Genomic DNA, 138,895 nt, shown 5'->3' with positions numbered 1-138,895 from the left:
AGAGACAGAGACAGAGATAGATAGAAAAAGATACAGACCAAGACTGACCCAGATACTGATAGAGTGAGACAAAGACAGAGGAGACACACCTACAGAGAGAAGGAAAGAAAAGAGGGGAAAAGACTTTTTTTTTCTCTAGTAGGACTAGAGAATTAGAAATAGACTGACAGGCTACCAGGTCTAGAATCCTTGGCTTTGCTACTAATAGCTCGCATGCATTTTTTTTTTTTTCAACTAGACCTGTGATTTCACTGATATAGGGAGTTCCTAGGGAGGAAACTCCTTCTAACAAAACAGGTCAGCACCTGGGCTGGAATTTATAGTCTAAGAAATTTCGCCTGGGGACACTAAGAGTTTAAGGAACTGCCCAGGGTCACAGAGACAATTTGGGTTAGTTAACAGGACTTAAACACAGATCTTCCAGACAGATCGGCACTTTATTCACTGTTCAACGAAATCTTTCCAATTGTTTTTTTTTTTTTTTAAGAATATTAAACACAGTCCTCTTAACAACCTGATAGATGTGTATTGAAAACTTTATCCCCATTTTGCAGATGAACAAGCTGAACGTCATTGATCTAAAACTGGGAGGGATCTTAGAGGTTGTCTAGTTCATTCCTTGAAGAGGTGATCTGCCTTGCTCCAGGTCATACAGATTCTAAGGAGCAGAGCTGGGACTAGGAGGTTGTTACTGGCCTATGATCACACACACCCCTAACGTTTGAAAGCCCTGTCTCCAAAATAAGTTCGCTGATTACAAGACAGGAGAGTTGTTTTTTTTCTACATCACACATTTGCCAATAATTTTCTTTGGAGAGTCAGTTCCTCTTTTTGGGATCCAGTTGCTGAATCTGCAATTCTAGAAGATATTCCTTTCAAATTTTAAGCCGCTATGAATCGACTTCAGTCTTCCCTTGGATTTAATGGCTCCCCATTCCCGAAAATGCCAGAGGCTACTTTCCCGCCATTAACCTTTTCCCCACTCACACAAAACAAACAGCTATTTGAAAGAAGGAAAAAAAAACCCATCACCCCAAAGCCTGTCCATTTCTGTTGGCGGCTCCTAAAAAAAGCATAAGCGCCACTAGCTAAGACTGGGTATTCAGCTTTGTCCTCAGACTTGTTAACCCCCAAATCAATAAACATTTATTAAGAGCCTACTGTTTGCAAAGTCCTGCTCTAGATGCTGAGGCCGTTACAAAGATAAATAAGATCTGGTCTCTGCAGTTCAGAAGTTACCATGGGAAACAGGACGTGTGCTCAAATACTCATTATGCCAAGAAAGTTGGCTCATATAGTGGCAAAACTCCAACTCTTCGTTCTCCCTTAGAATTCCACCTGCCCTTTTGAAATTTAGAATGTCCTGCTTTTTTCATCCACACGTGTTCCTAAAGTTTGCCTCAATTTTCATTTCCCCCTCCCCCCCATCTTTCCATCTCTGTTGAAATGGAAGGAACACTGGACCGAGGATATGAAGAGTGAGGTTCAGGTTCTGGTTCTGACATTTACTAGTTTGGCTCCTTAACCTCTGGAGATTAGATGTCCTCATTTATAAAATATCACAATACGTGCCCTGTCTGCCTCACAGAGTTGTTAGGGATCAATATAGTGTCATGAAAGTGTTTGGTAAGGTGTAAAAGGCTATAGAAACATAACTTATTCTTTCTTTAAAAGTCAGTCTGCTTTCAGTCCTTTCCTTCCTTCCTTCTTTCTTTCCTTCCTTCCTTCCTTCCTTCCTTCCTTCCTTTCTTCCTTCCTTCCTTCCTTCCTTCCTTCCTTCCTTCCTTCCTTCCTTCCTTCCTTCCTTCCTTCCTTCCTTCTCTTTTTTCCTAACTTCTGGTGCCCATTCATCTCTTTGTCTGCACATTTGGCTAATGTTGCTTAGTGCCCTATCAATGCTGCTTTTGGGGTTTATGTTTGTCATTAAGGCTTTCTCCTAAAACAGCTATCTATTCCTAACACTCCAGAACCCACTGCTTTCTCACTATCAGGGCTGTTCCCCGAGACTTCAAGTAATTTTTGTTTTCCATTTCTCTGATGCATTCCTCCTGTACTATTGTGTAATTATACTTTGTTAGTCCTATCAAAGAAAGTGATACATTTCCCTGAGGGCTAAGCAGAACTCTGCACCCACGAGCCCTTAATAAATATTTGCTGGATAAAGAAATGAATAATTAGGGAGAAATGTCTGTCCCAAAGGCATTCTCAACCCCATCTCCTTCCCCTCTGAGGGCTTGAGAAAGTAATTTTGTTCTGGAGATATTAAGCAGGTCTTCAAAGTTCCTTGGGTCGGAGTGAGGATTGTAGTCTTCCTCTTGTTGGATCTGGCATGATAATTACCTTTTTTTTGAGAGAATTTTTGTGCTTGGTAGATACGTGAAGGTATAAAAAGTATAGACATAGAGTCTTCTGCTATTTGGCTGAAATATAGAAAACTTTGAGTGAGGAGATGAGTCTAAAAAGAACTCTTAAACCTGGTCTAGAGCTTTGAGTGTGAGGATTCAGTAGATCTGGTTTAGAATGAAGGGTTAGAGATTTCCAATGTGTGTCTGCACAAGTTCCTTTACCTCTCTGAGCCTCAGTTTTCTCCTCTGTAAAATGCCATAATAACACAGAACTTTACGCTATCTACCTCAAAGGGCTGTGAAAATAGTGCACTGCTATACTTAACACTGAGTTGATATGAATTCTGATTGCAATGAGTTGGTAAGAATCAGTGTTCTTTGGTCTACCCTTAAAAAAAAAAACTGCTCACACTCTTCACCTCTAGCCCCCTGTACTGAGTTAAATCCATCTCTAACCCCAGCTCCGACACATAATGGTCGCGTGCTTAATGTTTTAAAAATTGAATTGAATTAAACCTGAATTTCAGGTTCGTGGGGTTGAAAACACAGTTGCCCCTGTCTCACTAGACGATGCTCTTCCGCTAGGCTTGAGAGTTAGTTGGCTCTGGAAATTAAAAAAAGAAACAAGAAAAGACTAAAACAGGGAAAGTTTATCGGATACCTGCCCTCTTCCCTCCCACTCCGGGACAGGCTGGGAGGGGTAGGATAGGGTCCGCTGTGGTCCTTTGTAATTTGCCGCGGGAAGAAACTTCTCCCAGTCCTCAGCTTTCCTCTCGGGTCTCTGTTCACTCCCAGTGTCACTCTGACCCGTGCCGGCATCAAACCCTAGAAAAGAGACTGAGACAACCCGAGAATGGGGTCAGGATGAATCTGATAGCAAGTCTCAGCCGAGGTGCAGCTCTGATGTTCTGCCTACCAAGGCTGGGTTGTGACTCTAGCCATTTCACTGAAAGGCCAACGCAGAGGGGTCTATCTTGTCTAGTGGACAGAGACCAGGCGGCCGAGGGTTTTCGGGAGGCCCTTACCTTGGGGAAAAGAAAAAAGAAAGGAAAGGAAAGGTGATGGAGATTCTCCAGTACTCCCCTTGGAGCCCAGTCTCAGGCTTACTGGCCCTGGTGGTAGGGGGTCCACGGTTCAAGGCGACAACCCAGCTTCTGGCCGGGGGGAAGAAAGAGTCGCAACCTAACCCAGTCCCTGCTATTGAACAACTGTTATTTCTACCCAGCAGAGTTGTAGTTGTCAATTGTGCCTTGAGCCAGCTCTTGGGGAAGGAAGAATTCAAGGAGAAAAACAGTTGTCAGCTCCTACTAAGTGCCAGGTACTGGACTAAGTTTTTCCTCCTTTGGTAAATAAAAAGTATTTTGAAAGAAGCTGTGCTCATGAAAGTAGCTACAGCCTTCGCCTCTGTCGCCTTTTAAGTAAACCCTATTATTTTCCCGAACTTTATTGGAAAATCGTTATGGTGCTGATGGGGAGTTGGAAGTCTCCATGCGGATAACCTCCTAAGTTCCGAAATAAACCTCCAAGCGTTTGCCCAGGACCGACACTTCCTTTTTGTATTTACATAAGCGCTGATTCGATGTGGTTGAAGTGAAATCTCAATAATGCTGATCTTAATTCATCTGAGCAATATTTTCCCTAACAGCCCTGTGACAGCCCGTCAGATCAAGTCCAACAAAGGAACCAAAGAAAGGAAGCATGAAAGAAAAAAGATGATGGTTTTCTATGTCATCGCATGGTCTACATCACCTTCCTTCTCATCACCTGGGAGACTTATGAAAAAAAAGAGCACCTCCTCCACAGGGCCAGGGAGAAAAGTTTTAAGGGGCTTGCCGTCCTCTCTCTCCATCCCCTTATCCTCAACACCATTGAAGTGAGGAGCACTTAAATGATTAAAATGGTTTGTCGTCATTTAAAAACTAAGTGTTCCAAAACGATACCTGACCCTCTGAGACTGGAAAGCTCATCAGATGCTCCTAAATCAGCCAAGAGGAAGTCATAGCAGGAGGTGCAGGTTTTAGCAATTTTCATAACCCTATTGGAGGAACTCTGAAAATCAAAGAAAAGAGGAAAGCTATCCTAGGTCGCTCTTTTCACTGAGACATGCATTTTGTAGTGGAAATAGAAAAAAAAAAACATTAAAAAAAAACCTACACCCTTATTGCAAGGGTCAAGTTACAATCTAAATTCGTTTTAAACCACTGGAGAGAGTAAAATTTGAACAGAGACAAAGACTCAGGGCTCTGGGAAGAATAGAAAACCCAGCAGAGGACTTGGAAAATATTGGAGAACTGACATAAAGTGTGTTAGGGGTAGGTGTAGTGAAAGCTAAACAACTTGTTTGTACCTTGACCATAATAGTAATTTAATAAATGTTTGTTGAATTTAAGGGAATGAGCTACTTTGTAGTATAAAGAACCAGTAGCAGAGTAGGCCTGAAATCCTATAATATTGTATCAGTGTTTGCCCCCACATAGGCATTTAAATGCAGATCTTTATGTCCACCGTTAGGTTTTAAATTTAACATTGAAGTTAACACAACTTTCGTCATGCATATTTGTGGGTACATGGGCATATGATAAATGAAGTTTTCCCTGCATAGAGTACAGACACAATTTGAACATTAGACCTGCAATAAAGAGGTACATCTTCCAACAGAATCCAGGGTGAGGGTTTTTCAGGCTTTGGGTAAATAATGCCGAACTCACAATTCAAGGAGAGTTCAAGATGCCCGCTAGAGAACGCAGAGGCCTCTGGATTGTGGGTTTCTGTAGAGCGCCTAGTGAATGAGGGCTGGAGAGATAGCCTATCCGCTTAAACAAATTGTCTTCTACAATGACGCTGAAGTGCCTCAAAGAGTCATTCGGAATTAGGACGGGCTAACCCCCTGACTGGGCCAGCAGAAGGAGATAACTGTGGAAAATTGCCAAGCTCAGCAGCCTAAAGCTGCCAGTTCCCTTGTCAGTTTCCAACTCTTCGTTGCCGCCTCGTAAAAACTGTTGTGTTTGCGACGGTGGTAAAAACGGACAGGGCAGCTGGTCTAGGTTAATGGGCATCGGAGTTTGAATGGTGTCTTCTTCGCGGGGGACCAGAAGTGTTTCGGTTTTTAAAAAAGGAGCCCTTAGGCCATCCTAGATTAATTTAGTTTTGTTCCTGCCTACGTGCATTTGACAGCGAAACTTAGAGAAGACAACACAGAATACGATGTGTTCAACTAAACTTTATAAATTAAAAAATAAAAGCGGAGATGGCTTACAAATATTCACAATTCTTTTAAGAGTAATACTCTAGTTGAGTGCATGGTGCCCTTGAGAAGCAAAGAGGTGAACTGGAAGAAAACCTCAGTAAGCACGACATGGAGAACAAACATAACACATTGTTTTCTTCAGGAGAATTATTTGGGTGGGGGGCAGGAACAAGGAAAGAAAAGGTGAAGGGGCACTGGAAAGTACGGAGATTCCTATCTGAAGACAACGGTTTTTAAAACACTGACTAGAAATATTCACATTGAATACAAAAATAATGACAACAATAATAATTTTAATACAGCTGGAAAGTGCTACGAGTCGTAACTCCCTTTAAAAAGAAAGAAAGAAAAGAGTCTCCGTGAAAGTCTCCCTCAAGATGGATACACTGCATTAGCCTGGGCCTCACACTAGTCCACTTAAGGTCCTGCGGCGCTAGTCACGGAGAGCGAACCAAGGGGCGTAAAACGAGGCTTACTTACATTCAGCACCGAACAGGGCCAGCTGCAGGGCCACAGGCTCAGGCGCCAGAAGAAGTGGGGGTTGGGTACAGGCACACAGACCCAAATCAAAATAACCAAGACAGCACCGATCCTTTTCAATTCATCCTCCAGGCTGCCGTTGGTACGACTCCTGTGGACTTTGGGTCTAATCGATCCCTTTCCCCCAACTCCATATCAATCCAATTAAAAAAATAGATATGTATATACAAATATCTCGGTAACATGGATACCATGAACTCGTTTGGCCGAATGGACGAAGCTCTCGGCTTGTTGTAAATGTCTGTGAAGTTAGGCAACTTGACAAATAACAATCCCCTATCCTCCCCCACACCCTTATCCTGTCCCCTCCCCCAAGTTAATCCCTTACTCCCCCATCCTTAAAGAAAAGCCACCTCAGACTCAACAACAGCCATAATAACAAAAATAAAGAAATCATAATAAATAATGTCATTGATGTCCTTTTCCTCGGATGACTTGGGGCACAAGTCTGTTTTTGTGGAGGCATCTGGGGACCTGGCTCGTCGTGGTCGCAGTCCTTCATTGGGTTCCAGCTGCGGCTGTGCAGGTGGAGAGGGCCCAGCCCGGAAGACAGTAGTAGGGGTAGTAGTAGGAGGGCTGAAGGGAGAGCAGGGAGGGGGGCCTGAGCACCTCTCCCGGATGGTATTGTCTCTGATCGTCCCTCACTAGCACTTTGACCGCCACTTTCTTGGCAGCTGGAGCCGAAGCTAGAAGGTCTGCGGCCATTTGGCGGCGCTTGGTCTTATAGCGGCGGTTCTGGAACCAGATTTTCACCTGAGTCTCGGTGAGTTTCAGAGAGGCTGCCAGGTCGGCTCTCTCGGGGCCGGACAGGTAGCGCTGGTGATTGAAGCGGCGCTCCAGCTCGAAGACCTGGGCGTGAGAGAACGCGGCCCGGGAGCGTTTCTTCCGAGGTTTGGGCGCAGATGGCTCCTCCTCTCCAGGGCCCGCTCCACAAAGGAGTTTCTCGCACTTGCCGCCTCCGCCTCCGTCCTCCTCTGTCCTCGGGCTGCGATCTGCAGAGGGCAGGGGGAGAATAAAAAGGAAAGCAAGGTCAGTTTCGAGGCCCCAAGTACAGCCGTAGGAGAAATGGATCTCCTGAGACCCTGGGAGGGGCTGGGAGACCCTTTCTACAGACTGGCCGACCATTTCTGTGGCTCCTTTTCCCAGGATCTGTCCCAAACTAGATGGTGAATTGTTGAAAGAACCACTCATTAGCAGCTTCACCAAAGGCGCTAAACCGGATTCTGGCACGAACGAACACTGTAGATCTTAATCACTGTTGGTTTTTTGTTTCTAGTTCTCTGTCTACCATCTTTCTCTCTCTGACTTTTCTCTCTTTCCATTAGTCCTATTTCCTCCACCACCCCTCTGCCCTAATCTCTACCATCCTTTCCTTCTCTGTCTCCAGTTTCTTTTACGCCCCCTCCCCCCCCCCAAGTACCACATAAATCTCTCCCCGTTTCTCAATAGCACCTGATAGGTTGCGATCATCATTGTGGCAAGGAAAGGGAATAGGGTGGGGATGAAAGATTGGACTCGGAAGTCTGCAGAGGTATCAACCCGGCAAACTTGAAGTGACAGAGAGCAATGAAAAGATGAGCTTTGCTTGTGGTTTCCCTCTCCACCTTTTGTGGCTCCCGCCCCTTTGCCTCCTTTGGTACCCCAAGGTGGAAGTAGCCGGGGTGGGACAGGGAGCTAGGACTTTTCCTATTTTCCTTGAACCGTCTTTACTTTTTTTTTTTTTTTTTCGGGAGGGCGGGGTGGGGGGGGGGGGGGGGGGGGGGGGGGGCTTGGCGCACCGCTTCATCACTTCAACTTCTTGCTCCCAACTCACAACCCTTAGGGGAAACAGAGGTCCCTCGGAACTGGGCCTTCAATAGCTTGGTCAGAAACCATTTTGCCTTCTGCAGTACTCCGAGGCCTACAGCCGCCGGCAGAGTGAAGAAACAGAATGGAATGGGGCTCTGGGTCTCTCCTTACGGATAAACAAGGAGTGAAACGCAAACAGCTTTCCTAGATTACTCTCAGCTCCCAGTCGTCTCTGACCCAGAAGACATGAAGTTGAAATACTGCATTAAAGGCTTTAAAAAAAAGTTTTTCCCAACCGGTCCTGGCTTCCTTTTCCGCCAGTGCCTCCTCTCTGGCTCTACCGTTTGCTTTGCTTAGCTCGGAAGCAAGGTTTTGAATCACTTTGGCTTAACTGCTGCCATGGTTCTGAGTCCCCTTCTGCCCAGTACCTCTCCGTCTAGAAAGGTTTTAGCTCCGAGGTGTTTTTGCTTTAATCTTTTGCTACTCGCCAAACTTCTCACTCCTTTTCTCTCTCCACTTAAAGAGAAATTTGGGGGCATCGGAGGCCATATTCTTTTTAACATCTTGTACTCCCAAGGGCTGAGACCTGGGACACTTAGGATGCTGGGTCACTTGACCTCTAGCCCGGATGGGAAGGGAGGTGAATTGGGGTCCCTCGTTCACCGGAGCGCACGTGCTTGGAGCTAATGGGGAGGGGGCAACATGAGAGGGGGAAAGATCCGAACAGACTCAATGAATTCTCCCCAGGGATCTCCTTCCACTCGGGATGGTGGGGAGGGGGTCCTGGCTTCTAGGGTACTCAGCGGGAACTTGATTATTTCTCTAAATCTTGCCCCAGCTAATCTCAGGTGCCGAGCCCATGCGTGAAATTTCAGCTCCAGGATACAGTCTTTCTCCCCCTGCCCCCCTCCCTCTTCCCTCCACTCTCATTGCCCAAGCCCAGTTCGTCTCCCCTCCCATTCTCTACCAAGAAACTCAAGCAGACCTGAGACGCTGGCTGACATCTCACTGTCACTCAGGCCTGGGGGCTCTTCTTCCAGGTCTTTGGCCTGAACCTCTGGTCCCGGTTGCCCCCTGCAGGGAGTCTCCTGGGCGCGTCCCGCGCCGCTAGCTATAGCGGGCAGTCCTGCAGTCTCCGCCGGGCAGCGCCGCTCCCCTTCGTTCTCTTCGCTCAGAGCCGAATCCGAGTCCCAGCCCCTCGGGCTCCCAGCTGTCCGCCCCACAGCCACTGCTGCTGCTGCCGCCGCCGCCGCTGCCGCCGCCGCTGCCGCTGCAGCAGCCACCGACCTAGGCCCCGCCGGGGAGGGCAGGAGCGTCTCCCCAGCTCCCCCCACAGTACCCGAGTCCATTTCTCCAAAAAGCCTCCAGCAACAGGCTGGAACCGCCGCGGCCGAGCCTGCAGGGGCTGCGGCTCCCCTAGCCGGGGGCAGGCGTCCTTCCAAGCACGGATGTCCTGCCCTCTCCTCCTTCTTGTTAAGAATCGCCTGGATGGAGAAAGGCGTCAAGGTGTTACCGCTGCGGACAGCCATCTGCCCCGTGAGGGGCAGCTGGCCAGGCCCGGGGCAGGGAGCAACCCCTGCTCCGGAGGAGTCGGGGGATCCAAGACCGAAGAGAGAGAAAGAGCGAGCGAGCAGACGAGAAGAAAATGACCGTTTTGACTGGAGGCCCCCCCAGCCTATTCCTCTGCACGATTCCCTCCCTGTCACCGAAACCACCGCCCCACACACCCCTGCTTCCCACTCTCCACGGCCTCCCCCCCTCCACCGTCCCAGGCCCGACCCACCCTCCAGCCCCCCACCCCGCCCTCAAATCCAGTGTCCAAGTGTCTTCTCCGCTCAGCTGGATAATCTCATGTCTCTCGTGGCTGCTGCCCCTTCTCCCTTCGCTCAGCTCAGGAGTGGACGGACTACGGAGGGAGGGGTGGCGCGTGGGGGGGTAGGGGTGGGGAGAGGAGGAGGCCTGACTGATGCAGCTCCAACTTGCCACACTCAGGCAACAGTCCTCTCTGGAGCTCTGCACGGACTGACGGCCCGGGACACTTTTTTATTTTCCTTCCTCGTTCTTTCTCTCTCCTGAACTCGCTTTCTGTTGCACTCTCGCGGGTCTCCTTTTCCAGCTGTGGCTATTGGAGCTGAGGTGGTGTAAGCAGCTGGATTCAGGCAGCGCAGGACACTTTCCCCGCCCCCCTCCCGCTTCTATCTGTTTCTTTTCCCTTTCCTTCTCCTTTTTCTCTCAGCACTGGTGTCATTGCTCACCTATGAGTGACAGCTGTGGTCCACGCCTTCCCATTGGGCAGGGCCGGGCTCAAGCAGGCAGCTGATTGGCCAGCTCCAGCTGGGCAATGTTGATTTTAACAGACAGAACTGTGCGAGTTGGTGAGAGGAAGACCTGGGTTCGGGATTAACCCCTTCTTTTCTAAATCTGCTGGTCCCACAGCCTCATCCAGCTATGTATCATTTTATAAACGCACTGCATTATAAACTAAATTTTCTTTAGATGTATATACTAATATATTTCAGTGCATATAAGAAACACAATGAAATCAACTCACTCAAAACGTGTTCATAAGTTAAAGGAAATATGGATACACACAGTGACAACGTATCTCTTTTCCAAAAGATTCGATAAATACAACAAATAGAATACGCCCCTCCTTTCCTGCTTCCTGTGACTCAATTCTAGGCGTATTCCATCCTTTCGTTCTTCCAGTTGTTTGGAAAGGTAGTCAGATAAGTAAAGCGCAAAACAGAAATTTCTAAAAAGATGGTTTATGTAGGAATAAGTATACCGTAAAATGGGAAAGCTTCTTAGAAAGCAACCTGAAACTGAATCCTGTGATCTCACCGGGTGATTAATTCTGTATTTCAGTTTGAGTTTATTTAGTTTTATTCTAGAAGACAACTCTTCCGAATTTTCCTTATATGTAAAATACCATACAAGTTGAATACCTTTAGCCTTAAAATAATAAAGAAAAAAAGAAATAGCTAAGAACTGACATAGTTTTCTGTTATTCTGATACATTGGATACACTGAAAATTATTTTTAAAAAGTAAACTTTAAATCCACCAAAGAAATCAAATAAAAAAAAGAAATATTTTGAAAACTATTGCCTATGAATGTTACAAAAATTTTGGTCAAGCAACACTATTGTCTTCCATAAAACAATATTGCGCATTTAATGAGACATTTACAACCACTGAAAAATTAGCTAAATTAAAAGTAGGACAATGCTAATTCTTTATATTGCTGGAATTATTGATGTCCGTAACTGACATCATATTTCTTTCTACCTAACACTTTTAGGAAGACAGAGGGGTTGTCAGGTTCAGTGTTTGAGTGAAAATTGTACCCACTATTCACATTTTCCACACAGAAAGAGGATTTTTTTGGCCTCTTTTTTTTTTTACTTCTAACACATTTACACACACCTTGATTTTTGCTATTTTTATTATTGCATTTAGAAAAACTTCAACAAAGAAGCGAAATGATTTCTTCAGATTCCACGGTGAGCAAACTTAGTTTTCAGAAGCAGTCTGTGGTGTCAGAGATTTGTCTGTGAACGTATAATGTAGAGAATATTTTCATCCTTCGGCACTGACACTCTACCATAGGTACCGAATTACACTGAAGCAGGAGTAGATAATGGGCTATAATAGATTTTTATACTCCAGGGGATTTGGGGAAGGGGAATAGGGAAAGACTGAAATCGACAGGTGGCCTTTGTAAATACAGTAGACTGACAGATCTGGAACTGTGTGCAAAGCACAGGTAGACTGCTTTAAGGGATTAGGACTTGACAAGATTGAAGCATTCCGTGAGTGCTGAAACAGGCATGTAGATTTGGATATCTAATAACCGCGTGAAAAGATCAACCATGTACAGGGAGGTTGTTAAACTTAGGCGATTTGCAGCCACAGAAAGCCTCCGAATTGGTGAATTTAACTAGCGGAGAACTTTCTCAGCAGAGAAAAGTGTTTTTTTTTTTTTTCTGGGCGATTTAACTTTGTATTAGTGTGTATGCCTCTGTCTAAGGATTTCTCCGTGACTGGCAGGACCCTTAAGGAACGTAACGGAGTATAACAGAGCAGTAGGTAAGCTCTGGGAGTGTGGTATAAATGCATTCGTCCCACTCACAAGTTCCAAAAGCTGTTTTGAGCCATATTATGTAGCCATAAAATATAGTTTTTGCTGCGCGTGTATAGTGCCCCAGGGTTTCTCAGTCTGGTGCAACGTCAGTAAAGTAGGTTGGGGGAGGGTAAAGTGGTTACCAAGATGCACGTGAGTGCATGTTGCGGGTTTTCTTGGCGTATGTAAATAAAGATTCTCAGGAAAGGTAGTGTGGGGGAATGGGGATTATTTGCTGACGCTGGGTGAGCTGGAGACACCCAGGACGGGAGGCGTGTGTACAGTGCACGCTTACACTGGGAGGGTTCTCCTAAGAATGAGCTAAAGAGAATAAAATCCCAGGGCTTTGGGGAGTTTGGAGAAGAATTTTTGGAGAAATTTTTGAAATCCTGCTTCAGGGAAACTGAGAGACCACGAAAGTCTGCTTTGCAAGCCTCCAAGTCCAAATTGTTGGAAATACCTGCGGTTAGTTTACAATGGTTGTAATTCTTCTTTCCTGATTTATCAGGGCTACCCAGTGGAACTGGGGCCAGGCCCCGGCCCTGGTGCCGAATGGCGCCTGCTTGAACTAGTAGCGGAACCGCATCGCCGGAGTACTGAGGGCTGTAGGTGCCTTTTCTGAAAGAGAGCAAGCCTTTGGTGGTGGGAATGCCTGTGGACACTGAAAGTGAGGTAAGCACTGAGGAGGGGTTATTGAGAAGGCTGCTGAGCTGTTTGGGAATGGTTAATCCTAGCCTGCGATTGCCCGCTTGCCCCCGGCCCTGCGGCTGCTGTTGGGTCCGCCGATGCAGTCGAATCTGCCTTGGCCTCAAGCGACCTGGGTGGTCTGCTTTGCGCTTTAGGCTCTTTTCTGCAGCTTTAAAGAGACCCTTTAGCAGGCTACGTCGCCGCCTCTTCTCTTCTCTTCGCTTTTCTCTCTTCTCCTTTCCCTTCTTCTCTACCCTGTCCCCTTCCTCTTCCCTGCTTCTCCAACCCTCTTTTCTTGTCCTCTTGTCTTCTCTCTCTCCTCTTCCTTTCGTTCCTCTATCTTCTATCTCCTCTCCTTTACGCTCTTGCCTCTCCACTTTTCTTCTGCATTTCCAAGTTCTCTTTCCTTTTCTCTGTTCTGTCCTCCCCATTTTTTTCTCGTCCCTTTCCTACATCTCCCCGCTCTCTTCTTCTGCACTCTCTTCTCCCCTTCCCTCCTCCCTTCTCTCTTTTCTGTTCAGCCACCTCCCGCCGCGGGCAGGGCGGGAGGCCGGACGCTGGAGGAGCTTCCCGGGTTTGTTTGTCCTGCGATCTAGAAGCTAATTTATTGGCTCTGAGTACAAGTGCCACCAGGGCCGCTCCTTGAAGCGGCTGCTTCCGCGGGATACGCAGAGAGGGTAAGAGAGGCAGCAATTCATGGGGCCTCCCAGTGAAATCTACCTCCTGCAGCTACTGGGAACTCACTGGTCCACCTTCTCCTCTCTGTTTGCTGCCAGATCGTTTCCCAATATGGTCCTGACTTGTTGACACCCTCATTTTCCTTTTCTGCGGAGCCTTGGTCGAATTGTGCCTTGAATTCCGAAGTGACGCTGCTACGGCCTTGGGGAAGGATGCCAGGGAGTCGCTGGCAGGCGCAGGAAATCCCGGAGAAAGCACGGGTAGAGGAGCAAAGTGCTCGGAGCTCGGTCGGTTCTGTCCCGGCTCCAGAGGCGCTAGTGCTGCATGCGACCCACAAGGCCCATCTTCGCCCCAATTCGCAGTCGATAGGGTAGCCCCGTTGCCCCTGTGCGCTAGGGAAGCTGTCTTTTCCTACCATGAGTCACAACTCAGGAGAATCGAAAGCCCAAGCCTCGTTGTTGGGCTGCATTACTCTTGGACACCCCCAGATTTGTGAAAGACAGGATACCCACATCTTAAACATATCAGGGAGGAAGCGGCAGGGAGGGAGGGAGATGCACATGCGGCAGCACACAGACAATTAGATACAGAGTCATAGAGACTGAGAGACAAATACGAAGACAGAAAAAACAAGAGACATAACAAGCACATGGAGAGAGCATGCAATCCTCAGAGATAACGAAAACAGAGGCAGAGATATACAGTCAGAGAAACCGAGACAGAGAAGCAGTATGAGATACATAGAGGAAAACACAGATAGAAAAGCTTTCAGAGATAATGGAGAGACAGATGCAGGGATCGCTGCTCCCCACCTCTTGGTATAGTAAAGAAATTCAGAAGAGAGAAATTCTCTGGGGCATACACTGGTAGGTCAAAATGATGCTGTTAGGACTGAGAATCCCCTAGCTGGTATACACACAACTAACTGCCCCCTGAGTGTTTGCTCACAACAGACCCCAAGGCAAACACTGCCTAACACCATCAACATTTAAACTCTCCTCAAGGCTTTTCTTCCTTCCTTCCTTCCTTCCTTCCTTCCTTCCTTCCTTCCTTCCTTCCTTCCTTCCTTCCTTCCTTCCTTCCTTCCTTCCTTCCTTCCTTCCTTCCTTCTTTCCTTCCTCCCTCCCTCCCTCCCTCTCTTTCTTTCTTTCTGCAAATCTTAGAGGCCCAGGGGTAGTTCAGGTAAGACATTTTAAGGCACCTTTGGTCTTCCGTTCACTTTCAGGTGTGGTATGGGGAGTGAGTTTATAGCTAAAGTTTCTTCAAAGCTATTATTAATCTAAACTGAGAATTTAACCTTGTAGTAGATGACGCGCGCCACCTAGAGAGCGTCCCTTCTCACTGCGGAGTCTTTTTTCTCATTTGCTCGTTCCTAGAACCCTCCTAAGAACGTCAGGAGCAGGGATACTTAGAAGCACAACCAGTTGAGATCCCATTTAACAAGACAAGGAAACTTTAAAAAATCGGAATGGCATGTTGAAAATGCACTGCTTATACAACTGTTCTGCCTAATCAGATATGAGTTTTTTCTTTTTTCCATCTCCATCCAGGTCCTTGAATGTAGTAGGACAGTAGAACACAACTGGCAGAATGTGTCTAATAGACAAATGCCTGATTGTTTTTTCTTCCTCAAATTCATCCTTCACAGTGAAGAAGCTTTCCTAATGTAACATTTTAATCTCATCACTCTCACTAAAAACCCTTCAGGGGTTCCCCATGGCTTCCTGAAGAAAGTAGCTCCCTGTTATTCTGACATTCAAAGAAAGGCTGCCACAGCCTGGCTCTGAAATGACTTTGTATTGATACCTCATCCTACTCCTGTTGATGCCAACTGTACTGGATTACTTTTTCAGTTCCTTTCTTGTCTTGGCCATTCGTTGTCTGTGTTGGAAACTAAGCCTCCTTAACCAATGTGTAGTTTAGTTTCTTCTCTCCTCCCATGATTAACTCAAATGCCTTCTCCCTCCAGTCTCCCAGGCTGAAAATGCTCTCTCCTTTCTCAGATTTCTCCTGGCACCCACTTCCCCCAAGCCACTCCTCTGCACTTATCTTGCTCTACTTGTAAAAAAAAGTTATTTGAATATATCTCCTTTTACCTTATTTGATTATAAGCTCCATCACCTCTCATCTGGACTTTTTTAGTTCTATCTATCTTCTCTTCTATCTCTGGTTTGTGTCCTTTCCAATTCATCTTTAATACTGTTGCTAAACTGATGTTCCCAAATACAGATCTAACCATCTCATTTCCCTCCTCAAAAAATTTTAGTAGCTTCTGACTCCAAATCCAGTAACCCTTTCTTTCCACCCCCCCCCTTACCATAATAGGTTAGAGGCAGTGTCATTGAATAAAAAGCTGGCCTGAAGATGTCAGAAAGGAATTTATTTTTTTTAAATAAGATTTGAAATTTTGGATACTACACATATGTATTAGTAAGTCACTAAAATGTTGTTAGGATATTGAAAATAAATAACTGATTTTAAATGAAAACGGTTCTCATCAGTGTCTTATCTGGATTTAGAGGACAACTGACTGGTTCCTTTACAGATTAAGGAAACATTCACAGTCCAGTTGCAACAGGTCCTTGAGTACCCCTACTGAAAGTGGTCAATCTATCTAACCTGATACACCAGGACAAAAAACAAAAATAAACCAGTTGAAGTTTAACTTGGGTAAGCTAAGAGTGATGCCAAAAAACAGGCAAAGATTAAGCACTAGTACATTGCTTTACTATTATTTACTATTAAGGAGCTTCTAGGAGTCCAAGATGGCATCAGTGCCCATGGACAGTCTTTTCTTTCTCACTCAAATGAGAATCTATTATTGTAGATAGTCCTTTGTGCCTTTATTCAGTGCTTCCTCTGGTCATTGTTTGAAAAGTTAAGCTGTTGATGAATTTAGCTGCACCTTCAGTCTCCTATATATTGAACTTCCCTGGATTTTCAGATTCTAAAGTGCTTTGTTTCATCTGTACACTAACTGTGAGATCCCTTCACCATATAAACCAGTTTCAAGAACTATGAATGGGAATAAAACTTGTACCTCAGATACAAAGGTTTTTATAAATGAGATACTTTCAGTATTAAGTATTCAGTATGAGTATTGCCCTTCACTGGTGTAAATGACAAATCCATCATGCCTCAGTTGATAGTCTTCATGACTTAGAATGGTGATGAATTCATCACCTGGAAACCACTTGAACTTGTCCATGCTTACTCAGGTTGGTCTTTGAATGACATACAGTACATCTCTGGGCCTTTTCTTAAAACCTTCCTATCAGTTTTCACTCCACTGGAAGAGCCTTTAAGAACTTAGTGTCACTTTTATGAGGCTTCAGAATAGGGTTTTATGAAGGAAAATAAAATGCTATGTAAATGTGCATTATTTTCCTGTTTCCCTCAAGCATGCTGAAGCAAGCTAGAGTTTTAACTTTTAAGGCCTAAAAAAGTTTCAGCTGGAGAAGCCATAGGGTTTAAAGAGAGGAAATAAATATAGTGTCCCATATGAGCTCCATATATGAGTCCTTCAAATAATGGCACATATATAACAGAATTGAGTGGGGGGAGGGTAGAGGGATGGGAAAAGGACATTTATTTTTATTTTTTCTAACCCTTACTCGCTGAGCCACCTGGCCGCCCCTAAGCAATTGGGGTTAAGTAACTTGCTCAAGGTTACACGGCCAGGTGTTTCTGGGTGGGTGCTAAGTGTCTGAGCCTGGGATTCAATCTCCAGGTCTTCTCAACACTGGAGCCGGTGCTCTTACTTGCTGTGCTACCTGGCCGCCCCGAAAAGGACATTTATTAAACTCCTATTGTGTGGCAATCACTTTACAAATATTATCTAATTAAGCAGCTCATCTAGTTAGGCAAATCAATAAAGGGCATGTACTAGAATAACCGAAGCAAAAAGCAGGGGTTCAACACTGTTAAAATAAAGATTAATTCCAATCAGTTAACAAGCATTTATTAGTTACTTAGCAGACTCTGTGCTAAGTGATGGGGATAGGGGTGGGGGAAACAAAAGTAGTCCTCCCTCTCAGGGAACTAACATTCCAATGGGGAAGACAAAAGGTCCTCTTAGAGGGGATGGCACTAGAAGCTTGGGGTAAGGGGAAGGGAATGACTTCTTGCAGAAGGGATTAGTTGTCTTGAAGCCTAACTGAAAGGTGAAGGTGAGGAGCATCCGAGAGCATTCTAGGCATTCAGATCAATCAATGCAAAGGCATGGAGAAGGGAGGTAGAAGAGGGAAGACGAGTGTCAAAAGATCAAAGTGCATGAAGAGAAATAAAATGTAGGAAGCCTGGAAAATTTAATAGTTATAGGTTATAGAGAGCTTTAACTACCAAATAAAGGCCTATCTGATCCTAGTGGTAAAAAGGAGTGATTGTTATTCATCAAGTAGGGGAGTGACATGATTAGTGGGAAAATCATTTTAGCAGATGGGTGGAAAGGGAGAGGGAACCAATTACCGGTAGTAAATGATAGTCTGGGCAAGAGGCTATGAGATCTGAATTAAGATGGTGGCTGTGTGAATAAAGAAAAGAGGATGTTTGGGGAAGACATGTAGAGAAAGAAGTGACAAGATTTGGCAGATGATTTGATATTCGAGATGAAAGTGAAGAGTTGAGGATGAAGCTGAGGATCCCAAATGATTGGAAGAATGGTGGCACATGAGATGTAAATAAGGGAATTTGGAAGTGCCAGGGTTTTGGGGAGATCGGATAGATAAGCTGTTTTGGAAATGCTGTGTTTGAGATACCTATAGAACCATTTGTATCTAGCAGAAAGTTGGTTATATAAGACTAGGGCTAGATAAACAAATCTGGGAATTATTTGCCTAGAGATAACTGTATCCAGGAAACTGATGAACTCATCACCTGAGATAGTATAGAAAGAAAAGGAAAGCAGGTCCAGGACAGTCTTGGGAGAAACTCACTTAATGGGTATGACACGGATGATAATCCAGGAATAGACTAAAGAATGGTCAGACAGGTGAGAAAACCAGGGTGAAGCAGTCATGAAAGAAAATTATTCTATGTAGGTCAAGGATGAGAACTAGTAAGATTTGGTAAAGAAGAGATAACTGGCAACTTTGGAGAGAGGCCCTTCAGTTGAGTGGTGAGGTAGGTAGGAAGCTATATTGCAGAGGGTTTAGAAGAGAGGAAGTGGAAGCATGGTGCACACTGTAGATATCTTTCTCCAGTTTAGCTGAGATAGAGGATCATAGCAGGTAGAATGGTATGATCAGGTGAGGTTTAAGCATGTGGGAGACCAGGGCATGTTTGTAGGAAGCAGGGAATGGAAGATTAGAGAGACAGCGGGGATAATAGTACTAGAGATGTGAAAGATGGGATGAATGGTGCATACAGATGACCTGGCTTTGGCCAGCAGAAAGGCCACTTCATCATCAGAAACTGGTTTGGAGGAGATCGTGGAGGGCAACATAGAAGGATATAATAGCTAGCATTCATGTGTAGTTTTAAGATTTACAAAGAATACTACAAACATGATCTCATTTGCTCCTCACAATAGGTGCTATTATCTTTGTTTTAAAGGCAATGGAGACAACAAACAGGTTAAATGACTTGCCCAGAAGAATTTGAACTTTGGTTTTCCTAATTTTCACTCTAGCATTCTATTCTTGTGGCACCTAGAGGAAGAGGGAGCACTTGGTGAATGGTCTCATTAAGGAATGCGAAGTGTCATGGGAGGCTTGAAAAGAGAAGAAAAGGTTTGGAATAGCTGTTGTGGTGAAAAAAAAATCAGGAGTAGTAGGAGTGCCTTGCTACAGTAAGGGACCAAGTAAGATTAATTAGTATAAACTCATAACCAATCAGTAGTTTCATGATTTCCTCTGTTCTGTTCAGCAGCATGAAGAGTGAAGGAGGCATGTAATGGGTCCAGTCCAGTGTTGAGAAGGTTTAGAAGACATGACTGGACATAAGACAAGAGAGCAAAGGATATGAAAGTAGAGGATAGTACAGAATTAAACTGATTCACCCAGAAGGCAAATTAGGGAAGGAAAGAAAGTGTAATCAATGCAATTGCCTGGGATAGCATTGAGAGAGGAGGGAATGGAAGTCATAGTGAGAGCAGAGTATGGATACTCCAAGAAAGATGACCTTTGCAATGTTGAGGAATCTTAACCTTTATCTCCATAATAAAGCACTTTATTTTTAATAGTAGTAAATATTTTATTATACTATGGACTTTATTGCTTCATAAGTGATCTAACATTTCTAGAAAAGGAGCATCAATGTGTCTTATTAGTTTTGTCACATTTAGAATTATCCAGGATGATATATTTTATGATGATATATTTTGTATCTTTTTTGAGAATGGATTTTATAATAATATCCATTACAATAGCATAAACATTGTCCTGTCATGTGGAACAATAATTGTTTTTCAAAAAAATAAAAATGATTCTTGGACCTCAGAATTAACTATTTGGTCTTTTTCTGTAGGCTAAAACTTTGATTTCCTTCCTTAGTTTAAAACTATTTTAACGTAAAATATGATGGTGATAAAAAAGAAAAAAAAACCCTTAAACATGTTATTAATGACCTTGTTTTCTAGGTGAAATTTATTTTAACAAAGCTGCAATCAGCAGATCAAACTTAATGTAAACAGCTAAAGTGCTTTCAATGGTTGCTTTTGTTTGGAGACCAGACTGCATCATACCGAAGAAGTGCTAAGAAGGGAGAGGAAGATTTTCACATACAATCTCTTGGTGGGCATGAGGGAAAACATCCTATTTTGTAATGATTGAGTGGTTAAGAAAAATTACATTTAGCATAAGGCATTTCAAATTATACCCTGATGAGATCTGGAAACTGTAATTTAGAAAAATATCTTACATTTACCCACTGAAATTTCAGGCGGGTCCCTAAAGTAGTAATAAAAAACAAAACAAAACAAAGGTCATATTTGCTAGATCACATAAATGCCTGTAAATCACTTTTTCTCTTTTGTATCCTTGCTGTAATTCATTTAATTTTTAGTAAGTCAACTAGTGTAAACATTTATAGGTGGGAAAAAAAGGTATTTAAATACAAAAACAAGACCAACAAATTTTTAGCCAGACAAATTTTACCTAGAAATACCACAAGTAGGTCTTTGCTTTTTAGGGACCATAACTGCTGAGAAACTGGATGGGTAGCTGAACTGATCAGAAGATTCAGTCCTTGTATCTTTTTTTTTTATTTCCCACCAATGGCTTGTATATTAGTAATAAACTCTGTAGAGTTAACTTGGACGTATGTGGTTGTATTTTTATTCCAACACTATACTAATTTAAGGTCTTATAGCCTAAAAATACTCATTTTTGTATATATAGTTGGCCAAGCAGGCATTTGGAGGCTGCTGCCACCCATCCATATGTATCCCTGGGTAGGCTACTACCTCTACCAGACGTGCAGAAGGATTCTTGCTTCTCTCCTGTGTAAGCACTTTGGAAAGAATATTGCATTTTAAGCCAGGAGATCAAGTTCTAGTCCTGGCTCGATAACTAACAAGCCATGCTACCTTGGATAATTCACTGCCCTCAGTATAACTATCTATAAAAATGAAGGAGTTGTAGATTCTGATTCTTATAAGCTCTTTTATGGTAGCAGGAAGCAGATCTGTTTGAGAGTTCAGTTCTCTGAATATTTTAAACTCTACCTATTTCTGCTTGTCTCTACCTTGTTTTGTATACAGAAGGAGACTAGGGAACTGACTATTCAGAAGTTTATTTTCAAGGAAAAGCAAGGGTGCTTATAATAAAGTATCTGAGGACCTAAAATAAGTGGTTTATAAAGAAAAAATTCTTTCAGTGATCTTTGTGGAAAAAAGTCATGAAAACAGTACATAATTTAAAATGTTAGGATTCTGTGCAAAGTCCAGACAGGTGAAGAAGTAGACTGAAAGTAAAGTATTGTTAAAGGTTTCTCTTAATTATTATAGGAATTCACATTAAGTGGTATTCTACAAAGCACTTTTGTGTATACTTTTATCTCACATTTCTTTTCAGAGAATCAATCAAGGGGTTGCACTAAATGATGCTTAAAGTCCCTTCTAGTACTACATATTCTATGGATTCTATAACATGGGAAAAAAGAAAAACTTTATTAGCTTATGTTTGTTAGGTTAGGGCTGTACTGTCACTGTATGACTTGATAGCTATCCAAAGTGAAAAAAAACATCTCACAAGGAATCATCTGAGGAATTTAAAAACAGAAAAATATCTTACAACTCAAGGTTTGGGAAACATTTTATAATTTATATATAAAATCTCAGTAAGAAACCATGTAAAATGACAGAAATATCCACCTTACATAAGAGTCAAAAAAAAAAAAACCCACACAATGTAAATTTTAATTATAAAACATAAGAATATGAACACAACATTGTAAAATAATCTCAGATTATTTGGCAACTTATTACATCATTGCAAGAGACAAATTTGATCTTAAGAAAAGTTTAATCTTATGAAAAACTTAGCTTGGACAGTCTGTTCTTATGGGAGTTAAAACATGTTAAAAAAAGGCTCTGGCCATAAGACCAGGTTTTATTCTGAAACACCTGTGTATAAAACAGAACATAAAATGTCAAAGCTCTATAGATATAAGAAGAAATGGTTTTTTTCATCTTCAATGGATCTCTCTTCATTGAAAAGGACAAATACTGAAAGAAGAAGGTAAGCTTCAAAATAAAACAGAGTAGTTGGGTTGAATCTCAACTGGAAAAATTTCTGCTGAAGATGGCATGAATTTTCCTAAACTAGAACTATTTTTACTTCATTTAGGTTGGTAATAAAGTCACATATGTGAATGTATTTTAAAAACAAGTTACAGTTTAACATGGTTACAACTGTGAACAGAAAAACAAATGAGTCCCTTTCTTTAACTAATCTACTTACTTGAATACATGCGAAATAATTCTTTACCTCCTGCCACACTATATTCAGATAAGTTCAGGGCAGAGGCCTGAAACAATTCCTACTGATGAGTGCATAGCATTTAAAATCTGTTTTTATTAAAAAAAAAAGAGAGAATAAAATAAAAATAAACAGAGATATATAGTAAGGTTCACAGATAAGTCTTTTCTGTAAAATAAATAAAGTGTTCATTGAGTAGCATCATACATAGAGTAAAATACAACCTATTTTTACATGTTTATATACTGTACAAAGATTATCAGGAGGCCGGGTGGGTTGGAAGCTTTTGCATTTGCGACATCTGTCACATTGGGAAATCCCAACTTTGAATGTTAAAATATACAACTACTTTGTTTTAAATTCAGGTACAAAGTAAACTTAATTTCTTTTATCTGAAATAAATGTACACATCTCCTATAAACAAGAGTTTTGTAAAGCTGTTCAAAACATAAGACAAAGCTTGCGTCTGGTAACGTACAGCACATGCGTGTCCTCTTCCTTCTGAAACAGTGGATGAAAAAGAGAGGCCCCTCTCTTACCACTTTTTCAAACCACGGGAGAAAATGCTCAGTGTGACCGTTTTGACTTTTTTCCTGGTGCTTCTTCCACTTTCTGCTGACCTCTTGTTCGGACCACTGGTGGACTGGCCTCTCTCTTTCGCTTGGCAGGAGGGGAAAGCTGTGCCTTTGATCTGCATTATAGAGGGGATCAAGGATTTAGAGCTGGAAGCAGTCTTAAGTGATAAACTGATGCCCAGAAAGAGAAAGCCACTTGCCCGAGATCACTTAAGAAGTTAAGTAGAAAACTTTAAAGAAAGTCAAAGGTGAGCATCTGAACCAATGTGAGAATGTATGGAAAAAAACTTTTTAGAGTCTGACATTTATCAGGATACAATATTTGCAAAGTTTTTCAAGTTCTCATCCAAGGTCTGTCACTAACTTGCTACATTACTTTGAATATATGTCCATTAATCTTTCTGGGCCTCAGTTTTCCTCAATTATAAAATCAAAGGGTTGGATTCTTTAAGGTTTAAAGTTGTGACGTAAGTTTCTTGAGTGCTATGTGTGTGTGTGTGTGAGATTTTCTCTATCTCCCCTAGCTCCTAACAGAGTAAAAAAACATTAATATTACTTAATCAAGTGAAGCATTTATTGAGCACCTACTATGATCTAGGCTCAGTGCTGGGGATACAGAACAAAAATCAAACAGTTTCTATCATTAAAGAGCTTCCATTCAACAAGACACACACACAAGTGCATACAAAAATCAATTCAAGGTGACTTCAGGGGAGAGGCACTGACAGCTGGAGGTAAGGTGGGGGAAACTGGGAAAGGTCTCCTTGTCCAGGAGACAGTGTATTAGTTACAGGTCTGCATCAGCAGCCTGATGACTGATAACAAGCTCAGTGCTATGAATTCTGTACTGTATTTGAGGCAAATGCTGCTGAGAAGACTGAGGCTCCATATTAGGCTTCCGAAGGGAAATCTAGACTGTCAGAGGTAAAGAAGAATGAAAAGTCATCACTCAATTTGGCTATACAGACTACACAGTGATCACAGCTGAACTCTAACTGATGAAACAAAATCGAGACAAAATTACAATCACTTTACTTTTTCTGAAAGAAAATGGCATCAGTAGGCATTCTGCTCCAAAATTAAAGCAAAGATTGTTAGAGGCAGGGGGGCAACTCAGGCAGACCTGGACACTGTCACATAGCTTCTCGCACACCTTCCCACATCTCTGTCATCTCCTTTCCGGCTACTGAGGCTAGGCCCTTAGGCCTGGAAGACGATAACATGGAAGGCTGAATCCTTTTAGCTCCAGAATACCCTGTCTAGTGAATATCTCTTGTGGCCCATGTCTAGGCTGCTGTTAGCCACCCTTCACTCTACATCTTAGCTTTTCCCTGATTTCTTCCCTCCCCCACTCCCTCCCCACTTCTTGCTCTGGAAATATAAGATGGGTATGTAACTCTGTTCCCCTAGGGCTCCACTCACCATCCTTGTGACTTTCCAAACCAAAATATCTTTCCCTGGAGACCACATTCCAAATGTGTTAACCTTCCCATAGGACTATAAACTCCCTGAGGCTAGGAGAGACTGCTCTGCTTTTATATTTGTATCCTCCACACAGAGTAAGTGGTCATTAAGTGCCTTTTTATCTATTCATGAATACCACTTACAAGACAAATCAACATGATATGCAGGTTCACTGAAATAGTAAGTCTTGGAACTTGGCTATATTTATGTTATAATGTTCACTAAAATGCAGTTATTGGGGAATTTTGGATAATGGCAGATGAACTGACCAGGTAATTAATTAATAAAAGTCACTGATTCACTGAGGAACATGGTTACATTGTGGGAGAGACTGAGTGGAAACAGGAGTTAACTTTGCCATCAACAAATATTAAATGCCTGTTATGTGCCAGTCAGGCCCTGGGAATACAAGGAAGAAGTGACTGTCCCCAACCTTAAGAAGCTTACATTTTGACAGGTAGACAACATGTATAGACACAGAGAAGATAACAGGGAAATCTGAGTGTGTACATGCAAGAAAAGCACTAGCATTTGGAATAACCAGGAAAGACCTTGTGCAGGATGTGCCTAGACTGAATTTTGATGAAAACCAGGGCTTCCAAGAGGCAGAAGTGAAGAGAGAGCATTCCAGGCATGGGGAAAGCCGGGGCAAAGACATGGAAATGAGGAAAGGATGAATAAAAAAGCATTTAATCAAATGCTTATTTATGCAAAGCACTGTGTTAAGAAAAGAGGATACAAATATAAAAGAGACAATCACTTCCCTCAAGTATTATCTCATAGTGATGATGATACATGGAAAGAGTAATTGCACACTGCCTCCATTTCCTTATGGTCATTCATACCGTGTTTCTCTGATAATAAGACCTATCCCAAAAATAAGCCCTCCCCTTACTGTGTAAGATTCCTCTAAAATAAGCCCTCCCCCGAAAATAAGCCCTATTGAGACTGCTACTGTAGTGAAGTGATCCCCTGCGCTACATGCTAGCTGTCAATGTTCATTAAAATAAGCCCTCCCCTGAAAATAAGCCCTCTGGTGTTTTTCTGTCCAAAAAATTTAATAAGACAGTGTCTTATTATCGGGGAAACATGGTACTTCCATCTCCTCTCAAAGGTGAATGACCTTTGTTAGGGAAAGCAACAGGCCACTTTCACTTGGGAGTTTTCAAGTGTAGGTCCTAGAAGACAAAGTCCAAGATAAGGGGGCCACATCACTATCTTCTAAAAAAGTTATTGATGCCCTTTATTTTTTTTTTACACTACAATCATTTCCTGACAGAACTTCCTAATCTGCTTCCAGTAGAGCCAAGTCACATAATAGAGAAAAAGTTAAACAAAATAACCAACAGAGTGACCTAATCTGACAGCAAATGAGATATTCCATATTTCCAATCTTTCTACCAAGAACAGAGAAATGTTTTCATTAACTGTTTGACCTCTATCCTTTAGAATCCCTTGCTTCCTTCAAGGCTCAGCTTATGTTCCATCTCTTTCTGGAAAGCTTTCTTGATCTCAGTTGTTACAGTTTTTCTTCCTCTTTCTTAAGTTTTCATGTTATATTTATCTGTTTACAGTCTCATAGTTAACTTGGTGACCTTAGACAAGTCCCTTTACCTTGTCTGGAACTCTGCTTCCTTAACTGCTCAAAGTTAGGGCAGGACTGGGTGAGGCACAATTAGCGGGAAAACTTCAATGTTCAGCACAGAGTAAGAGCTCAATAGATGCTCTTCTCTTTGACATGACTTGAGGTGAGTTCTTAATAATGGAAAAAGTTCCAGGTGTAAGGCAGACTGAAAATAACCAGTGTGTCAGCAGCTGCTGTTTGGTGAACTGCATGCTGGGCACACAGCACTCAAGCAGAAGCGGCATGGTAACAATTCTAGTCAGCTGAAGAAATGTTTTAAAGATGTCCTAAAGCACAACTACAAAGTTACATGTCTGTGGGCTCTGGGAAACAAGAGTGACAGACCAGACGCAGGTACGCCTACACAAGGAAGGAGGCAGCTCAGCTCCACAGGCCTCATGATTAAACATCTCATCCACCTCTTGATAGAGAGGTAGGTGACAGAGTCAGTGTGTAGACTGAGATATATATTTTAAAAAACATGGTTGATGTGGGAATTTGTTCTATTTACAATACATAGGTATTAGAAGTTTTTTCTTTTGGGGGGGGATGAGGGAGAGAAAATAGATTTTTGTTACTTGAAAAAAAAAATTAAAATAAAAAGGAGATAAGCAAAATCTTTTAGAAGTACAAAGAGTGCCAGGTGTTACAAAGAATAACAGACCCAAAGCTCAATGTGTCTTAAAGCTTAAAGGTCCTCAGTTCAACCTGCACCTAAAATATGTCTCCTCTTTTTTGGAGGGGAGAAGGCAAGACACTTGGGGTTAAGTGACTTGCCCAAGGTCACACAGCTAGTAAGTTTGTTAAGTGTCTGAGGCTGGATTTGAATTCAGGTCCTCCTGACTCCAGGGTTGGTGCTCTATTCACTGTGCCATCTAGCTTCCCCCAAATATTTATATCCTTAAAAAATCTGGCACCATCCAGACTCCACCCCAACTCCAGGGATATGGGACTTAATATTTCAATCATTTCATTTCCAGAAAGCTCTTGCTATTTAAACAACAAGGATTTGATGTCCACTGGGTCCTGGGCATTGTAGCAGGCAGTGGGGATAAAAATGCATACATAAGGCAGTTTTGGAGCTTATGTATTAGTATATACAAATATCTGCACAATAAATTATAAGGTATTTTTCAAGGGGTGAAGGGAGATACTAACAGTTGGGGAATCAGGAAAAACTTCATGTGGAAGGTAGCCCTTCGGTTTTGACGAGGTGGTGATAAGGGTGAGGGCATTCCAGGCCTGAGTAAAGGCATGGACAAAGGATATGGGACAGCACAAAGGCTGGGGGATGAGAAAAATAGCATGTGAAGAGGTGGTTGTGGAAGAAGAGTAGGGATATTGGAGCCAGGTAGCAAAGGTTTCTACTCACAACAGACGTCTGTGTTTGATCCTCAACATGAATTGGACAGTAGAAAGACCTGAGGCAGTAAGAACAGTGAGGAAGTTACTATGGAAGAAAAGGAATGAGACCCTGAACTGAGGTTGTGGCTTCATGAGTACAGAGAAAATGGTGTAGAGGCAGGAACTGACAAAATCTGACATGCAGAATGAGGGAGAGTGAAGAATCCAGGAAGACTGAAGTTTCAAACTTGTGTGATTAGAAGGACAGTTGTGCTCTCAAGAGAAATAGGAAGGTCTGGAATGAGAGAGGGATTCTGAAGAAAGAATCTTTTTTGGGACATGCTGAGTCTGAGATGCCTGAAAGGCATTTGAATTAGAAATGTCCAACAGGAAGGTGATGAGCAGGGGAAAGACTAGGAATATATAATGTATTAGATATAATGACAGCTGTATAGTGATAAAAAAAAATCCATGGGAGCTGATGATTTCAGGGCAGAGATTAGGAATCTATCTATGAGAGACTCATCTGCTTGGATGATAATTAAATCCATGGGAATAGATAAGGACACCAAGTGAGAGCGGCAGAGATAAAAGAGAAGAGGGCATCAGAGGGAGCCTTGGTGTATACTCACAGTTAAGAGGGTAAGTTAACACTGATGAAACTTGGGTTCATATTTGGTTGCTAACACTTACTAGCTGTATGACTGTGGGAAAGTCATTTAACCTTTCTGAGCCAGAGGTTTTAATCTGTAAAAGAGGGATAATAATACCTACAGTAACTAGCTCTCAGGATTGTTGTGAGCACCAAATGAAATAGTACATGTGAAATGCTCAGCTAAACCTCAAAGAGTTATGTAACCATGACTACATTAATACTACTCTTGTTAAGCTTCAGTTTCCTCATTTTTAAAAAAATAGACAAAAGACCAGTATCTCTGATAAAGGCCTCATTTCTAAAATATACAGAAAACTGAGTCAAATCTATAAGAATACAAGTCATTCCCCAATTGATAAATGGTCAAAAGATATGAACAAGCAATTTTCAGAGGAAGAAATTAAAGATATCTATAAGCATATGAAAAAAAATGCTCTAAATCACTATTGATTAGAGAAATGCAAATCAAAACAACTGTGAGGTACCACATCTCACCAGTCAGATTGGCTAAGATGACAAAACAGGAAAATGACAAATGCTGGAGAGGATGTGGAAAAACTGGAACACTAATGCATTGCTGGTGGAGTTGTGAACTGATCCAACCATTCTGGGGAGCAATCTGGAACTATGCCCAAAAGGCTATAAATAACTGCATACCCTTTGCTCCAGTAATACCACTTGTAGGGTTGTATCCCAAAGAGGATCATAGAAGTGGGAGGAAAACCCGTATGCACAAAAATATTTATTGCAGCTCTTTTTGTGATGTCAAAGAACTGGAAATTAAGGGGATACCCATCAATTGGGGAATGGCTTAACAAGTTGTGGTATATGAATTTAATGGAATACTATTGTGCTATAAGAAATGAGGAGCAGATGGACTTTAATATTTACCTGGAGAGACTTATACAAACTGATGCTGAGAAGAGCAGAATCAGGAGAAATTTGTACACAATTACAGACACAACATATGTGTGACGACCAACTCTGATTGACTGGAAACTTCTTAGAAACGCAAGGTTGTAAGACAACTCCAAAAGACTCATGATGGAAGGAGATGACTACATTCAGAGAAAGAACTAGAAACAGAGTTCGAATGCAGACTGAAGCAAACTACCTGCTCTCTTTCTTCTTCCTGTTTGGTTTTGTTTCCTCTTTCCCACTGTTCATTCCATCGGTTACACTCTTTCTTTACGACCTGACTAAAGTAAAAGTATTTGCAGATCCTATATTTGATTGTATACCACTATGGGGGGAGGGAGGGGAAGGAGAGGGAGAAAATTTGAAACTCAAGCGATTGTGGAACTGAATCCTGTAAACTAAAAGTAAACAAATTAATAAAGACCAAAAAAAAGTACACAAAAGATATATTTCCTACTTCAAGTAATTGTTTTGAGAAAGTGATACTGTAAACTTTAAAGAGCTACTGAAGTGAGAGCTACTGTTAACAGAATTAAAACAAGCAGAAGTGAGCAAGGCAGGAATGAGTGTGATATTAAGCAGAGGGGACAGGGTCCTCTGAGGGAAGCAGAGTGTGCTGTGAGAGGATGTCCTTCGGACAGAATGTTAACTAATAGAAATGGCTTTGTTTCCTTGTTTCACAAGCTTGTTTAATGCTAAGAAAGAGTGCTAGTCCATTTCTAAGTGCCATACGCTATATATACTGTGTTCCTAAGGTACACACGATTGTGTCCATATAAGGTCCTCTATACTGTCACACTGTACACTAGGTTGACTGATGCTGAGACAATTTCTGTCTTAACTTTATTTCATGAAATTAGTGCATGTAACCAACTAAGCCTCATGTTTAATGACTTTTCCTTTTGTGCTTTAGGTTAAGCCTAAGATTTTTTCCACTATTGCTTGCATACCTTATCTTGGGTACCTTGAATGCAGCTGGTAGGCATTAGCAATTAATACATTCATGCTGGACAAGCCCTGTGTTTCCAGACGTCTCCCCTCCTTACTTGGAACACTGTGTATGTTCAGCTAAGGAGTATGTTGATGACAACACCACTTCACTGCTGGTACAGTGACTTGCCTGTCCTGTGTCATTTAATCCTGAGAACAAGGCTCTCAGGTAACACTGAAGGAACAGTTCAAGAGGTAATCTGGTGAGCATTTCTTTGTGAGGTAGGTAATAAAAAGGGTCTTTTCTAACCCCTTTCTTTTCTCTACTGGAAATTAGCAATGCCAAAAGGCAGCTGATAAAATATTTGTTAGGACAATAACTTAAACAGAGGAAACATTACTGCAGGAAAAAAACAACCAACTTTCTCAGGGGCTTAAAGTGACTTAAATGCAAGTAAAGACTTACCTTCCTAATGGGGGAGATTTACTAACTTTTTCCCTGGTGGACAACTTCTCTTTTGCTAATTTTTGGCGATTTCTAGGAGAAAATGTTTCTGGGCTGCCAAGTTTGGAAGTGGCACGTGTAGCTGGCTTGCTTGGCTGTTTTCTGAAACAGATTAAAAAAAAAAACAACTGTGCTGTAGGTACGAGGGATGAATACAGTCTGAAATTCTAAGGCATTTGTGACTGCTTCTGAGAAAGGGAGGTATACTATGAAGGTGCCAGGGCACCAGAAACAAAAAAAAAAAAGGAAAGCTCTTTTGATTTTTCAGACTTTTCTTTTTGCTTTTTGGAGGGGCAATTGGGTTTAGTGATTTGCCCAAGGTCACACGGTTAGTTTTGTATTAAGTGTCTGAGGCTGGATTTGAACTCAAGTCCTCCTGACTCCAGGGAGGTTGCTCTATTCACTGTGCCACCTAGCCGCCCCAAGGAAAGCTCTTAAAACCCAAAAGGGATACGGGTAACTTTGGAAACTTTAAATCCCTAACATAACTGAAAAAAGGTTCTAATACTTCATTAGTCAACAAAATCATACAGTACATGTAATATTTTTTTAAAAAATTCACTTGTAAAAAGTGAATCTAAATGAGGCAAACTGGTAGGTATTTTCAAAGAACCACAAAATGAAAAAAAGAAATGGACTCATAAAGTACTCATTACTTTAATGCAATAACAACAAAAATAATAAATTCCCATTTATAAAATGCTTTAAGAACTTAAAGGATTTCAGCCACTTTAGTGGCTTGGTCCTCATAGAACATAAGGAAAGAATATGTCACAGTGGAAAAGGGACTGTATGAAGCGGAATTTTAATTTCTACTTGTTTGTTGTATAACTTTGGGTAAACTTGAATTTTTCTGGTCCCGCTTCCTTTTTTATAAATTGGGGACAAGAAAACATTACTTGACTAAAGTCAAATGGGCTGGACTAGATGACTTGAGTGATGCTTTCTTGCAGCAATTAGATCTATGATTCTCTAACAAAGCAAAGGTAGGCATAAATGACTAGCAATGTATAAAATCTAGCTGCAAGGTAAATGGGTGGATTTTAAATTTTTGGAGTAAAGGCCAAAACACCTTGTTACTATTATTATTTGACATTTTTGCAGTTGGGTCAACTTCTGAATGGCGTAAGCAGAAATCTGTGAGGTGGTGTTTTTATTTTAAGTGTTCCTGAATAATCTCATTAACCCTGGATGATAGAAATAAAGCATGATCCAAGCTGCAAAATGTTAACAGCCTGTGAAATCAAGAAAAACAATTGAGAACACTGTTAAGTAGGGAAGTTGGTTAGAGGCTGAGAATGAAATTATGGATGGGGAATGTTACACTAAAAGAGCAAAAATAGCACATATACAAAATGAGGAATGATTTTTGAACAAATACTGATGGAGGTTATAATAGCAAATGAAGCTTTCTCTTTTGTTAATCTCTTCTTCTTGTATGGGTTCAATTATTAGCTCTATATAGATGATTCTCAAATCTGTTATCTTTAGCACTCTCTTTTCTGAGTTCCAGAACAGTATCTTTAACTGCCTTCTAGATAATTTAACACTGATATCCCACAGATTCTTCAAATTCAACAAGTACAAAGCACACCTAATTTTTTTTTTTAAAACAAAACCTATTTTTTTTCCCCCTTGACTTTTCATCTTTCTAGGTACTCATTCTCAAACCTCAGTTATCTTTGACTCCTATCACCTTCTCTTAGCCCCTCAGTCAAAAGTAATCTCTTCCCTAGGTTTATTTCCCATAGTACAGATCTTAAAAGTATTTACATCCTATTATTTCATTCCAATGACTTTTGCACACATATTATTTTCTCCTCATAAACTATTAGCTCCTGAAGGGCAAGAATCACAACTTACTAACTTCTCTTCAGGGCTTGGCACAATGGCTTCAACACAGCATGCCCTTAACAAATGTTTGCTGAATTTGAAATGAGTCAGGTTGCTCAGGTGTTAACGAGAATAACTACTGGATTCTGTTCTGGGTTCCACAAAGTAAACAGGACAAAGAAAACTTGGAAAGCAATAACTATGATTACAGGATAAGAAATAAATAGTATAAAAAAGAAACAAAAGGCTAAAAATTGAAAGCACACATACTATCTTCACAGGATCATAGAATGAACCTCAGAGGTTATCTAGTCAAACTCTCATTTTATAGCTGAGGCCCAGGGCCTCAGTTTCCTCAACTATAAAATAAGAGAATGCAGTAATGGATGGTGAAGCTGTGAATTGGTATAGACGTTACAGAACGAGAAAATACAGAGCTGTTCTAAAGAATGAAAATTAATGAATTTAAGTTGTAGCATGAAGGATTTAACTTCAACATGTACTGACTGTTTACTATGTGTAAAGCTCTGTGAATAGAGACCGAGGGATCTACAAAGACAAACAGGAAAAACAACATAGATATCTATACTTAAATAAACACACTTCCATAGTGTGCCTTCCAAGAGCACTTAACAGCAAATGAGTAAAAAATTGTAAAATGGATGAATTAGAAATCCTAACGCAAGAATGCAAATCTGAACTCATCAACATGACTGACAATTGGTGGATGAAACTTATAACTGATTGGAATATGGTTATGGAAGGGTGTAACTTACTGAAAAGGAACAGGAGAGGTAGAAAGAGGGTTGGAGCAGCATGACATATCAAAGATATAATTTAGTGAAGAAATCGAGGCATGAATAGGGTTTAGCATATAGGAGAACATTTGAATGAAGATCAATGGAAGCAGAAATGGGAGTGATATTGTCATTAGAGTATAAAACAGACCACCTGAAGAAAAAGAAAGAAAGAAATGATGAGTTTAGGAAATAGATTATAAGCTTGTATCATATAATACGAATGAGGAACTTCAATTATCTGGACATCTGCTGGAGCCCTCTCTCTGCCAAAACTAGAACAACCACTATTTTCATGACTTGGCGTAATACTAATTTTATCCTTCAAATGATAGAGGAGCCAATAAAGGGAATTTCTATTCTGGACCTGATTTACATGAACATGAAAGAACTGGATGCTGGAGTGGAAATAACAGTAACCTTGGTGGGTAGTGAACATTCCACTTTAGAATTTGTGGTAGAAGAGGAAAGAAAGTCAGGCAAAGTCTGAATTCACCCGATTTGGGCAGAACAGATTTAAAGCACTCAGAGGATGGTTATAAAAATGATCTTATGGACTAAAATTTTACCAAAAAAGTCAGCTCAAGAGAATGGGAATTCTGGAGAATTAAGTAAGACACAAAATCCAAGAATTTTCTTAGGAGACAAGACATGGATACAAGAAACTCACTGACCAATCTAGATTAAAAATAAAAACAAAAATGTTTGAAAGATGGAAGCAAGAGCACATAAAAGTGAATGAGTTAAAAAATGGTTTTATGATAAGTATCAGGAGAGGCAAAGCTCAAAATGATCTGGGATTGACAAAGAAATCTAAAATGGATTTAGCTTGGGGGCAGAGCCAAGATGGCAGAGAGAAGCCAGGAAGTTGTCTGAATTCTCCCTAGTTTCCCTTGGAAACAATGTTGAATCAAGCCTTCAAATGGATTGTGGAGCATCAGAACCTACAAAAAAACAGAAGGAAACAATTTTCTAGCTTAAGATGATTTAGAAGGACTTCAAGAAAGGTCTGTCTCACTTGGGTAAAAGGGGGGCATAGTATGGAAGGTGTCAAGGCAAGACAGTAAGAGGCTCTTAGTCACAGTACAGATCAGCAACCCAGGACTCTTGGTCCTGGCTAGGCAGGGCAGTGGCACAGCAAGCCAGCAGCTGTGAAGCCTCCAGATCCAGTACATAAGGCAAACTGACAGTCCCAGAACCCAGGCAACAACAGGTGCCAAGTAGGTCGACTCATCCCAGCTCAGTAAGCACGCTGCCAGCACCCGAGGCCCCAGTGCATAAGCCAGTGACGAGGCTCCTAGCCTCTAGCACAAGAAGCTTGGGATAGTGCCCCCTGTGGCCCAGAAGCAGAGTCCAATTTTAAAAGTCATGAAATGTGCAAAAAATGAGTAAGAAGAAAAAAAGAGCCTTGACCACAGAAAGCTACTATGGTGAGAGGGAAGATCAAAACACAAACTCAGAAAAGGACAACACTGTCAAAATGCCTACATGTGAAACATCAAAGGGGAATATGAACTGGTCTGAAGCCCAAAAAGTCTTCTTGGAAATGCTCAAAAAAAGATTTAAAAAGTCAAATAAAAGAGACAGAAAAAAATTGGGAAAAGAAATGAGACGTATGCAAGAGAGTCAACAGTTTGGAAAAGGAAGGACAAAACTGACTGAAGAAAACAACTCCTTAAAAAGCAGAATTGGCCAGATGGAAAAGGTACAAAAGCTAACAGAAGAAAATAATTCTTTAAAAATTAGAATTGGGCAAGTGGAAGCTAATGACTATTGAGACATCAAGAATCAGTCAAAATCAAAAGAATGAAAAAATACAAGAAAATGTAAACTATCTCACTGGAAAAACAGCTAACCTGGAAAATAAAAAAAAAAAGAGCCTATACAACATCTTTCAAGAAATTATCATAGAAAACTACCCTGATATCTTAGAACCAGAGGGTAAAATAGTCATTGAAATAATCCACTAATCACCTCCTCAAAGAGATGTCAAAATGAAACTCCAAAGAATATTGCAGCCAAATTCCAGATTATCAGGTCAAGGAGAAAATACTACAAGCAGTCAGAAAAAAAAATTTTAATATCAAGGAGCCACATTCAGGATTACACAGGACTTAGAAGCTTCTACATTTTAAAAGACTGAAGGGTTTGGAATATGATATTCTGGAAGCAAAGGATTATAACCAAGAATCAACTATCTAACAAAATTTGAGCATAATCTTTCAGGGGAAAAGATGGACATTCAATGAAATAGGGGATTTTCAAACTTTCCTAATGAAAAACGAGAGATGAACAGAAAATTAATCTTCAAATACAAGATTCGAAAGAAATATAAAAAAGTAAATAGGATCTGAAAAAAAAATGATCAAAACCAGGAGAAAACTGTGCATGCTGCAATAATTTAAAGAAAAATGGGATTGGAAGACCAATAATCAATGAAGTGTCCCTCAGAAGATTAATAATGAGCTATGTCTCCTTTCTTTCAATAGAGAAGCGGCGGTCTACAAACATGGCACTGTGTATACCTTTTTAAAACATGGCTAATAAAATGATTTGTTTTGCCTGACTGCACTTATGTGTTACAAGGGGAGGAGAGTTGAGGCAAATGACTTATGATTTAGAAAAAAGAAAAGAATAGTAATAAAACATAAAAAAAAATTAAAAAAGTAAACAGGAAAGAAAAAAAAACAAACACGTTATTTAAAAAGGTTAAACTGTTTATATCTCTACACCAGATGATACTTGTGCTTCTTGAGAACTGTATCTGTTAGTGCATTTAGAAGAGATATATATAGGCAGAGGGTGTGGGGTATAAGTTGACTTTGATGTGATGACAAAAAAAATAATGAAATAATGGATTGAACTCAGAGAGAAGGAAAGGGGGAGGCAGAATAAGGTAAATTATATTACATGAAGAGGTACAAAAGACCTTTTACAGTAGAGGTAAAGAACGAAGGGGGGGGTGAGTACTGTATGAACCTTACTCTCATTGGATTCCACTCAAAGAGGGAATAACACACATTAAGTAGGGCATAGAAATTTATCTTCCCCTATATGGAAGTCAGAGGGGAAGGGGGAAAGAAAGTGGGTGGGGGGGGATGGAAAGAAGAGACTGCAGAAGTAGGAGGAGAAAGAAAAGGGAAGGAGGCTGATAGAGGTGAGAGCAGATAGAGGGAGGTGGTAGTCAGAAGCAAAACACTGGTGAGGAGGTACAGGGTGGAAGGAGAGAGAAAAGTGTAAGTGAAGGGGAAATAGGATGGAGGGAAAAACACAGTTAGTAATCATAACTGTGAATATAAATGGGATGAATTCTCCCACAAAATGGAAGTGGAGAGCAGAGTGGATAAAATGGAGTAGAATATATTATGCTTTAGCTGAAGGAAAAAACCAGGAGTAGCAATTCTAATCTCAGACAAAACAAAAGTAAAAATAGATCCCATTAAAATAGATAAGGAAGGAAACTACATCTTGCTAAAAGGTACGATAGGCAATGAACCAATATCAATACTAAATGCATATGCACCAAGTGGTGTAGCATCCAAATTCTTAGAGGAGTAGACAGCAAAACTATACTAGTGGGGGATCTTAAACTCCCCCTCTTAGAACTAGAAAAATCTAATTACAAAATAATAAAGATGTGAAGAAGGTGAATAAAGTTGGAGAAAAGTTAAGAAATGCTAGACCTCTGGAGAAAAATGAATGGGGATAGAAAGGAATATATTTTTTTCTCAGCAGTGCATGGAACCTACATAAAAACTGACCACATATTAGGACATTAAAAACTTCATAATCCAATGCAGAAAGGTAGAAATATTAAATGCACCCTTTTCAGATCATGATACAATAAAAATTATGTGCAATAAGGGGCCATGGAAAAACAAATTAAAAACTAATTGGAAACGAAATAATCTAATTCTAAAGAATAAGTGAGTCAAACAACAAATCATAGAAACAACTGATAATTTCATCAAAGAGAACAACAATATGGCAGCACACCAAAACTTAGGGGATGTAGCCAAAGCAGTTCTTAGGGGACACTTTATATCTTTAAATGCTTACATAAATAAGGTGTAGAAAGAGCAGATCACTGAATTGAGCATACAGTTAAAAGGCTAGAAAAAGAACAAATTAAAACTCTACAATTAAATACCAAATTAGAAATTCTGAAAATCAAAGGAGAGATGAATAAAATTCAAAGTAGGAAAACTATTGAGCTAATAAACAAAACTAAGAGCTAGTTTTATAAAACAACCCAATAAAATAGATAAACCTTTGGTTAATTTGACTTTAAAAAAGGAAAGAAACCAAAATAACTATCAAAAATGAAAAGGGTGAATTTACCACCAATGAAAAGGAAACTTAAGCAATAATTAGGAGACATTTTGCACAGCTGTATGCCAATAAATCTCACAATCTAAGTGAAATGGAAGAATATTTTTAAAAATACGAATTGCTCTGATTAGCAGAAGAGGAAATAAAATACTTAACTCCATTTTAGAAAAAGAAATTGAAAAACTGAATAAGCCATCCATGAATTCCCTAAGAAAATATCTCCAGGGCCCAGATGGATTTACAAGTGAATTCTCCCAAACATTTAAAGAACAATTGATTCTAACTCTATATAAACTATTTTGAAAAACAGGTGAAGGAGTCCTACTAACTTCCTTTTATGACACAAATATGGCACTAATAAATAAATCAAGAAGAACCAAAACAGAGAAGGAAAATTATCGACCAATTTCCCTAATGCCTATTGATGCAAAAATTTTTAAATACAATATTAGCAAAGAGATTGCGGTAATTTATTACAAGGATAATATACTATTACCAGGTGGGATTTATACCAGGAATTCAGGGCTGGTTCAATATGAGCAAAACTATCAGCATAACTGACCATATCAATAACAAATCTAACAGAAATGATTATCTCAAAAGATGCAGAAAAAGCTTTTGACAAAATACAGCACCCATTCCTATGAAAAAGATTAGAGGGTATGGGAATAAATAGTTTTCCTTAAAATGGTAAGTAATATCTATTTAAAATCATCAGCAAGCATTATATGTAATGGAGATAAGCTAGAAGCTTTTCCCAAGATCAGGAGAGAAAAGAGGATGCCCATTATCACCAATATCATTCAATATTGTACTAAAAATGTTACCTTTAGCAATAAGAGAAGAGACTGGAGGAAGCAGAATAGGCAATGAGGAAATAAAACTATCACTCTTTCCAGATGATATGATGGTATATTTAGAGAATACTAGGGAATCAACTAAAAAACTTCTTGAAATAATGAACTTTAGCAAAGTAGCAGGATATAAAATAAACACACATAAATCATTAGCTTTTCTATATAATACTAATAAAGTCCAGCAGTAAGAGATAGAAAGAGAAATTCCATTTAAAATAACTATAAACAATATAAAATATTTGGGAGTCTGCCTGCCAAAACAAACTTAGGAACTATATGAACAAAATAAAAAAAAAAAAACACTTCACACAAAGTCTCAACATTTGGAAAAATATCAATCGCTCATGGGTAGGCCAAGCTAATACAACAATAACGACAATTCTACTAAAATTAATTTGCTCATTCAGTGTCATACCAAACTACCAAAAATTATTTTATAGAGCTAGAAAAAATAATAACAAAATTCATCTGGAAGAACAAAAGGTCAAGAATATCAAGGGGATGTAAAAAAACAAACCAAAACCAAAACCAAAAATGCAAAGGAAGGTAGATTAGCCATACCAGATCTAAAACTATTATATTATAAAGTGGTAATCACCAAAAGTATTTGATACTGGCTAAGAAATAGAGTGATAGATCAGTGGAAATGGTTAGGTACATAAGATACAGCAGTAAATGACTACAGTAATCAAACTCTTCGATAAATCCCCAAATTCCAGCTGCTGTGATAAGAAGTCACTATTTGACAAAAAATGCAGGGAAAACTAGAAAACAGTATGGCAGAAACTAGGCATAGACAAACTCTCATACAGTATACCAAGATAAGGTCAAAATGGGTACATGATTTAGACATAAAGGGTGATACCATAAGCAAATTAAGAGAACAAAGAATAGTTTACTTGCCAGATTTATGGTGAAGGGAAGAATTTATGAACAAATAAGAGATAGAAAACACTATGAAATGCAAAATAATTTTAATTACATTAAAATGAAAAGTTTTTGCACAAAGACAATGCAACCAAGATTAGAAGGAAAGCATAAAGATGGGAAACAATTTTTACAGTCAGTGTTTCTGGTAAAGGACTCATTTCTTAAATAATGGAGAACTGAGCCAAACTGAAAAGAATGTATTCTTTTTAGGTCATTCCACAACTGATAAAATCGTCAAAGGATATGAATAGGCAGTTTGCAGATGAAGTAATTAAAGCTATCTATAGTAATATGAAAAAATGCTATAAATCACCAATGATTACAGAAATGCAAATTAAAACAACTCTGAGGTACCACTCCACACCTATCAGAGTGGCTAATATGACAGAAAAGGAAAATGATAAATACTGGAGAAAATGTGGGAAAATTGGGACACTAATGCATTGCTGGTGGAATTGTAAACTAATCCAGCCATTCTGGAGAAATGCCCAAGGGCTCTAAAACTATGCATACCCTTTTATCCAATAATATCACTCCTAGGTCTGTATCCCAAAGAGATCATAAAAAATGGAAAAGGACCCAGATGTACAAAAATATTTATAGCATCCCCTTTTGTGGTGGCAAAGAGTTGGAAATTGAGGGGGATGCCCATCAATTGAGAAATGGCATATGAATGTAACGGAATACTATTGTTCCATAAGAAATGGTGAGCAAGCAGGTAGACTTTAGAAAAACCTGGAAAGAGCTGCATGAAGTGAAGCTGAGTGAAGTGAGCAGAACTAGAAGAACACTATACACAAAAATTGCAACACTGCAGTGACTGACTTTGTTAAACTTAGCTCTTCTCTGTAATACAATGATCTAAGACAATTCCAAAAGACTGATGTTGGAAAATGCTATCCGTATCCAGAGAAAGAATTATGGAGTCTTAATGCAGATCAAAGCATACTATCTTCCCTTTTTTTCTTTCTTGTGGTTTTTCCATTTTGTTCTGATTCTTCTTTCACAACTTGACTAATGTAGAAATAAATTTAATATTACTTTATATAGATGACTTTTATCAGATTGTTTGCCATCTTTAGGAAGAGGGAGGAGAGGGAGGAAAAATTTGGAATTCAAAATATTATAAAAGCAAATGTTGAAAACTATCTTTACATGTAATTGGAAAAAAATACTATTAAGTGGGGGGAAAAAAGGAAAAAACAAAAAATAAAATGGATTTTAAAAAGTGAAATTGGGATAAAGAGGAAAATCAAAGTAAGCTTGAGGCCAAGGACAGCTTAATTTTTTTTCTTTGAATTCCTAATATCCAACAGTTCCTGGCATGTAATAAGCATATACATACTAACAGACTGATTAATCAAAGAAGGGATGGAACTTCTTTGGAATGGATAGGATAAGTGACAAGAGAAGGTAAAGCTGCTTAATTTTAATTCTGTTTCTGTTGTCTGCCAAGGATACAGAATGGAAAAGACAGAACACAAATGGCTAACAGACAGCTAACATCCAAGGAGATAAGATAATAAGAGAGAACCCCTGAGTTCAAGTCATCAGCGATTAAACATCTTTTATCTTTTTTTGAAGCATTTCTTTTTTTTTCTTTCTAACACTCTTTCCCCACTGAGTGGGAAGGAAAGAAAAACATAATCTTTGCAACAAATATATATAATTAAACAAAACAAATTCCTACATTGCTCAGCAGTCATCTTTGAAAGATGGTCAATGATTTCTGAAATATCACAGAGAATGGGAGAGATGGACAGAACTGGAAAAAGGTAAATGTGTCCTTAATTTTCAAGATTCCTACTCTTTTCTTTTGTCCTGGTCAGGTCATATGAAGAATATTACATTTAGTTCTGAGTCACAATTTAAGGACATTAGAGAGTACTGAAAAGAAGGTAACTAGGATGGCTTAAAGGGGTCTTAAGATCAGAATGTTTGAGGATCAGCTGAAGGAATTGGAAATGTTTAATCTGAAGATGACAAGACATCGGGTGGACAATGGAAGTATATTTGAAGGGGTGTAAAAAGGAAAAGGGATTAGATTTCTTTTATTTGGACGCACGGGACAGAACTAGGAGCAATGGGTAAAAATTGGAAAGAGGAATATTTTGGCTTGATATAAGAAAAACCTTTCTAGCAAAGAGAGTTATCCAAAAGAAGAATGAACTACTTCTGGTGGTAGTGTCCTGTTCTCTTAAGGTCTTTGACATTTCTGGAATATTGCTCAGATACAGATTAGAAAGCCAGTGAAATCCCTTTCTACTCTAAAAGTCTATGGGAAAACTTATGCTGAAGTTATTTCAATAGTCTAGGCAAAATGGTTCTGAGGACATGTAAGTACAGTGGTGGAGATGAAGTGATATGATAGGAGAGGGGTTGCAGGACTTGGCAACTGGTTGTTTACAAGATGTGAGTGAAAGGGAAGAGTCAAAGAATATAGCTATATTTTGAACATGGACATGAGATAATGGAAAGTTAGTGATACCTAGACAATAAGATGCAAAGGGTGGTCTATAGTGTCAAATGCTATGCAGAGGTCAAGGACAGAAAAAAAGGTCATTGGAGTTAGTGATAAGGACATCACTAATGACCGTGATGAGTCAGTTAATTAATAAAACATTTATTATGCACTTTCTTAAGAAGTACCAGCTACTGTTGTACTAAAAGCTAGAAATACAAAGAAAGGCAAGAGTCCCCCCCTTGTTGAGGAGCTCATAATCTAATGGGGAAGATAAAGACAAACAACTATGTACAAACAAGCTATATAAAGAAAAAATAGGAAATAATCAATAGCTGTTTTAGCACAGCGATGGGCATGAATGCAAGATTTTAAGGTATTAAAGGGGGAGTAGGCAGAGAGGAAGTAGAAGTAAAGAGAGTAGTTCTTTCTCTAGAAGTATGGCACAGAAAGGGAGGAAGAGATAGAAAGAGTTAAGACAACAGCTTAAGAGGGTTGCAAAAAGACATGAGCATGCTTGTAGGTTGATAAGAAGGGGCCAAAAAAGATGGAGAGAATAAAGGTTTAACAATCTCTCAAACATAGGTGATGGAGTAATGCCATGGATAAGAAAGGTAAGGATGGACTAAGTTCACAAGAGTTTACAAAGGAAGTGAGGTATGGATATGGAGCTGGGGGCTCAAAGAGAACAGAGGTTTAGAATAACCACTGTATGCAGTGTGCTAGAAAGCCAACAAAAGACCAAAAGGATATAAGGAGTAATTTAGAACCCAAGAAAGTCCTTTAAAATATAAATGTCAGGTATATCTTTAGCTGTTCAAGGGTGGGATGAGCTATCTTGGAAAATAGTGGATTCCTCCTTACTAGAGAACTTTATGTGAAGGCTGGAGAAATACTCTTCAAAGGGGATTATAATTCAGGTAAAGATGAGATCATCTGGACTTTGAAATCCCTTTCATCTCATATTCTGTGATTATGATACGCTTTGTAACAGACAATTACCTCTGAGCTTCTAATCTTGTAGCTGATCTAGTTGTGGCTCTTGAATACTTTTCATCCTCATCATCTTCTTCCTCTTCTTCTTCCTCCTCAGACTCTTGGTCTTTCTTGTCCTCAACTGCTTCAGACATTGATTTCTGACGTTTTCTTTCTGGCTCTGATGCTTCTGCTTAAACAGAATTTCAACTGTTGTTCTATACAATTTCTAAGGATATAGCCACTAATTTTTATAGTCACTAATTTTAGAAGAACAACTCATAAAGGGAGTTGGAAGCAAAAGAAGTGGTTTTCCACTTCCTTTTTGTTTTAGTATTTGCAATTTGCACTTGTTTAACAATCTCTCAAACATATTTGAGATAGTTTACTTATGCAGTTCACAGCCAGAATTCATAGAAAATTCAGTTGTACTCAGAAAAGCATCTGGAATATACCAATTCTGACATGGGATTATAGCAATTTGCACTATTTATATAATATTAATACAAGCTGTGAAGCATTGGATTTTTTCCCTCAATGAAGAAAAACACAAATAAAAACTGATTTAAAAATGATGAAATTATCTGTATCCAAAAACATAAAACAATTTTCAACCAGTTAAGACCAATTCTTTTGAATTATACCAGTCTCTTCGGATCCTGTGAAAGAGCGCTTGGGCTTTCTTCCTCGGCGACGCATAATTGCTACCATTTTCTCTTCTCCATTGTCCTAAGTGCAATCAAATGAGATCGAAGTTCAGAAAGAATCCTAATTTTCACTTAAGATATACATATGTGAAAGAAAAATAATAAAATAATGGACACTTACATTGGTCAAATTCACTTCCTCACTTGCTATATCTTTATTAGAATCATCTTTAAGAGAAGCAAAGAAATTAATGCATTAATACTTTATTATTTCAAATTGTTTAGGCAAACCTCATGAAAATACTAATTATTCTGTAAAGACCCAGCAAGGTAGTATTAATAAAAAATGTGCACAATCTAGCTTTTTTAATAAATAAGATTTTGCTCCTCTTACAGTGGAAATGTCCAAGATTGAAACCAGATATCACAATACAGAAAGAGTCCACAAAATAAAAACAATAACCACAATTCTTTTGTTATTTATCACTTCCCTATGAAGAAAAAGTTTATAATAACTCAAAAGGGGAAGAATTTCACTTTATAATCTTCCTTTAAGACTTTGTTTCAGTGTAAATAATACTATAAAATATTATCGAGTTATACTTTCCTCAAAATTTATCATTTCTGTAAAAAAAAAAGCTAAGTTTGATTTTATGGATTAAGTGAAACAAAAATTGTGGAAATATTTTCCAGCCACAAAATGTCATACATCTGATGACTTCTCATAGTGGATTACTGATAATGATTGTTTCTTCTGAAGAACTTTAGAGTAATGATGGGAATTTAAAAGTCTTTATTAAAATAGTGGTAGAAAACTATTATATGTTTTGCTACTGAAGTTCAGATAGACCATGGTAAAATCATGTTCCTGGAAACATAATTAGAAGAAGTAGTCATAACATGGCTAACCTACAACAACAATCTAATAAAGCTCTTAAAGATTTCTTAATATAATATGGTTTATCACTAAATAGGACATTATGAAATAATAAATGAAAAGTGGTAAAAAAAAATCTTACTGATAATGTATCTTGTCTGTACAGTCATATTCAAAGGAAAAAAAGTAATCTTTTTAGAGGCTAGGACACTACAAAAAAACTCTCACTAGTTTCGTGTCTATCCAAACTGTACTCCACCTGGTTGTCAACCTAATACATTAAAAATGCTGATACTATATTTATCTTTCTTGATATTAAAACTTTTATGCTATGAAATTCCAGTAGAATAATTTAATTCTTTATATTAAAGTGAGTTAATATATGTGTTTCAAATTAGATGCTCAAGCTTTCATCAACTTTACCGTTTCCCCTAAATTTAACATCTCCTTTTTATTTCATTCTTTCACTGTAAGGTTACATCCAGAAAAGGTTAAAAAAAAGGCCAATCATCTGGATGAGTTTATTTCCCACTTGCATTGTGAAGTCATATCTAAGTTTTTATGTCTGCACGTGACAACTCATAAATCTAAAACAGTGGTCCTTCCTAACCAGATATCTCCCTACAATAAATTCCAAAGCTTACACTTCCTCTACTCTCCCATCCAAATCTAAATGAGAAGACCCTCATCTCACCCTTCCTTTGACTTCTAGAAAACAAATATTACAAACGTCATCAGAATTATCTGTCACCTCAGCTATGAAAAGGAACTGTCTATAATTACATTTTTTGTTTGTTCTGACCCTTCACATCCATTCAAGAAAACATCTACTAGGTATCTGTCATGTACAGTATTGTATCAGCAAGCACCCCAGCGTCCCCAGGGTGTTTGCCAACACAGGTTCTTGGATCTGCTTTGTTAAAGGAAAGCAACTCAAAATGGGTTAACAAGCTTACTTTAATCAGTCAAATAGGTATCGTTTACCTAGTTCAGGGGAAAAAGGTCAGCGCCCTGAACTTCAGAGTATACAGACAGAATTACCAACACAGAGAAACAGATCAAGTAGACAGCTTTCCAAACTGTCCAACCATTACATCCACACCAAATCAACATCTGGGTTTCAACATCTGGGTTCTTCAAAGCCGAGGGGGAGATCTCAACAACGGCTTCCCAGAATCCAGATCAAATCACAGAACACTTCTCAAAGTGAGCCCCAAAACAAAGCTACACATCAGGACTTATATAGTCTTCTCCTGGCTCAGAGCATGTAACAACCTTATTGACCCACTGGCCAATCAAAAAGTATCTACTGAAAAACAAGCCTCCCACCCCAGGCTCCAGGTGCACTTTAGCCAAGGGGCAGGGAAGATCTTCAAAATTTACATTCCCATTATAAGTATACTGTGCTCAACATTGTGGGAGATAGAAAGATAAGACTAATATTAGAGAGATAATACTAGAAAGTTAAGTTGGAACCAAATCAGAATCAGTAAAGAATACCAGAAACACTGTTTTGTTTCTGAGCCCAGGACTTCTAAAAGAAGGTGTATGCTTTTTTTGGAAGTCGTTTTAATCCCTCAGTATATACTAACAACATCCTGATGCTTCACGGAGAAGCACCTACATAGACTTCATGGGGAGATGCATGATGCGCATAAGTAGGCTGTAACACATTACTAAAAAACTGCATAAGAGAAGCAGTGCCCACAGACGCCATCAGAGGGCTATATGACTGCAAAAGAGGAGTGGGATGGCCATGCTAGAGCTATTGACGTAGTAGATAATGGCTATCAGATGTACTCCAATAGTATCTATATCACATCAAAAGAAAAAGAAGACCTATACTATGTTGGGTAGAACCCCTGAGGAGAATTTAGGAGGACGAGCTGCACAGGATGAGAGGACAAGTAGGGGATACAATCTGCACTATCTATCCGAGGGATTCTCCATATCCATGAGATTAGAGATCCTTCACAACAGTTATTTCTAACTTACACGTTGGGCTAACAAAACCCAGGGAAATATAAAAAATGTGTCAGAGAAATAAATTCAATCTATCCTTCTGTAGAATGAAAAGCTATAGGTAAACCATGAAGTTTTTTGAGCTGTTGAGTACACTTTTAACTTCTAATAGGATACTTATCTTAGAGGGAGAGAAACCAAAAGGCTATTATTTTGTTAACTCTCACTCAAATTTATGTTTTATGACTTTCAAAGAACTTTACAAAGAATAACTCTATGAGGTAGGCAGTATTAACACTATTTCCATTTAATAGACGTTATGGAGGTTTAGTGACTTATCATAGATGTCACTAAGGTAGGCGAGTAGGGACTTGAATCTAGTTCTTCTCACTCCAAGTCCAGGGAGCTTTTTATCATACTTGATTATGACTGAGCAATAAAATTAAAGGCTAAAATTTCCCCCCTCCCACTACATTCAAGTTTCCCATTCATTACAAAGAAGAATTCTGAAGAAACATACCCATTTGATCAAGCTTCACTTTGTCTCTTGGTGGAGATTGTTGTATCTAAAAAGGTAGGGAAACCCTTTAAATTAGCGAATTTCAACAAAATCACACAGAGACTAGAAAACTAAAAGTTCATTGACTTTATCGTGAATATTCTTAAAGGTCAATTAGGCTTAGAAGTTTTTACAATGCATTTCGCAAAATGGGTCTTTACTAAATATTGACTGGATAAATGTTTTCTGACTGCCTATAAAGATAATATTTCTAATTTCTCTCACTGGTCAGATGGTGCCAGATGAATACAGCATAGACAGACAAGCTTGCATAGAAATGCAGAGAACTGCCTGAATCCATGGAAAAATCACAAGTGATAAGACGTCAAGAGTTAGGAAGCACAAATTAGGAGAAAAAGCTGATTCATCTGTGACAAGTTGATACAATCAGCACTCATATGAACCACAGCACATGCCTGTTGATTGGAGTGGCACATGAGCAGGAGTGGAAGAAGTGAGGCCCAGAGATGGTCTGTCTGCTGTTGTGTTATTAAGTATAGTCTAGGGAAAAAATTCAATGGTCTTTTAATAGACCAGGAGTAACAGGCTATTTCCATGGAGAAGTAACAACCACCACCATATGCAGGGCACTATTAGGCCCTGAGAAACAATAAGTTTAGATAAGAACAGTCTCTGACCTCAAGAAGCTTATGGTCTAACAAAGGAATGCTTAACACAATATGGCAAATGTATCAGAGTACAAAAGAGAAAAACTGTAAGAAGGTTGAGGGGAAAAGTATTATTAACGATATTCTAGAAGAAACTGCAACACAAATATCTCTTGAATTGAAATGAACATAGCTTTGCTCCTAGAAATACCAAATTTGAGTTCCACTGCTTGAGTACTAGTGAAAATAAATTAATATCAATTCAATGTTTTAAAAAATAATGACTTTAGGGGGGCAGAGCCAAGATGATGGAGTAGAAGCACAACCTCTGAGCAGCTCCGGCTTTCACCTTCCCCAATTCATGTAAAAAGGGGACTCTGAACAAACTTTGGAGCTGCAGAACCCACAAAATGACACAGAGAAGCTAACCTCCTGCTGAGGACAGCCCGGCAGGCTGGCAGGAATTGGCCAAGCACAGTGCTCTGGGAGCCGAGCCGAGCCCATGCCCATGTGAGCTGGACGTTTTAGCCCCAGGGCGGGCCTCACCATCCACCAACAGGAGGGACTCCAGATCAGCAGCAGCTGTGGCCATTTCCAGAATTATCAACACATAGATGCGAAGGAAAAAGTGAGAGGTCAGTGCAGTCTGGACTTTGGGTCCCAGTAAGTGGGAGTGCATGGGCTTTTGTCCCCAGGGCGAGAAGCCACTGAGACACGGGCACAGCCAGCCAGCACCACGTGACAGCTTCAGCTCCTGGCCTGCAGAGTGTAGGGGGACCAAGCAACCAGTCTGAGGGATAATCCCTCTTGCTTTAGCCTGCTTGGATCTGGACTGCAGTCTAGGGTAGAGGTCCTGGGGTGTGCGGCCAGCTTGCCAGAGCGTGTGGAGGCCTCAGAGAGGGCACCCATCTAATACTTCTGGCAGCTGAGAAGACCCCAGCATTTGGGACGAAAGGTCCCCTGTCTGGTGGCAGAAAGCCCAGGGGTCAAGTGACTGAGGGGTGACGTGACCAGGCAAAGGAAACAAAGCAGACAGAAGATTCCAATATTACACTCCTGTTTTGGGGACAAAAAGGAGCAAAGCATGGAACAGGAGGAAGACAGTAAAGTCAGAACTCCTGTACCAAAAGCTTCAAAGGAAAATGCGAGCTGGTTACAGGCCATAGAAGACCTTAAGAAGCAGATAAGAGAAGTAGAGGAAAAATTGGGAAGAGAAATGAGAATGATGCAAAAAAATTATGAAATGAGAGTCAACAGCCTGACTGAGGAAAATCACACCTTAAAAAACAGACTAACTCAAATGGCAAAAGAGGCTCAACAAGGCAATGAGGAGAAGAATGCCTTAAAAAGCCAAATTCACCAGAAGGAAAAAGAATCTTAAAAGCTTAATGAGAAGAATCATTGCTTCAGAATTAGACTGGAGCAAAAGGAAGCTAATGACTTTATGAGAAATCAAGATGCTGTTAAACAGATCCAAACAAATGAAAGAGTAGAAGGCAATGTGAAATATCTCATGGGAAAAACCACTGACCTGGAAAATAGATCCAGGAGAGATAATTTAAAAATTATTGGACTACCTGAAAGCCATGAGCAAAGTAAGAACCTAGAAATAATCCTCTAGGAAGTTCTCAAAGAAAACTGCCCTGATGTTTTAGAACCAGAGGGCAAAACAGAGGTTGAAAGAATCCATCCATCACCTCCTGAACAAGATCCCAAAAAGAAAACTCCTAGGAATATTATAGCCAGCTTCTGGAATTCCCAGATTAAGGAGAGAATATTACAAGCAGCTAGGAAGAAACAATTTGAATATTGTGGAAACACAATCAGGATAATCCAGGATCTGGCAGCTTCTACACTGAGGGATCGAAGGGCTTAGAATATGATATTCCAGAGGTCAAAGGAGCTGGGATTAAAACCAAGAATCACCTACCCTGCAAAACTGAGTATCATGTTTCAGGGGAAAATATGGTCATTCAGTGGAATAGAGAACTTTCAAGCATTCTTGCTGAAAAAGCAGAGTTGAATAGAAAATTTGACATTCAGATACAAGAAGCAAGAGAAGCATGAGAAGGTAAACAGGGAAAAGGAATTATAAGGAACTTATCAAAGTTGAACTATTAACATTTCTACATGGAAAAATGATAACTGTAACTGATGAAACTTTTGTCAGTATGAAAATAGTTGAAGGGAATAGAAATATATATATGTATATATGAGGGTATATGGGCATATGAATACATATGTGAATGTGTATATATATGTTTACATGTATACATAGAGGGCACAGGACCAATTTAACAGGAAGGGACGATACTTAAAAGGTAAAATTAAGAGGTGAGAGAGGAATATAATGAGAGGAGATGGGGAGAGACAGAATGGGGTAAACTATCTCATAAAGAAGAGGCAAGGGAAAATGGTTATAATGGAGGGGAAAAATAGGAAAGCAAAAGGGAATGGATCAACCTTATTCTCATTGAATTTGGCTTGGGAAGGGAATGAAATACACACTAAATAGGGTATCTCACCCTCCAGGAGAGTAGGGGGGCAAGGATATGAGAGGGGGGATGATGGAAGGGAGGGCAGGCTGGGGGTAAGGAAGTTGGAAGCACCCACTTTTGAAAAGGGACGGGATCAAAGTAAAGAATGGAACAAGTGGGAGGTGGGATAGGAGGGAGGGAAATATTGTCAGTCTTTTACAATATATCTACTATGTTATTGTTTTGCATTAGCTACACATGTACACACTATACTGAACTGCTTATCTTCCCAGTAAGGGTGGGTGACAAGGGAGGAAGGGAATGAATCTTTAATTCAAAGTTTTAAAATCAAATGTTTAAATATATATACTATTACTAATACTATTTTACATGTAATTGGGAAATAAGATACACAGGCACTGGGGCATAGAGATCCACCATGGAAAAATCGAAAGGGGTATGGGAGAAAATATGGGAGAGAGCAGATTGGAGGAGGGGATAGCCTGTGGAACTGCTATTTTGGGGTGGTGGGTAGGGGAAAAAAGGGGAGAAATTTTGTAACTCAAAATCTGGCGGAAATGAATGATGTATATCAGAAGTTAATAAAGCATTTGAAAAATTAAAAAATAAAATAAAAATGACTTTAAATAAAGTTTTTGGACATATGATTTGCTACATTATAAGGAAACCTTTTAAGTATTTCACAATTCAAATGAGATAAGATAATAATAACCGTTTTGATGTTTTAATTGTTACACAAATTATTGTTTATAAATACTCTGATGATATATACACCAAACTAGATAATTACAGTATATCAAAACTTAAATTTAAGGTATGACTGTATATTAACTGTTTAATATAAGAAACCATTAGCTTAAAACCTAACTTTATAAAAAAGTCATATTTTTATTTTATTCTAGAATAATAAATTTAGATGCAAAAGGGAGCTTAGAGGTTATCTCATCCAACCCCATCATTTTAAAAGCAAGGGAATTGAGTCCCAGAGAGGTAAAGTGACTTGGTTAAGATCAGCTGGCTAGTAAATGGAAGAACTATGAAAAAAAAACCTAATCAAGTGCTCCTTGCTGCCTTCCAAATTTGTGTGAAGAAAATTTACAAAGCCATTTGGTCTTGAGGAATAAATAACAATTCCATTCCTTTCACGGAGGAAACAACTAGAACTAAACATTTTATGTGAATTATCATCATCCAATTCTATTAGCTCAGAATAGTCAAGAGAATGCCTTTATATTTTTTCAGTCATGAGGGTTCATCAGGAATTTTTCCATTTTAACTAAGGGACACAGTTTCAATTAAATTTTTTGGTCTAAATTTGTGATTTCATAAGCATATCTAGCAAGGAAAATCCCCAAACCAATACAGATTAGCAAATATTTTGCAAATTATGGTTGCCTGGGGGCACTAAGGTTAAGTACCTTGCTCAGGGCCATACAGTCAGTCTGGACTAGGGTAGGACTTGAACTCAAGTCTTCCTGATTCTGAAGCTAGCCTTCCATTTACTTTGCCATGTTATATCCATGGTAATGCAAAATATCTGTATTGTGGTATACATATTTGAAAGGAAGAAACAGAATGTCAATTACTGGAAGATGGGTTTTTTGTTTTTTTGAAGAGGGAGGGTGGTAAGGAGGAGTAACTTATACTTACAGGATCAGTATCCGTTTTGGAGTCCTCTTCTAAAAAAACAAAAGAAGGAAGAATTGAAAGTTAATTTAGAAAATCAATCTGAATCATTCTTTATCTGACTGGCAATATAACACGTAATTTAACTGTGTTTTTAAAAAAATGAGTACTTACTCATTTTTAGTGCTGCTTCTACAGGATGCTTACGAGGTCTTCCTCTTTTCCTTTTAACTATTACAGGATGGTCTTCCTAAGAGAGGAATAAAAAGTTTTTTATGGTAATATTATCAAAGTAATTTTTTCTAACTACCTACCCCTTCTACTTAGATATTGAAAAAGAAAATGAAGAGAAGGATTGATCTAAGAGGATAAAAAGCACTTGTACAGCCTTTTACATATCCAAATTTTTACTTTAGCCCAAGTCAGTTATGAACAAAATTTATCATCTACTATAAGAAATGTTGTTTTTTTTTTTTTTTCAAACAAAGGGCCACCCTTACAATCTTACACAATTGGTGGCTTAATGGATGCTGTAATAAGGAAGGATCACAGATGCTGTATAAAGCCTGATCTAGAAGTGGGTCTATCAGAATAAGTTATAGAAGCAGCCCAGATAATGGACTAAAGCTCCCTGTTTTAACAATTTATTCAATCTGCATAGTTAAACTTTGATTACATTGGCCTGCTTAAATAGTCCTGGTTTAAGAAGGCTGCTATTACAAGTATTTTCCAATATATTTTACTAAGTACATTCAGGCCCGATAAAATACAGTAACTTCGTTTACCTGTAAACCTTATACTAGCAATACCAGCTGTACAAAAGAGTTCTACTGTTATTTTGTAGAGTCACAACACTAAGTGGCACAGAATTTATGAATGTATATGAGCAGAGTAAAAAAAAAAGGTGAAAAATACAGCCTTTTGGTCACTACTTCAAAACTTCTACTTTGAACTCCATAAGCATTTGTTAAGCATCTTCTATGTGCCATGTTCTGGAAATAATAACTTTCAAAGCCTAGTGAGCTGTATTAAACTGGTACCTGAGTCCTATCACTGCGATCAGTTTTGTGGTGGTTTAACAAACTAGAACTAGAAATACTCATGTCATCACTTTTCCATCATTTTTTCAAATTAAATTTTTTTTTTTCAATTCTCAAACATTTCCTTTACCCTCAGCTCCTCCACTTTCCTAAATTTGGAAAAACATTATTAATTAGCTATACTTAAGTCTTAATTTTTGGGCATCTCATGGCCCTTTTGATAATGTTGGGCCTTGGAGTCAGGAAAATTTATCTTCCTGAGTTCAAATCTGGCCTCAGACACTTGCCAGCTGTGTGATCCTAAAACGGTCACTTAACCCTATTTGCCTCAGTTTCCTCAACTATAAAATGAGTTAGAGAAGGAAAAGGTAAACCACTCTAGTACCTTTGCCAAGAAAACCCCAAATGGGATCAGAGTTAGCCATAACTGAAAAATGATGGGACAACACTAAAGCCCTAATTTCAGCTTTCCGGGCAGTTTTGTGGTTCAAATATTCTACCAGACTCCTTTCTTCTTGGGTATATGGTTGAACCGAATGAACTTAAAGTAGATAGAAATGCAAGACTTTATCATTACATATTTTGCTTTGCTATGGTATAAGGGACAAGTGCAGAGAACCTACTCAATAAAATGGCACTATATTATACCAAAAATATATATATTAAAGGCATTTATCTAACAATTGCAACTTGGTTTCAAAACTACTGATTTGGTAAGGTGTGGTATTAGTAACACTAACAATAAAAACTTTTGAAACCTGACAAGAACGACACAATTTACACTTACATGGTATTTAATTAATAGTGTACAAAGTTTTAACAGTCATCCTATATGTTCCTCAATAGAATCCTGTGAGATGGGACGCGTAAATATTGTTATCCTAATTTTATAATTGAGGAAAACTGAGGCTGAAGGACACAGTGCCTTGCTCAAGATCAAATGGTTGATCAAAATGAAAAGCAAGGACATAAACCTAGCTTTTCAGACTCAAGTTAGTTCTTTTCCTATGACATCATGCTGTCTTCTTTCTTGATGAAAACATTCTAGGGAGGAAGGCTATTTCTACACTAGTCATACATAGTGTCTTATATTTCCTTAAAACTACCTTTTATGCAGAATTTAACAGTTTCTTATATACAGGGGATGCTTAAAAATAAAGTTGTTGCTTTATTTAGTTATTCTGAGATCACATTATTGTCTGAAGTACCTTGAATTGAAGGTATAATATTTGAACATAATCTTTTGTATTTATGTTCTGACATTTTTTCTCTGAGAATTAAAACATTTAAAAAACCAGACTAAAAATGCAAACATTTCTTAATGAACACAAGACTACTTGCCTCTGGAGATTTTACACGGTCCTCTTCATTCTCCTCTGCCTTTTCATCATTAGCTTCCTTGCTACTATGTTCACCTGTAGAAAAGGCACAGTTCTGAGGAAATACTGCAACATACATTGGCCTGAGAAATCCTGTTAACCAACACCAACATAACCACCTCCCTAGCTTATGGAGAGCTATATTTGTGGTCAAGATTACAAGCAACATATCCAATTCATGTCTATACCATGGAAAAGGCAATTTAACTTAGCATGACTATGTTTAATAATCAGTAAGGCAACTCACTTTGCACAGGTAAGGATTCAAATTAGAAACTAGTATTTACCAATTCTAGAGGGCCAAACAAAAGCAGTCAAGTGTTTCCTGTATTTTTTAAGGAAAAAAATGAGCAGCATAGCTATGTGAAGATTTTTGCTAAGTAACAAACACAACTGACCAAAGATTACAGGCTGCTCAGGGAAGTGGTCTATCTGGTGTCTGATTGCCTTAGCCCCTTTCAAAATGTTTAGGCTAATTGGGTATATGCAATTGATAAACATATTTTGTTACTTACCCTTTTCTGCCATGGGCCTTGAGGCAGTATTTTTAATACTTTCTTGGCATATTTCTTCTGTACCTTCAGAACTCTCTGCCTATTCAGAATATAAAAAAAAAGAGTGCATCTCTTATTTTTCAAACCTGTTTTTTCATCATACTTCATTTCTACATTTATTCTATTTCTGATTAAATTATAAAACAGACACACTACATATAAATATTCCTCCTACTAATACAACTTTTCAAGAATGTTAACATACCATAACTATATCCATCCGGAAGACTGCAGAATCCCAATCCCACTATAAGTCACTCAGTTCTGCCCTAACTCCATGTTTTCAGAGAACCAATTAACTTAGGTGAAATGTATACCTATAAAAGTCTTTTTATTCCTTCATTTTTGGAGGCTGTTATATGTAAAGCCAAGTTAAAACCTTCAAAATACAAAGATCATGTAAAACTTGTATGCTACATTGCTCAGTACAACTAGCTTCTAGGCACTTAAACTCCCCTTTACTTCCATATACTAGAGAATTAAAACTGATACTAATTAGTACAATGTCAAAAGTAGTTTCCATTCCCTAAACATGCTAGGTGAGGAATGAAAGAGGAAATCATCCAAGAAAACCATGAGAATTCATCATGGATTTATTCTTTCAATTACTTGAGAGTTTAAATGTACTGGAGTTTTAAAAAAAGTTTTATTAGTCATTTACACTTTTCTTTAAATTTTTATTTATACAGATGGTTAAGTACATTTATTATAGTTAAATGACAAAGTAAACAGAAAGGTAAATATACTTTTCAGAAATGGAAATTGAGGGAATAGGTAAATGCACTCCTGAAAAGGGAATGGGAGGAAAAAAAAACAGGTAGGAAGTAAGTAAGGTTTCATTAGTTCTGTTCTGAGAAATTATGAACAGTTCAAAAAACCTAGTACCTCTTCCATGTCTTTTGTGCACAGTTTGATTACTCTAAGAACAGTGCCGAGTATCCTGCCACTGTCAGGATCCATTCACGGTTGACTGAATTCATTCTCCTCCCCCTTGCCTCCTTCAAATTTCTCTTTTTTTATCATTCATTTTTAGCAAGCAGAAAGTTTTAAAATATCCAAATGTCTTATGAAAAAGATAATAGCATTGAATAGAGATTGTCTCATCTAATATATAATCAACTTTATGTTAACAATTTCCCCTTCCTAATTATATTTTCAGCCTTAAATGGAGTTAACAGCTCTGGTATCTTTCTCATAGAGTTGTTGTAAGAAATCTCTCCATATATAGCAACTATTTTTATTATGTGGAAATAAAGGGGGCATTAGAATTAAAAAGGAGTACCAAAAAAAAAGGGAGAGAGAGAAAATAGCACATGTAGGTAAAATACCTTTATAACTGGTGGTTCTGTTTCAGAACACTGACTCTGTACTACTTCTTTGCATGAGTCCAGGCTATTATCTGTAATTCAGTTTAGATAAAATCAGAGAAAGATAAACTTTAAAAGACTAATTACATGAAAAAAAACCAAAACCAGAATTATTACAGGTCCAAATAGTGTCTGATGCCTTTTGAAAAATTATCATAGCAGAAGCAGGAAAACTCCCTGCACTCCCCCCACAACCACCTCAAATACCTATAAAAAATGACTAAACAAACTTCAAGGCTATGAAAGCCACAAAATGACAGAAACAAATCTCCCGCTGAAGGAATCCTGGTAGGAAGGGTCCATTGCAGCATGCTGGGAGCAGCACTCAACCCTGCATGAGCCTGTGGTTTTAGCCTCTGGGTGACCCGACCAGCCGCAGCCAGAGGGATGTCTGGAGAGTGGATCACCAGCAGCTGTGGCAGTTTCCAGAATTATCAACCCATAAATGCCAAAGACAAAGTGAGAGGTCAGTGTAGGCTTTGGGAACAGGGTGTCCAGGAGTGTGGTCCGGCCTCTGCCCCCAGAGGAAGAAGTGGCTGAGGTGCGGCAGCCGGTGTCGCGTGGCTTTTTCAGAGCTCCTGGCCTGCAGATTATAGGGGGACCAAGCAACCGTTGTGAGGGTTAATTGTCATTGCTTTAACCTGCTTAGATCTGGATTGCTGTCTAGGGTGGAGGTTCAGGGTGTGACCAGGTGCCAGAGCCGTGTGGAGGCTTCACAGAGGGCAGCCAACTAATAGCTCCAGCAGCGAAAAAAACCCCAGTGATTTGGGACAAAGCTCCATTCTTTGGAAGCAGAGTTCTACTGTGGCAAAAAGCTCCAAAGTCAAGTAATTGAGTGGCAACATGAGCAAGTAAAGGAAGCAAAGCAAGCAGAGAAATCCAATTTTGGATTCCTTTTTTGGGGACAAAAAGGATCAAAGCATGGAACAGGAGAAAGACAACAAAGTCAGAACTCCTGTACCAAAAGCTTCCAAGAAAAATATGAATTGGTTACAGGCCATAGAGGAGCTTAAGAAGGATTTTGAAAACCAAATAAGAGAAGTGGAGGAAAAATTGGGAAGAGAAATGAGAATGATGCAAGAAAATAATGAAAAGAGAGTCAACAACCTGACTAAAAAAATAACACCTTAAAAAAATAGACTAACTCAAATGGCAAAAGAAGCTCAAAAAGCCAATGAGAAGAATGCCTTAAAAAGCCGAATTTGCCAGATGGAAAAAGAATCTCAAAAGCTCACTGAAGAGAATAATTCCTTCAGAATTAGATTGGAGCAAATGGAAGCTGGTGACTTTATGAGAAATCAAGATACTATTAAACAGATCCATAAGAATGAAAATAATAGAAGGTAATGTGAAATATCTCATGGGAAAAACCACTGACCTGGAAAATAGATCCATGAGAGATAATTTAAAAATTATTGGACTACCTGAGAGCCATGAGCAAAAAAAAAAGAACCTAGAAATCACCCTTCAAGAAATTCTCAAAGAAAATTGCCCTTATGTTTTAGAACCAGAGGGCAAAATAGAGGTTGAAAGAATCCACTGATCACCTCTTGAAAAAGATCCCAAAAAGAAAACTCCTAGGAATATTATAGCCAGGTTCTGGAGTTCCCAGATCAAGGAGAAAATATTACAAGCAGCCAAGAGGAAACAATTTGAATATTGTGGAAACACAATCAGGATAATTCAGGATCTGGCAGCTTCTACATTGAGGGAATGAAAGAGCTTGGAATATGACATTCTGGAGGTCAAAGGTGCTGGGATTAAAAGCAAGAATCACCTACCCAGCAAAATAATTATATAATAAAAATGTTTCAGGGGAAAATATGGTCATTCAATGAAATAAAGGACTTTCAAGCATTCTTGATGAAAAAAATCAGAGTTGCAGAAAATTTGACATTCAGATACAAGAAGCAAGAAAAGCATTAGAGGGTAAACAGGGAAAAGAAATCATAAGGTACTTATCAAAGTCGAACTATTTACATTCCTACATGGAAAAACGATAATTGTAACTGATGAAACTTTTCTCAGTATGAGAATAGTTGAAGGGAATAGAAATGTATGTGTATATATATGTATACATACATATATATGTCTATATAGGAGGGTATATGGGCATATGAATACATATGTGAGTGTGTGTATATATGTCTACAGGTATACATAGACAGAGGGCACAGGACCAATTGAATAGGAAGGGATTATACTTAAAAGGTGAAATTGAGAGGAGAGAGGAATATAATGAGAGGAGATGGGGAGAGATAGAATGGAGTAAATTATCTCATATAGAAGAGGTAAGGGAAAACTGTTACAATGGAGGGGAAGAACAGGAAGGAAAAAGGGAATGGGACAACCTCACTATACTGATTCTGGCTTAGGGAGGGAATGACATACAAACTAAATAGGGTATCTCACCCTACAGGAGAGTAGGGGGGAAAGGGATGGGGGAGCCCCAATGACGGAGGGGAGGGAAGCTGGAAGCACACACTTTTGAAAAGGGACAGGGTCAAAGCAGAGAACAGAACAAGTGGGGGGCGGGAGAGGATGGAAGGAAATATAGTCAGTCTTTCACAATATATCCACTATGGAAATGTTTTTTATAGCTACACGTGTACAACCTATATTGAATTGCCTCTTTTCCCAGTAAGGGTGGGTGACGAGGGAGGAAGGGATATAATTTGGAATTCAAAGTTTTAAAATCAAATGTTTCAAAAAATATATATATATATTTATATAATAATAATTATTATTATGATGTTACATGCAACTGGGAAATAAGATATACAGGCACTGGGGTATAGAGATCCATCTTGCCCTACTAGAAGGGGAATGGGGGAAGATATAGGAGAGCAGATTGGGGGAAGGGGTATACAGTGGGATCATTGTGTTGCAGTGGTGGGTGGGGAAAGATGGGAAGAAAATTTGTAACTCAAAATCTTGTGGAAATGAATGATGTAAACTAAAAATAAACATAAAATTTAATTTTAAAAAATGATCACAACTAATAGAAATATTTCTAAGCTATGAAATATGACGAAGTCAAAAGTAATGCGTACAGAGGCGGCTAGGTGGTGCAGTGAATAGAGCACCGGCCCTGGAGTCATGAGGACCTGAGTTCAAATCCAGCCTCAGACACTTAACACAAAAACTAGCCTTGTGATCTTGGGCAAGTTACTTAACCCCAATTGTCCTACCTTCCCCCTCTCCAAAAAAGAAAAAGCCCCAAATGGGGTCACAGAGTTGGACACGAATGAAATGAGTGAACAACAACAATAACAAATTCTCATAGGCAAGTTACGAAAATATGGTTTTGAATATACTATTCATATAGGTAAATATGACTGATTTGAATATCAAATCAATGTCTTGAGATCAGCCTGGGAAGCCTATATCAAAGGGATTAGTACTAAGGGTTAATCATTATCTTTCATGATAACTTAAACAAAGAATCAACAGTATGTTTATCATGTGTATTACACTAAATTAGATTGTCACTAATTGTTAATCTTCTGGAATGAAAAACAGAGTTCAGTGGAAAAATGCTATTATAAGAATGAGATAAAATTAATTATGGACAAGTGAGAAGTAGTTCAATTACAGATTAAAAATACCAGTAATATAGTAGCATGTAGCAGTGGTTCCCAAGTTTCTTATTTCATGAACCCTTTTCAAAAAGAACAACAAAAACTGACAATAATAACAAAGTGCTCTCTGAACCCCCAGAGCAGCTGAATATACTGCTTATAATATTCTTTACTGCTTAAGATGCCATCAAGGAATTTTTAGCTTGAACCCTCGATCATCACTGCAAACCTTAGTGTATACCAGTCAGGAAACTTAGGTATTAGGGGTATGGACATTAGATACGTAACTGGGCATATATTAGATACGTAACTCTTTGGACTACCACACTTGTGAAATAAGAGGGTCAGATTAGGTAATCTTTAGGTATTCCTCAACTTCATTCTGTGATTCTAAATACAGGATAAGATGGACAGGAGACAAAGACCCTGGTGTCATAAATGACAAGTTAAATAAGAGCCACTAATTGCAGAGCTGTTGACAGGATGGCCTGGTGCAAAATGTTGGAGTCATTCTCATTCCCAATGGGAAAAGCACTTAATAAATGGTTAGTAGCTGGCTGGAATTCAAATATTAACTGGTATGTATGAGAGGTAATATTCTGAGTACGACTTACATAAGTATTTATGAGAGTATAGGTAATCAGCAGACCAACAGAACAGTCCATGCATTGGGTTTTTATGTCTAAACTGTTATTATGTGCCAGAATGGAAGAGAAATTATGGAGGCAGATAATTATTAAAGTAGAATCCTTCCTCCTTCATTTAACCACAAAAAAATAATTTTGTCATGAGTCAAAGGGTTGGAAGAAACTTAGAAACTACCTAATCCAAACAATAATTCCTTTCATAGATATCTTTAACAACTTGTCATCCAGCCTTTCCTTGAATAACTCTAAAGAGAAGTCTATTTTATCCCAAGATAGTTTTCCCCACTTTTAGATAGGTCTAATTATTAGGTCTTTCCTATTGTTGAAATTAAATCTGCTACTACATAACTTTTGCCCGATGCTCTTAGTTCTTCCCTGTGGGTCAAATGTTAAGGTCTAATCCCTCCTCTACAGGATAACTCTTAAAATACTTAGAAGACGGTTTTCTTGTCTTTTTCCCACTGACAATTCTTGTCTTCTCTGTTTAAACATACCCAGTTCCATGAACAGATCAGTATGGTACTGACGGTTTTTTTTAAAACTACCATGCTTCAAATCTCTGGATACTCTCTAATTTGTCACTGTCATGCTTTAAAGGTAGGGCCCAGAACTGAACACAACAGTCTATATATATATAGTATTTCAGATGTGCTTAAAGAATATTAAGATTACATATAAGTAGGGAATAAGAAAAATTAGGGGGTACTTAGTTTGTGCAGAGGTCTTCCTTAACTCAAATGACCTTGGGAGACTGAGAAAATTCTAAGATTAATCTGGGGGGGTGGGTGGGGCTCAGTTGTACTGTAAGAAATAAGGAGGATCTTGGACCTCTTATGCTAGTATGGAAAAGAACTACACCTTCAGGTCTGTGTGTAAGACAAAGAAATGACTCATACACATTAATTCTCTGTCCTATTTAAATGTAGGGGAATATAATATTTTAAAGTTTTGAAAATGGTGACAAATGTAAAGGGTTGACCAAGTGGAGAGGCAGAGACAGACTCATTAAGCCTAGAAGATGGCAGCAAGTGGGACAATGGTGGAATAGCAAGAATTCTTCAATGCAGTTAAAAGAGAGGCAGCGAAAAGGCATGCTACAGCTACATATACACATGGCCAAAGGGAAAGAAAACATGTGACTGAGTGGTGGGAGTTCCTGAACAAACACCAAGAAATCCTGTATGGAAGATCAAACATGTGACCTCAGAGATAAGCAACAAGAGACTGAACCCTGATATTAAGGATTCAAATGTTGGGATTCATGACCGTCTTCTGTTAATAATGAAAATTATTTGGATGATGTAGATTAATGGGAATAGAGGGGTTACCTTTCTAGCAACTTCAAATTCATTTTCCTCCTAGAATTCCAGCCCTTAGGGTAGTATATAAGGCAGGAGCATTATAGAGGGTCCTCAGTGAGGTGGTAGGATTTATTGGAATGTTGGGAGTTGCTTCTCTAGCAATATGAAATTTGTTTCCCTTCTGAGATAAGCCCAAAGCTTTAGGATAACATCATCAGGCTTAAGGTCTATAGAGGTTCATCTGGTGAATGTGGAATTCACTACAAAATGAAGGAGAGTTGTATTGAACTACTTGTGGTTTATTGTAATTTCTTTGTGGTGCTTTGTGTTTTTGGTGCAGTGAAGTAAGAGCTGTTCTATACATGCTCAGCTGCATTTGTGGGAGCCAACGGCTTTTTATTCATAACTATGATATCTAGGCAAACTATATTCCAAGTTTCCAAAGGAAACTCTGAGTGGGGGCAAGCCAAAGACTTATAATTTTGATGAAGTCTCCAAGACTGAAGGGGTTCTAGTCAAAAGATTACTTGAAAATAACAAAACATCTCAAGGAATTTTAATTACCTAGCTCATCTTCTGAAAAGGAAGAATGTTTTTTCCTTTTTCTTCTAGTTATATTATTTCCATCTTCTTGGCAAGGAAATTCTACCTGTAATTAAGAAGGAATATGAAATGGGACTTTGAGCCTGAGTCACTGGGGTGACACAGCTATATTATTAGCAACATCTAGATTCCAGAATGGATTTGCAAGAGCTGAAAAAAATCTAGAAAACTTACTAAATTGATTTGAATATGCTTTCCATATGGCATGCTCAAAAGTACTGGTTTTTTCTTTTTCTGAATCTAAATACACTTAAAATACCTAGATCTGTGTTAAGTCAAAATGCCTGACCTATTGCAAATAAACTACCTAGATGCGCAATGTAGGCATAATAATTATTCATATTCATGTAATACTTTAAGTTTAAAGTGTTCTAACCCCTTGGAAGACAATGCAAATATTATATTTATTTTATAGATGAGAAAGCTGAGGCCAAGTGATTAAAAATCTAATTTATGCTCCCATAAATTAGCATTAGAACTAGGTGTATTCAAATAATCCCTAAAATTCCGTCATGCTTAAAGAATTGCTATGTTCAAAAATTCATTTTGTAAATATGTCACAGTGGGTAGGAATGTGTACTAGACTGTGAGCTAGGAGACTTGTGTTCTAATCTTAACCCTGTTCTTGATGAGTGATGAAGCCTTGAACAAGCTACGTCTTCAATCTGGGTCTGCTTCCTTATCTATCAAACAGTAGAATGAATTAGATGACTAAGTTTACTTTCAGTTCTAAAGTTCTATTTAAATTATGTCAAGAAATTGACCTTCTCACTCATATTTTTAAAGCTTCAGTTTAATAGAATAACCTACCTCTTCTTGAGCTTTCACTTCAATGGTCTGACTTTGAACAGCTTCCAAGACGTCCTTTTCATTGGCAGGTCTATCTACTGACAAAATGTGTAAGTTATTAGTCATTCACTCTAATGACCATTATGAGGCTTAGGAAGCTAAATTAACAAGCTCTTCAGAACTACAAATGGAAATAAACTCTCCTTTTACTCAACTCTTCAAATCTGTTGGAATCTGGCTCATGGCCAGTAGCATTTCAGTAGTTTTGTATGAATTTATCATGTAATATTTTATACTGAAGTTACTTATACTGGTGTCATAACAGAGCCCACCCACTAGATAATCAGTAAGGTGACTGAAGAATTATCTACACTTTGTACCTTCTTCAGTGGTTAGCATGTCGCCGTGCACCAAGTACAAAATTAATTATTATTTGTTGTGAGCACTGTTCTACTGGTGGCCTCCACAGTCTGTACATAATGAAGTTTTTTATTTGACTTTAAAAATTGCATAGGAAACTGATGGACAGCATGAAAAGCTGTGAGAATACCCAAGAGAATAGACTGCCCCAAATCTACTCCTAGCCAGGCTGCAGGTATATAGAGGGTCAGGCCCACAAGCTAAAATTGAACTCAAGCAGGTCTAACAGCAACTCACTCTCTCAACCTTTGATCTTGTTGTGAGAAAGATTCATCTTTCCTCTTGGTAGAACGGGAAGCACCAGAGTTCTTCTTCTTGACCTTCCCTTTCTATCTCAGTAGGCTATTTACAAGGGCTTTTAGGTAGGACTCTCCTTAGCCTGACTATGGTTGGAGGATGGGTTTCTAAATTCTAAGTGGTCTCCATTATACTGTGTCCTAATGGAAGCAAGGCCTTTGCCTTAATTGGTCTATCTCCTACCATTCCTTAAGCAAGGTATTCTGCATATGGTAGGTTCATGGTAAATGTTTGTTACACAAAGAAGTTATATCTATTTAAGGAAAGGCATGAACCTTATGGCAGTAAATAAATAAACTGTTAACCTGGAGAAAACAAGTTTTAGTGTAAAACATTTTTATTCTAAAATTTATTTACCTTTTATTTCATTAGTGCTTTCTGAAAGCTTTGTTTTCCTTTCCTTGCAACTGTGAATGTCTTCATTTGTGTCTAAGTCTGGGTTTTTTACCTAAAATGAAAAATATAAAGTCATTTGATACATATCATTCTCTTGAAGAGATTAAAACGGAAAACAATTTTAAATAATAACTTTCAATCAATTATAAATGGAAGAGAACATAATGCACATTTTTTTAAATCTCATACAAAACCTCTAGACCTCTGAGCACATACTGTCTTCCTTTTAAGAGGTTCATGTAGGACAGACTTTTGCTCAAAGAATTTCTCTTAATTGTTTAAGAGAGTTAAGGGGAAACATTATTTACAGTAGAAGAGAAAAAGTCACTTTCAAACCCTTTTTCCTCTAACCTTATTCATTTTACCCTTTACCTTCAAAACCCTGAAGGAGAGAAGTAAGGTCCATGGGTGAAATTCCTTATTTTTAAAATTAGGGGGCTGGATTAGGTGACTTCAAAGTGCCTTCTAGCTTTAAGATACTATAATTTAGCAAATTGGGCTTACTTGTCAAATTTATTTAAGATACCCACAGGACTATTTTAATTTTAAAATTGGGTGCTAACTTTGTTTCACATATTTTAAAGTATATCATAGAAAGTATCAAATTAGTCAGTTTGAAAATTTCATTTTCTTACTTTAACAGCTTTTCAAAATATCAGTCTGAAAAAACCTACAATCATAATATAGTCTAAAATCCAAAAGAAGAGTGCTATAAACTCAGATTTATGAGCTTATCTAACAAATATTTAAGCCAACTGGCTTTCATGATATAGAGATTATAAACTTAATTCTCAGCTTGGCTAAGTATTAAGTACACATTTTAATAATGTGACATGTAGGAACAAATTTAAAATTAAAGTCAGTTGGATGTTTAGCTTTATAGAGATATAAACTCCTGGGGTATCCCCAACAATGACATAAAAAGTAAAATAAATTCCCAACGAACAAATCCAGTAATTAATAGACTTACATTTGTTGACCTATTCTCCAATGCTGTAATTTTCTGTGGTTCAACTGTTCAAAAACAGAATTAAAACATTTTAAGGAAATTCAGTATTGTAGCACAAGTTGTGTAAAGTCTCCTGTCCTTCAATCAATCAATCAATCAATCAATCAATTAGCATTTACTCTGTGCCAGGCACTGTGGATAAAAAAGGAAAAATCAAACAGCCCATGCCCTCAAGGAGCTTTTATATTTTATAGGGGGAACTACATGTACACATAAGCATATATAAAGTATATACAAGGTAATCAGGGACAGGTACTGACAACTGAGGGGGATCAGGAAAAGACTTTAAAATAGCATAAATATACATGCCACAAACTCTACCATTTTAGTGTAACAACCATGGTTTGTTTTCCTAGAGGAATTTAAACTGAAATCGTTGATAAACAGAAGCATGGGGGGGGGGGGAAGTCACCTCAAACAAGTAAATAATAGAATCAAAGAATTAAGGTGGAGTCTGAGAAGTCATTCTAGGCCATCTCATCTATATAAGAAAGGTTTTATAGATGAGGAGACTTGAGTTCCAACACATCCTTAAATTACAGTGTACCCTTCTTTTTCTTTATTTCTTGTGTTCATATCCTCTGTACCTAGCATAAGTAGGCAGAGGGATAGGACCAATGATTTCAATGGAACTTCAGTAGAAGTTCCTACCAATATAAAACTCTGGTCTACCAAGGGTGTAAAACTCTCTATCAATGTAGGCTGGCACCTTTTCTGAAACATATAGTTTTAGACAGTTGCCTAGCATAGTGGTGTCAAACTCAAATAGAAATAGGGCCATTAAACCTCACATAAGGATTCCTGTGGCTGCAAAGACTTAGAAAACCATATAGTAACATTTTTGTGTTCTATTTTATTTGTTAAATATTTCCCAATTACATTTTAATATGGTTCCAGATGCTTTCTGGGGAGGTGGGGGGTGACAACGACCTCTTTTGATCTAGATCATTCAGAGGTTAAGTTACTCAGGGTTGTTGCACAGTCATGTGTCAGAAGCAGGACCTGAACTTCAAGGATAGCTTTCTATTCATAAAGCCAGAAACAAACACTTCTCATAATCTTTTAAAAAATCAATTGAAAAGTAGAACCTATACACTCAAAAAGCAATGATCTGTTTACATTCTTTGGAACCTGGACTAAGAGACCTGCTGTTCAGGCTCAACAATGACAGAAAATACATTTTTCTCTTCAACAACTTCCTATTACATAAGTAAATCTTTTTGTGAACTGTACCTTAACACAGTAGTGAGTTAAACTACATCCTGATTCTAAATGAAACATCTTAGAAATCCTGAAATCTATCAAATAGATTATTAATTATGTAGCCTGAAAAACTTGAACCAAAAACCTCAACATTCTGAAAATCTGACAAATTCTGGATAAATGACAAACCTCAAGGGTTTCTGAAATGCTAGAATTAGGGAAAAAAATCTAAATCTAAAATTGAGCAGTTTCACAATTTGGGGTAGGGGAAGGAAGTATTGCTGCTTCTTTTAAGACCATTTTATCTGAGATGATTTCCTATATAAAACCTAATGAACTTATGTGTTATATTACAACAAACGAACAGAAAAAGCTGCTTATACCCAATGTCACACATTCCCTTCTCAGGGGCTTCTATTAATTTTCTGAAAATAGTTGTCTCCAACTTCACTATAGGGACTTAATTACCAAATATAACAGACTTCAATATATATATATATATTTTTTAGTTTTCAATATTCATTTCCACAAGATTTTGAGTTACAAATTGTTCTCTTCATCTTTCCTCTACCCCCACCCCAAAACAGCAAGCCTACTGAATATGAATACCCCTTCCCCCAATCTGTTCTCTTTTATATCCTTCCCTATCCCCCCAGTAGGGCAAGATGGATTTCTATACCCCAGTGCCTGTATATCTTATTTCCCAGCTTCATGTAAAAAACAAATTTTTTTAACATTTGTTTTTAAAACTTTGAGCTCCAGATTCTTTCCCTTTCCCTTCTTCCCTCCTCACCCACCTCTACTGGTAAGATAAGCAATTCAATATAGGGTATACATGTGTAGTTACGCAAAACATTTCCATAGTAGTTATATTGTGAAAGACTGTATTTCCCTCCATACTATCCCGTCCCCCACTTATTCTATTTTCTCCTTTGACCCTGTCCCTTTTCAAAAGTGTTTGCTTCTGACTACCCTCTCTTCTGTCACGCCCCCCCCGCCCAACCACTACCCCACTACTTTCCTGTAGGGTAAGACACCCAATTGAGTGTGTATGTTATTCCCTCCTTAAACCAAATTCAATGACAGTAAGGTGGACCAACTCCCTTTCACCTTCCTGCTCTTCTACCCCATTGTAATCTTACATCTTCTCTTACATCTTTTATAAGCTAATTTACCCTAATCTATCTCTCCCTTTCTCCTCCCAATATATCCCTCTCTACTCTTAATATTATTTTTTAGGGGCAGCCAGGTGGCTCAGCGAGTAAGAGCACTGGCCCCAGTGTCGGGATGACCTGGGGGATTGAATCCGGGCTCAGACACTTAGCACCCACCCAGAAATAACTGGTCGTGTAACCTTGAGCAAGTTACTTAACCCCAATTGCTTATGGGTAGCCAGGTGGCTCAGCGAATAAGAGCACCAGCTCCAGTGTCGGGATGACCTGATGAATCGGGCTCAGATACTTAGCACCACACCCAGAAATAACTGGCCGTGTAACCTTGAGCAAGTTACTTAATCCCAATTGCTTAAAAAATATATATATTTTAGATATCATCCCTTCATATTCAACTCATCCTGTGCCCTGTCTATATATACATACATGTACACACATATGTATTTATATATACACCCTCCTATACATATATATACACACACGTGTATTCCCTTCAACTATCCTTATAGTGAGAAAAGTCTCATGAATTACAATTATCGTTTTTCCATGTAGCAATGTAAATAGTTCAACTTTATTAAGTTCCTTTTGATTTCTTTTTCCTGTTTACTTTCTCATGCTTCTTGTTTTTGAAAGTCAAATTTTCTGTTCATCAAGAATGTTTTAAAGTCCTCTATTACATTGAATAACCTTATTTTCCCCTGAAGCATTATACTAAGTTTTGCTGGGAAGGTGATTCTTGGTTTTAATCCTAGCTCCTTTTACCTCCAGAATATCATATTCTAAGCCCTTAACCCCTTAATGTAGAAGCTGCTAGATCTTGTGTTATCCTGATTGTGTTTCCACAATACTCAAATTGTTTCTTCCTGACAGCTTGTAATATTTTCCCCTTGACTTGAGAACTCTGCAATTTGGCTATAATATTCCTAGGAGTTTTCTTTTTGGGATCCTTTTCAAGCGGTGATCAGTGAATTCTTTCCACTTCTATTTTGCCCTGCGGTTCTAGGATGTCAGGGCAATTTTGCTTGATAATATAAACAGCCTTTTAAAAGTCTTCATCTCTTTCTCTTCTTTGCAGTATCCAACTGCTGATGTCTTTTAGGATACTATCTCCTCTCTCACCTTCTCCTTGAACTCATCTAATGGCGTTTTTTTGGTCACTGATAACACCACTGGTGTTATCCTTGATTCCTCTTCCCTTTAACTCTCATTTAAATCAGTTACCAAGTCTTGTGTTTTTTTTTTTTTACTACAATGACAATTTCACTATCATCCTATCTAATAGGCCCTTATTATTATCTACTTAGAGTAGTATCTGTTTTCTTTCTACTTCAATTCTCTAGGCATGTTATTCTGCAATTCAAAATCCTTTACTGATTCCTACTAAGTAAAATTGAACCAACTGTGCCTGACATTTAAGGTCATCTATAATCTGGTACAGCCTTAATTCCTCTTTTCTTTAATTAAACTTGTGCCTTGTGCTATATATTTGCTTATCTTTTTGTCTCTGGCTCATGGCATTCCTTCTCTTTCTGCTCACCTCTGTTAAATTTCTGTCCTTTAAAATCTAACTCAAACAAGACCCCTTCTAGGAAGCCTTCTCTGAGTCCTTTAAGGGTACTGATGCCCTTTTGCTCCCTGAACAGTATTTTGGTGGTACCTGTTTTATATATTTGTTATATACTGTTTTTCTACTGCAATTTTTTTAGCTTATAAGTCATACCCATCTACTAGAGAAAGTTCCAGAAGGGGAGGGGCTATATTTACTTAAGCTTATTATCTCCCAAGGTATCTAGTATAGCTTCTGCACACAACTGGCACCTCAATGTTAGCTCAACTGAATTGAAATAATTTAAAACTGCTTTTTGCTTTGAACCTATTTAAACACAAAAGAAAGTATTATTCATCTTGTATTGCGGTACAAGACAATTCTGCCAGATCAACTGTGTGAAGGACAAGTAACAAAATTTCTTTGGGTGTATTTCATCATCAGCAAAAGGAGAAGAATTTGCTTAGATCACAGGTTCTTAACTATGTTTTTTTAAGGTTAAAATCTTCATGCTTTCCCCACTACAGCTTTGGCAGTCTGGTGAAGCTGGAATGTTCTAAGAATGTTTTATAAGTATAAAATAAAATATAAAGGATCTGTGATATTTGCAATACATTTCAAACATATATTGTGGTGTCTATCCCACAGGAATATTATGAGGATCAAAGGAGATCTATGCATTAAGTACTTAGCAAACTTCAAAGTGCTCTAGAAATGTCAAAGATTATGACTACTATTATAAAAAAGAATATTGATAATGGGGAGGCTAGGTGATGCAGTGAATCTCTAGAGCACTGGCTCTGGAGTCACGAGGACCTGAGTTCAAATACGGCCTCATATGCTTAACACACTTACTAACTGTGTGACTTTGGGTAAGTCACTTAACCTCAACTGCCTTCCAAAAAGCAAAAAAAAAAAAAAAAGATGACTAGAAGAGCGAGGGTATTAACTGTTCTCTAAGAGACTGGCTATAAGAACTGGGGAGTTTGCTTGGTTGAAGAAGATAAATGAGGGGGAAGGAGTCATGGGAGCTCTCTTCAAATATCCTAGTCTTTCAAAGAAGGATTTAACTTGACACCTCTGAAGGGAGAACTAGGAGCAATGTACTGAAATTATAGAAAGGAAGATTTTGGTTATAAGGAAGACTCTAGTGTAAGGACTACTGCAATAGATAAGGATCCGTGGAGATCTTCAAGGAGAGGTGGGATGACTACTCATGAGGAACATTCCAGGGGTGATTTCTGCTCTCATATGGGTTGGCCTAAACAATATCCAATGGCAGTGATGTACTAGTAAATGTACAACCCTGGGCAAGTCATTTAACTGCTCTGAGTTTTTTGGGGTTTTTTTTTTGGACAGGGAAAGGCAAGGCAACTGGGGTTAAGTGACTTGCCCAAGGTCACACGGCTATTAAGTGTGTCAAGTGTCTGAGGCTTGATTTGAACTCAGGTCCTTCTGACTCCAGGGTCGGTGCTCTATTCACTGCGCCACCAAGCTGCCCCCAAACATATATCTCCTTAAAAAACTTATCTGGCACATAGTCATCCAGGCTCCACCCCAACTCCAGTGATATGGGACTTAATATTTTAGTAAATAGCATATTTCATTTCCAGAAAGCTCTTGCTATTTAAACAAGGATTTGATGTCTACTGGGTCCTGGGCATTGTAACAGGCAGTGGGGATAAAAATGAGGCAGTTTTGGAGCTTATGTATTAGTATATACAAATATCTGCACAATAAATTGTTAGGTTTTTTTCAAGGGGCGAAGGGAGATACTAACAGTGGGGGATCAGGAAAAGCTTCATGTGGAAGGTAGCCCTTGGGTTTTGACGAGGTGGTGATAAGGGTGAGGGCATTCCAGGCCTGAATAAAGGCATGGACAAAGGATATGGGACAGCACAAAGGCTGAGGGATGAGACAAATAGCATGTGAAGAGGTGGATGTGGAAGAAGGCTCCAGAGAAACATCTACTTCTCTTTTCACTAACTACACTAAAATTTCTAACTGTGTGGATCACACCAAAATGTGGCAAGCCCTTAAAGAGATGGGAGAATCAGATCATCTTGTTTTGTATGGGCTAAGAAGCAAGTCAGAACTGAACATGGAACAAATGACTGCTCTGAGATTGGAAAAGGAGTAAGACAAGGCTATATATTGTCAGCTTATTTAACTTATATGCAGAATTTATAATGCAAAATACCAGGCTGGATGAATCAAAAGCTGGAATCAAGGTTTCTAGGAGAAATACCAATAACCTCAGATAATGCAGATGATGCCACTTGGATGGCAGAAAATGAAGAGGAATTAAGAAGTCTCTTGATGAGGATGAAAGAGGAGAGTTTAAAAGCTGGCTTGAAGCTTAACATAAAAAAATCCCCCAACAACTTGGCAACTGGTCCATCACTTCCTGTAGAGGGAGAAGAAATGGAAGCAGTGTCCTATTTTATATTCTTGGTCTCAAAGATCACTGCAGATGGCAACTGCAACCATGAAATTTAAAGATGCTTGTTTCTTGGAAGAAAAGCTATGGCAAATCTGGACAGTATACTAAAAAGAAGAGACATCATCTTGCCAACAAAAGTTCATACAGTCAAAATTAGTTTTTCCAGTGGCAATGTATGGCTGTGAGAGCTGGACTACAAAGAAAGCTAAGTGCTACAGAATGGATGCTCTCTGAACAGAGATACCTTTTTTGAGAGTCCCTTGGACAGCAAGAAGATCAAATAAGCCAATGCTTAAAGAAATTAATTCAGACTGGAATTCATTGGAATTGGAAGGTCATTAGAAGATCAAATATGAAGCAGAAGCTTAAATACTTTGGCCGAACAATGAGAAGACGGGACTCATTGGAAAAGGCCCTGATGTTGGGAAAGACTGAAGGCAAAAGGAAAACTGTATGGCAGAGGATGAGATAGTTTCATGGAAATAATGAATATAACTTGGACTGAATTAAAGAGACAGTGGAGGGTAGAAGAGTCTGGCATGGGGTCACAAAGAGTCAGACACAACTGAATAACTGAACAATAACCAAAACATAGATTCTATAAGTGGCCAAAAAGATCAATTTATGACCTGCTGTCTTTTCCACAATACATACTCTTTATAAGATGTAAATCTCTATGTAGTTATTATAATGAAGAATTACCAGGATAAATGACTGGAAAACTTAAAGCTATATGTAATAATTTTATTAATGCAAGAGATAGACTTTTATTCCAATTTTAAATTAGTCATAGATTTAATATGGAAAATTCAATTTAGTCAAGTGTCAAAGAATACTTACTGCAGTTCCCAAACTATGTTAACAAGCAGTTTAAAAGGGATTAAAAACATAATTGTGGCAAAATGAAGTTACTGTTTCTTCACTTTCTCACTAAAATAATTTTACCAAGAGTAACCAGTATTACAGGAAATCAGTAAGGAAAGGAAAAGGAAAAAAGGCCAAAGAATTAGATCTAGGAGACAATAAACTAAATTCCTTCTTATATACTTGTATATACTGTTCTATAAACATTTCCCAAGATGTATGGTGTCAAAGGTCCCTTCCAATGCCAAGATCCTATGATTCTAAAGTAGATAGCTGGCTGGGTAAATGAATATAGTTTATACTATTTTGAAGAATGTTTAAAGTGATAATCCCATCCTGAAAAATTAAAAGCAGTTTACAGTATTAAGTATTGAAAGGGTGGAAATCTGATTAAAGTTCACAAACTATCTCAATGGTAAAACCAGAACAACTTTAATTTGGTATATGAACATCTTTCACTAAATACTGAGAAGAAATTAAACCAAATTAAAGTAGTCTGTCTTCTCACCTTAATTCACAAATTGCTTGTAATTTTGCTTCAGATTGTATCACTCAACTGAAATTGTTCTCTTCAAGGTTACCAATGATCACTGTCAAATAGGAGGTTCTCTTTGTAAGTCCTTATCCTTCTTAACTTCTCTGTAGGATTTGGCACTGCTGCCACCATTTTCTGTAGGATCTTCTCCCTGGGTTTTTGTGAGACTGTTCTTTCCTTGTTTTCCTACCATCTAGATCCTTCTCAGTTTTCTATGTAGGATTATTATCTCTGTCCCACCTCTTGTGTGAATATCCCAGGACTCTGTCCTGGGTATGTTCTCTATACTTGCTCTTGGGTATCTCAATAGATTTCCATGGAGTAAATAACTATTGGAACTATATTATATCTAGGCCTAGTGTCTCTCCTGAACTCCAGTCCTACATTATCCACTGCCTGATGGAGAATCTCCATCAATATCTCAACTAGATATTCCACAGGCACCTCAAATTCCACAAGTCCGAAACAGAACTCATTCTCTTTCCTACAAAACTCTCTCTTCCTAACTCCTTTACTTCTATTGAAACTACTCTTCTAGTCATTCAAGCTGACAACGAAAGAGACTACTGGCTCTTCCCTCTGCTCCATTCCTCATATCCTAACAGTCAATTTTAGTTCCTCAGAATCTTTTACTTCTGCCTCTTTCTCTCTACTTTCCTGCTCTAGTTCAGTTCCTTAACATCTTGACTCAACTATTTCAAGAACATCCTGTAGTCTCCCTGTAGTCATTCTCTCCTCTTTCCAATCCATGCTCCACACTGCTGCCAAACTGATATTCCTAAAGTACATGCTTTCCCATACCATATGTATGTATAAATATATAATACAGTATATGTTAAGCACATATAAGCTATATATGCATATATACACAACACATACACATATATAAAGTATATATATATGTGTGTGTGTGTGTGTGTGTATTTTCTTCATGTACTCTAGTGAAGACAAACTAGCTTTGTTATTCCCTGTATATGACAGTCCTTTTCCAGTCTCTATGCCTTTCCATAGGCTATCTCCCTTCATAGAATCCCTAGCTTCCTCTTAAGTTCACTCAGGCATCTTTTCTTACTAGAAATCTATCTGAATTCCCCTCCCCTCCACCCCAGGAATTACTCTGTATATTCTATATTTCATTTTCAATATGCATGTTGTTTACCCAACAGAATGTAAGCTCCAGAAGAAGGGTGATTTCATTTTTAATTTTTCTATCCACAGCCTCTAGCACATACTAAATGCTTTCAGAAAACATTCTGTTGTAATATATATAAACATTAAGATAACTCTTCTCTGTGTTCCATTCATTTTACTGACTTTCTCTACCAGGCAAACCTAGTCTCTTCATGAAGTTTGCTCCGCTCTAGAAGCTCCTTCTTCTGGAGCGGTAATTCCTCTTCGAACATTCATTAAGGAAAGTGACCAAGCTGGTCAAGTCTTCATGCTTCCCTACTCCTTATTCTCTGGATCCCTTTCCAGTTTCTGTTGATGTGCTTTCTCCCCTACCCCTGCCCCCATTAGAATGCAAGCTCCTCGGAGGGAGGGGCTGTCTTTCTGCCTCTATTTGTATTCCCATCACTTAGTCTAGTACCGGGCCCAGAGTAAGCACTTAAAAGGCTGTTGATTTGACTTGAAAAGAACAACTTTAATTTATATAGTACCTTAAGGCCAGTACAGTGTTTTCCTCATTAAAACCATGGGATATAGAAAGCTTAGGTTTTATCAGTTCCATTCTGTATATAAAGAAACAGAAGCCCAAAGAGAATAAGTAAATAGAATCACACAAGCTAGGAAGTGCCAGTGCCAGGATTCAAGTTCAGAACTCTTGATTCTAAGAAAAGTGTTCTTTCTGGGTCCTTAGCAACACTTAGGCAAAGAGTCACTTACAACAAGTAAGTGAAACCACATGTTGTAGTATAGTGTAGAGAACTGGTTTCAGAGTCAGGATTGAAGTCCTGTGTCTAACCCATATTAGTGAGATGACTCTATTATATAAGCAACTTAACCTCTCAGGGTCCATTCAACTCTTCTAACTTTAATTTGTATAACACTGCCCCATCTGTGTCAGAAGAGGGAGTCTTCTCACTGCAATTTTTCTACACTGATAAAATCACTATTACCATTATAAGATGAAAAGATTTTGTTGCAAGATTAGAATTTAAGCAACATTGCTAGTTTTATATCTCTTAGTTAAATCCTATTATTATCTCAATTTGGAAAGTAACTTCAACAAAATACTAAAACTTTGACCTAAGCAGTTTTTGATGACTATATACTTCCATCTTTTGCAGTACCTTCACCAACCCCAGATATTACTAATGGCAAGCACAGCAATGCTAATAAGCCAGCAATACAATTCTGAGTTTTCATTTCAGATACTTTTTGCATAATCTGTTCTATTTTCAGCTCTATCTTTTAGATCCGGGTTGGCAAATATAAAATGAGGTAAGAATGGGTTTTACATTTCTTGGTAAAGTTTTATTCTATTTTAAAATGTAAAAAAACCATTCTTAGCTCACCTCCCCCAAAATCAGGGTCGTGGGCCAGATTTGACTCTTGGGCTGTAGATTATTACTGACCCTTGTTTTACACCTTTGGCTAGGTTGAAGATTTTGTGAAAGAAAAGTCACCACTCCTTTTAGCCATGATGGTATAAAATTCAAATAGTAACTTTACCCAACACTTTTTCTGAAAGAAGAGAACAAGGTTTTAAAGACAGAATTTAGTAATTTTCCTTGAATTAATTTCAAAGGTATAGGAGAGACATAATTTAGCATACATACTGTTTTGCCCTGAAAGTTTCATCTGCCATGTCTAAATCTGTATCAAAAGGGGCAAAATAAAACAATTATTATCACAATAAGATTTACCTATTCCATTTTCTCCTTCTCCATCAAGGCCTTCGGGTATTTTTGAAATATATTGTTTTTTCTCCTCTTCTGAAGGCACAGCAGTCTAGAGATCCAAATTGAATAAAAAGCAAAATAATGCCCAAACAGAAGTGCAGCTTAACTGTAGTGAATACTGAAGTATCAGAAAATGATTTACAACAAACATTTGGTTCATTATTTTAACATACACAGATAAGAAAAACAAAAAACAAAACCATTTGGTAATACTAATTTAAAAAACCAGAAGAAATCTTACATTTAATTATGAAAGAAACTGCTCACCTTGTTTTCCCATACTTCATCCTTAAAAGAACATTGGATTTTCTGCTTAAGCCTTAGAGTAGCACTCCCTAACAAATATAGGATGGCCTTGTGCAGAAATTAAAACGAATTTAAAAATTAACTAAGTGCCCATCAGTGGCATGGTACTAACTGGGTTTGGGGAGTCATTTTGGGGGATGCTGAATTATTTGGCTATACTATATGCAAAAGGAAGCTTTCCTTCCTGTTACAGGTAATTTCAGTAAGAGAGAGGATGATTTCTATTTGTATAAAAATTAAGTAAAACAAAGATAGATGTTATGTACTATTTAAACATAAGCATATACCCACCCTATTGGTCCAAATAAAGACTATACTTTCCCCTAAAACATGGCTTTTGTCTGCCTTGCCCTTAAGTCTTCTGTGGTATGAGGCAGGGGCTAACTGTATTATGTATAGTGTTCTTTTACCCATATCACACTGCCTTTTATGTAAGTGACGTTATTAACAGCACCTGCCAATGGGGAGATCCTAAGATCCTTTTGCTCTTAGCCCTGACCAGGGGTAGGTTAGAAAAAAAAAAACCCATAAACGATACTGACAGCTTTAGTTTTTTGAATCATCTAGATTTCCAATTTGATCCTTTACACTTGCCCTATACAAAGAGCCCCCGATATAAAGATTTTTTTTAAAAAGAAAAAAAAGGAAAAAAAAATTCTGCAAAATTGATCATATGCAATGTTCCACACTTATAGATTCCCTACTTCTATAAAGTTCTGTAGGGCTGAGGTCTTCCTATACATCTTCTTTGGGGTCAAACTTGTTTGTAACTTTGTAACATTCATTTCTAAATGTGTGGTGACTTCTTTCCGTTTACATTATTTAAGTCCAAACATTTTAGGTTTTTGTATTTTGTAGATACTATTGTAGATACTATATACTCTTCTTACTTCATTTAGCAGCAGTTCATATATGCCTTTCAATATTCATTGTGTGTATGTGTAATAGATATACATTATATAATGTGTGTGTATATAATACATATTTATATATAAATATAAAATACATATATATTTTTAATAGCACAGTACTATTTCAACATATTCACGTAACATAATTTGTTTAGTCATTGTCCAATCAATAGGCATCTAGGTTATTTTTATTCAATTCTCAGCTACCAAAAAAAAAAATGCTGCTATAATTATTTTGGCATATATGAAGCCTTTCTTTTTGTTTGTTACTTCCTTGGGATATATAACTAGTAGAGAAATCTCTAGGTCAAAGTGTATGGACATTTTAGCCCTCAAGAGGTGGCTTCTAAGCCTATGCAAAGCTCGTATAACTCTCAATTATACAATTTTCACTATATATTGTTAATATGGTAATTTTATATCATTACCTTCAACATATAGTATAACTTTTTTTTCTCTCTCAAATATATTTTAAAATATTTTTATGGGGAATAATCTATATTTGGACCAATTTGGTATATGGCAAAAAATGTTACACTATTATTATTCAGAATAATAGAATCCCCAGCCATACCTCAGTTTCCAAGTTAGTTTTCTGTTCTAATCCTTCCAAAACATTTGGTAGAGTCTCTCTACTGCCTAATGAAATAGAAAATATTAAACCAATTTAAGAATTTAATTTTGAAATATTTTATGAAGAAAATAAAAGCAGATAAGTTATGTCAGTAGGCAAATACAAATTTGCTTAGTTGTCTCTTTTGTTTTGAAATGAAATATTTAAAAAGAAAAACATGGGGTGAAAATACTAATGCTCATATTTATGTAATACTTTACAAAATGCTTTCTTCACATCTTTGTGAAGTTGGTGGGTACTAGGTAAATATAACTATATCACTTCTACAGAAGAAGACTGAAACTTAAGGCTTTAAATAATTCGTGCAAGGTCACATAGCTATTGAGATGGCATTTGAACCTAGGTCTCTTGACTGCAACTTCACCGTTTTTTTCATTATACAATGCTGCATCTATAAATATATTTTAAACATGCTCTGAATTTCTTTTCCAAATCATACTTGGCATAAGGATGTCTTTGAAAATTAGGTCACAGATAATGAGAGCTATCCATAATAAATTTCAGGGCCTCAATTTCCTCATCTGTAAAATGTCAGATTTAGTCTACATGACCTAAAAGGTTCCTTCCAACTCTAAAATTCAACTATACTTTTAATGTACAGAGAAATACTAATAGTAGTTACACAAGGGAAAATAATTTCTAAAAGTCAGAAGTTACCAGATGGTCTATGTGAGGATGATGGTGGAATTAATTTACAACTTATTTTCTCTCACTTTTATACGAAGTAGTATAACAAAAAAATTTCACTCTAACTTACCATTAAACTCAGTTTTTCTCAATATGCAAGATGATTAAAAGAAACCAACTGAATTGATCTTTACATAAAAATGTAGGAAATCTTCATTAACTAAGCTCCTACTAATTAAGACAAAGATTAGGATCAGGTATACCAATGTATTATGAAAAGAAGGGATTCTCTAGGAAGGCAAGAGTGCAAACAAGGTTGCAGTTTAAGGTATTTGAAGAAAATTGCTTTCCAACACTTCAGATATACTCACAATTACTGTGCTAATTACAAATAATCCATATCCAGTCATTAAAGCAAAATGCCTAAGAAACTAATATGTAACAGTATTACTTTATGGCAAATACAATTCATAAAAGTTCTATTTCCTTGAAAAGAAATCCATAATTCAGACTACTTTCTTTTCAATGGTACTGAAGCTTTACTTTTTATCTTAAATACAGCATGGGATGATTCTGTGACTATTTATAAGCAAACAGCATTAGTTATGATTTGTTATAAAGACAATTAATCTAGTATATGCCAGGTAGGGTGCTAGGTGCAAGGGACACAAATACAAAGATGAGAAAATCCCTGTGCCTAAGGAAGTAGCCTGTGCAGTGGTAACTAACATGGTAATGCTAACAGCTAGCATTAGATAGCACTTTAAGGTTTACAAAATACCTTATAAGTACTATATTGTTTTAACCTCACAACAAACCTGGGAAGTAGGTACTATTATTACCCCCATTTTACAAAGGATGAAGCTGAGGCAAACAGAGGTTAAGTGACTTGTCCAGGGTCACATAGTGAGGCTTGATTTGAACTCAGGTCTTCCTGATTTTAGTTCTAACGTTCTATTCACTGTACCATCTAGCTGGAGATGGGAGAGAGAGCCTGTCACATATAGGGTAAGTTAACCGGCCAGAATGAGGAAACTAGAGTAATGTACAGCAAGACTAGAAAGGCAGGCTGTAGCTACACTGTAAATGCCAAAGAGAGGAGTTTGTATTTTATTTTCTCAGCTGAGGACCTCATCTCTTAGTTTACTAAGAAAACTGAGGCTATCTACTGTCCTCTCTACTTCCCTCCTTCTTTTCATCTTAAAACTTATCATCCAACTACTCTATATGTGCAGCTGATACGATCCTTTCCAGTCTCATTGGGCAGACAGTTCCTTCAATCATCTCCTTTCTCTAACCTCCAACTTCTCCCTATTAGCTCCTTCCCTACTGCCTTTAAAAATATGAATAAAACACTTTATAAAAATAAGCTTCCGTCACCCCTTGCATCTGGTTTCCAATATCAATCAACTGAAATGGTTCTTTTCAAGTTACCAACTAGCAGACATGATGATAGTCTTTTCTCAGTCCAAAAAAATAATAATTTTTTTTGGTTCCATCTACACCAAAAAAGGAACATTTCCACATATATACTTAAACACAAAAGAGATAGTATGAGAAATGCTTGCTTTAGGATGAACTGTGATAAATTCCACATTAGTTTTAAAACTGTCTTTCTTTGTTTTTGTTCCCTTCTGTTCTCATCTTCAAAACGTTTCAGTGGCCCTCATTATTGCTACATCCAACTCCTTCCCCACCTCTCTTCAAGTAAAGAAGCTTTGTATTTTATAAAATGCTTTTTTTTTGTAGCCAGACTTAATTTGACTGTCACAACAACCATCAGGCAGGCAGAGCAAGAGTAATTTTATGGAGTGACTAAGGATTTGCCTAAGATCACAAATTTAGAACACAGAAGTTAAAACTTGAACTAGGTCTTTCAGATTCCAAGGACAGTACTTTAAACCAGTCACCACCGAGAAGTAGCGCTGATACAATAATTTTTAGGCCCACTTCTGTCTCAAGCCTCTATTTACAAGAGTACTGAAAGAGCTATCAAGGGAACTTTAATGTTGGAAATTGCTATACAGCTTGACATTCAAAACTTATGAAATAGAACTACTTAATTATATAACTGGTAACTAGCCATGTAATAAGTGACACTCCTAACTCTATAATGTTTTCGAAGTACAGGATATACATTACCTCATTTGATCCTCACAACAGCCCTGTGAAGTAGTTGTAATTACCGTGTTTCCCCGATAATAAGACACGGTCTTATTATTTTTTTTTGGACAGAAAAACACCAGAGGGCTTATTTTCAGGGGAGGGCTTATCTTAATGAACATTGACAGCAATTTTAATAAACAGGTAAATGTGAACAAAAAAATGTACCTTTATTCAATAAGCAAATCACTGGGGAAGAACAGGATGACGCGCTCACTGCTGCAGCTCTGATTGGATGCAGCTCGGAGCGCGGCGTGCGTTTCACCCGGGGCGGGGGGACGGTGCATATAGAGGGTACTGTAATGTAGCGTGTAGCGCAGGGGATCACCTCCACTACAGTAGCAATCTCAATAGGGCTTATTTTCGGGGGAGGGCTTATTTTAGAGGAATCTTACACAGTAAGGGGAGGGCTTATTTTTGGGATAGGTCTTATTATTGGGGAAACACGGTATTTCTATTTTAGAAATGAGGAAACTAATAATCAGACAAGTAAAGTGACTCACCCAGTGTAACTCAGTCAATATAGAGAATCACAGAATGTTAGATAGCATCACAAATGACTTTAAGGATCTTCTAGTTTAATCCCATCATTTTACATAAGAAGAAATGAAGAATTAGATGTTAATTTGCCTAAATTTACACTATTAGTGGAAGATAAGACTAGGTCTTTTGACTTAAAGTTCAGTGTTTCTATGCTCTCATATGGCCTTCTACTGTCTGTTTTATGAAGCACTATGTATCTGAGTTAAATGATCAAATAAAAAATGGCAAAGTTCTGTGAGCTATATTTTAAGAAGCTATAGTGGACAGAGTGCTGAGCTTGGAGTCAGGCAGACCTGGATTTGATTTTTGCTCAACAGTTTTAAATTGTATGACCCTAGGTAAGTCATTTAATTACCATCTACCTGAGGCAACTTCTTAGGGCTTGTTAAGTCAGAGACAGCTGCATTCTACCAATAACATAAAAATCTTTGTCATAGTCTAAAAATAAATTCTTACCTGTATGATGCACATCTTCTACAGAAGAAATGTTAATTCCAAGGTTTTCTTCCACCTTAACTAAGTTCTTTATGCCATCATGGTCACTATTTTTTTCTACTGTAGCTTCAACAATTAGTTCAGCATTGTGATTACTATTTATAGTTATATTATCCCACTTAGGGACTAATAGAGGGGCCTGTTCTCCACAAGGAGAAATCTTGGGTTTGGAAAGAATAATTTCTGATACTAGGTCACTAATACATTGAGGGTTTTCGGTTTTCAAGTAGTCACTATGCTTTTCTTCCTCAAAAGGAATACCAGAAAGCTCTGCTATTATTTCTTTGGCATCTGGCACATCTTCAGTTTTCTCAGTACTGATATTTACTGCTGCAGAAGAACAAATACTGACTATAGAGTCTTTAGTCACATACTCAGACATTTCTTTATTTCTGCTTTGATTCAGCAGAGAGTTCTCAGTTGTTTCTGTAATAATGATTGAGGTATTCTTTATTGAATTGCTAGCGGCAGCATTATTTCCAACTTCCCTTTCTCCATCATGAATACTTTTGTCTTCTATATTTACAGTGCTGAAGGAGCTATTATTTTTTTCTTCCTGTGTGAGCTCATTATCTGAAGAATCTTCATATTCTTCCATGGAGTTTATTGGTATCACTGTAGTAGTCTCTTTTTCTTTCACAACTGGCCTAGGACTTTGAGAGTCATCATTTTCAGCAACTATACTTGGCATGGGAACCTCACATTCTCTTACTTTTTCAGGAGATACCACAGGAGAGCTCTCCTCTTCTTCAGCACCTATTATTGCAGCAGGTTGAGTCCTTTCCTGTTTGTCTAAGCTAGTCACAACCACTATGTATTCCTCGGTTGTGCTAGTGGAGATGATGGCACCATCATTTATTTCTTCAGCTATTGTGGGAATAAGTCTATTCTCATCCTGTGGGACTGTGCTGGTCATGACTACCTCACATTCTTCAGTAGTGCTTGTGGAAATCATGGAAGTATCACTGATTTCTTCCACTGTACTGGCAGGGGGATGATCCTTGTTCTCTGGGACTGCACTGGACACTGGTCCCTCACAATCTTCTCCTGAGCTGGTAGAGATTAAAGCACTTCCATCTTTTTCTTCTACTATTGTGGCAGGATGTTCATTTTCCCTTTCAACAACCTCACTAGAAACAGGCCCTTCACATTCTTCTGTTATACTTGTAGAGATTAGTGCACATTCATCTTTCTCATCTTTGCTAGTAGAAGCAAGCTGCCTTTCAAGTCCTGTGGTTGCACTGGACATAGGTGCCTCATAATCTTCAGCAGTTACAGAAATGATGTGTTCATTTCTTTCTTCAGTTGTGGCAACAGGGTGTTGAACTTCGTAATTTTCAACAGCTGCACTGGACATAGGTGCATCAAACTCCTCCACTATGCTTGTGGAAATCATAGCACACTCATCCTTTTCTGCTTTTCCAGCAGCAGAAAGCTGACTTTGATCTTCTATAACTGCACTGGGCATTGGTGCTTCAAATTCTTCAAGTTCTATAACAATCCCATCATTTTCTGTAATTCTTGCAGTACTACAATGACTTTCATTACCTTCTGCAACTGTACTTAGTAAAGGAATACAATATTCATCTGACGTGCTGGTAGAAATGATCAAACCTTTAGTCTTGCTTTCGCTGCCAGCAGAAATACTCTGGTTTTTGTTCTCACTGGCCACAGTGGAGAGATCATCATCTTTTTCACTTGCTGGAAGAATATGTTCAACTTCATATTCTGGAACTGCTTCAGATACTAGAACCTCGTCACTTTCAACTATACCAGTAGAAATTGTAGCATCTTCATCTTTCTCTTCACTAGGGTGCTGACTATCATTATTTGTAGCTGCACTGGTCATGGGACCATCACATTCTTCTGTATCCATAGGGATTACTGCTATGTCAGTCTTTTCTGAAATGGCACTGGTCACGCTGCTTTCAACAATCTCCTTTGCACTGGAGTACATCATTCCATGTTTCATTTCTTTTTCTGCACTAGTCATACTATCAACTCCACTTTCATTTGTATTTATGACAGCTATGCCTGCCTCAGCTTCAACATGCTCAACAACAGTACAGATCATCAAGTTTTCACCTTCTTCAGCATTCAGACAAGTCAGTGCACCTTCAACCTCTTCCTCTATTCCTGTGCAAGTTAAAGTGTTCCCAACTTCATTCCCTCTGCCTGTACTAGTAACAACACCCTCATCCTCTTCATCTTCTTCTTTTGCACCTGTGCTGGTCACAATGCCCTCATCATCACATGGACCAACAGCAATTAGTGTGATATTAGTGACTTCTTTGGCTACTGTACTATCCATTGTACTCTCTCCATTTTCTTCTGATTCAGAGCTTATTGGGAAGCCTTCACTGCTATCTTCAGATCCTGTACAACTTGCTGCCCCCTCTCCTTCTTCTGTTATTCCTGTGCTAGTGACTGCACTTTCACCTTCTGTACCATCATTTACAGAATCTTCACCTTCTTGGTTGGCACTTATACCAGCTGTGGCATCATTATCTACTACTGTTACACCAGCACCAGTAACCATGCTCTCTTCCTGTGCTTCTGCATCAGTCACTGAGCAAATAATGAAGTTATCACTTCTTCCTTCTAGTCCTGTACATGTCACAGTACCCTCAGTTTCTTTTTGGGGACCTGCTCTGGTCATACTTCTCTGGAATTCATCTATATCTTGACTACTTAAAGATCCCTCTGTTACTTCTGTGCCTGCACTTGTTACAGCTCCATCACTTTCTACTTCACTTATACAAGTAACAGTACCTTCGACTACTTCTGAATTTCTGTTGGATGAACTATTACGTTTCTCTTCAGAGCCTGCACTTGTTACAGCATCATCTTTTTCTTCTGTCTCAGCACTATTTACATTATCCTCCATTTTTAATGTATGACCTATGCCAGAGCCTTTATCTCTTTCTTCTGCATCTGTACATTCTCCACTTTCTCCTTCCTTGGTACTAGTGAGTAAAATTTCACTTTCAGCAAAGCCTTCAGTGACACCACCGCCTTCTTCAGCTGCTGCAACAACAGTACATTCATTAGCTTCTGTTCCAATAGGAACATGATTATGTGCAATGCATACACCTGTTACAAAGCCTTCATCTGCCTCAATACTTGTACAAAATACAGTGACCTCACTTTCTTCTCTGCCTGTGGAAGTTGCTGTGGCATCACCTGCCTTTACCAAGTCTACGGTAACTGCTTCACCTTTTTCTTCAGTACTGGTGGCAATGGCAACTTTTTCCACTTTATTAATCCCTACTGTAGTGATTTTAGTTGTTTCTTTTCTTTGGTGTAGAGTAGTGAATCCATTATCTCCTGCACTTGTGCCTACCTCACTATTTTCATTCCTTCCTTCAACATCAGTGATCACATTTTCAGTTTCATCTAGTCTTCTCATAATTAGGGTATTTATGCTTGTATTTTCTGTAGCTTCAACACTTACAGTATCTTTTTCTACAGTAGGCTCTATAACAAAATCAGCATCACATTCTTCTTTCTTGACAGCATGTACAACAGCATTCATATCCTGTTCTAAACTAGTGTCTAGAATTATACAATCATTTTCCTTAACAGTTTTTTTTGTCGAAACAAATTCTGTTGTGTTAATATCCTTATTTATAATCATGTCAGGTTTCAAGTTATCTTGAGACACTGTGCACTTTTCCTTTTCTTGTTCACTGTCTAATGTAGTTCCCTGATCATTTTCTTTAATGTTTTTGATGGCTGTACTGTTTTCTCTCATTTGCTGAGTAGTGAAAGAACTGTCATCATGTTCTATGTTGCTGCTACTCAACTCAGTGGTTTCAGATTCCTTCATATTCAAACTTGTCCCCAAGACAGGAGAGTGGTCTATGTAGGACGTATTTACTGTTTCACATTCCAAAACAATTCTTTCCTCAGCTAAAGAACTTCTATCTAAATCATGAGAGTCTTTTTCAGGTATGCCAGCTGTAGATACTAAGCACTGTGAGGAGTTCGTGCTTATGGAATGTTTAAGGGTTGGTTCTCCTTTAGTGGAAGAACTGAGTAATGGAGTAACACTTTCCTCATTAGGTTTGGTTATGCTTGTAAAATTCTTTTGTGTGTCAGCATTCTCTGAAGTGACATTGTGCAAAATTCCACAACTGATTTCAGGGTCTATACCCACTTGATGTGCTTCTTGCTGAATGGATTCTTTCTCTTCATAATTTTGCTCAGATGCAAGGCCAGGAATATCTATTTTCTTAGCAAGGGTATTTTCATGTTCAATAATCTTTTCAGAATCACTGCCAGATGTTGAGTGATATTCTGATTTAATGGTGAAATTGACTGATTTTGGATCATTTGCAATAGTTCTCAATTCACTGTTTGGAACTAGATGTGAAGTTTTAAGTTTCATAATGTTTTCAGATCCAATTTCTTGCCCTGAGCTAATGTTGCTTTTGTCTTGAGTTTTACAGACTTCAAGAACATTTACAAAGATTTGCTCTGTATCAACTTCCATTGGCTCTTGCCCAGGAATTAATAAGTTATCACCACTCTTTCTTGGTTTCTGAAGAGAGAGAAAATTGTCTATTGTTAACTTTTCTTCTCCTTTGATTGATTCCTGTGATGATAAACTTCCTCTCCGATTTTCACATAGTCTTCTACTTAACTTCTTTTCCATGACTAAACTATTGCCTTTAGTCTTTTCATGATTATTTTCAATTTCTTTACCATCTTTCTCATCTGACTTTTCTTCCTTCTTTTTAATTTCCTTACTGCCATGCTTTGAGCTTTTACTTTTGTGCCCTTCTGATAATTTCCTTTCAAGCCTAGAACTCAAATCTTTATCACTCTTGTGTTTTTCTTTTGTCAATGTCTTTTCTCCCAATGGTAATTTAGTTCTGTGACTAGCATCTTTCAGTAAGCTATGTGTAGATGAAGTGCTTTCAAATTCAGATTCAATACTAGTTTCCTCTAGAACTTTATCATCACTTTTGGGTTTACGTTGTTTATCAGTGTCACTTTCTTCCAAGATTTTTTCTTTGTCAGGCTTTTGAGAAGCTTGTTTTGTGACACTTTCTTGTAATTCTGTTTCATTTGTTTTTGATGGCTTGTTATGGCATTTTGATTTAGACTTTAATAAAAATCTATCTTCAACCAAGCTCTTTGTTCTTCTTCGCTCCTTGTGAACAATGTCTTCTGTTTTTAAATTACTATCTGAATTAGTTGATTCCATATCACACTTATCTTCTGAATAATTTTCATTTTTTTTCTGAGTTGTGTAATTGTGCTGTTTGGAACTTTGGGAGTCTTTCTGAACTTTAGAATCACTTGATCTTCTTGACTTGTGTTCTGATTTAACTTTTTCAGCTGAAAAGTGTCTATCTTTTTTACTATTTTCTTTACGTACAGTTTCATCAGTTTTTATAGTATATTCAGAAACTGTTTTTCCATCTTTGCTAAATACTGATATTTTCCGTTCATTCTTATGTTTACTTTTTTTGTCAGATTTATCATCAGAAGAAATCTTTGGTTGTTGACTCTGCTTTTGAAAACTCTCATCTCCTTTCAAGACTTTCTCAGAAGCAGGGAGTTCAGTCTCATCACCCATTTTATGTACAATGTCTACTTTATATTTATGTTTTGTAGACAATTTATCTTCTGACAGAGTTTTCTCCTTTTCAGCTTTTTCTCTGTTTGATCTCACTTCCTTCTTGGGTATATTTTTTAAATGCTGTGTTTCAGAATCATCTTTCTTAAGATGTTTTTCATTTTTAAGTGTACTTTTTTGCTTCTGAATTTCTTCAACATTCATCTCAGATTTTTCAACATGTTTTTTAGCATCTCTTATGTCAGGGTCTTGCTGTGTTCCTTCCATTGGAAAGGAGGCAGATGTCCGTTTTTTCTGTTCCTTTTCCATTTTGGATTCACTTTTGTTTTCATCAGTTGAATGTAATGACTCAGAAAGTCTTCGTGCAGGTTTGCTTAGTTCACTTTTCGTATAAATGTGCTTCAGTTCCTTTGAAGAGGATATCTTTTCACAATGCTATAAAAGGAAAAAATGTATTTGAGATACTTAAAAAAAATGCCTTTTCTTTTTTCATGTAACATATTTTGTTTAGAGAGTTGATATTTATGATTTAGGTCACCAAAATAATGTTATGATGACAGCAGTTAATTCATATTGACTTAAAGGTTTTAATTCTGAATTCCCAAATAGAAGCATTTTGGTGTAGGGGAAATCTTTAAAACTGGAATAATACCAGTAATTCCTACCTTGAAGGGCTGTTTTGATGCTCAATTGAGATTTTCTATGTGTCTATCTGTGTATATGCATAGTTTCTCTCTCATTGTATATATGTGTATATGCCCATATACACATATATTTATACATATGCACACATTACACATAAATTTTGCAAACATTAAAGCACAGTAAAAATGTCAGTTATGGTTAAGAATCCAAACTTACATAATAATAGCCAACATTCACTAAATATAATAATAGCCAACATTTACTAAAATGGCACCATTTTACAGCTAAGAAATTGAAGCAAACAAAAGTTAAATGAATTGTCCTGGGTCACATAGCTAGTAAGTGTCTGAGGATGGATTTGAATTCAGGTCTTCTCAACCCCAGTTCCAGAACTTTATCCATTGTTTCACTCCATTTACTAATTTGTCTGAAAGTATTCTTCCTTACCCCTAGTTGTTTGCATTCTTCTGACATCTAAGTCAATCAATCAACCAAATGATCTATCTATATATTTGGTTTTTTTACTTATCTTGGTACATATTATAACCTGTGTGATCTTGGGCAATTTCTCTTGGGCTCAGTTCCCTCATGTGTAAAATAAGGGATTAGATTAAGTAGCCTCTGAGTCCCTTCTAGCTTTAGATCTATGGTCCTGTATTATCCTTTACCTATGGCTTCCTCAAAAGGATATATGCTTGAGACCAGGGACTGTTTTGGTTTTGTTTCCCTGTAATGCTTGTTGAATTCAATGAGATTGAAAAACGTCTTAATTAAAGAAAATTCATTTCAATATAATTTGAGTATAGATTAAGTGGCAAAATAATTCCTTTTTTAAGTGCCAGAAATTTGGGAACAGGTTTGGTTTAATGAGCAGTTAAGATCCATTTATCTCACAGAGTATCTTAAAGTCCTTCAGAAGAATTTTTTTCTCTATTAAAACACTAACTCCTTTTTTAAAAAAGCATATAATTTACTGCATGGCTTTTTTCATCATTTTAATTTTTAAAAACTCACAAAATTAATTCATTTTATGAAAATAACCCTTTAGTGCTTTTCAAATATTTTACTTTATTTATATCAATATTACAAGGACTTATGATTTCATCTATATGGATACTCCTTCCACTAACAGACTGAAATGCCTACCTTACTAGCACTCCCTAATTCCCCAGTACTTTCTTTTCTTTTTCTTCCAGGAATCAAGGAGAAATTTAATTTCAAAGTGAGGGAAATGGCTACAAGCAAAGAGGGAATGAGACATATGTTTGAGCCCGACCCATAATGTACTTTTTTTCCCCCCGAACTCCTTTCTAGCCAAGTTTTGGGAACAAAACAATGTGGGCTGGTAGGTGGCAAGGTGTTATTCACATGTTTGTTGGGCAGTGTCTCTTGTGTTAAAACAAAATATATTCACAAAAATACCTGTGTCTTTATGATATTTTTTTCATATTTATAAGCATTACTGGACAGTAGTTGTTTAATAAACACTTGCTGACTCATCTTCTTAAAGGTATAACAAAAGTAAATTTCCTCCCTCATCCATTATCAAAATTCTGAAATTAATTTGATCTCATTTGAATAATTATTACATAATTTCTAGTCAAAGTATTACTTTCCTTAAAGAACTCAGAATTTGATTTAAAAAAATATAGCAAACATTAAACAACATAGTAAATATTTTCAAGAGAGTAAGGATGCTGCATTGATTTTTACACAGAGAACTATAATTCAGTTTACTACCGTGTTTCCCCGATAATAAGACACTGTCTTATTAATTTTTTGGACAGAAAAACACCAGAGGGCTTATTTTCATGAACATTGACAGCAATTTTAATAAACAGGTAAATGTGAACAAAATAATGTACCTTTATTCAATAAGCAAATCACTGGGGAAGAACAGGATGACGCGCTCACTGCTGCAGCTCTGACTGGATGCAGCTCAGAGCGCGGTGTGCGTTTCACCCGGGGGGGGGGGGTGCATACAGAGGGTACCGTAATGTAGCGTGTAGCACAGGGGATCACCTTCACTTACAGTAGCAATCTCAATAGGGCTTATTTTCGGGGGAGGGCTTATTTTAGGGATAGGTCTTATTATCGGGGAAACATGGTAGGTATGGGTTAAACTTCTGTCTTACTACATAAAAAAAGAAGAGTAACTTGAAATTCTTTTCCTTTTGGATGTTTATAAGACATTTTAGTTTCACTATTACAAACAAAGCACTGTAATTATCTACTAAAAAATCAGCAAAGAGTAGAAGTGTAATTAAAAAAAAAGAAAGAATGCAACATCATGAATATGCATCCAACATAGTTTCCTGAGCAAATATCTTAATAGGAAAAATTTTTAACATAAAAAGGAGTATCATATCAGTTTTCTCCCCAAAGTTTTTTAAAAACAGGGCATTAAAAAGATTTAAAGGGTTATGACATACCTCATTTGTTTTTAGTGCTTCTTTGGGGTCTTCTTCAGAATTCTTCTTTTTAGAATTATCATCAGTATGCCTAAGTATTGAAATAACAAAGTGAAATGATAAATATTAATGTAGTTTCAATTCAGTTTATAGATAAAAATTTCTGAGAATTGTTGCGATCCAAAAAACCATGATTTGTAAAATTATTGGTAGACTGGTTAAACCTAAAATATCACCTCTACTATTTCAAGTACTGCTATGATGGCAAACAGCATGACAAAGTTAAAAAGCTCTGGGATTAAAAGCCAGAAATGTAACTTCAAGTTTTAGTTCATATTTTGGCAAATCATTTAACTTCTCCAAGCCTTAATTTCATCATCTGTAAAATGGTGATAAATTATACCTATCATAGCTGTACCTCATAGGGTTGTTAAAAAAAAAAATGAAACCAGACCAATTATTCAGACTGGGAGAGGCTAGACGGCTGAGGTTAAACATACCAGACCACAGAATCTCAATGCAGGAAGGGGCCTCAGAAGCAATTTAGTCTAATTCACATCTGAACAAGAATCCCTTTGACACAAAGATTAGTAAGTGGTCATCAAGACTTTTCTGAAGATTTCTTTTGAGGAAGGTTTCTTCTACTATTTTATAAGGTAATCCATTTCAGTTTTATATAGTTCTAATTTTTAGGGATAGTCCTTATATTGAGCCTCAATTTGCCTCTGCCACTGTTTTAAGTTCTGCATTCTAAAGTCCTCCAAATATTTGAAAGATATGGCTAGATGATGACAAAATACTTAAATCTTTTAGCCATTTTCATATGGCCTCATCTCATGGTCTTTCACCATCCTGGCTGTCCTCTGGATGCTCTTAAGTTTAACAACGTTCTTTATTGTGGAAGGCCTGATAACTAAACAGAGAATTTCATATATGTTCTGACCAGGCAGAGCAGAACTATCAGCTCTTAAGTCTTGGACATGCCTTCTTTCTTGACTAAGTCTACAAATAACAGTAGAGTTTTGGTGTTATTTCAGACGACCCATTGATTTATATTGAGTTTATAGGCTACTAAACCCACAGATTATTTTCAGATAAATGGACATCAAGCCATGCCTATCCCAACATGTATGTGTGAAACTGATTTTCTATATCAATGCCTAAGACATCATAGTAAATCTCTTCTTATGAGATTCAGTTCTAAGCTCTAGTCTGTCAAGATCTATTCAGATCTTGACGCCATCATCCAATGTATTAACTTTTTCGGCTTCACGGCATCTGAAATATACATCTGTGTATATTAGCTGGAGATCTTCCTCATTTTCTATTTATCTTAATCACTTCTGTGATTCATGGCTTTAGAAGGCAGAACAAAACATGTTATATTTTTATAGAATTCATTAAGAAAAATATTTAAAAGCATAGAAACAAGGACATGCCTGGGGAATTCTACTCTAGACTTTAAAAAAAAAAACCCTTATAGGAAGCCAATAATGTCTACTTTTTGGCTCTGGCTATTCAGTCCCAAATCAATGTAAATAAATCAGTCCACATCATCAACTTGTCTATGAGAATTTCTTTAGAGACTTTGTCCAGTGCTCTGAAAAATCCAGAGAAATTATACCTACATCATTCCCTTGATCTATGGGTCTAATAATCTTGACAAAAAAGGCAATGAAATGAGTTTGACATCTGTTCTTGTTATCTGTTTGCAATCACCACCTTCCTTTTCTAGATGATTATTTAACATCTCTTTAATAATATGTTCTAGATTTCTGTCTGGAATCGAAGTAACTTCATTGGTAAGTGCAGGATCCACCTTCTATCCTTTTTTGAAAACCAGGACACTTGCCCTTCTCCAGTCCCGTGGCACACCTCCCATTTACCATGAGTTTTCAGAGACTACAGACATTCTCCTTCCATCTGCCCCCTGGGACATGGAGGCTTATGACATTAACTAATCAAGAGCAAGTGCTCTCTTGCTATCTCCCTCACTAAAAAAAATGGATCTGTGATCTCAACTTGATCATTTTCTCAAATGATGTAAAATGCAAACTATCAGTGTCTTTCTTAGATTATCTAATGTGACACTTGTTCATGTCTTTCTATGAATTTACCAATGGGTGTGTACATTAGCTGGAGATCTTCCTCATTTTCTTTCTATTCATCTTAATTAATCACTTCTGTTCTTTTTGCTCCAAAGATCATTCTCCTTGGCAGAAAAAAAGTAAATTAAGAGTTTAATAGTTCTGTTTTCATTATTCATTGTCTTTTATGTCTCATTTATGACATTGTTATTCATGTCTCTTATTATTTCCCATTCACTCCAAGCAGCAATCTTACATTTTTTCTGATCCTCTAAGAACAAAATAGTTTTAGAAAAATCCAAAACCCTTTCATTGTTTTAATCATTTCTTATCAGCCTCATATAAGCTTTAGTACTTCAGATAAGACTTCTGTAGGGTCATTTCATACTCTTGTATTCATTTATCTTCCACATTTGTCTCAAAAACAAAATGATAAAAATAAGTTGGTTGATGAATTCTCTGTGTGCCCATATCGGTCTAATTATACAATGCCTCTTTCCCTCTCTTTATTATTCCTTTGAGTCATGAGGATTTAACTTGTGAGACCTTTCCATTCCTATTGATTCAGCTCTTTAATAACATCAACTCAGTAAGTCTTACATATTTTTAAGGATATTATTTTTTGTCAAATTCCATTCTTTGTCTGTTGAAACTGATTATTAATAATTGATAACACAATTATTAATTATAAATTATAATTGTAATATATTATACATAACATATACAATATAGTATAATTGTACATTATAATTATATTATAATAGTTTATAATAATTATTATTAATTTTGGATAGTTTCTCTGAAAATAAAATACTACAAAGATCAAAATGGCTCTCCAAACAGAACAGCCAAGGAAAAATCACAAAAGGCTTACTATGTTTTTATATTCTTACTTTGTCTCTAGAACTGACAATCACACAATTTATTCAAAACAGCACAACTATTTATTTTAAAATTCATCTTTTAGGGGCAGCTAGGTGGCACAGTGAATAGAGAGAGCACTGGCTCTGGAGTCAGGAGGACCTGAGTTCAAAGCCAGCTTCAGACGCTTAACACTAGCTGTGTGAACTTGGGCAAGTCACTTGACCCCAATTGCCCTGCCTTTCCCCCTCCAAAAAGAAAAAAAAAAAGCATCTTTTAAATGTTAAACTTCCTAAGTGAAGGACAGTTTTTAGTAAGAATGGTGATTAACCTGATCAGTGAAATATATTAAATTTGCCTACATCTAATTCCAAGTAAAGCTATTTTCTTACTTTTTTTTAATGTGGGCTATAATGAATATCATTAACAATGACTAAGAAGTAATTAAAGAGAACTGGATTCAGGGTTTTTGGTTAAAAAAGGAAGAGTAGATAATAGTAAAAAGTTAAGACTAAGGAAAGAGGCTTGTTGGTTTAATGGGAATACTGAAGTTGAAATCAGATGTCTTAGGTTTAATTTTGGTGATGTAGTAGACTGCAGCAAGTCCTAATTTTTTATAAGATTAGGACAAATAATACTTTCTTTCTTACAAGGTTTTACACATACTTGTCTTGCAAATGCAATCTTTAGGGAGACCTAATACTACTGAAATCCTGGATCTTTCATTTATGGAAGTATAAATGTAAGTTGTTATTATCAATTACCATGAACGGTTTGAGTACCTAACACTGGCTTACTGAAATAAGTATTTTATTGAATAACTAGATTTGCCTAGATACTGTACTGGCACAATATGGGCCCTACTTGTGGGCATTTTGATATGAGGAAGGCAAAACTTTTAGGTTTTTCATAAATTACACCAGCAGTGTGCAAATTAAAGGGAATCACATTGTTAATAAAAATTAAATAGTTTTTAAAAACCTGTAACTCTGTAAATCTATCTATCTGCAATGAAACATACTGCAAGGTGAAGAGGTACCATGGGAATGCATAATCGTGAAGAACAAATTAGTATATTTTACATTTTAAAAAATATACCTTGTATCTTTTTTTCGTTTTTTACTTAGAGCTACTTTTTTTTCTAAAACTTTTTGTTCTTTAAGTACTTCCTTAGTTCTGGTAGTTTTGGATTCCACGTTTTTTCCAGATGACTCGTCCAAGTCCATACTACTTTTGCCTAGGATAAGCCAACATAAACTTTAGAAAACAGTTTTTAAAAAGTCAAATATAATAATCTTCCATCAATGCTTTCTAATGAATCTAGAATTGATAAAAGTGCCAATAACAATATCATTATAGAATCTTAAAGAGCTGAACAGAATCATAGAGGCCATTTAGCAGAAACTGCCATAACAATCTCAAGCTATATTGTATTTTAAACATAAAACTCTTTAAAAATCCTAATCTATTCTTATCAATTTCTACACTTCTAAAGCTAAATAAATTTTTCAATACTTAAAATGAAGACATTACAGTCTATCTCAATAAAATCAGACCAAAATTACAAATAATATGCAGGTACACTGCTAATAGCAATTTTCTGTTTAATAAAATGGTCGTCTTTGTCTAATGTCACATTTTAGTTACCTTTAAGAAAAACTTGATGTTAGTGAATACCAAGTGTCTAGCTTCACTGTATATTCACCAAGTTCTTTTGTAATCATTAATAAATCACTTTAAAAAAAAATGCATATTAACTAAAGAGCAAACATTTTATAGGATGTTACTGAAGTACCACTTGAATGAATTGCCATGCCCAAAGAATTCACTCAGTGGCCAACCTGCTGGTGAGCAGGAACTCCACATATAACTAGTTCTTGGACAACAGAGAGAAGTCTGTTGCTCATCTTTTATTTGAAGTCTTTCCTGCCTTAGTGGAAAACTTTCATATCCTATACTCGATTAACATAGACTTTAAGAATTCCAGGTCACCTCCATACCATAATGCATCAGAGGAAGACTCAAATATCATACATTAAAAGATTAACTTTAAAAAATGTATGTATGTAGATAGGTAATTATAAATGTATAAATACCCATACATATACACAATATGTGTAGTTATAGACATAGATGTGACTATGACACACTCACTAGCTCCCATGAAAATCAATTTCATTGTTTCACTATGCTATAACTTTCATAAGTAAAAGGCAAAGAACTTCTTTCTTTTCCTTTTACAATATTTTTATACTGCTAGTATTGTCTATAAGCAAAAAAAATATCTTAAAAATGAGTTATCTTTAGTACCTTGATTCTTGGTTTTTGAAGATTTTGTTTTTTCTGCAGCTTTCTGCTTACGTTTTTCTTCAAGTCTCTCTCTGTTAACTTGTCTCCTTAAAAGTCTTTCTTCTTTCTCTCTGGCCTAAAATACAAAGAAGAATGCAGTATTCACAATCATCCTCCAAACTTGTTAGGCAAACCCCACAAAAATGTAAAACAACTGTTTTAGGGGCAGAATTTGGTTAATAAATTTACAGTGGAAAAAGTGGTCTTAAGTTATTGTCAACATGTAATCTCAGCAAAAGTTTGTGTGTATCTGGGCATATATTCCAGTGATCTAATGGTTTAGGTGTGGATGCTCCTGATCACCAAAGCAGATAGTAACCCTTCTGTGGCTTAGTAGAAATCATTCAAGAGTTGCTGAGACTGAAAAAAAAAATCATCCTTGTCTCATTCTAGTGATATGTATTTCTGTATTTACACAGGTTAGTCCTTAAATGCTGAACACATATAGTTAGCCTGTCTCCAGATTGTATATGAAGCCTTGTCACCTTGGTAAAGTCTGCCTTTGAGAGTACAGGGTCACTGCCACATGACAATGAACTATGAGAAGAGAGGGTTCTTAACTCGGTATCTATGAACTTGTTTTTTCAATATTTTGATAATTATTTCAATAGACTTGGCTTTCTTTGCAATCCTATTTTATGTATTTAAAAACATTATTCTGAGAAGGGGTCCGTGAAGGTTTGTTTACCAGACAACCAATGGTATACATGACTCAAAAAAGGTTAAAAATTCTTGCATAAGAGGATGACTGGTGTGTGAATGTATGTGTGCATATCTGTGTGTGTATCTATCATGAGTACTGCAACTATCAGAACAGGAGATACAAATTTAAAGGTTTTCAACAACTCTTTAAAGATATGATTTAATTCAAGAGTAGTAACTTGTTAAATATTATAATTTTCACTTAGAACAATCCCTAAGGGAAATGAGCATATCACAAAATTTACTGTTTCAATAAGTCATTTTTCATAATTTTCACAAAACCATTTTGTCATGATTCTTTTTTAAGTATTATATGCAACTAAAGAGCTACAAAAAAAGTTTGGCAATTATTCTTTCATTAACTGAACTAAAAAAAACCAAGCCATAAGCCAGCCTATAGTCTGTGACTCCCAGGATGTTCTATGACTCCATATGGGTAACTCTGCCTCAAAAATCTTACCAAGAAACAGACAAGGAAGGCATAGTAGCCCTTGTTATCATGATAATATACTCCAAATGGTTCTGTTAATTATAGTGACAGGTAAATGCAGAAAGTTATTAGAAATATGTAGGTTCTATTATATTTACTCCACAGTGATTTACCTGAATTTTTAAATGTAATTCCCTACCACATCACCTCTCCCCTTGGGAAATGCAGATGGTACTGCAAAGAAAAATAACTCTGAGAGCTTAAAGCAATAATGGAACTAAATTCTAGTACTTTACTTTAAAAATCAGGTTATGGATTCGAATGAGAAATCCTTTTACCTACAACATAAGTAACAATACTGTCATATTTTGATATGCTTTGTAGTTTCTAAAACATATTGATATTCTCTTATGTCATTTGGGTCCCACTACAGTCTTGTGACGCAGGGCAGTTGACAGCAAACAAAAAATTATATTAAGAACCACTGTGTGTAGAATATTGTGCTAAGTGTTTGGCATTATTATCTTTATTCTACAGATGAGGAAACTGAATTTCAGAAATGATTTATGTCGTTTTTCTTCTTGGTATCCCAAGAACCTAGCATAGTACCTTGCACATAATTGGTGATTAATAAATATATCATTAAAAGTCACAAAACTAGTAAATGGAAAAGTTAGGGCTAGAACCTAGGTCTTCTGACTCTTGGTCTGGTGCTCTTTCTACTATGTCCCACTGCTTCTAACTGTAGCCATGTTTCTTATCCCTACAATGATTCAAATAGGTGGCTGTCATCAACCAGTACCCTTCTATAGCACTGAAACTGGATTCCCTTCTACCTTTCTAGTATTATCACTTCATTACTTCTTTGTAGAAATTCTTTGTTTCAGCCAAACAGGTTTACTAACTGCTCTGGAAATGTACTCTGCAGTTTGTCACCTCTACCTTTGCTCACACCATCACCCCCACATCACTTCACTTTTCCAAATCCTATTCATAAATCATGACACAGCTCAAAACCAGCCTCTCCCATAAAGCCTTTCCTCACCACTCCAGCCTGAAGTGATCTCTCCATCTGTGGGGCTTCTACAGCAACTCTTCTCCATGAGTATTTATTAAGTAATACTTTTACTGCCTTATGTAATCTCATCTTTTGTCCTGAAATATTTTTCAAATCTGGTTTCATTGAACTTTTCACACATTTATGCCATTTTGTCTTCATCAGATCTTAAGCACTTTGAGGGTAAGGACTGTCTTTGTATGGCATCTGATGGTTCACATAGCACTTTCATCACAATCTTACTGATTAGGTGGTAAATTTATACTCTCCACTGAGATAAAAGGGAACTCAGACACAGAGAGGATCAATGATTTCCTTGTGGTTTCCTGCCTAATAAGTGCCACAGCTCACTCATGTTCAAGTCTTCTACTTCACTCTTCTCCCTACGTCTCATTCCTGATTTCTGATTTTGTTTACTAGACACTCAGTCTGGGAAGACAAAGATGAATCAGAGAATAAAGACTTACGACAGACTGCCGACGCTGCTCTACGGTCAGCTCATCATCTGAATCACTGTAATACTTGGAGTAGAGATAAGGCCGGTGCACATAAGTGTGCCGGACAGTTTTTGCTTTTCCTTCGCCAGACTCACTAACCTGAGGCTTTGCTTTATTTTTAATCTCTCTTTCTTCATCTAGAATAAAGTGAATAAAAAGATGAAAGCATCTGTAAGTTAACAGAAAAATCCACAGTACATTGATTAATGATCACACTTGACTTCTGTATGATCCAAATGTTCTTTATACATCCCTCAAAAGCAAAAACAGCATGTGGGAATTCACAAAATATTTCCTTTCCTACAAGACATGACTTGTTAATCTCAACTCTTTGCACGTGGTAGTCTCACACACTTAAATTCTATGTTCTGCTTACAGTTATCTATGTACTTATCATAATCCCCCTAGTGAGTTGTGATTTTCTTGCAGATAGACAGCAACTGTCTTACTCATCTTTATGCTTTCTTGGAGCCTTGGGCAGTGCCTCTAAGAGAAGGCATTCAATAAAGTCTGTTGAATGAAATTAATTCAATAAGGTGTACTTTAGTTAAACTGACATAAACTTTTATGACAATTTAATCCTTTCTCATTTAGGTCTAAAACCTAATTGTAATAAGTAGCTTAAACATGCTAAAAAATTACACTACACATATATGAAGAATACTAGTGGTTTTCTGTGTGGTATGATTGGGACTGAAGATTTATATTAAATATAAACACATTATTATTTATTAATATAATTTTCATTATAGATTATTAGTATAATTATATGATGTATTCTATTAAGTAATAATATAATTAATAATGATTTATTAATATAATAATAAAGATAAATAAAAATATATTAAATAAAAACACATTTATGTGTTTCCTACTACTCAGTAATCTAAAATGTCTTTATTTCCTTTTTCTTTTTTTTTTAGAGTGGGAAAGGCAGGGCAATTGGGGCTTAAATTACTTGCCCAAGGTCATGCAGCTAGTTAAGCGTCAAATGTCTGAAGGCTGGATTTGAACTCAGGTCCTCCTGACTCTAGGGTCAGTGCTCTATTTTTTGTACCACCTAGCTGCCCCACTGTCTTTATTTCCAATAGAGACCAAGTTCCAGTGATCAGGGGCTACTGTGAAAAGACTTGAAATTGTGTATAAAGAACACATCGTGTAATGGAATATTATTGTTCTGTAAGATATAAAACATTATTAAAAAATCCAGAGAAACATAGCAGATCTGTCATGAAATGATAAAAGCAAAACCAAAACAAAGTTATATAAGAATAAAACTTAACACTGAAAAGTCACAAAATTCTAGTCAAATACAATGATCAATGTAAGTCTCATATAATGAAAAGTCAAAAGACACTTCCTTCCTATTTAACAACTGATTAGCTGTTTGGGGGGCAATATATTTCATAAAAAGGTTTATTATTAGTATCTGTTGTGGGGATAGGGGAGGAAGCCAAGATGACAGAGTAAAAGAAGTTATCTGTTAGGTCAAAAATAATGTAAAAATAAATTTAAAACATTTTAAAAAGTCATTAGCTAGACTTTCTTTTAACTAATTATAATGTTGTGCTTTCACAGGATGACCAGCTTTCTTTTTATTCACTCTCCCACAGGACTCATAACTGGAGTAAAGTTGTATAAAACTGGTTTATTTTTGCATATGTGGATGAATTTTTAATAGGCAAAAAATGCAAGGGTTGGAAGAATGAAAAAGGACTTTGGCAAGGCCTCCGTAAACATATTCGGAGGATAAACATTTTCCTTTTTTTTCTATTTCCCTGTTCATTCTACTTTACCTACAATTGCTCCCAGTTTATTTCAATACTTTCCCCCTTGTCCTTGTCTTTTTAAACATTTCCCTTGAACTCTTTTTCCTTTCTAGGTCTTACACAAAGCAGAGGACACTGTGAAGGTGGATACCAACTTATGAATAGCATTTAACATTTAGAAGCATGCTTTACAAAAATGACAACTAGAATTCAATTTTCTGAATATATAAACACACTAAATAAAACTTTATAAATTACCTACAGTTGTATATGTAAAATACATGTTTATATGAGTCAAGCACTTACCATCAGATGTAATCTCTCCTTCTTCAGTGCTATCTGAAACTACAGCATCTTCTTCACTTTCTTCTTCAAAGGACGAGAGATCACTGGTATGGACAGAGCTAACTGTAATATCTGTAAGTCCATCCACATCTGAATCTATCAAAGAAGAATCTTTAAAAACACACAAGCAAAAAGTAAACACAGGAAATCTTGGCATTAGGAAATTCACAAAACCATTTGTACATAATAAAAAAAATTCACATATTTTGAAACTATAATTATACAAATTTAGCTTTTAAGTTTAAAATATTCATACCACTGATAAGGGAAAAAAAATATAGAGTTGTTTGTGCCAAAATTTAAAAAGCATGTAAATCAACTTGTAAAGACAATATAACTTTATTAACTTCAAAATGTAACTATAAAAAAATTGGAATTAAATTACACCTGGGGAGCTGCTTTGAATTAGTGAATACATTTAAATAAAGAGATACTAGATTACCTTATAAACAAGAAAATTAAGGTAGGAAAGAAATATAGAAATTTATGCTGTATTAGCTAGGAAAAAAAAGGGACTTCAGTTTTTAGAGCTTATGTATCCCAGCCCCTTCCACAAATCTGAGTTTTATCAAGAAGTAAAGCAAAGCAACTACTACATATTTCGGACAGAATTTTTATACCTTCTTTTGTCCCATCGAATGTCTTAAGTTTATTACTGTTCCTCTCTGAGGGTGGTTGTTTTGCACATTCTACTTCTTTTTCTTTTACTTGCTTTTCATCCTTTGTTTTTTGTATATCTTCATTTCTTTTAGAATGGTCATATTTCTTATCAGTTTTTTCTTTCTTTTCTTTTTTTCTTTCACTCTTTTCATTACTATCTGGTTTCTTTTCCCCTTTGTCTATTAGTTTAGTTTTTTGGTCACTGCTTTCCTGTAGAAAGTCTTTGTTTGGTAGAACTAAACTATTACTGTCCTTCATGGAATTTTTTATTTCTTCACCTGGACTAGGGAGATCATTTAAGTCTTCTGACTTTGAGACTGTTTCAAGTCCTTCAACGAATGGGTCAGACAGGCATTTGTCTTTGTCTGTTATGTCTTCTGTGTTTCTCTCTCGATCAGGGCCAGCATCCATGCTTGGCTGAGATAGAAGTCTTTTTGATGTTCTTTCACTGGTCTTGGGATTTGTAGTTTCTGTTGATGCCCTGGCAGCATTTGCTTCTTGATTAAGAGAACTTATAGTTTCCAAAATGGACATGGCATCATTAGCCACATTAGCACTGGATCCAGCAGCAGGAACGCCTTAAAGGGAAGGAAAGTTTAATAAAGAATTTATATATAAAGCACATCAGTTCTGCTTAATTAACTGTGAACTACAGAATGATTTATAAATGTGAACTAGCAATATCTATAAAACAGCATGCTCTGTAACCCCTGGCACATAGTAGACACTTAACAAATTGCTAAAAAACTGATCCACTCAAATGCAGACATTACAGTACTATTTGGGTCTTCAGCTTCCTGGGTACAGATGATTATGTCAACTGAATTTTGACTATGTGGCTCTTTAGAGAAAAGGCACTGTATGTGATATGATCTGCTTCTTTTTATTGTTCCTTCTAATTGTAAATAAGTATGGCCTTATAAGTCTTAAACTCATCCACTGGCCTGGAAACTGGCTCTCATGAGGCCAATTAATATAAACAAACCTATTCTTGCTACTTAACCTTTCAAAAGCTACTCTAGGTCCTCACTGCCCAACAGAGATAAAGACAAATCAATTCTCCCAGGACAAAAAAAAAAAGACACAAGGAGCAGAGTAAAATAAGCTCACAACAGAGGAATAAAAGGTCTACTTAAGTAATAAAAGGTCTGTTTGTTAAGTTCAGTCTGATTTTTAAAAAGGTGTTTACGATATCAACCCTCAGAGCTACTACTCCTAGAAAAAATCCCAACAGAATTGGAAGAGTGACTAATTGAAAAACAATCAGTAAGACTCTGGGTTCTTGATGTAATAAGTAGATTTACAAGAGGGATAACTAGATGAAGAAGGCTATTAGTGTAGTCATTTGGTCACATCCATTGCACAGTGGTTCCTCTCTGCTTATATTTCAGGAACTTGGGGCTACAACTCATGGTTCCTATCCTTATATGTATCTGAAAAGCAATAGTGCTTAGACATGAAACAGAGAATATTTTCTATAATTTTTTTCCTAGTCCCTCCCCTTATGAAGAAAGACAGGAGATCATGCAACACTTGCAATCATCTGGGGCTTGAGGAAACCTGACTTTGCTCATGAAGACAATTCATGTCTTGCTAGCCTCTCCAGGCTGCTCTTTATGCCCAGAACACACTGGGTCAGGAGTTGATATAAGCCTCTTCCAGTCTTGCTCTCTGACATCATCACTTAGCAACTCTTCCTACTTCACAGTTCACTCCATCTACCTGTATCACCTTGTCCAGATTTTTTGGACCTCTTGCATAAAAAGTTTCATTACCACATCTCCTGGCTTTCTTTAAGTCCCAGATAAAATCCCACCTTCTGCTGTTTTTTTTTTGTCATTTATTCCTGAAGAGGACCATGACATCAGCAAGGTGATGCCTTGACTTGCAAGTGAATTGGATTTAAGTGAAGAAGGGCTTTGCCAAGTGATCAGCCTCACTTTCTCCTAAGGAGTCATCTGGGCCCAGTGGCAAGATATAGTTGAGGAATGGAAATGGTCCTGGATACCGTGAGAGACCTTGGCCTTTTTAAGGTAAGGTCCTTAACAGATCTCAGTTCGACTGAGGTGAAGCCTACTCAGTGATTAAGGCTAGGTAAGAAATGAGGCAAAGAATGGCCTCTTTTACCAAGTCAAATAAAAAATCAATCTGGGAGAGGAAGACCTTCAGGGTTTCTGGGCAAAACTGAAACCCTCACTTTCCATAGGAAGCCTTTCAGAACCTTTAATTCTAGTATCTTCCCTATGTTGATTATTTCCTATTTATCCTATATATAGCTTGTTTGTATGTTGTCTCCTCTGTTAGACTGTGAGCTCTTTAAGGGGAAGGGATTGTCTTTTGACATTCTCTGTAACTCTAGAGCACAGAATACTATCACATGTAACCACTTAAATAATTATTTCCTAGTTCACTGTCCCTTTCTTCCTTAATGAGAATGGCATCTGGTTCAGTTCATTTTCTCACCAAACTCCAAGAACAAAAGCTGTTTATACCTAAGTTGCCCCTATTTCCTTTTCTCAATCCCCAAACCCTTTAAAATGACTTCTAACTTAACTAAAACTGCTTTTTCCAAAGTTACCAGTGTCCTCTTAGCTGCCAAGTATGATGGTCTTTTTTCAGTCCCTACCCTTACTGACCTCTCTGTAGCATTCAACCATCTTCTTCTTCTGAATACTCTTCTCCTGTCTCTGACTGACACTATTCTTTCTTGGTTCTCCTCCTATCTGCATAACTGCTTCTTTTCAGTCTCCTTTTCTGGTTCACTACCAACATCACAGGGCCAATCCTGGGGGTGTAGTTCAAGCTCTGTCCTCTACTTTGCAATATGTCTTGGTGACCTCATCAGCTCCTATTGGTTAATTATCATCACTGATGATGACTCCCAAATTGGTATACCCAGCACCAGTCTCTCTCTCCTGAGCTCCATTCTTGCATCACCAATTTTTTTATTTCAAATTGAAGGTCCCAGAGACACCTCAGACTCAATATGTCCCAAATAAGCACTTCCTCCAATGCATCCATGCTTCCGAACTTCCCTATTTCTAGTGAAGACTTCATCCACTGTCCCTCATCCCACATGTCCAATTTGTCATTTCTAACTGTGCCTTGTGTCTACTCCTATAAAATTTTTTGCATCTATCTTTCTTCTTACTTATGGGTTTACCTCCTTAGTTTAGAAGTCCACATTATCTATCACTTAAAGACTACCACAAAGCCTTCCTAATTAGTATCCATGTCTCAAATCTCTCTCCACTTCAGTCCAATATCCACCTGGCTGCTTACATGTAGGGGACTGTGTCCTTCCTCTACTCAATAAAAACTAGTGACTCTCTAATAGCCTTTAGAATCAAATGTCTAGGGGGCAGCTAGGTGGCGCAGTTAACAGAGCACCAGCCCTGGAGTTAGGAGGACTTGAGTTCAAATCCTGCCTCAGACACTTAACACAAAATTAGCCGTGTGATCTTGGGCAAGTCACTGAACCCCAACTGCCCTGCCTTCCCCCCTCCAAAAAGCAAAAAAAACAGAAGAATCAAATAGTTACTCCTTTTCTTGGCTTTTAAAACCCTTCACAGTCTGATCCCAATGTACTTTCCCAGCCCCATTATACATTACTCCACCCCACATTTTAGTCTAGTCAAATTGGCCTTCTTGCTGTCCCCACACAAAACATTAGTCCATCTCCTTTCACCGTAACTTTGTATGGGCCAAACCCCATGTCTGACATGCACTACCTCTTCACCTTCAAGATTTACCTCAAGAACCACCTTCTACAAAAAAAGCTTTCCTAATATCCCCAACTGTTAGTGACACCATCTCTAAATTATCCTCTATTATGCTGTATTTTTACATATCCCCCTATCACATATGTCCCCTGTGTGATCCCATGAAAGCATTCCTTGAGAGTAGGAATTATTTCCTTTTTCAAAAAAATTGGTGTCCAGAGCTTAACACAGTGCCTACTGATTGATTCTCCTTCAAATCTGCCCTTATCTTTGGTGATTTCCATATTCATAATGATGCTCCCTTCAAATATTATTCAACTCAAATGAGAGGTGGTGGTTTGCACACAAAATTTATAGAACAGATGTAATACCTTGCATTATGATAGAAGAATCTGGTTTTTCATCATCTGGAGTTGTATTGGCATTTATCTCCTCTTTATGATTTAATGTGGCCAAAAATTCATGAACAGCCTTTTCCACCTGAGGTCTGAATGTGTGGTTGATTTTTGGATCCACAACCTGAGAAATAATTCGGTCAATACCAGACTCCAACATTCCTGACCTGAAATGGGAAAAGTGAAACAGAGGTTAAAAGAAATGTACTTTTAACTGACCACGTTCCTTTTCTTTTATGTAAGTTCTTTCAAAGTTGAACTTATTCTAGAGGGTGGGGAAAGAGGATGGCATGATAAGAAAAGTAGCTAAAATTACATATAACTTTATACTTCTTCTTGCACTCCCATATCTCCTTAAAATATCATACATCTATATACACGTGATTTTTCTCCCCTCAGCCCAAGCAGGATTTTGTGGGGGCTTATAAAAGGAAAATAAGGTATTTTATGGTATTTGTGATGGTTCTCAGGCACAACAAATCATACAGCCTTCTCATGACCCAAAAATCTGAACATCACTCGTGGAACAAAAACAAAATATTTAAAACAATCACAAATCTTATACTGTCCTTTGAAAGGTAGTGAATAATAGCTCTAGAGTCCAAGAAAATGGTCACTAAAAATCAGTACCGAGTCTAAAATAACTTGATATATAAAAGTATTTGCAAGTGTTATGATCTCCAAGGAAACTGACAAACCCGTATAAAAAATGCCTATTTCAATCAAATAAGACTTTAGACAAAACACAAATAAAACTTAAGACTTCTGGCTTTCTTTTTATTGTTCTCTTTAAAAATTAAGCAATGTATATTTTTACTCTTTAGAAAGCAAACTACTATATATATATATATATATATACACACACACACACACACACACACACACATTTTAAACAAAGGCAGTTTATGAAATGGCATGGTAAGAAAAGGAGCAAGAAAAAAATCTTTCCCCACAAACCTGGGGTAGGTTCCTACAAGCATACCCAGCTTCAGTGGGGAAAGACTCCACAAAAGACACATATTGGGGAGGCGACCCAAGTACAAAAGCACACATGGAGGGAACACAGATAGGCAAGGCAGATATGGCACACGAAAAAAGGGCAACTTGCCTCTGATCCTATGTTGTAGGACTGATGCTGTAGGACAGCAAAGAGTAAGAGATTTAAAAGAAAAAAATGAAAAAGTAGAAAACTAGCTCTCTTGGATATTTTGAGTAAAGTTGTGTCTGGAGTCAGGTGATGAACTAGATGATTGTTTGAAGCACCTTCTAGCCCCGTGATTCTATGATTGTAGCTATGTGGGCCACATGGAAAAAAAAAGAACTAACACACCACAAAGTAGGTTATAATACTTCTTAAAGGGACTAAAATAAAGATGCAAATTTTGCAAATGTATGGTCTATGTTAAAAACACACATGAAGGAAAGGCAGCATATCAAAAAGTAATATATACAATCCAAAAGCAATTCAAAGTATTCTGATTCAATGTACAAGTATAATACATATTTTTAAAGGTAAGGAAAGAAAGTCTCCCCTTTATCTCCTTCCTCCTACCTCTAAGAAAAAAGAGAAATCCTTTATCTTCTTTACTTCCTCAGATTATAATCTTATTTTTAAATTAACAATGAAAAGTGCTGAAGTTGAAACAAGGGCCCTATAACCACTGTGGAAGGCTCCTGGGGGGACTATGAGCTCAGCTCTAAGATTTGAGTGAGCAACCCCTACTCCATAACAAAAATCCAAAAGTAGTCTCTGCAATATTGGAAGCTCAGAAACTGCTGTAATCTAGTGATGACCACCATGATCATACAGAGCTATTTCTATGGCTTCATTAATTCTGCTCAGTAAAGATCCCAGTCTCATCATTCAGAAACAATAACCATCTTTAGACTATGCCATAGATGAACATATAAGCAGAAAGAAGTACTTTTCTGGATAAACTGTCTAGTTATAGTCAACTTTACATTTTTCACTATATATGACAAATCTTTTGAAATTTTTGTATATGCTGATTTCCTAAACAACTTCTCTTGAATACCCCTAAACTGTGTCCAGTTAATGAGACTGAAATAAAATATGCCATATTTTCATAGCAGCAATTCAAAGTTTAAAAAGTACTTTCCCCACAACTATCTCTATCTCTAGGAGCAAGTACAAATAATAACTCTAATTGAGAGTTGAGAAAATTAAGCCCGAGAGGGACAAAGTGACTTGGCCATGTAAAAAGGTATACTTAACAGAATCTAGGTAACACAAGAGGGTTACTTTCTTTTTTTTTTTTTAAAGCAACTTTAAAAAATTTTAAAGCAAAAGTGAGTAACTTGCTCAAGGTTACACGGCCAGGTGTTTCAGGGTGGGTGCTAAGTATCTGAGCCCGGATTCGATCCCAGGTCTCCTGACTCTGGGGCTGGTGCTCTTACTCACTGTGCCACCTGGCCGCCCCAGAGGGTTACTTTCTTAAAACAACAACAATACGCCTTATCAATGTCGTTTTCCTTCTTAATTTTCACTCCTCAATTGAATTTTACTCCCCACAATTTTGTCTTGCTGGGAAAAAAATTGACAAAATGAACCAACACATGGCTAATTCCACACTTATAGCCCACTCTTTCTCTGCTGAAGCAGAAGTTAGTATTTCACTGCCAGTCTTCTAGAATGAGATGTCCTATGTTTTTCAAAGTTTCTTTTTAAACAACTGAGGTAACTGTGTAAATTGTTCTTTTGGTTTTACTTCATTCTGTATCCATTCATATGCGCTTTTAAAAATTTATAAAATTTTTATATTGATTACTTTCATGGTATAAAAATATTATATTTATATCACAATGCATTCAACCACCATTTCCCAAATGATTGGCAACCACAAATATTATAAAAAGTGAGGTTATATTTTTGTAAATATGAAATCTTTGACTTTCTAAATAAATCCAAGAACTATAAATAATCAAAAGAAGTTATCCTTTGCAGATACCAATCCTCAGGTAGGTAAATGTTTAAACCTAAAATGGTTGTCTATCTATCTTAAAACTTATATAGTTAGGCTGTTTCTTTACGGATGAAGACTGTTTAATGTTCCTGAGTAGCCTATTTCAATGTTTTATCTTACAAACTATAAGTCCTTTTTGGGATACTTAGCCAGAAATTCTCAACTCAATTTAAACTCATATTCTTGTTTGGTACTATAACCATTCTTTGCTCAATCATTATTAAGTCATTCCACTGTCTTTTCTTTTAAAAACAAAAAAACCTCCTTGTACATTAGGTTTAAAGGTTCAAGTACATACCTCACCAGAATAACTTTTTTTGCATGTTTTCTGGACACTTTTTTAGTTTTTTTCAAAACTCTTTTGAAATACTAAGGCTAAAGTTCTTGTGACTTTTCACTTGAGACTTTAAACACATTTAATAAGCAAGATGAGCTTCAACATACATCAATATACAAAAGAACTATGATTCTATAAGTGTAGTGCTATCTCTACCAAGAAAGATCACAACTTCGCTCTAAGTCAGTAGATAATTTTTTAAATTTCAAAGCTCAGAGATGTTATGACAGCTAGCAAGTATTAGAGGTGGGACTTCTAGTGCTTTCTCCACTATGCTATGCTGTCTCTTCACGTTTCCTAGCAAAATGAAATACATTATAGTGGATGTGCTATAAGTCCTATTATAAAGCAGTTTGCTTAGTTATTTTTGAAGAATGTACTTTTGTAAAGGGGTTGGGAAATGATTTCTATGAAAAAATAAAATGTTATCAATATTCTTTTTCTTAAATAAAATGTCTTAGAATAGTTTGTAAGATTTTTCTTTTATTTCCCTTCTACTGGTAGTCAGAAGTCAGAATGATTTTTCAAAAAAAAAAAATGATGCTTCCCATTTAATCTTAAATGGTCAGGAGCATGAAACACCATGCCATGTATATACCCTTTTCTTAAAACTACTGCTCTATGAGGTAAAAAAAAAAAAGATAAAAGAATGCTATATTAATAGCTTTGAAATGAAGTCCATGAATAATACAAATTTCAGAATAAGGCAAAATAAAGATTAATGTCTGTGTAGAAGGCTCTAACATACTCTTCTACTACAAATTTTTGGATAAGTCAACGTCTAGTTCTTGTTTTTGTTCCCATGATGATATAGTTTGTATTAGACTTATCTGTGTACATCATTCTCTCCCTTCGGTAGAATGCAAGCTCCTTGAGTAGGATTACTAATTTTCACTTGTTTCTCCAGTATTTAGCAGTGCCTTGCATGTGATTGTTGTTTAGTTGTGTTCAACTCTATGTGACCCTATGGATGTTGTCCATGGGGGTTTTCTTAGCAAAGATACTGGAGTGGTTTGCTATTTTCTTCTCCAATGTGTCCCCATTTTACATTAGGCACTTAATACATGCTTGTTAAATTGCTGAATTAAATAAAAATATCTAATTTTTTTAAATTAAAAAATTAATCAAATGGACTAAACTACAAAGACTGTGAGCTCCTTGAGAATAGGGTCTGTCTTTTGCCTTACTTTGTATCTCCAATGCACAATTCCTGGCACATAGTAGGTGCTTAATAACTAGCTAACTGACTTACTGAAATATTATTTCCCCTCATTAGCACTACTTTCCTCCTCTAGTTATGCCAGTGGGGTCTATAGAAAAAAAGCAGACTGTTCCAGTTTAGGAAAAGAATGTAAAAGTGAATGTAGAACACTGCTAAAATTATGCTGTCATATGACATTAGCTTATAGAACTTGATAAAATGCTAACATCATTTGGTAAACAAGCTTTTCTGAGCAGTGTAACTATGTTAAAGTAAAAGTAGGTTGTGACATTTTAAAATTTGCATGTGAACTAATTTTTTTTAAAAACAATTTTGAGACTTACTTGAGAACTTGCTGTCTAATATTGTTTCTTAACTGGTTCTTATTGAGGTGGGGACTCCATGTATGAGTTGCTAAGTGATTTGAAACAAAGTTGTCCACACGTTGTCTCAGATTCTGATAGGCAGGCTAGAAAGAAAATCATAAATGGTACACAATATTAAAACTGATTTATCAGGAATTCAAACAAATGGTTCCTAAGACTGTATTACTAACAACAAAAAAATTTCCAGAATGTTAATCCGTATTAAAACAACTCATTTCTCTAGTAAATATTTATTGAACACTTACTTACTTAAAATGTGGAAGACAATGTAAGGGATAAAGAATGAGCAAGAAATGGCCCCTACCATTATGGAACTTACAATATAGTGGGGGAGATAAAGACACATACAAATTGTATGATACTGGGTAGAATGTTACAAATATTGAAGATAGGTACAAACTGTTATGGGAATTCAGAGAAGGGAGAGATCGTGTCTGGCTGGGCATTTGGGGATAAGGTCAGGGAGGATTTCATTGAAGAAAAGGCATTTAGATTGGGTCTTAAAGGACGGGTAGGAATTAAAAAGGTAGGCAATGAGGGAGAGCATTCCAGGCAGAGAAAACAAACAAATCTTCAGAAAAGAACAGTGCATATTCAGGGGTGTGAACAATTCAAAGAAAGATGGAAAGGAATATTAAGATCAGAGTTGAGGGGCTTATAATTTTATTCTGAGCTATTACCCCCTCCCCCCACAATTCTAAAAGTCATTTTTCTTTTCCAAGCTTTTTTTTTTTAAACTGCAAAGGCAAGAAAGAAGTCATGGTAGATTTTTAAGCAGGGGAATAACAGGATCATAGCTTTATTTTTGAACGACTAATAATCTAAGTGAAGGATGGACTAGATGTGATAGAGTAATGGTTTTCAAACAGTGTTCCAATGTGCCAAGCAAGTTCTGCCAAGTGTAGTGAGCTCTATGGAACTTAAACTTGCAACTGCATGTATAATAACAAGTACCCTGAGAATCAGAGAGAATTTACACTCGCGATCATTACATGCACGAGCATCTCATAATATGCCACTGTTCCTTAAGTTTGAAAGAAGAAAATAAAGAGCAGATACTAGAAGTGGGGAGATCACTTAGAAGGCTATTAACAGTCCAGACAAGAGGCAGGGAATGCCTGAAAAAGGGTGCCATCAGGAGTAACAGAAAGGAAAGGAGAAATGTGAGCGATGTAGAGGAAGCAGGGCTTGAAACTGTGTCGGTGTGACAGGGAGGGTATTCAAAGATATCAGAGCTTTGGAGCCTTGGTAACTTGAGAGTATGATGGCATCATAAGCAGATTTAGTGAAGTTGTAAGAGGCTGGTTTGAAGGGAATGATGAGGTTCGTTTTTGACATGTTATGTCTTAGGTATAGGAAGAAATTCAGATGGAAATAGCCAGGAGGCAGTTTAAATATCTGCGTAGGGGCGGCTAGGTGGCCGCAGTGCATAGAGCACCAATCCTGGAGTCAGGAGGACCTGAGTTCAAATCAGGCCTCAAACACTTAACACAAAAAGTAGCCATGTGACCTTGGGCAAGTCACTTAACTCCAATTTCCCTCCCCCCCCCCAAAAAAAAAATCTGCTTAATTTGAGGCACTTATTTTCCCAATTTCATGTGAGTGGGCTAATTATTTAACCTGGCTAATTAATGGATCTTTTTTATTAATTTCTTTCATTGAAATTCTATTTAAGCTAGCTTTCAGATATATGACACCTACTTAAAATTTAGCATTTTTTTTAATCCCTATATAATTCTCTTTTATTTCCCTAATTTACTCCTATTTTTTCAGAGGTAACAAGGAGAAGTGGATAGATGGCCAGTTTGGGAGTCAAGATTACCTGGGTTCAGGTCCTTCCTCTGAAACAGACTAGCTAGTGAACAGAGCTGACTTGCTAACAGATAACTTTAAGTTAAAAATAACTGCCAATTTGCCTCAGAGGAGTTTCTGCACAGGAAACTCCCACTGAATTACTATCAAAAAAATTTTTTTTTACTGCCACTCCTCCTTGGAGAAAGGATTTCTTCTGATAATCCAATGTGATATTCCAAATCAATCATATCTTTCCCTTTGAGTATTTTCAGCTGACATAAATTTTTTTCTGTACTACAAATCTGTACTACAAATATTGCAAAATTCTACTCCACTCAATGATTTTCATTGCTGAATACTAGTATCAATCATGTCTGCTACTGGGAGCAAATTTAAACTTTTTTTCTCCCCTTGGTTGCAGCAACATTTCCTTCATTCAACTTTGAACTAACATGTCATTTTCCAATTCTTACTTTCAGTGGAAAGTCTGTCTAAAGTTACCTAACTGTCCTATCTGCTGCTCAAATAGAAGGAATTCAGTCAATGGCACTGTTTTTTTTTTTTAAATAAATGAATTCTTTCTTTATGTTTAACTATTGCTTGTTTTAAGCTTAAAATTGATAGTAATTCCCTCTGAATATTTCTCTTCTTCCCTGACAGTTGTGTTTAATCTGCCAAATCTAGACTATAATCACAGAGCAGGGACCTGCTTTAATTATTAAACGTATCAAAAAGCTTGTACTACTTCACCACACAGGAGTACCATTCCACACCATTACTTGGTCACTGGGTTTTCTCAGTGCAAAGAACTGCAGTGGGTTAATTTCTCCTACTAATTAGTGTCAATATCCATGCCAAATACCAGAATAATTGAAATATAACTATCCAAGCAATGTGGGTCTTGTAAAGTATGTATCTCCATTCAAACCCAGTTCAATACCTAGATCATAGGATCTTCTACACAAGATGGGTTAGTTTCAAAGGATGTCTAGGGGTTTTAGTTCATCTAAGGCAGGTGAAGGGAGGAAGAAGGTTGAATTAGTCTGAGAAAATGAAAATGTCTCCCTTAGCATATAAAGCTCACCAAAGCTCCCAAATTAGCCTTCTTAAGACAATCTTCAGACCTCCAGAACAGTCCATTTTTTACATTTACATTTACACTTACACCTTACCTTGGTCTGTACATGTCTTTCTTGCAACTCAGTGTGCCTACTAGTCCTAGAACAATTCTCCACACATAAATACTTAATAAATGCTTGTTGAAACCAATCAACAAGCATTTATTAAATGCCTACTATGTGACAGATACTTTATTAGGCACTGGGGATGCAAAGACATAAAGGAAACAGTTCCTGCTCTTTAGAAGTTTACATTCTACTGCAGGTACTAAATGGACATATGTAAACATATATAACCTAACTATAAAATAATTTTGAGGATAGGGCACTAGCAGCAGTTTGGGGGTGGTTCAGCGGGGGAGAAGGGATCACACTGAATGTAATAAGTTGAACTCTGATGGAAATTCAAGTTTCTAAGAGGTGAGGAGGGAGTACATTGAAAGTATGGAGGACAAGCCTGTACAAAAGCACTGAGACAGAAGATGGAATGTCCTGTGTGAGGGACAGCAAGAAGGCAGTCTGAATGTGCCATAGAGTGCATGAACAGAAGTACTGAAATAAAATGAAACCCTTTTACTGGTGCATGCTGTATTGAATATGATAGCTTATAGCTATGAATATCTCTCCTGCAAACTGTTTGCTCACTAAAGATTACATGAATATGTTCACTTAACAGAATTTTAGAAAAAAACTTCTTGAGCAGGGGTAAGGGATCTCTTTCCTACTGAGGGGCACTGACCTATAGGAAGGAAAAAGATCTATCCAAAGCCACATGAAAATAAAAGCTATTTAAAATTTATTTTTCCTTAGGACCTTATACTAAAAGATTAAACCCATTTGATTTGTATTTAGTAGTATCTAAAATGTTAGATAAATATGGAAAATATTTTAAAATATACTTCAGTTACATATTTTACCAAATTAAGATAGAGAAAGAAGAGGGAGGAAAGGAACCACTGCAGGGGAATAAAGGACAAATAAGTAGTATGGGGGAAAAAGATAAGACAGCTACAGAAAGTCACAGAAGTAAAGACAAATAGAAAAAGAAAAGAAAGATACAAGCAAAGGGAGAGAGGCTTAATGGATTCCACAAACTACCTAGTAAGAAGACCTCCCCTTAAGGAATTGGGGAGGTTGTCAAAGTTGATCAATTAGGGTCCTTCCTAACTTTTAAAATTCCATTATAATTTTGCTATGAAATTATTCATTTGAGGTACAGACTTCAAAATTTTACCACCAATTATTTACTTCTGCTTACAGTTCCGTTTTTTTATCCTAAAGTTGGATGTCTCCACTTTGAAAGGGATAGCCACAAAATAGCAAGAGGGAACAAAGAATGGAGGAAAATTATTTAGGGACTACCTGGACAATGACTAAAAAATAAAAAACTTTTCAAGCCAAAATATATTCATTAAGCATCTAGTATGTGCCAGCCACTGTGCTAAGCACTAGGGGATACAGAGAAAGCAAAAGGAGCCCACAAGCTAATGGGGGAGACAACATGGGAATGACTATGTACAAATAAGATACGCACGAGATAAGTTGGGGGTGATAACAGAAGGAAAGCCTTAAAGGGCATCAGAAAGACTTCTTGAACAAAGTGGGATTTAAGTTGGATTCTGAAAAATGACAGGCAAGCCAGGGAATAGAGATGAAGTGGGAGAGAATTCTAAGCATAAGGGACAGCAAGGGAAAATGCAGAGAGTAAGGAAATAGAGTATCTTGTCTGAGGAACAGCAAAGGAAACCAGTACTATTGAATTATACAGTACAAGGAAGGGCATAAGATAAAAGATTAGAAAGGTAGGAAGGGACTACTTTATGAAGAGCTTTAGAAGTCAGAGGATTTCATATTTGATCATGGAGGTGATAGGGTTGGGAAGATAGGGAGTACAGAGGGGATGGTGGTAGTAGAGTGACATAGACCTGAACTTTAAGATCACCTTGACACTGGGGCGGCCAGGTAGCACAGCGAGTAAGAGCACCGGCTCCAGTGTTGAGAAGACCTGGAGATCGAATCCTGGGCTCAGATACTCAGCACCACACCCAGAAATAACTGGCCGCATAACCTTGAGCAAGTTACTTAACCCTGATTGCTTTAAAAAAAAAAAAAGATCACCTTGACAGCTGAGTAGAGGATGAGTGACTAGAGACAGGGGGACCAATCGAAAGGCCAATGTGGTCCTTGTACCAGCATGGAGGCAGCACCAAAGGAGGGATGGTGGTGAATATTAAACATGTCTCAAAGGTTTCTAATTGTTTTATATGTATAATACATGGAATAATGGTCTGGAAACTCAACTCTATAAATGGTGATCAACAAGTGACTTACCCAAGGTCACATTGCCAGTACGTGTCAAAGTTAGGATTTGAACCCAGGTCTTCCTGACTCTGGCACTCTATCCACACCACCAGGCTTCCATTTATATTTTAGATGAGCTTTAGAAAAACTTTAATGACATTCTCTATTTTTGATATGTAGAGTAATTTACCAAAGAGTGGACCCACTATCATAATTCTTATGTAGGAAAGCCTTCCTCAGATTTGGGAAATTAGCCCAATTACCCTGAGCAACAGGTAAAATGAGATTCAGGTAACTATCTGAGCTCTGGAAAAAAAAAACAAACCCAATTATTTAGAAAAATAAAACCAAAAAAACACCTCAAGATGCCTTGGGAATAATCTCTTTTCATAAGTGTACAATAAAAAGTCAAAACTCCAAACCTCAGCAACCACACATTTTTTGGAAGCATAATGCTTCAAACAATAAAAATGTTTTTCCTCAGGGGACCAAAAGGTCCAATGTTCTCAGACAGAGATTTTTAACCTTTTTTTTGATCATGGACTCCTCTGGTCATCGGGTGAAACCCATGGCCTCATTCTCGGAATGTTTTTAAACACCTAAAAAAAATATGTAGGAGAGGCGGCTGGATTGCGCAGTGAATAGAGCACTGGCCCTTGGAGTCAGGAGGACCTGAGTTCAAAAGTGACCTCAGACACTTAACAATTGCTAGCCGTGTGACCGCGGGCAAGTCACCTAACCCTAATTGCCCCTCCAAAAAAAAAAAAAAAAAAGAAAAATATGTAGGGTTACAGACAAAACCAATTTTATTGAAATACAGTTATCAAAATATTTATCTCAAATTAAGAACCCCTGCTCTACAAAGAGCAATGAAGCAGGGGTTAGGACGTCTAGGTTCCGAAGTATCACTCATAGCTATACAACCTTGGACAAATCATTCTTTTAGCTGCTGCTAAAATAAGGAGGCTGGTTTAGATGAGAGTTTCTTAACTGGGTTCCCCCAACTGTATTCCAATGTAACAGATTTCTTTTCTAAGCCTATTTTATCTTATGCATTTAAAAAGATTCTGATTTTTTTTTAAAGATCCCATAGGATTGACCTGACGAATCTACGACACAAAATAGTTGAGAACGTTTGGAGATGGTCTCTAAAGTCCTTATCAAAGTTTAAATAGTCTTCCTTGCCTGAGTACAGTTTCGCTTTCAAGCAAGCAACACTGGGATTTCTGTCAACCCACCTGTCTGTTCCCTTTTTTTGCTTAGTCCCAATCCCACCCCTCTCGTCCCTGACCCTTCAACTAATGATAGTCTTGAGAATTAAAAAACAAAAACACGAAAACCCTGGAGATTAGAAATCCAATCTCATTTCACATCTTGGAAAACCCAGAGAAAAAGTGCGAAAGTAATCAGCAGCGGAACCTGAAGTTGAACCACAACTCGTGCACAGAGCACGTCAAGATTTGCAATGCGCTTTCAACAGACTAACTCATCTGATCGAGAATTCTTTTCCATTACGGGGTGCTCTCAATAGCTTCACCCCAACTTCCAATCGAGCCCTGAAGCCACCCTGGAGCCTGGGCATCTCCCCTCCATGTACCCGGACCACATCCTTCCCCGACGGAGACCTCAGGGACGGCCTTCGGGGCAGCTGCGGCCCTACGTCCACACCGAGCCCCGACGGCCGGGCCCTCCCCGTTCCCTCCAACCCTGCCGCTCTCCGGGCGCCCCCCGCGGCCCGCACCTTGGTGTCCACGTCGGCCAGGCAGTCTCTGCGGAACTGGTCGAAGAGCCCCTGACTCTTGAGGTGATTGACAATCATGGCTACGAGCTGAGGGTCTCCCGCGCCGCCACCTCCTCCTCCTCCGCCGCCGCCGCCCGCGGCTTTTCCGCCGCCGCCGCCGCCACCACCGCCGCCGGCGGCGGTAGTCCCGCTCCCGCTTCCCGGGCCGGGGCCGCTTCCAGCTCCGGTCCCGGCCCCAGGTCCCGGGCCGGGCGGCGGTGGCGGCTGGGGCTGGGGCGGAGGAGGCGGCGGCGCCGGCGGCTGCTGGGGCTGCGAGTTACTGGCCATGGCGACGGGGGCCGGGCTCCCCCCCTCACCTCACCTCACTCCCAGCCCGGCTTGGCTCGGCCCGGGAAGGGACGTCGAGCCTGAGGAGAGTCGGCAAGGAGGCCGACGGGCAAGGCCCACACAGGGGTCCTTTTGGAGAAGGTCCCGTTGCCGCCACTGCCGCCGCCGCCGCCACTTAGCCCCGGCCGCCAACGGGATGTTGTTACTAAACCAGCGGCCCCAGCACGACCCCGGAAGTGAAAGGGAACGCGGGGGAAAGCAAAAGGGGCGGTGATAGCGACGGTGGCCAGGAAGGCACAATCCCTCGGTGAGCCCCGCGTCGGCGGGGCTGGGAGGCCATATCCCTAGGCCAGTCCCCGGAGGGGCGGGGCCGAGGCCGCGGGGAGCTTGTTCTTCCCCAGTCCGCTTACTTCTGGTCGCGATCGGCCGCCCCACGCTGATAACCTCCCAACCCCAATCTGCCCTTTCTCCTGACTTTCTTGTTTGTGTGTGGGGCTCGGCGCTAGGCGTGGGCCACCCAAAGCCTGCCCTCTAGAAGCTGCTATTCCCGGGGAGGGGTGTGTGTGCAATGAGTAGGTACACAAGTAAAGCCTCGGGGACGAGGGGCGAGAAAGCCCCGAGAACTTAGTATGTACCTGGCCCGAGTTGGCGTTTGTTTCATGCTCCCTTCCGTGAAGAAGCGGGTGGTCCGGGCAGGCTTCCCTGGGGAGGGAGGGCCGAGCTGAGCCGGGAAGGAAGAGAAGGCTTCTGGGACTCCGGACCTGGGCGCCCACGTGCCAAGGCAAAGGCTTGGTCTGGGGGGGCCCCCTTCCAGGCCGCCTGGCGGGAAGCCAAGCAGAATGGAATTGCCTAAGCCTGGAAAGGTGGTGGTGGTGGGGAAGCCCGAGGCCATAGAACCCCTGGTTCCAGGCTGGCACATTTTGGGGTTCTGTCCTAAAGGCAGTGGCTAGCTGAGGGACCTGACCATTGAGGAGGAGGGGCGGGGATGAAGCCAGAACTGCGGCTTCCTAGTGCCGACATTTACCCTTCCTACCATCCGGGAAGGTAGGTGCAGTTAGCATTCCCCCATTTTACAAATAGGGAAACAGAGGATAAGTAATAATCATCATAACTAACATAGAGTGCTTACCGTGTGTACTTTACAGCTTTTCTCATTTGATCCTCACAACTCTAGAAAATAGGTGCCATTACTATCCCCGTTTTACAGATGAGGAAGTCGAGATTAAATGCCTTGCCAAGGGTCACACTGTTAACAAATATTTGAGACCGGATTTGAACTCCTTATCCTTGGCTTCAGGGCCGCTCCTTCATCTGCTGAACTACCTTGAAGAAATTGGGAGTGGAGTCAACAAGCCTTGGCAACTAATTGCATGTCAGAGGTGTGGGAGAGAAAAGAAAGGGAGAGAGATGAGGCAAGCATGAGTCCAAAGTTATGAACCAGGGTCCTTAGGAGAATGGTGGTCCACATACATTTGATAAATTATGTCGATGGTGACAAAACACTATAAAAACAAAGGACAAAACTAGTTGTTTCATTATGTGCTTCACAGTTTATTACATCTTAATATACTTTAGGGAGGAATTTTGTAGCCAGTAAAATAGGTCTTCCTAAAACTAAAATATTAAAATAATTTTGCCAAAATAATAGATTTAGAATTACATTTTAAATGGTTTGAAAATGACTTAAAATTTTCTGCAGGAAGAATATTCTTCCAGCTTCTATACTTGTATACTTTAAAACATTTATGTACTAGAAAACTATCACCAAACATTTACACCCACAAAGGCCAAAAAAGTATTAAATATGAACCTTACACATAGTTTTAAAAAGTCTATAATTTATTTGGGTATTGCCAAGCTTGACTTGGTTCCTTTTTGAATTTTATTTTATTCTCTGTTAAATATTTGTACATATTTTGTTAATGCTCTTTTTAAAAATCACTCATCACTTCCTTACCCCTCCCCTCAAGTCCTCTTTTTAGCAAATGTAATGAAACAAAACAAATTTGTGTTGTGTTGGTCATGTCATTAGAATGAAAGTAAATGATTCTTTTATTCTTTGAATTTCCATGTCCAGTACCTAGCATAGTACCTGGGCACATGTTAGGGGCTTAATATCAATCAATAAATATTACATACCTACTATGTGCTGAGCACTGTGCTAGATGCTGGGGATGCAAGTACAAAGAATGAAATCATCATTACTTGAACTTACATTCTAATTTCTGAAGTAACAAGGACATATACATATAGCATCAATATGAAGTTAATAAATACAAATATGTTTACAGGATGTAGGTAGATATCAGTTCAATACAAAGTAGTTTGGGAGGGAGGGTACTAGCATTTGGGTGTGGGGGAACCATAAAAGGCTTGATGCAGAAGATGGTGCTTGAACTGCCTTTTAAAAGAAGAATGCTCTATGACTCTAGTCATAGTGTGACTCCATGAGACAGTGGTAAGGAGAAAATGCATTTTAGGTGTGAGGGACCGAGGGTTCAAAGGCACAGACATGGGAGATAGTGTTGGGTATGAGGAACAGATAGGCCAGTTATGTTGTTTTGCAGAGTGTGGGAAAAGTAATATCCAGTAAGCCTGTAAAGGTAGATTGGGGTCAGTTTGTATAGGGTTTTAAAAGCAAAACAGGCACTTATATTTTATTCTGGAGGCATTGGAAGCTATTGGAGTTGGTTTTCTCAGGAATGGGGAACCTTCAGCCTTGAAGCCACATAAGGCCTTGAGGGAGAAGCTTCCCCACCCCTGGGAGAGGAAGGCAGAAGCTGCTCATTTGGGTTTTGGGATCAGGGAGCTGGAGGATCTTCCCAGGTTGGTGAGTCAGTGCAAGCTCACTTCCTAGGGCAGTGGAGCAGGGATGCTCAGGGGCAGCCTTTGTAGACTTGCTTAGTTTTTCCTTTATTTCCCCAAGGGTTCCCCTCCCCCCACTTCTCTGTTTTTTTCTCTTTTTGGTGGAACAGTGAGGGGACTAGTCCTCAATTTCATATCTTTAAGCATCTGTAAGGAGAAAGCCAACTCACTTGGCTTCTCTGTACTCTGCAATCTTCCAGAAAGTCCTTATGTTATCATATTTTTAGTGAAAGATTTAAAACATCTTTTGAAAACTGAGGATGTTTCCAAGGAAGGATAATGGATTGAGTATATTAATTGTTTCTATTAAATATCTTCAATATTCCTTTAAGGACCTCTGAAAGTGGAATTCATGAAATAAGTATAAGTTATTACTTCTCTCTGTCATGTTCTGCATTTCCCATTTCTCTGAATACGAATTTTCTTTGAAGTGATACTGAAATTTTCTACTCTCTGATTGTATGATTTACTTTGCTCATCAAAATTTGCCATAACATTGTATCGCTATAAGTAGTAGCATGATGTGTTAGAAAGTGCATTTGGCTTTGAATGAAGAGATCAGGGTTGAATATCAGCTTAGATATTATCTGGGTGAAGGAAGACTCCAGACTTTGTTCCAAGCAGCCTTTCCTCAGGCTTCATGGTTGGCAAAACAGGTGGCTAAATTGTCCTGGTGTCAGGAAGACATGAGTTCCAAGTTCAATCTCAGATACTTGCTGTGTTACCCTGGGCAGGTCACGTAACCTCTATTTGCCTCAGTTTTGTCATCTGTAAAATGGAGATAATAATGGCACCTACCTTCTAGGGTTGTTGTGAGGCTCAAATAAAATTAATTGTAAAGTGCCTAGAACATAGTAAGAGCTATATAAATGTTTGCTATTGTTATTGCTGGAACCTACACAAATCTCAGAACTGCAGTAAAAATAAAATAGAAGTAATAATAATAGTTCTACTACTTCGCAGAATTAGGAGGAAAGTACTTTTGTAAATCTTGGAGTACTCTAAATGAGTTTTATTGCCGTTATACCTTGGTAGTATTGTCTTTTCCATACTGATTTGCTTTTAAGTTGGACTTACCCCATTCTAGCAGCTATCCCAGGTCATAGGTTAGATGGGTTTTAAGTCATTAAGCAGCACAATCTTCTATTTTGTTAATTATTGCCCATTTAGAGCAGATGTGTTTATCTATGTAGCATGGGGGTGAGATAGTAGAAATCCTTGAAATGAAACACAAACTTTAAGAATTTTTTTTTAAACCCAACTATAATGAAGCTACACTTCAGCAAGAGTTGGTTTTAGAAAAAAAAAAAGATTCTTTACATTAGTGGTGTCAAATGCAAACAGAAATGGATCCCTATGGGCAGCATACTGACTTTAAAAATCACAAATCAACAGTATCTTTGTTGTATTTTTTCTTATTTTGTTAAACATTTAAATATTATTAAATACCAGGCCTAGATTCAGGGAGACTTGAGTTAAAATCCATATTCAAACAGTCATTAGCTCTGTGACTTTGGGGAGGTCACTTAGCCTCTGTTTGCCTCAGTTTCCCCATCTGTAAAGTAGGGATAATAATAGCACCTACTCCAAGGGTTGTTGTATGGATCAAATGAAGTAATAATTGTAAAATGCTTAGCACAGTACATGGCGCATGCTAAGTGTTATATAAATGTTAGCTATTATAATTATTTTATTATTATTTCCCTTACATTTTAACCTGGTTCAGGCAGAAGTTTTGCTGGTTCTTGCAGATGCAGGTCCCCTGAGTGTTTCACCTCTGCTTTACGTCACTGTCTTTTAAAAAGCAAGAACTTTCATGTGAATGTGATTTGATGATAGAATTACTTCCAAAGAGATGCAACATTCCTGAAAATGCTATCATTACTGGTAGAAGCAAAGGGGTGTATTTACATATAAGCTTAAAAAATCATGGAGTAAATCAATCATAGGAAAGCAGTTACTTCAGTCTTCATGATATGTTTTTAGAATACAGTTCAATCTGAAGCTGTCAATGCTATCTTTATGAATTTAAGTGTGGTTTCTCTGAGTATATACATTTTTATGTTTGCTTATCAGCAGTTTGCTGACAGGAATAAAGGGCCATGATTAGAAAGGAAGGGTCAATAAATAAGCCAAGGGAAACACTAAACTCTGACTTGGTTGAATGGGATTTTGAGTATTTCACCTCTGTTATGGCAGTTTCTTTGAAGAACATATTTTGACAGAGGAAATATATGGTACAATGGAAACCAAAAAGTGGGTTTCTTGTTAGCAAAATGTTTATATCTGTCATGAAATGAATTTGTGTGAATGTTAACATAAGCATCTATTGAATGGCCTACTTTGTGCAGAGTATTGCACTTGGTAGACAAGCTCCTTGAGGGCAGGAATCGTATTTATAGTTGTATTTCTCTAAGTACTTAGCACTGGGTGCTATACATATTAAGTACATACTAAATGGTTTTTGAATAAATGAATGGGTGAAAAAAATGAAATACAAGTAAATAGGTTGGTCAGTGGTCAAGTAGAGTATATTCCCTCCATAAATCTCACTGCCCCATACTGCCCCAACCCTATTCCTTCTACATAAAAACAGCATTGCCCCAACTTCTCCCATTCATAGCATTTTTCTTTCATCAGATGGACAGGCATTAGATCATGCAACTGTTTGCAATAGGTGTATCTATTGAAGGAATATATTTTAAACACACACACATATACAAGTTTTCTGCCTTCAAGTTGTTTATAGTCTAATGATGTAGGCTGTACCTTTAAACAAATAAAATGATGATAGTGTATGACCCAAAGTATGTGGCAAGTGCTTGTTGAATGGAATTCATTTAAATGGAAATGATTATTGGCATTGTATGGAATTGTATCGGTAATGCCAAAGTGACAATATAGCCCAGATACACAAGTGTTTAAAGGACCTAGAGAAAATCAGTGAACACAGTGGGGTGTAGTTAATCAGGAAAGGGTTCTAGAAAGTAAGAGTTTGGATCCTACTTTGAAAAGAGGTGACAAACATGAATAGTGCTAGTCTTCTTTCTCCAAGGAGACTGCAGCAATGGGAAATCTTACTCTATAAGGTCTATGCCTGAACTATCAAATTCAGGGACCCTTGAACTTGGGGTTACTCATGAGGCAATGCCCAAAGCCTATGCCTCCCAGGAAATCTCTTATTTCTGGCCAGATGGCTAGATTTTGAGATGACACTGCCTGGGGAATTTAAAAATCCCCTCTATAGGAGATATTGGTGGTAGGAAGTAATTTCTTTAAACTGCTCTCTTGGGTTGGTGCCAGCGCGTCTTCCATTTCCATGGACATTTGCTATAAGTTGTTACTACTACTTGTGGGAGGTGTGGGAGAGAAAAATCTCACTCCCTGCCTGTCATCTTGAAAGAAGGTATGAAAGAAAAGACAGAGACAGAGTCCTTGTGAGGAAATGCTTAACAAGCAGCTTGCTTTTTATGTGTTATGGAGTGGGAACCAGCCTCAGGGTTTCTGGATGTACTCTCAGCAAAAGGCAGTGCCATGTCTGCCTCCATGGGAGGTGCTTTTCAGACAAAGAGCCATGTTCAATAATTAATCAAATTGAGAAGGTCCTTTACTAGCCCCTCAGTTTGATGGAACCTTGATTTTGCTTGTCAAAAACAGTGACATTTCAGTTTCAGGAAGTCACTTTTTTGGCTCTTCAGTCTGTGGAGTTAAAAGTAACATTAACAACTGTGACCAGTGCCTAAATTATGTTGGTCTGTTTTGCCAAAATAACTTTTTCATTAATATTTGTAAGGGGAAAAAAACCCAGCCAGAATATCCTCAAAAATTAAAAACCCACATCTCTCTACCTATGTGTCTGTCTCTATCTAGTACTTATTTGCATATTCATTTATAGAGGTTCCTCTCCTCCCCCCCTTTTATTTTGGGTCACTGGGTCTCCTTATCATACAGTGTTCACTCACAGATCAGTTCCAGTGCTGATCAGTGTAGAATCTTTGACCAGCTCCACTTTCTGACCTGTGCCGTAAGGTCTGTCCTTAGGTAGCCTAGTGGTCCTCTGCTTCTGGGGACTTACCATATTGGTTTTGGACTTAGTAGGGATGCATGACAGGCTTTGGCCTCAATTTCAGTTCAGAATTCCCAAACTCAAGGAATCGACTGTTCTCAGACTGCCTCGTAGCAGAACTTACAAGTATGGACCACCATGGCTGGTGAGGTTCTCGTAACAGGCTTGGATTGATTGGCATCATACTCAGATTCTTTCCTGCCTTCCCCCTAGAACTTCACAGCAAGTGAAGGAAGCGGGAACCAGAAGGCAGAGCAGGTGGGCAGCAGCCAGTCATCTGTCATTTTCTGTCTGTGCTTTTCTCCACCACAAGTAAGTCCAACTGGACTTATGATAGCAAATTATATTAATTAAATAGCCATCCATGAATGAAATAGGAGTAGATAGTTCCAGGCCTTGAAGCACTAGCCTAGTTTTAGTCTTGGGTTATTCATTCTGTGTACTCACCTCATACGTAACTTGAGAATCTGAAATTCCCTGTTTTCTCCTGTCTTCCACTCCCTAATCAGAATTTCAAGCTGTCCTTGCTTTGCACTGTTTGCTCCCCTAGGTGGTGTTCTGCCTCTCTACATACTAACTTTTGGAGAGATGATGCTTTTGAAATAGGATTGATGATCCAATCAAGGTAATCAGCCTTTATCCAGTCAGACACATTGCTGTCCTTTCTACTTTCTAGCTAACCTTCCTGGCTCCACAATGTGCTCCAAATTCCAGACCTAGGCATTAAAAACAAAAACAAACTATGGATAAACCTCTTGTTCAAAAGGAGTTGAATTGGTATAATTTTATTTTCACTGAAATTCAGGTGTAATATTCTGCAACTGAGCTGTCTCTGCCCTATTGACCATAGACCCACAACTACTACTGTCACTTAGCACCTCATACTTTCTGCGCACTGAGCACATGCAGTAAATCATTCTACATGTTTGTTGCTTCATTTCATTTTCTTATTGGCAGTGGAGTAGTTCAGGTTTGTCTGTGGCACACACATTCCTACCCCCAAGCCCTCTGCTTTCACTTCTGTTCTCCTGTCTCTACTCTTAGCTGTCCAGTGCCTTCCTGCTGTTCTGAGGGGCTTTTTAAGACTGTCTGTTGCAACAGACCTGCTCTTTAAGGGCCAGACTCTCTATTCCACATAATTCCAATGAAATTTCAGCTAGCGGTCCGAGAGGACAATTCAGTAAATTTAAAGAAATATTATTAAGTCCCCAGGATGTGTAAGGTATTGTATTAGACTCTAGAATCCAAAGATTTCAAAAACAGTCCTCTTCCTTAAGGAGCTTTCATTCTCTTATATAGATAAATATCACACAAAGCAAAGTGGAACAGTCTTGAAAAATCTCTTCATGCTAGGGCATTAATGACAATAGCTATGGAAACAGTAATGTAATCCAACATAATTAATCATTTAATGATGGAATTATGGGCATCAGGCTAATGAGGTAGGCATTTATTTTATAAGGAAACCCTCTGATCATACCATGTAGGTGACTGCTTATTTCACTTACTCATAAAATGACTTTACCTTTGTCTTAGGATTGTTCTTGGGTTTATTATTATTATTATTATTCATGTTTAAACAAGAAATAAAATTAATTTTATTTTAGAATTGAAAAGAATTTTAAGAATGGGAAGGGGGCTTAGGAGATGGTACATAGTATTTTGGATCTGGAAGTAATGTTGTAAATCATCCCGTCCAGTCCCTCATCTTATAGATGGGGAAACTGAGGTTAGAAGAAGTTACCTTGGTAGTAGAACTGATCTTTTAATTTCCAGATCTAATGGTCTTCTCTCAGTGCTAATCCTTTTCTCTCTATCTGCTTTACTTAACTCTGGTGACCATTTTCTCCTACTAGGTACTTTCTCCTTTCTGGAGAAATTGTTTTCTTTTGATTTTCCTCCTATCAGTTTCACTACTCCTTCTAAGTAGCTTTTGTTTACTCATCATTTGTATCATATTCCTTGTGCTTGGGGTGTTCCCCAAGATTCCATCCTAGGTCTTCTTATTTCTCCCCTACATTCTCACTCTTGGTAACCTTATCAAATCTCATGGGTTTAATTATCATTCTATGCAGTCATCTCATATCTATATAGATAGTTCTCTATGTAAATGGACTGGTTTGCGGACCTCTACACATAAAGTGATTTTATATAACATGATTTTGCCTTCTGATTTGGAGAAAAAGAGGGATGGAAGGAGACAGGAAGAGAGATGTAGGCCTGTGGAAAGAAGGGGCTACACAGGGTTCAAGGACAAGTGGGAACTTGGACAGAGAAGCAAGTGCAGGAGGAACATATAGGTACTGGGGTCAGCCCTTTGTGGCCTGGCCAAATGGAGAGGAAGAACTGGGGTGGGAGTGGGGACATGGATTTAGACAAGAGAGGATGGGCCACATGCAGAGCCAAGACAAACACACAGGAACCAGACTGGATGTGGGCAGAGTGGGACAAAGGTGCCAGAGCTCTGAAGCCACACCCTTGATCTGGCTGTAGTGGCAGGCTCTCTAAAAGTCTATTCTGCTGTCATGGAGGGTTTAAAAAAAATTTTTTTAGCGGGGGAGTGGTAGGGCAGAAGTGGGAGGCCATGGAGAGCCCAGCTGAGCGGGAGGAGTAGAGAGAGAGAGCGCAGTACTGTAAAGTAGAGTTCACATAGGTGTCTTTGGGATGCAGAGCAGATTTCTTTCAGAGTTCTTTATGTAAAGTCAAATTTGCATAATGTGAATTTACATACAGAAAGAACTATCTGTGTATATCCAGTCCTAGTTTCTCTGTGCTGCAATCCTACATTGCCAAATTGCTATCATACATTTAAAACAGGGTGTTCTGGAGACATTTCAAACTCAAAATGTCTAAAACAGCTCATTATCTTTTCTCCTAAACTCTCCCCTCCTCCAAATTTCTCTATTTCTGTCAAAGCATCAGCATTCTTCTAGTCTTCCAGTCTTTTTACTCCCTATGCAGTTTTGGCATTATCTTGGATTCCTCATTTTCCCTTACCCCACAGATGCAATCAGTTGCCAACCCTTGTTTCTACTTTCTTGTTGTTGTAGGGTCATTTTAGTTGTGTCCAACTCTTCCTTATTTGGGGTTTTCTTGGCAAAGATACCGGAGTGGTTCTCCATTTCCTTCTCCAGCTCATTTTACAGCTAAGGAAACTGAGGCAACCAGGGTTAAGTGACTTGCCCAAGGTTACACAGCTAGTAAGTGTCTGAGGCTGGATTTGAATTCAAGAAGATGAGTCTTGACTTCAGGGCCAGCCTTCTATCTACTGCACCACCTAGCTGCCCACAATATCTTTAACAACTGACTCACACAGCTAGCTATCCTCTTAGTTTAAGCCCTAATCACTGCTTGTCTTGATTATTGCAACAGTCTTCTAATTAGTCTCCCTGCCTTAAAACTCCCACCAAGGCAGACCACCCTACATACTGCTGTTAAATTAATTTTCCTTAAACATAGATATGACCATATGACTCCCCTACATTCAACTCCAGTGGTTTCCTATTGCCCCTGGGATAAAATATAAACTAGTCTATTTAACTAATAAAACACACACAGTCTGGCCCCAGCCTATCTTTCTGACATCATTGTATGGTATTCCCCTTTCTGTGTGCTGTGATCTAGCCAAACCAGCATTCTTTTTGTTCCTTCCAGAAGATCCTTCTGTGGACCTTTGCTTAGGATGCCAGGAATGCTGGAATTCTCAGCTTCTTTACCTTTAAGATGCAACTGAAGCACTATTTTCTGCATGAAGCCTTTCCTGGTCTCTCCACCTTCTCTCTCTCAGACTACCTTGTATTTAACTGCTTTCTCTGTGTGCTTCTTTGGGTTTATTGACTTTATATTTATGCTGCATATATTTTTGTATATACTTATTGTCTCCACCATTGCAAGTAAGGATTTCATTATTTTTTTGTACTGATATCCCCAGTACCTACCTTAATGAGCAACACATAATAGAAGTTTTATAAATACTTTTTGATTCCTTGATAGATCCTAGGTCTACTGACTCAATTCAAGACTCTTCCTACTATAACAAAAATTGTAAGTATAAATTTAAAATGGCTATCTTAACATGATCAATATCAATCAAAAAAGCTTACTACTTAGAGAATTCCGTTTTTTAGGAGTCAGTTTTCTTTTCTTCACCTTCATCCTCTGATGACCTACAGTCAATCAGTAAACATTTAAGTGCCTGCTATGTGACAGGCATTGTGCCAAGGGCTAAGCTACATAAAGTTATGAAAACCAAACAGAAAAGTGAGAAAGATAAAGCTCTGGAGAGGCAGAATATCTGTTCTTATTGGATTAAATAAATCACTCTGTTCTATTGTCAGAATTCCTAATGCACTGATGTTTGAATAAGCAAATCTGTAGAATTACCTGCTTATAAAGCAGCTACATGGCCCATTGGAGAGACTTCTGGTCCTGGAATCAGGAAGACCTAAATTCACATCTGGTCTCATACTTTTACTAACTTTGTGCCCCTGGGTAAATCACTTAACTATTGTCTTCCTCAACTTTTTGTCTATAAAATGGGGTTAATAATAGTACCAACCTCCCAGGGTTGTTGTGACAATGAAATGAAATTAAAATCTTTAAAGTGCTTTGCAAAACTTAAAGTGCTCTATAAAAGCTAGTTATCATCATCATCATCATCAACATGATGGAATGATCAATGGATCAGTCAACAAGAATTTCCTAAGTGCCCATGATGTTCTAGGTGCTGGGGATAGAAATACAAATAATGAAAAAATCCTTGCATTCAAGGAGCTTACATTCTAATATGGGAGACAACAAGTACATATAACTGTATGAATAATGAATACAAAGAAATACGAAGAAATTAAACAGATAGCATGTGGAGGAGAAGGACACTAACAGTTGGGGAGATCAGGAAAGATTTTATGTAGAAAGTGTGTTTGTGTGGGGTGGCTTTGTATGAAGCAGAGGTGAGGAGGGTGTGCACTCCAGGTATGTGGGATGGGCAGTGCAAAGAGAAAGGAAACAGAGTACTATGTGGAAGGTCAAGTGACTTGATCACAGAGTGTGGGAAGGGGAGTAGATGTGGCTAGAAAGACAGGTTATGGGCGGGTTGTGAAAGGCTTTAAAATGCCAAATAGGAGTTTATATTTTATCCTGGAGGCAATAGGGAATTGCTGGTGTTTATTGAGTAGGGGACGATTCATGGTCAGATTTGCATTTAAAGAAAATCACTTTGGCAGCAATGCATAGAATAGACCAGATTGGGTAGGGGCTTGAGGTAAGGAGAACAATTAAGGGGTTTTTGCATTGATCTCAGCAAGAGGTGACTCAGGGATGAGCTGAGGTAGTAGCTGTGTAAATGGAGAGAAGGGGTCAGTTGCAAGAGATGTGAAAGTAGAAATGGCAAGATTTGAAAACTGTATATGTGGGGTAAGAGAATGAGGAGTCTAGGATACAAATCTGGGACACTGGAAGGACTATGGTACTTTCAACAGATTATGAGTTCATTTTGGACATGTTGAATTTGAAAATGTTTCCAGGGCCTCTTGTTTGAAATGGTGAATAAGTAATCTGTGATATAGGACTGTATGTAGCTCAGGATAGAGACTGGGGCTGGAGATATTTTTTAGACACACACACACATTTATGTGTATGTATGTGTATATGTATATCCGTATACACACATATATGTGCATATCTATTATCTATAGCTGTATTTATATATATATGTAAGTTATCTGCATAGATATGATAATTAAACCCATAGGAGCTGACAAGGTCATCAAGACAGAGTGTATTGGGAGGAGAGAAGACAGTTTAAGATAGAACCTTGAGGAACATCTGAAATTAAGGAATTTCATCTGGATGATGAGCTTAACAAAATAGATTGAGAAGAAGCAGTTAAGGAAGAAAGCTAAGAGACCAAGAGAACTAAGAGATGAAGCATCAGGAAAACCCTAAAAGGAGATGGTGTCCTGTAAAAGAACATGGTTAGCAGTGTCAAGTGGAGTGAAAATGCTGAGACCATCATATCTGGCAACCAAGAGATATTTGTTTACTTTGGAGAGAGTAACTTTGGCTGAATGATGAGGTCAGAAGCCAGACTTGGAAATATTGAGGAGTGAGAAAGAAGAGGAGATAAGTGGAGATACCTTTTTTTTTTCCATTCTGAGTTTGACTAAGTTGGGGAGGAGAGGTATAGGATAGTAGGTTGGGGCAAGGATGTTAGGGTCTAGTAAAGTTGTTTTTAAGGATGGAGAGACTTAGAATTAGTTAAAGAAACTTGGGAAGGACCAAGTTGATAGGGAGAAGTTGAAGACTATAGAAAAGAGGGATGATTGAAGATGCAATCTCTGGAGAAGATGAGCCAGTGATGAGTGGGTATTAAGAGTACATATAGGGGCAGCTAGGTGGTGCAGTGAATAGAGCAACGGCCCTGGAGTCAGGAGGACCTGAGTGCAAATGCGGCCTCAGACACTTAACAAAAACTAGCCATGTGACCTTGAGCAAGTCACTTAACCCCAATTGCCCTCCAAAAAGCAAAAAACAAAACAAAAAAAAGAGTACATGTAAAGGGATTGGCCTTGTCAATAATGACCACATCATTGTCTGACTAGCATAAAGGAGGAGAGGGTAATGGTGTCAAGGGGTTTCAGATGATAAGGAGAGAAAAGGGAACTCATGTCTAATGATAGAAATTTTCTTAGCAAAATAAGAATGAGGTCCTCAGCTGAGAGAAAGAGAGAGTAGAGAAGGAGATGTGGGAGACTTAAGAGTGTGTGATAGTGATAACAAAATGTTTCCCTATTTCTTCTGTAAGGATTAGTTTTTCCTTAGTTAACAAGGCAACAAATCCCCGGGTCTTGATTGGACCCTGCCAACAACAACTTTCTATTCACCTATGGGCATAAAAAAGTTCCACTTGTGGAGTCAGGCCCTGACTTGGATTTCTGTAGGACATAAGAGTCACCATACCCTGCTCTACTGACTAAATACGTTTCCATGTGCAGATGAGGGGAGGTCCCCAGAAACCAGAGAATCTAAATGTCCCTGTATCATTATTGCATATGTTTTCTTTATTAGTACAAAGTAAACCTCTTTTTGTTAACTGTTCAATTGTACTTCATTTCATCCCAGCATTGAATTTGAAATAGCAGGATGCTGGTAATGCTTCCCCTAACAAGGCAAGAGGAGAGGGTTTGTAATAGCTTCTGCAGAGAATGAAACAAGGAATCAAAAAGATAGGAAGAAAAGAACTGCCCTGCTTCAGTGAGGGCCCAGTTATATTTGGATAAGGTGAATTTATAATGTTCCCCATCAGCATAATTGTGTGACTTCCTCTGCCTCTGTTTAGCAGCATGTGAGTAGGAGTGGAAAAAGTAGATGCAATCTAGTGCGGGTAATTTAGAGTTAGGCTTTGTTAGTGGATGAGGGGATAACAGGACAAGGCTGCTAAAGGATTTGAGAATAAAAAGCAATGTGAATTAAATTGATTAATTATAAGGTAGAGATTGGACAGGGATGAAAGTAAAATAAGAGCAGAGGTAATGGCCTGAGAAGGAACAGCTAGATGGCTCATTGGAGAGAATACTGGGACTGGAGTCAGAAAGGTGAGCTCAAATCTGACCTCAGCTGTGTGACCCTGGACAAATCACTTACCCTCTATTTACCCAAGGGGCAGGTTGGTGACTTGGTGGATAGACCACTGGGCCTGGAATCTGGAAGATTGAAGTTCAGATTCAGCTTTAGACACTTATTAGCTGTGTGACCCTGGGCAAGTCACTTAACCTCTGCATTTCTCCACAGGAGAAGGAAATGGCAAGCCATCTTGTATCTTTATCAAGAAAACCCCATGGATATGTGGGGTCACAAAGAATTGGACACAAGTGGACAGCAATAGCCTGAGAAAACACTAAGGGGATGGAGGGATTGGAGGTTGTGATGAAGGCAAAAGACTATGTTTAGGAGGGATGAGACATAAAGGGAAAAGAAATGTTAGAGGTAATGGTCAAATAAAGGAATATCAATCTTTGAATAAGACATTAGGTAGAATACTTGTGAATAATGTCCACATCAAAGGTACACCCATCTCTATGTGTGGTTGAGATATAGTAAGAATTAGGTCATAGGTTATAAGGAGACTGAGGAATTAGGAAGTTAGGGAGTTTAAGGGAATATCAATGTGGATGTTTTAGTCTTCTTGGAGAAGAGGAAGATGGTGAACTAGGTGCATCATTCCTTGAGAAAGGAGGTAACATGACTGGGGGGCTGGTATTCAATAGCCACAATTATCTGGATTGGGAGAAAAATTTTAATTACATGAATTTCAAAGAAAGACATTGCTCAGGGATAGTGGTAAAGAGGGTAATGGGGAACAAGAAGGAGTTTTCCAGTTTCCCCTCTAGGACCAATGTGTCCTGGATGTCCATGCAAAGTCTACCTTTCTAACTGTGAGACATCACTTATTTATATTTACTCATTAACATAAAAACACTGTCAGTACAACTGCTGGTTTGGAAAGATAAAGCTAATTTTGTATGCTTACCTCTTAACTGTGACTTAATGCAATAATACAATAATGTGTGTTATTTAAGATACCAGGTTTTCAGTTTTTATTCTTTTTTATTTAAAGTCTTTTGGAATTCCATAGTTTACTTCAAATATCTTTTTTTTTTCTTGTGCCACCCTCAAATATATGCTGTTTTTCTAAGAGTTCTTATGGTGATTATTTTCCTCTCTGCAGCTCACACTGCTTTCTTTCTCCTCTTTTGAGGATTTACATTCTCTTAAGGTGGAGAGACTAAGCTCACTTCTATATATCTCTCTTGTTCCCTCTACTTATGTCTTCAGTTTTCTTACCTATAAAACAAGTGTTGGATTAGATGATTTCTAAAGGTAGCTTCTGGCTCAGAATCCTTGGGCCCTTCCCTGTCTAGTACTTCATGACATAACAATTCTGATGACTACTTCTTCTGTAACTTATTGTCAGCTCAGTCTGTGCTTAGGTACCACTATCTCTTTGAGTTTCTTTGTATAATGCTGCTGTGTTGATATCTAACATTAAGCAACTGCTGCTGGGTTTGAGGGGCTGGGGCACTGAGCCGCCTTCCTTTTCCTCTGCTCTGGATCCAGGCATACCGTCTGTACAGTGTTCAGTCCTGGGGAACTTGGCTTTTAATGAGAAGGTGTGGGGTTCCTTTTCTCATACTCTTTGGCTTTTTACTTTTCTCTATCTGAGCCTCAAAGAAAAACTATCTATAGTTTAGATTGTAACTTATGTCTAGAGTTTCTCCAAAAGGGAGGGATAGGAAAGTTATCTTGTGCAATATGCATCAGGTTTGGAATAGATATTTATTCCTTAAATGCAGAAGGAATGCTCAATAAAACAAAATACTGCACATTGACAAAAACAAACTCAAACAGGTAGCAGTGCTGTTATTATACTCTGCTCAGAAGTTAATGCTTATGTCAGTTGTTTGTCCTTCATCTTTGAAGAGGCCTAGTCACATCACAGGGCAATGGCTTGACTTGAGTTTGAATTAGATTTAAATGAAGCAGAACTGCACAAAGTCATTAGTCTCACTTTCGCTCCCAGAGTTATTGAAGTCCAGTGGCAGGACAAAAGTCAAGACAACTGGCCGTGGCCCAGGATGCAGTCGATGATCTTGGTGTCTTTAACATATGACCAAGCTCTAAGTGCTGCGCACTGCCTGCTTCAGCCTCTTTTATGTCTGTTCTCTTCTGCCCATTCTGCTGGGAGAAGTCTTCATAAGCTTGGGGTAGACATCCTCCTGACTGGCAGATGGGTTTGAGGCTTGTCAGTTACTGTCAACCTGGTTTATCCTAACTGCTGAAGTGGTTTACTGGGGTGTAGCTGCCGTGTATGCTACAGTTTCTTGGAGCCACAGGTGAGAATTGAGTGAAAGGTGGGTACCAACAGTGGATGAGCAACCCTGAAAAGGGCTCAGCAAGTCCTCATACCAGAGGTGCTGGTGCTTCCTGAACACCCCAGTTTATGTAAGTAAGTACTGGGTAAGGTGCTCTATCAATAGGGTACAACAACAATAAAGATAGCTCACATTTGTTTAATACTTTTAAGTTTAGTAGAATGTTGTTTTTACATTATCTGTATTCTGTGCAGCTGCCAAAGTGAGAATACTTTTCCAGTTTTTTTATTGATGTCTTTTTTTCCCCAAAATTCCATTTCCAAATATCCCTCCCACCTCTCCTACTCAGTTCTCCTTTGTAACAAAGAATAAAAAAGAAAATTAGTTTAGCAAAACTAACCAAAACATCAACTACATCTGATAGTATAGATAGTGCTCCAAACTTATTGTCCCTAATCTTTTCAAAGAAGAGAAGGAAGGTACACTTTTTCAATTCTTCTATGGACCTAACAGTTATTATAACTACCCATTGTTCAGTTCCTTCCTTCCTTTCCTTCCTTCCTTTCCTTCCTTCCTTCCTTCCTTCCTTCCTTCCTTCCTTCCTTCCTTCCTTCCTTCCTTCCTTCCTCCTTTCTTCCTTCCTTCCTTCCTTCCTTCCTTCCTTCCTTCCTTCCTTCCTTCCTTCCTTCCTTCCTTCCTTCCTTCCTTCCTTCCTTCCTTCCTTCTTTCCTTCCTTCCTTCCTTCCTTCCTTCCACTGCTTCTGCTCACTTTGTCTTTGCTTCTCTGGATTTTGTATATTGGTTAATTTTTACTGTGCAATTACAATGACAATTTTATACTATTTGTTTAGCCATTTGCCAAGCATTGTATGTCTTCTTTGTTTCCAGTTCTTTGCTGTTACAAAAAGTGCTATGATTTTTTTTTTTAATTTTTATGGGACTTTTCTGTCTTTGATCTTGGACCAAAACTGAGTTCTCTGGGTCAAAGGGTATGGACATTTTAGTCACTTAAAAAACAATAACATAATTCCGAATTGCACCCCAGACAAAGTTACTTTCCCTAAGGCAAAAGATCATCTCACTCACTGCTCATTGAGCTCCTTTAAATCCCCATTGCCTTTAGGATAAAATATGAACTCCTCTGTTTTTTATTTAAAGCCTTTTATGGCCCGGCCCTAACATGCCAATTCAGGTGTTCATTCTGTCTAAACTGACCTTCAGCCACTCAAGCTCAGCACCCTGAGGGATTTTGTACTTTTTCTTTGCCCCAAGAATTTTCTACTCTGCTACCGAATGCATCATGATCATTATTATTACTAATTATCCCCAGTGATGCACAACATTTTCTTGATCTCTCTCCCTACCCTATTTTGACCCTTTCCTTTACTTGCCCAGATAAGTGTATGGTTCAAAATCCCCTTCTCTCCCTCTGCCTCTCCCCCTTTAGCTTAAGTAACAACTTTAATTCTATCCTTATTTTTATTTCCCTCCCAATCTATTCTGAATTCTCTTTTCTCATGTATAGGTTATTCTCTTACATATTCCTTTTTTATTTCCCCTAGGTCCTTTATAAGAGGTATGGCTTCTGGAATACCAAATTTGAATTCCTTCTTTTATCCCATTTCTATATTAGTAATTTTGTAGGTCTTGCCCCATCTTCTATTCTACTAGTAGTTTAGTTTAACTTAATTTTTGTTTTGTCTTGTTTTTGGTGGGAGCTTCTGCTGTGGTTTACTTCTAGAAATATCAGTCCATGAAGTTAGAGTTATATATTCTGGGAGTCACAGTGTTCAGTCATAAGTCTTGATCCCACCCCCCTGCCCTTACATCAGCACTTATTCCTAAGGCTGGGACTATTTTTTTTCCTTGATTTGTGTTCCCCTTCACCCCTCCTTAGTTTTGGCCACCCCCCTCACCTCCCCAGTGATTCGTTCTTGGTTATTACCGTGTTTCCCCATAATAAGACCTATCCCGAAAATAAGCTCTCCCCTTACTGTGTAAGATTCCTCGAAAATAAGCCCTCCCCCGAAAATAAGCCCTATTGAGATTGCTACTGTAGTGAAGGTGATCCCCTGCGCTACACGCTACATTATGGTACCCTCTGTATGCACCATCCCCCCCCCCCCCAACGCACGCTGTGCTCTGAGCTGCATCCAATCAGAGCTGTCATCCTGTTCTTCCCCAGTGATTTGCTTGCTGGCACCATTGAGAGCAGGGAGAGCTGAGACAGGACAACATAAGCCCTCCCCTGAAAATAAGCCCTCTGGTGTTTTTCTTTCCAAAAAAAATAAGACAGTGTCTTATTAGCAGGGAAACATGGTAGGTAGGCCTGGAAAGCACAACCCTTGCTCAGAGAAGCTCTTATTTTACTGTTACCATTCCTTCAAGAAGAAACCATTTTGAGGCCTCTTCTTTCCTTTAATTTTCTCTTGTAGGGTAAGATGCACGTTCTACAAACTCCATCTTGGTTCTTCTCTTCTCTTGTTCTTATTCTTTATTACTGCATCTTGTCTTCTTCCCCCTCCCTCATTTATTGAGATTAAAAAAACACTATATCTTCTCAGCTTACCTCTAGGATGAATATTTCACATTTCCGCCCCCCCCCTTTTTTTTTTAGTTTCGTAGCGGCTTTATTGGAGACAAAGTACCAGGGGATTAGGAGTTGGCATTGGGGCCCTTCTTCTTGCCAAAGGTGGGCACTACATTGACAAAGCGTCGTTTGTACTGCATCCTCCTCTTTGCATGCCCAGTCTTCTTCTTATTTTTCTCCTGCTTGGCCACCTTGGGAATCTGCCCCCTCACTTTTCTAGCTCGGGCCAGAGAGCCATGGACTTTACCTCCTAGCATCTGGCCAGCCACTTCCAGGGTGGACAGGGGCTCCACCACGCACTGCCCCAATATGGCTTCATCCTCCAGTGGGGAGCCTCCTAGAAGCAGGACCTGGTCCTCGGGGGCGATGCCCTCCAGGGACGCCACACAGGCCTTGATCTGGGTGATGGTCTCCCGCCCGGTCACCTCAAGGCTGTGCAAAGCCTGGGCGCCGACAAACAGCTGCATGGCGGCCACTTGGACACACCAGTCCTGCTTCCGCGGGCGCGAAGATGGAGACCAGAAAGAGAGGCCAAAGGCTGGGGCACGCACGTTTGTCCCCTCCCCCTCCCCCTTCTAACCATTCCTTTCCTGATTCCTGGATATTCCGATATATATGCACGTATATATACATAGGAACATATATACATACATACAACTGCCTTTTGGACATCTTGAGCTGAATTTCCCATATACATTTTAAAGTCAAAATGTTTAAAACAGAGCTCATTATCTTTTCCCCAAATCCTTTCCCCTTCTGAACTTCCCTATTACTATTACTACCACTATCCTCCTTGGCACCCTGACTCACAGCTTGATTATTGTCCTTGACTCTCCATGCTCATTCACCCAACATGTCTAATTCTTTGCCAAATCTTATTATTTCTACCTTCATAAAATCTCTCCATATGTCCCCTCCCCCCCAACTCATATAGCCATATGCCTGTTCTAATTCCTCTTCTTCGCTTTCCTGGAAGACTACAATAGCCTCTTAACTGGTCTCTGTTTCATTGCTCTCCCCACTGAACTCCATCCTTCACTTAGTTGCCAAGGTGATTTTTTCTCATGTGTAGATCAGACCTATACTTACCTGCTCAACAAACTCCAATGGCTCCCTGTTATCTTTCAGATTAAATATAAACAATGATACTTCCAGTCTTTACACCTTTCTCCTTGCATTCTACAATCCATTTGCCCTCAGTTCCCTGCTTGCAGTTCTTTGAACATAACACTAGATTTACTACCTATGCACTTTTTGCACCAGCTATCTCCCATATCTAGAATCCATCTCCCTCTTGGTTTCCTTGGCTTTCTTCTTAGCTCAAAGCCCAATTTCTACACGAGGCTTTCCAATAGTCTCCTCAGCTATGATCACCTTTCATTTCAGAGATCATCTGTGTATGTACCTAGTTATTGACATATTATCTTCCCTCATTAAACTGTGAGTTCCTTGAGATCAAGAACTGTTTTGGGCCCTTCTTTGTGTCCCCAGTGCTTAGCACATAAGTGCTTAGATAGAAAATGCCTGTTGACTTACTGGTTATCCCTGAAGTCCCACTGTATTATTCTACCCACAGAAAATATTGATTTAAAGAGGAGTACAGGATTTAGTCTATGCAATACTAATTCAGCTCTTCTTTTCCCTCTCCTGGGTTTGAAGATCCCCATAAGTCTCTAGCCCTTTATGCTCTTTTTGTTACGATTCCCCTTTGTTGTCATTGTCATTGTTGCTATCATTGTCATAGTCATGGTTCTTCTTCTTCTTAATATTCAGGCATACTTTATTTTTAAAAAACAATAGTCTAAAAACTTCAAAGAATTTATTTCTTAACATTTTAAAAATAATGGCATTTTTTTTACCTTTTATTTTTCTTGTTTGAAGTTTTTGCCTGTCAAATGTTTTGCTTCTTTTTTTTTTTTTTTTTTTTTTTTGGAGGGCAATTGGGGTTAAGTGACCTGCCCTAGGTCACAAGGCTAGTTTTTGTGTTAAGTATCTGAGGCAGGATTTGAACTCAGGTCCTCCTGATTCCAGGGCCAGTGCTCTATTTACTGTGCCACCTAGCTGCCCCTGTTCACTTCTTTTTGGGAAAAAAATGTCTCTTTTGTTGAAGGTCCATCTTTTAATTGACTATTATGCTCAAGTTTGTAGTATTTATTGTTTAGGATTGTATTTTGAGCACCTCTGTTTTTTGGAATAACCTGTTACTCTTCTCTGATTCATTGTGGCAGTGTAGTAATCATATGTGATTCATCTCAAGATTCCTTCTTAACTGAAGGTCTTTGTCCTGGATATTTGAATGAAGTTGCTTGACACTTGTGATAGTAATGGAATATAAAGATCCTCCTGTATTGGCTTGGTTTTCAAATTGATTGTGTTAAAACCCAGAGCCTGTTAATCCCACCTGTGGGATGGACTTGTTGATGTGAAAAGAGAGTCCTGAACTGGGAGGAGCTGGTGATGTAGATTTGGAGAGACAAGAGAGAGGCAGAAGAACTTTTTGGAAGCAGCACCCTCGTGGAGGCAGAGACTGAGAGGATTGCGGAGGGCCACTTTGAATTGCCCTGGACTTTTGAGACCTGCCCCCTGAGCTGCCAAGGACTGAGGAGACATGGCTGTTTTGCTGGTACTTTGTCTATTTTGATGTTGTTTTGCCAGATTTGTCCACTGGTGAAAGACAGTCCTTTTGTTGAAGAAGTCCTGGAACCTGGCTGTTGGCTAAGAGCTCCTGAGACTGTCCTGCAGACAGAGAGTGAATACTGTCCA

At 38.1% G+C, this 138,895-nt stretch overlaps 3 protein-coding genes across 10 annotated transcripts; all 3 read right to left on the bottom strand.

The window, feature by feature from the left end:
* Positions 1–6,630: 6,630 nt before the first annotated feature.
* Positions 6,631–9,449, bottom strand: NKX3-2 (NK3 homeobox 2). Its single transcript, XM_069073971.1, has 2 exons — positions 8,888–9,449; positions 6,631–7,124 (listed from the first exon to the last, which is right to left on the bottom strand). The coding sequence occupies exons 1-2, from the start codon at positions 9,447–9,449 to the stop codon at positions 6,631–6,633; spliced, it is 1,056 nt and encodes a 351-aa protein (XP_068930072.1).
* An 11,676-nt stretch (positions 9,450–21,125) lies between these two features.
* BOD1L1 (biorientation of chromosomes in cell division 1 like 1) lies at positions 21,126–116,984 on the bottom strand. Of its 8 annotated transcripts, none has more exons than XM_069069654.1 (28): positions 116,413–116,984; positions 109,417–109,541; positions 104,527–104,717; positions 100,394–101,011; positions 99,735–99,884; positions 97,630–97,796; positions 94,935–95,049; positions 93,723–93,861; positions 89,698–89,767; positions 80,995–87,055; positions 77,146–77,210; positions 75,319–75,403; positions 64,650–64,693; positions 63,641–63,731; positions 62,588–62,664; positions 61,739–61,823; positions 55,607–55,677; positions 54,240–54,318; positions 53,683–53,760; positions 51,480–51,551; positions 51,330–51,358; positions 46,535–46,580; positions 43,357–43,403; positions 43,173–43,257; positions 42,556–42,721; positions 30,305–30,445; positions 27,364–27,412; positions 21,126–23,019 (listed from the first exon to the last, which is right to left on the bottom strand). In XM_069069654.1, exons 1-28 carry the CDS (start codon positions 116,737–116,739, stop codon positions 22,864–22,866), a joined length of 9,429 nt encoding a protein of 3,142 aa, XP_068925755.1. In that variant the 5' UTR covers positions 116,740–116,984; the 3' UTR covers positions 21,126–22,863. The 8 variants fall into 8 exon arrangements, with proteins under 8 accessions (XP_068925755.1, XP_068925763.1, XP_068925772.1 ...); XM_069069662.1 differs by having other exon boundaries at positions 42,556–42,718; XM_069069671.1 differs by having other exon boundaries at positions 62,588–62,661.
* Positions 116,985–136,147: 19,163 nt separating this feature from the next.
* Positions 136,148–136,683, bottom strand: LOC138150508 (ubiquitin-like FUBI-ribosomal protein eS30 fusion protein). Its single transcript, XM_069073968.1, has one exon. The coding sequence runs from the start codon at positions 136,597–136,599 to the stop codon at positions 136,198–136,200; it is 402 nt and encodes a 133-aa protein (XP_068930069.1). The 5' UTR covers positions 136,600–136,683; the 3' UTR covers positions 136,148–136,197.
* Positions 136,684–138,895: the final 2,212 nt, after the last annotated feature.

This window comes from Petaurus breviceps, unplaced genomic scaffold (genome assembly GCF_028583685.1).
Source record: "Petaurus breviceps papuanus isolate PSGF00001 unplaced genomic scaffold, PetGlider_PUasm1.0 140, whole genome shotgun sequence".
Taxonomy (NCBI): Eukaryota; Metazoa; Chordata; class Mammalia; order Diprotodontia; family Petauridae; genus Petaurus; species Petaurus breviceps.
Note: the sequence above shows the minus strand (reverse complement) of the source record. Positions and strands in the feature narration are given on the sequence as shown.

Bases quoted from the DNA above. Each gene is read 5' to 3' on its own strand.
- NKX3-2 (XM_069073971.1), bottom strand. From the start codon at position 9,449: ATGGCTGTCCGCAGCGGTAACACCTTGACGCCTTTCTCCATCCAGGCG. The intron at 7,125-8,887 runs GTAGAGAATGGG...TGCCCTCTGCAG, and splicing joins AGGTCTGCTTGAGTTTCTTG to ATCGCAGCCCGAGGACAGAG.
- LOC138150508 (XM_069073968.1), bottom strand. From the start codon at position 136,599: ATGCAGCTGTTTGTCGGCGCCCAGGCTTTGCACAGCCTTGAGGTGACC.
- BOD1L1 (XM_069069654.1), bottom strand. From the start codon at position 116,739: ATGGCCAGTAACTCGCAGCCCCAGCAGCCGCCGGCGCCGCCGCCTCCT. The intron at 99,885-100,393 runs GTATAAAAATTC...GTGTTTTTAAAG, and splicing joins ATTCGATGGGACAAAAGAAG to ATTCTTCTTTGATAGATTCA. The intron at 54,319-55,606 runs GTATTTTACCTA...TATTCTGAATAG, and splicing joins CAGAACCACCAGTTATAAAG to GCAGAGAGTTCTGAAGGTAC.